Source organism: Microcaecilia unicolor, chromosome 2 (genome assembly GCF_901765095.1).
Source record: "Microcaecilia unicolor chromosome 2, aMicUni1.1, whole genome shotgun sequence".
Lineage (NCBI taxonomy): Eukaryota > Metazoa > Chordata > Amphibia > Gymnophiona > Siphonopidae > Microcaecilia > Microcaecilia unicolor.
Genome location: NC_044032.1, coordinates 631,065,128 through 631,194,705, shown reverse-complemented (window position 1 = coordinate 631,194,705; position 129,578 = coordinate 631,065,128). Strand labels below are relative to the sequence as shown.

The 129,578-nt window shown below is 45.1% G+C and overlaps 1 protein-coding gene across 1 annotated transcript; it reads right to left on the bottom strand.

Moving 5' to 3' along the window:
- Positions 1–21,218: 21,218 nt before the first annotated feature.
- On the bottom strand, positions 21,219–117,636 carry LOC115461694 (malate synthase-like). Its single transcript, XM_030191719.1, is given in 16 exon segments — positions 21,219–21,597; positions 21,600–21,688; positions 28,664–28,791; positions 41,871–41,938; positions 52,008–52,080; positions 55,503–55,592; positions 60,266–60,344; positions 69,619–69,817; positions 82,281–82,437; positions 89,865–89,924; positions 94,540–94,650; positions 95,935–96,011; positions 96,125–96,215; positions 97,360–97,578; positions 104,184–104,325; positions 117,549–117,636. Coding segments are annotated over 15 exon segments (1,602 nt in total). The 5' UTR covers positions 104,313–104,325; positions 117,549–117,636; the 3' UTR covers positions 21,219–21,565.
- Between the last annotated feature and the right edge of the window lie 11,942 nt (positions 117,637–129,578).

The window sequence follows — 129,578 nt, the reverse complement described above, 5'->3', positions numbered from 1 at the left end:
CCCCCCCCCCCTGTCCTCCCCTCCATGTCCAGCCATTCTCCTTGTCCTCCCCTCCAATTCCTTCCTGCACTCCCGCCCCAAGCGTTTAACTCTTTTACTGCCCCTGGCAGCGACGTCAGTAAAGAAGAAGGCACTGCGGGCTCGCCTCGCGCTTCTCCCTTCCCCTCTACACACAGTGTCCCGCCCTCGCGGAAACAGGAAATGCATCATCGGAGAGGGCGGGACACTGCGGCAAGAGGGAAGGGAGAAGCGCGAGGCGAGCCCGCAGTGCCTTCTTTCTCACTGACGTCGCGGGGGAGGGGAGCTGAACCGGGAGGGAAGAAGGAGCCCTGCGCTTGTGGGGGCAGCAGGGGAAGAAGGTCAGTTTACCTCCGTACAATCGCCTTCAGAACTATTAATTCACACGGGAGAACTTGAGCTGAGAGTCTCTGAGCTGGAAGATACCAATCTCTTAAATAGAAAAAGAAATTAGAAACATTAACTGTGCAGCTTAAAGAGCAAAATTTAGAGAGTTAGATCTCGATGAGGCCATCTTGGCTTCATTGGATTCCCAGAATCAGTGGCAGAACATCATTTGCTTACTTTATTTATTTTGCTTACTTTATTTTTGCTTACTTTATTTATTTTTTGTCTATTAGATTGTAAGCTCTTTGAGCAGGGACTGTCTTTCTTCTATGTTTGTGCAGCGCTGCGTATGCCTTGTAGCGCTATAGAAGTGGTAATAGTAGTAGTCTCTTGTAACCAGAGCTAATATTGTGATGTCATAATGCCTCAGTCCACCAATAAGAGCCAACCTCATCAGTGATGTCACAATGGCTTGATTGTCCTATACTTGGCTCACTTTTATTACATAGCTCTTTGAGCAGGGACTGTCTTTCTTCTATGTTTGTGCAGCGCTGCGTATGCCTTGTAGCGCTATAGAAATGCTAAATAGTAGTAGTAGTAGTAGTGGTGGAACTGCTGGAGGAATGGGTGGAAAAACAATTCCCTGATCCACGAGCTGGATGGTCTTATGTGGAGCGAGCGAAATTTCATACTTATTCCCAGAAGACTATGCTGTTAAAACTATACAAACAGCAAGGGGAAGAGACTAAATATGAGGGCCACATTATCAACATTTTTCAAGACTAGGTGGAGTTAACAGGGAACGAAGAAAGGCATTTACATCAGTTTGTGCCTCCCTGTCTGTGTGCTGTTATAGCTTCATTGTGTTATATCCAGCTCTTTTGAAAGTATTTAGCAATGGCTCTTGGAGATCTTGTAGAACGGTGCAAGAAGCACAAGAATGGCTTAATATTATTGAGATGTATGGACAGATTTCCTACTAATAAGTAGTCTTTGTTTTGATTATACACAGAGATATTTCACTCCAATTTTGTAGTAGAAGCTAAAATGAGTGATCAAGAATTGTTGGGTAACTGCCTATATTTATGTTTGAGCATGTTACAGAAGGATTAAGATGGTGGTTTTGGGGGTGTCCACATTGCATTAATACAATGACCTGTTCATCAGTGTTTCCAGGTGGAAAATTTTTTTCCCACCCAATCCAGCACAAAACCCGCCCAAACTCAAACCCCGCCCCTGACACCCCCACCCCCGCGTCATCACCCCCACCCCCACCATCATCAACCCCGCCGTCACCGGCCCCGCCTCCCCCGTCACCGGCCCCGCCTCCCCCGTCACCGGCCCCGCCTCCCACGTCATCGGCCCCCGCCTCCTACGTCACTAACCCCGCCCAAAACGTCACTAACCCCGCCCCCCGCGGCCGAAAAAGCCGCCCAAAAAACCGCCCTGAAGCCCAAAAAGCAGCCCAAAAAAACGCAACCCGCCACGGGCAAAAAATTTCCCGCGGCGGGTCGCGGAAAACCGCCCACCTGGCAACACTGCTGTTCATCTCTCCTGACAAAGTTTCAGGGATTTGGACATGGATTGATGGCTGGAATTACTTGAGGTTTTTTTGTGTGGAAGGGAGGGTGGGAGAAAGTACATTGAATTTTTTTGTTCATTAAAATGCTAATTGTTCAAGCAGTTGGGTTGGAAGGGAGGGGGGCGGGAAGAGATTCTTAATCACACACCCAGGGACTGTTTTCATTGTATAGTTTGGAATATAACATACAGGAACAATTATTATACAAGGATTGGGGCGAGGGCTAGGCACCCTGGTCCCTAATTTGGGTAATTTGTACATCTCATTGGCAAAATTCGGCAATCAGAAATGACTACTTCCAACGCACAAAGATATTAACAGAACTATGGAGGCAAAATACGGACATAGCATGCTTGCAGGAAACACACCTTACAGATCAGGAACACTTAAAATTAAAGTGCTATTGTGTGAGAGAAGCTCATTTTGTAACTACTGGAGGCAGAAGAGGAGGAATAGTGATTTTAAGTAGGAAAACCTTAGCATGTACATCAGAGATTATGTTTAAAGATCAACAAGGAAGATATCTCTGTGTGAAACTTTGGTTGCAAGGACATGAGATTTATCTGATATCCCTAAGAAGTTTTAATTAATAGTATAATACTAAGATGCAGACCGTAGTCCAGCAGCAAGAAGGGTGCTATCCAGTCTTTCGCATTGAGTGTTGCATGTATGATTATCTCCCAGTTGGTGAAAGGTCATATGCATGTGCTCGATGCAAAGAGCTCCTAGCTCTCAGAGAGCGAGTCTCTTCTCTTGAGGCTAGAGTAGCAGACTTGGAGGAGCTGAGGGAGACAGAGGTACATAGAGGAGGCCTACAGGGAAGTTGTAGAGAAGTCTCACCTCCAGTCTAATAGCCCCTGGCCTGCATTGGAGGAGGGTGGTCTCCTAGATGGAGGGCATCATCCTGGTGCAGCTGGAAGTAATCCTGTAGCCAGGACCAGCACACCAGGGGATGCAATATACTCTCGCACCGAGAATATCTCCAGGAGCTACTGCCCAGAAGGGAAGGGTTAGGACAGCTGTTGTAGTTGATGATTCGATTATTAGGCATGTAGATAGCTGGGTGGCTGGTAGACGTGAGGATCGCCTGGTCACTTGCCTGCCTGGTGTGAAGTTGGTGGACCTTACGCTTCACCTAGATAGGATTTTAGATAGTGCTGGGGAGGAGCCAGTTGGATTGGTACATGGTACCAATAACACAGGAAAATGTGGGAGAGAGGTTTAGGAAGCCAAATTTAGGCTCTTAAGTGGAAAGCTCAAATCTAGAACCTCTAGGGTAGCATTTTCCGAAGTGCAGCCTATTCCATGCACAGGACCCAAGAGATAGGCAGAGCTCCGGAGTCTCGATGTATGGATGAGGTGATAGTGCAGGGAGGAGAGTTTTAGATTTGTAAGGAACTGGGCAACATTCTGGGGAAGGGGGAGCCTATTCTGGAAGGATAGGCACCTCAACCAGGGTGGAACCAGGCTGCTGGCATCCGCATTTAAAAAGAAAAAAAAAAGGAGACAGAGCAGCTTTTAAACTAAAACCCGCGGGAAGGCCGAAAGTCATTTAAAAATGCATGGCTTGGAACAAGGTATCTTTCAAAGATATAACCAAAACGGGGAAGATAGGGTATCCCAATAGCGAGGTTGCAAAAGAGACCATAGTTGATCAGGTGTCCTTAAAAACCAGACAAAAGATTGCAAATTAACACTGTCAACTATTGAGCAAGATATAAGTAAGAACAACAAACATAGTTTGAAAGGTCTATATGCGAATGGGAGAGTTAAAATATATTGCACTAAATTGAAAATTAGATATAATAGGCATCTCCAAGACCTGGTGGAAGGAGGATAACCAGTGGGACACTGTCATACCGGGGTACAAATTATATCGTAGTGATAGGGTGGATCAAATTGGTGGAGGGGGGTAGCATTGTAGCCTTGAATCAAATAGATTGAAAATTCTGCAGGAAACAAAAAAACACTTCTTGGAATCACTGTGGATTGAAATTCCATGTGGAAAGGGGGAAAGGATAGTGATAGGAGTGTACTACCATCCACCTGACCAGGATGAACAGATGGATATAGAAATGTTAATAGTAATTAGGAAGGCTAACAAACTGGGCAACACAATAATAATGGGTGATTTAGATTACCCTGCTATTGACTGGGTATATGTAACAGGGCATGCTAGGGAGGCAAATTTCCTTGATGAAATCAAGGACTGCTTTTATGGAGCAGCTAGTAAAGGAGCCAACAACAGAAGTAAAAATTCTACACCTACATTTTAGTGGAGCACATGATCAGGTGCAGGAGGTAATGGTGCTGGCGCCACTTGATATCAAATCTGATCATATTATGATCACTGTTATCGGCTTTGGAGTAAGTGCACACAGGAAATCCAATACGTTAGCATTTAGCTTTCAAAAGAAGACTATGATAAAATGAGAAGAACGGTGAAAAAAAAAAAAAACTTAAGAGGAGCAGCTGTGAAGGTCAAAAAATTACATCGGGTGTGGATGCTGTTCAAAAATACCATCTTGGAAGTCCAGGCCAAAAAAGGAGAAAGGAAGACCAAATGACAGCCAGCATGGTTAAAAAGTGAGGTGAAGGAAGCTATTAGAGCTAAAAGAAAATCCTTCAGAAAATGGAAGAAGGAACCAACTGAAAATAATAAGAAACAGCATAAGGAATGTCAAGTCAAATGCAAAGTGCTGATAAGTAAGGCAAAGAGGGACTTTGAAAAAAAAGATTGCATTGGAGGCTAAAACAGATAGTAAAAAATTTTTTTAGCTATATTAAAAGCAAGACGGCAGCAAAAGAATCTGTTGGACTGCTAGATGACCGAGGGGCAAAAGGAGCAATCAGGGAAGACAAAGCCATAGCAGAGAGATTAAATGAATTCTTGGCTTCTGTCTTCACCGAGGGAGATTTGGGAGAGATACCGGTGCTAGGAATGGTATTCAAAGTTGACCAGTCAGAGAAACTGAATGAAATCTCTATAAACCTGGAGAATGTTTGGCTCAATTTGACAAATTGAAGAGTAGCAAATCTCCTGGACCAGATGGTATTCATCCCAGAGTACTGATAGAATTGAAGAGTGAACTTGCAGAACTAGTGTTAGTAATATGTAATTTATCTTAAAAATTAAGCTTGGTACCGGAAGATTGGAGGGTGGCCGATTTAAAAAAAAAAAAAGGTTCCAGAGGAGTTCCGGGAAATTATAGACCGGTGAGCCTGACATTGGTGCCAGGCAAAATGGAAGAGACTATTATAAAGAACAAAATTATAGAGCACATTCAAAATTGTGGATTAATGAGACAAAGCCAACATGGATTTAGTGAAGGGAAATCTTGCTTCACCAATCTATTACATTTCTTTGAAGGGGTGAACAAACGTGGATAAAGGTGAGCCAGTTGATATTGTGTATCTGGATTTTCAAAAGGCATTTGACAAAGTACCTCATGAAAGACTCCAGAGGAAAATGGAGAGTCATGGGATAGGAGGTAGTGTCCTATTTTGGATTAAAAACTGGTTAAAAGATAGAAAACAGAGAGTATTTATTTATTTGCATTTGTATCCCACATTTTCCCACCTATTTGCGGGCTTAGTGTGGCTTACAATACGTTGTAAATGATGGAAGTACAATTAGTTGCAGTACAATTATGGGTTACATTGTGATGAGTTATATAAGACAGAGTAAATTCAGGATATCATTAGGGGATAGAACAGTGGGATATAACAGTGGTGAGTTGAGAGGGGGACAAAACAGTATCGAGGGAACATGGAGGTCTGACAATTTTATCTGTGGGTAGGGTTAAAGAGTGGTTGAGAGCACGGGAGAAGAGATTACAGAGAGTGTATTGGTGCGTGTCTATTAGATTGTATGGGCTTCATTTGTTTTGATCCTTGCCGTAGATTTTCTCAAAGAGATAAGTCTTTAGTAGTTTGAGGAAGTCGGTCAGTTCATAGATCGTTTTCAGGTTGCGTGGTAGTGTATTCCAGAATTGTGTGCTCATGTATGCGAAAGTCGATTCGTGCAGTACTTTGTATTTTATGCCTTTGCATTTAGGGTAATGGAGATTGAGGAAGGTTCGGGACGATCTTTTAGCGTTTCTGGGTGGCAGGTCTATTAAGTCGGACATGTATGCAGGGGCTTCACTGTGAATGATTTTGTGGACTAAGGTGCATACTTTAAAAGTGATGCGTTCCTTGAGTGGTAGCCAGTGTAGTTTCTCCCGTAAGGGTTTTGCACTTTCGTATTTTGGTTTTCCAAAGATGAGTCTGGCTGCTGTATTCTGGGCTGTTTGAAGTTTCCTCAGTATTTGTTCTTTGCATCCTGCGTATAATGAGTTGCAATAGTCCAGGTGACTGAGTACGAGTGATTGCACTAGACTGCGGAAGACAGATCTTGGAAAGAATGGTCTAATTCTTTTCAGTTTCCACATGGAGTAGAACATTTTTTTTGTTGTGTTGTTCGCATGAGTCTCGAGAGTTAGGTGGCGGTCGATAGTGACTCCAAGGATTTTTAAAGTTTCTGAGATTGGCAGATTTAGTTTAGGTGTGTTGATGGCGGTAAATTTATTCATGTTGTATTGGGAGGTAAGTATGAGGCATTGAGTTTTTTCTGCATTCAGTTTCAGTCGGAATGCATCTGCCCAGGTGTTCATGATGTGTAGACGTTGGCTGATTTCGTTAGAGATTTCATTGATGTCTTTTTGAATGGAATATATATCGTACATCATCGGCATATATATATGGATTAAGGTTATGGTTAGATAGAAGTTTTGCCAGGGGGGTCATCATTAGATTGAAAATAGTTGGTGAGAGGGGGGATCCTTGCGGTACTCCACAATCAGGTGTCCATGCAGCTGACGTAGTTGATTTTGATGTGACTTGGTATGAACGTGAGATTAAGAACCCCTTGAACCAGTTTAGAACATTGCCTCCGATGCCAAAGTATTCGAGAATGTGTAATAGGATTTCGTGGTCTACCATATCAAAAGCACTTGACATGTCAAATTGTAGCAGGAGTATGTTGGTGCCGGTTGCAATCATTTGTTTGAATTTGGTCATTAGGGTAATTAACACTGTTTCTGTGCTGTGATTTGACCGGAATCCTGATTGGGAGTCATGTAGTATGGAGAACTTGTTGAGGTAGTTTGTGAGTTGTTTGGTAACCATCCCTTCGGTTATTTTAGTTGTTAATGGTATAGATGCTACTGGTCTGTAGTTTGTTATTTCGCTTGTGTTTTTCTTTGTGTCTTTGGGTATTGGGGTGAGTAGAATGTTTCCTTTTTCTTTTGGGAAAAGTCCGTTTTGTAGCATGAAATTCATGTGGTTAGTGAGGTCTATTATGAATTGTTGAGGGGCTGATTTCATGAGGTTGTTTGGGCAGATATCTAGTTTGCATTGGGATTTGGTGAATCTCTTGAACGTTTTAGAGATGAGGTCCTCTGATAGTAGTTCGAATTCGGTCCAGATCCTGTCTGCTGGGTATATTCCGTCTTCTGGGTCTAGGCAATTTAGGAGTGTTGTGTATTCCGTAGGGCTGGTGGGTATTTTGAGTTGTAGTTGTATGATTTTTTTCCTTGAAGTATTTCGCGAGGTCATCGACCCCTGGTGTATCTTTGCTATTGTTAGTTACTGGTGTGGTGTCTAGCAATTTGTTTACGAGGTAGAAGAGTTTGTGTGTGTCTTTGTAGTTTGGTCCAATCAATGTTTTATAGTGTAGTCTTTTAGTCTGTTTGATGGTGTATTTGTATTTCCTCCGGAGTGTTTTCCAGGCATTCAGTGTGTGTTAAATGGTCAGTATTCTCAATGAAGAAGGGTAGATAGTGGTGCTTTTTAACATATTTATAAATGATCTACATAAGTACCTAAGTAAGTAATGCCACACTGGGAAAAGACCATGGGTCCATCGAGCCCAGCATCCTATCCACGACAGCGGCCAATCCAGGCCAAGGGCACCTGGCAAGCTTCCCAAACGTACAAACATTCTATACATGTTATTCCTGGAATTGTGGATTTTTCCCAAGTCCATTTAGTAGTGGTTTATGGACTTGTTCTTTAGGAAACCGTCTAACCCTTTTTAAAACTCTGCCAAGCTAACCGCCTTCACCATGTTCTCCGGCAACGAATTCCAGAGTTTAATTACACGTTGGGTGAAGAAAATTTTCTCCAATTTGTTTTAAATTTACTACACTGTAGTTTCATCGCATGCCCCCCTAGTCCTAGTATTTTGGAAAGCATGAAACAGACGCTTCACATCCACCTGTTCCACTCCACTCATTATTTTATATACCTCTATCATGTCTCCCCTCAGCCGTCTCTTCTCCAAGCTGAAAAGCCCTCGCCTCCTTAGTCTTTCTTCATAGGGAAGTCGTCCCATCCCCACTATCATTTTAGTCGCCCTTCGCTGCACCTTTTCCAATTCTACTAATCTTTCTTGAGATGCGGCGACCAGAATTGAACACAATACTCAAGGTGCGGTCGCACCATGGAGCGATACAACGGCATTATAACATCCTCACACCTGTTTTTCATACCTTTCCTAATAATACCCAACATTCTATTCGCTTTCCTAGCCGCAGCAGCACACTGAGCAGAAGGTTTCAGCGTGTTATCGACGACCGACACCCAGATCCCTTTCTTGGTCCGTAACTCCTAACGTGGAACCTTGCATTGACGTAGCTATAATTCAGGTTCTTTTTTCCCACATGGCATCACCTTGCACTTGCTCACATTAAACGTCATCTGCCATTTAGCCGCCCAGTCTCCCAGTCTCGTAAGGTCCTCTTGTAATTTTTCACAATCCTGTTGCGAGTTAACGACTTTGAATAACTTTGTGTCATCAGCAAATTTAATTACCTCGCTAGTTACTCCATCTCTAAATCATTTTATAAATATATTAAAAAAACAGCGGTCCTAGCCAGACCCCTGAGGAACCCCACTAACTACCTTCTCCATTGTGAATACTGCCCATTTAACCCCCACTCTCTGTTTCCTATCCTTCAACCAGTTTTTAATCCACAATAGGACATTTCCTCCTATCCCTATGACCCTCCAATTTCCTCTGTAGCCTTTCATGAGATACCTTGTCAACGCCTTTTGAACATCCAGATACACAATATCAACCCGGTTTCCCTTTTGTCCACATGTTTGTTTACTCCTTCAAAGAATTGAAGTAAATTGGTCAGGCAAGATTTCCCCACACAAAAGCCATGCTGACTCGGTCTCAGTAATCCATGTGCTCTGTAATTTTGTTTTTAATAATAGCCTCTGGCCTAGGCGGTTTGTATATACTGAAAGTACCCCTATAGATGCTTGGTTACACTTGAAAGTGTTAGTTATGTTTTTTCTAGAACCCTCAAAAATGGCCTGTATTCATAAAGGCAAAGAAGAGGGGAAGGTTCAACCCTGAATGACTAAATAGGAATGATACTGTTAGTGCCTTCTAGTGTGTGGATAACGCTCTCCCCTCTGATGATTGAATTTATTTCCTACTAGTAAGAAATGCCCGTTTGTGGGCCAAAAATGAAACGGGCGATAGCAGGGTAATCCCACCCCCCCCCCCCCCGTCCTCCCTCCCGAGTTGCAGACACCCCCTCCGTGCCTCCGTTCTGAGTTGCACACCTCTCCTCTTCGTCCCCTCAGTGACGTGGTTTGCGAGGGCCCGCCCCGCCCTCAAAATCATCGCGTTTTGACGCGATCGGGCGGAGCTACAGTGACTGGAGCCTGCAGGCCAAACCGGATATCTCGGGCGCCTCAATGTTCCGGCTTGAGGCTTCAAAGTGCCTTTTATATATATAGAGATCTTTTTGCCGATATCTTGTTTTCCCAACTATCGGTGGTCAATATGTATATGATTAATTTCCCTTTCTTTATTATCTTTTCCATGTTATATATATTGCCTTATAGGAAAAGAAAGATATGATATTTCTGTTTAATTCAATCTGAAACTTTGCATTATAGTGATATGAATGTATTATTTTCAAAAGACATAAATAAAAAATAAAAAAATACCACTTAGCCTCTACCATTTGCCGTCGCACCTAACGTCAGACTCCCTACTTGTGAGAATGTGTTTGCTGTTAAAACCTATCTTAGGCCTGTATTAAGCCTCCTTTTCTACAAAGCTGATTGGGACAAGGGGAAGACAAGATAGAAGGTAGAGATATGACAAAAAAAACCACAGTTCTAGGGGTAGGGAAATGCCACAATATAGCCAGCACAAGTCTTATCTGAGTTTCTCCCAGCCAGAGACCAGCAACACAGCTCCCAGTTCTCTCCACAGAAAACACACTTGTGCTTTTAAAATGGCTGCAGAAAAAACCCAGTGAGGTGAGATGGGCTGGGGGAGGGAAGGAGCTCAGCACACTTGGCAAAAGAAAGATTTCTAATACTTGCTGGCAGTTTGAAATCAGAAATCTAGTTTTCAGATTCACAGATATCAATAAACCAGTTGAAACACAAACAGTCAGAATGTGAATGGTTAGACTGTGTAACTACATTTAAGTCAAAGAAAGAACTAAAGGTTAGTATTTTCCATAGAATAACAAAATCTCAAGGACAAACCTTTGTCCTATAAAGGTGACAAGGAGGAAGCTCAAAAGGAAAATGAGTTGTTTTGTTTTTGTTTTTTTTCTGTGTGGTGGATGCTAGTTACAGACTGCCAAGAGAGGTGGTAACAGCCCATACAGCTATAGTGTCTGAGCATACCTAAGACCGCCTTAAAGGGATGACCAGCCTTCACCACTATGCATAATCTTATAAATAAGCATTACAGGTTGAATTATTTATTTCATTTATAGCCCACTTATTAACTAAGTGGGTTATGAACACACACATACAACAGCATACTATACTGGCTATAGAATGCAGGTGTTTAATAGACTCTGCCTTCCAGTAGTCTGGTCATTGCAGCAGGTCCTGAGACAGGGATGCAGGGAGTGGCCTCCCAATGTAGGAGGTGGAAGCAGGGGCATAGTCGTGGGTGGGCCCAGGTCTAGCACAGAAAAAAAAGTGGAAAAACAACTTCAAGGGATCAATCCAAGACAAGAGATAAGATGCTCCAAAAAACTTTATTGAGGACCCAACACGGTCCGTGTTTCGGTTTTTGAAAAAACCTTCATCAGGGGTCTATAACATGACAACAAAAATATATAAAATAACAAAACAAATGTATGATTAAATGAAAGAAAAATAAACAAATCAAATCACATGTATTACAATCAATTTTTTTTAAAAACATTTAAAAATATTAAAAATATTAATCATCCCTAATATAAATCAAATATACTCACATAGAATCTGATATGTTAACAAATATTATTTATATACCAACAGACAAAGCGACCAAGTATTATTATTATACCAACAGACAAGCGACTAAGTGGGTAAAGAGCAAATCGACTCTATATAATTAAATTGACATTATAGAAATTTATCTACAATAGAGCCCAGTGACTCAATACATAATTATGTATAATGTTAATAATTTTAAATGAAAGAACAGATAGTGTTTTAAATGGTAACAGAAAATTTCTTAGTCCATACATATAAATAAGGATATGGTTAAATAATCAAATAAAAATAGAATTGAAATTAAACTACCAATCAGTAGTTGCACAGAAGATATACTGACAGACATTGGAGCTCATAAAATGTGGTCTCTATTGAAATTTGTAAATGAGGAAAATAGTTAAATATTACAAAAAGGTTAAATAATTATATCAACACGTTAACCGACCAGTATCGTAATGTCCAAATGTTATTGCTCAAAAACTTACTAAATATTGAGATATTCACAATAATATCAGAATGATAGACATAACAAAAGGAAATTTTTTACTAGAGGGTACATGATTAAAAATAAGTAGTGGATCTTATATCTATACAGTCTCATAGAGAGAAGTTAAATGAAAATTTAAGAACAATTCTAGAAGGCTTTATTTATGTATCCAAATGTCTATAAAAATGCATTAAATAATTTTCAATATATTATCACAATTTTATCCGAAGTCTCACCGTCAAGAAAGAACAATAAGAACCAGCTGTCAAGAAGGGAAAGGAAGAATATACATCGTAAATGGACGATAGGCGAATAGGGCTACATCTAAACATGAGTAGTGTTATATCTTATAATCCAAGAAAAACTAGCGTATAGGCATAATTAAATGTATAAATATATATGTATATACACATATGCGCACATCCTTGACAATAGGAGTGCCTAAGATATTAACAAAAAATACTAACAAAAATAGTAAATAATATGATGGTCAAATTAATCAAAAATATAAAAACCTATGTATATATTACTGGTGCTATGTCAAACCTACATGACGCTTTAGTAAAAAAGTGGAAAACAAAGGCGTCAAGATACACCAAATAGTAATGATATATACTATAGATCAGCATATATATATTGAAAACAAAGGCGCATATAAATCTCTAACGAAAAACTCTGAAAGTACTAATAGGGAGGTAATAGCGCATTTGATAATCAATTTGGTCGAATAGTATTAAAATCATATATATGTATTACTGATACTATGTCAAATCATCGTGAGGGTAGGTAAAACCATATATGAAACTAAAACCCAAGGTACCCCTAATGCTACTATGTATAATATAACTGAGTATATATATGTGTGTATGCCTAACAGGAAGAAAACAAAACCCGCTGAAGGGGCTAGTAAACTAAATGACTGAATCAAAATAAGCTAAATTATATCAGTAATGTCTTATCGGGCAATCGTCATAAGCTACATAAAATCAAAAGAGAAGGAGAAATACCTTACCTTACATGTATAGAAGAGTGTAGCCTAGTACCAGCGTATCAGTGTAGAATAATGTCAAAAGGCGCCAAATACAAGCGACCTAAATAATGCTGTGATGAGTCGTGGATTCCGTTGATAGGACACAATCGAATTTAAAAATAAAGATAGACACCTCTACTGGCTAATGGGGTGCAAGTGACAGTTACATAGACTAATCATTAAAATAAATCAAATGATAGAGATGTCACGCAAGTAGTTTAAAAGACCAATTGACTAAAAATGATATAATATTAAAAGTAGTCAAAAGGATAGTGACCAAGTATTTAATAAAAGATATTTCAAAAACATTGTTTGAAAGCATTAGATCCCGGATCTAATGAGCAACAATAATGAAGTCTACTAACGAACAGGATGTAGATAACGTTATAGTCGACTAATTGTTCATTTTTACATTATAGCTAACCTTGGCATAGAACATTAATTACTTTGTTGCAGTTTGGAGTTTGATTAGTTTCAGTAAATTGGGTGTCTTTACTTTGACGACCTTTGAGTTCTTTCCCAATGTTTTCTATATAATTGTTTTGACATTATTAGGATCACAGTATGTCTATATTTTATCTCACTAGTTTTTATTACAATTAGTCGATATAACAGTTATCAATCCTGTTCGTAGTAGACTTCATTTATTGTTACTCATTAGATCCGGGATCTAATGCTTTCAAACAATGTTTTTTAAATATCTTTTTATTAATACTTGGTCACTATCCTTTTGACTACTTTAATAATTATATCATTTTAGTCAATGGTCTTTAAACTACTGCGTGCCATCTCTATCATTGATTTATTTTAATGATTAGTCTATGTAACTGTCACTTGCACCACCATTAGCCAGTAGAGGTGTTCTATCTTTATTTTTAATTCGATGTGTCCTATCAACGGAATCCACGACTCATCACAGCATTATTTAGGTCGCTTGTATTTTGGCGCCTTTTTGACATTATTCTACACTGAATACGCTGGTACTAGGCTACACTCTTCTATACATTTAAGGTAAGGTATTTCTCCTTCTCTTTTGATTTTATGTAGCTTATGACGATGCCCGATAAGACATACTGATATAATTTTAGCTTATTTTTATTCAGTCATTTAGTTTTACTAGCCCCTTCAGCGGGTTTGTTTTCTTCCTGTTAGGCATACACACATATATATACTCAGTTATATTATACATAGTAGGCATTAGGGGTACCTTGGGTTTTAGTTTTCATATATGGTTTTACCTACCCTCACGATGATTTGACATAGTATCAGTAATACATATATATGATTTTTAATACTATTCGACCAAATTGATTATCAAATGCCGCTATTACCTCCCTATTAGTACTTTCAGAGTTTTTTCGTTAGAGATTTATATGCGCCTTTGTTTTCAATATATATATGCTGATCTATAGTATATACATTACTATTTGGTGTATCTTGACGCCTTTGTTTTCCACTTTTTTACTAAAGCGTCATGTAGGTTTGACATAGCACCAGTTATAATATACATAGGTTTTTAATATTTTTTGATTAATTTGACCATCATATTATTTACTATTTTTTGTTAGTATTTTTTGTAATATCTTAGGCACTCCTATTGTCAAGGATGTGCGCATATGTGTATATACATATATATTTATACATTAATTATGCCCTATACGCTAGTTTTTCTTGGATTATAAGATATAACACTACTCATGTTTAGATGTAGCCCTATTCGCCTATCGTCCATTTACGATGTATATATCTTCCTTTCCCTTCTTGACAGCTGGTTCTTATTGTTCTTTCTTGACGGTGAGACTTCGGATTAAAAATTTGTGATAATAATATTGAAAATCTTATATGCATTTTTATAGACATTTGGATACATAAATAAAGCCTTCTAGAAATTGTTCTTAAATTTTCATTTAACTTCTCTCTCATGAGACTGTATAGATATAAGATCCATCTAACTTATTTTTAATCATGTACCCTCTAGTAAAAATTTCCTTTTGTTATGTCTATCATTCTGATATTATTGTGATCTATCTCAATATTTAGTAAGTTTTGAGCAATAACAATTTGGACATTTACGATACTGGTCGTTAAACGTGTTGATATAATTTATTTAACCTTTTTGTAATATTTAACTATTTTCCTCATTTACAAATTTCATAGAGACCACATTTTATGAGCTCCAATGTTCTGTCAGTATATCTTCTGTGCAAACTACTGATTGTATGGTTTAATTTCAATTCTATTTTTATTTGATATTTAACCATATCCTTATTTATATGTATGGACTAAGAAATTTTCTGTTACCCATTTAAAACACTATCTGTTCTTTCATTTAAAATTATTAACATTATACATAATTATGTATTGAGTCACTGGGCTCTATTGTAGATAAATTTTCTATAATGTCAATTTAATTATATAGAGCGATTTGCTCTGTACCCACTTAGTCGCTTGTTCTGTTGGTATAATAATAATACTTGGTCGCTTGTCTGTGGTATAATAATAATATTTTGTTAACATATCAGATTCTATGTGAGTATATTGATTTATATTAGGGATGATTAATATTTTTAAATGTTTTTAAAAAAAATTGATTGTAATACATGTGATCTTGATTTGTTTTTATTTTTTCTTTCATTTAATCATACATTTGTTTTGTTATTTTATATATTTTTGTTGTCATGTTATAGACCCCTGATGAAGGTTTTTTTCAAAAACCGAAACACGGACCGTGTTGGGTCCTCAATAAGTTTTTTGGAGCATCTTATCTCTTGTCTTGGATTGATCCCTTGAAGTTGTTTTCCACTTTTTTTTCTGTGCTGGACTTTTGTGGAAATTCTTGGACCTCTTTTGATATTTATGGGCCCAGGTCTAAACACTTTCACTCGAGGCCCACACAGAAATGGTGCACCTCAGTGATGCAGGGTCCAGCAGGGTGCTCTTTCTTTCCCTCCCTCCCTCCCTCAACCCCCGCCATGATGCTTCAATTTTGTAATACTGGCACTGGCCAACAGAGATTCAAACAAGCCTGCTCCGGGGCCTTCCCTCTGCCATGTCCTGCCCTGCATAAACAGGAGGAGAGAGATGCGAGGTGCTGGACCTCTGGGGGAGATGGTAGTGAAGCAGAGAGGTGCTGGACCTGCAGAGGGGGTGGGTTAGAGTGAAGTGAGAGAGGTGCTGGACCTGCAGAGGGGGTGGGCTGGAGTGAAAAGAGAGAGGTACCCGACCAAGGGGATGAAGGGAATCAAATGCTGCACCCACAGTGGGAGAAAGAACCAGATGCTAGAAGTGGGGAGGGAGAGAAGCTGGATGGTGTGAGAGAGGGAGATTGGTAGAAGGTTGGACATATAAAACAGAGGGGAAGATAAGCATATGGACTGAGACACAAAGGAGAGATGCTGTATGGAGATGGAGGCTATGGACACAGGGGCAATACCTGATATGGGGGGGGGGGATATGGGAACAGAGAGACCATGCTGAACATGGGGGGTTATATGGACACAGAGAGGAGATAATAGACTTGGGGAAGAATAGGAACACAGAAGGGAGTTTCTGGACATGGGGGCATAGGGACATGGGTGATGATGGAATTGAGGATATGAACACGAGAGCTGCTAGACAGGAAATATGGGAACACAGAGGAAGCTGGATGGTGGACATGTAGAGAGAAGAAAGTAAAAGGGAACAGTAAGACCATGGTGCATAAGTTATGAGATAGACAGGGCCGCCACTACCCTGCAAAAAAAAAAAATCACCCTTCTCAGAAGCAGTGGGGGGCGCCACTGTCTTTGAGTTCTGCCACCATGGGACCACCAGAATTCACCTTCCTCTGAGCCAGCTCCAGCCTGATTAGATTGTTTAGGCTGGGGAAGCTTGGGGGGGGGGGGGGGACAGGCTGTAGAGGAGAGCATCAGAGAGGGGGCTGTGTACAGGAGAGCATCAGGATGGGGAAGGCTATACAGGAGAGCATTTAGGAGAAGGACTGTAGAAGAGGACATTGGGGTGGGGGGCTGTACTACAGTAGAGCATCGGGTTGTATAAAACTGGGGAAGGCTGAAGGAGAAAACAGCATGGTCAGAGAAGGGGCTGGAGAAACCAGCATGGAAATATGGTGGGTGGGGGAAAGGGCTGGAAATCAGCTTTGTAGCGGGGGGGGGGGGCAGGACAGGGCTGGAGAAGCAGCTTCGGAGCAAGTGGGGATGGCTGTTGAAGGAGAGACAACATCAGGATTTTAAAAAACATTCTTCCTATCCCTCCCCTCTTCTCACGTCTTTCTCTGCCCCCAGCCACCCCTCTTCTTGTGTTCTCTGCTTGGGACAAGCAGAATTTTTTTTTTTTTTTTTAAACCTGATGCAGTCTCTCATGTCTGTGTGGTTTATTTGTAGTGTTTCTGTGCAGAACTCTCATCATAAGGCCTGAAATTCCCTCCTGTCTTTTCCCTCCATAGGCTTCAGCCTTCACAGTTCCCCCTCTCACTCCGAGTACTGCCATCGCAGGACCACCGGAATTCATCTTCCTCTGCAGCCAGGTCTAGCCTGATTCAGGTTGGTTGGGTGGGGGGAGGCTGTAAAGGAGATCATCCCTCTAATTCCCAGCAAGACCCCTAATTCTGCCTCCACCCAGATCTTCTCAGACTGCAATACCCTCACATCTCATTCTTTTCCCCCACCGTTCCCTACAGCCCTGCCGGAGGTGTCCACTCTTTTTCAAATCTTTGTGTCATCCACAAAAAGGCAAACCTTTCCCTTCTAACTCTTCAGCAATGACACTCACAAATGTACTGAATCGGATCAGCCCTAATTCTGATCTTTGGGGCACTCCACTTCTCTATGGAGACTGCTTGATGAGACGGGGTCAATTCTAACACCAAGTCCAATGCATTGTATGTTAAACTGTACCTGCTGTAAACAGTCTTGGGTGAATCTCTTCATAAAGGTGGTTAATAAATGCCAATACTATTAGGACTGGTCACCGGTTAATGTTTAATCGCATGATTAATTGTGATTAAAATTTTTCACCTATACAGTGCAAAATATAGACTGCAGATGTAAATTCTTTACTAAACTGAAATAAAATAATTTGTCTTACCTTTGTTGTCTGGTGATTTGAGTCCTGGCAGCGTTGTTATGGATTGACAGGTTTGCTTTAAGCTCTGGAATGTGCTCTTTGCAGGGTTTTCTATTACTTCCTGATGTATCTAGTAATTGACACTGAAGGGAAGTTTTCTGTAGCAGTTACTGAGATGACATGGCATATTTTTGAAGTCATTGCCTTGACTAGTGGCGTAGCTACATGGGGCCAGGGGGGCCTGGGCCCCTTAGATTTGGCCCTGGCTCCCCCTGCCGACGACCCTCTCGACGCCGCCAACCCTCCCCCGCCGTCGGCGTGGGCTACCTTTGCTGGCGGGGGACCCCAATCCCCACAGCCGAGGAGGTCCTCTTCTTCCTCCTCCGAAGGCTTCGTTCTGTTTCTGACGTCCTGCACGTTGTACGTGCAGGATGTCAGACTCACAGAAACAGTCAGAAACAGAACAAAGCCTTCGGAGGAAGAGGAGGACCTCGTGCTGGCGGGGATTGGGGTCCCCCACCAGCAAAGGTAGCCCACAGCGGCGGTGGAGGGGAGGTCGAGAGGGATCGTCAAGGTGGCGGTGGGAGGAGGGTCAGCGGGCACCGGGGTTGGCTAAATGTGCCCCCTCACCTCAGGGCTCTGCCCCCCCCCCCCCCTCCCGCCGAAGTCTGGCTACGCCCCTGGCCTTGACATGCCTGGAAAAAGCAGAATATAACTGACAGTTAATTAAATTTTTCTCTGCATGCAGTGTGCTTTGTGTAGTTTAATTTTGTGGTTACCATTATATATTATTAATAAGGTTGTATACCATGAATGGAAGAAATGATATTATAATTAGTATTATTATGGGGGTGGGGTCTAGGATGGAGCTTGGCACCCCCAAACCAAAAGGCGTTCCGCTGCCCCTGGGCAGAGGGAAGCAGAAACTAGAGACTGGGACCAATATGATTTGAAAAACTAAATTAACCAAACAAAAAAGGTAGAAAAAAATAATTTTATTTTCTATTTTGTGAATAGAATATATCAGATTTTGGAATGTACATCTGCAAGAGCTGGTGTTAAATATGGCTGGGGGTCCAGGACAGAAATTTGGGAAGGGATCCTAAAGCCTATTACCAGGCTGTGCCTTCTTCAGCTTCCAGAATGTTTGGGGCTCTCTGTGCCAAGGACAGTTGCCCCTCCCCCTCCCAAACACCATCCCTGGCATGTACTATCTTTGCTTTGCATAGGAAGAAATGCCTTCCTTTCTTTCTTGTTTCTTTGATGCTGTACTACACGTAAGGTCTGGCTTCTTGGGATTTTGATTTAATTTCTGTCGCTAGTTTGTGGTACTTATTCTGTATTTGGCATTTGTGTTCCTTGGTGTGACTGAGGTATTCTGCTAGCATGAAATTTTATGTAGCATTCTGTAGTCATTTGGCTTGTTCAGTTTTCCCAATAAATGTTATTGATATTTTAGGGCCCCGCTGTAATATTTATGTAGGATCCTTGTTTTGGAAGTTCTGGCATGGTAGATTGCTCTAGGTTCTGAGTGACTTTTGTTTTAAAGATTTTTTTAATTACTTTACAATGTGTCTGTTATTGAGATTATACTAGAAACCAAAATTTATTTCGCGAGTTTTAAAGGGAAATGTCATAGCTCTGCTCTGCATCCATTGTTGGGGGAGGGCCAGGAGATTCTGTGGATGCAGAATGTATTTGGCTTCAACTATATGGGGGGAAAAATATGTGATGGGGACTGAAAAGTATAGTCTCTTGTACTTTCCCTTTCACTAGCCCTCAATGTAGCCTGCAGTCACTGAAGCCTGCACTGTTACCTTCATAAGTACATAAGTATTGCCAAACTGGGACAGACCAAAGGTCTATCAAGCCCAGCATCCTATTTCCATCAGTGGCCAATTCAGGTCACAAGTACCTGGCAAGATCCCAAAAAAGTATAGTACATTTTAGGCTGCTTATCCTAGAAATAAAGAGTGGATTTTCACCAAGTCCATTTTAATAATGGTCTGGACTGTTCCTTTAGGAAGCCATCCAAACCTTTTTTTTTAAACCCTGCTAAGCTAACTGCTTTTACCACATTCTCTGTCAACAAATTCTAGAGTTTAATTACATGTTGAGTGAAGAAAAATTTTCTCCAATTTGTTTTAAATTTACTACTTTGTAGCTTCATCGCGTGCCCCCTAATCCTAGTATTTTTGGAAAGAATAAAACAAGCGATTCACGTCTACCCATTCCACTCCACTCAGTATTTTATAGACCTCTATCATATCTCCCCTTAGCTGTCCTTTCTCCAAGCTGAAGAGCCCTAGCCGCTTCAGCCTTTTCTCATTGGGAAGCCTTCCCATCCCCTTCATTTATTACGGAGAGTGGGGTAGAGGTGGAGTACGGATGTATCAGGTGACTGTTTTTTCTCTTTCAATCCTAGTGCCCGCTCACCCAAAAATTGCCTTTGGCTACACTACTGGGTGGAAAAAAAAAACATAGTAGATGACGGCAGAAAAAAAGACCTGCATGGTCCATCCAGTCTGCCCAACAAGATAAACTCATATGTGCTACTTTTTGTGTATACCTTACCTTGATTTGTATCTGTCATTTTCAGGGCACAGACCGTATAAGTCTGGCCAGCACTATCCCTGCCTCCCAACCACCGGCTCTGGCACAGACCATATAAGTCTGCCCAGCAATATCCTCGCCTCCCAACCACCAGCCCCACCTCCCACCACCGGCTCTGCCACCTAATCTCAGCTAAGCTTCTGAGGATCCATTCCCTCGGAACAAGATTCCTTTATGGTTATCCCACGCATGTTTGAATTCCTTTACCGTTTTCCTCTCTACCACCTCCCGCGGGAGAGCATTCCAAGCATCCACCACTCTCTCCGCGAAAAAATACTTCCTGAAACTGTAATAGAATGGAAAAAAAAAACAAAAGGCTGGGATACGCACAGAGGATCTTGATTTAGGAGAGTGTGAGGGTAAAGCCTGAGATGGGGAGGCTCTGCAGGAAGAGGCAGACCAGATGGGCCTTGCTGTTCTCATCTCTTCTCATTTACTGTTGCTGATATCTAGATGTTAGTTCTAGCAAATGCATGACCCCCTTCTTAACAGCTCCACCATGTCTATAGTCTTGCTGTAATGATGAAATAGTGGAGGAGTGGCCTAGTGGTTAGGGTGGTGGACTTTGGTCCTGAGGAAACTGAGTTTCGATTCCCGTCACAGGCAGCTCCTTGTGACTCTGGGCAAGTCACCTTAACCCTCCATCGCTGCTGCACTTGAGCTGCATGAGTGGGAAAAGCGTGGGGTACAATGTAATTTTAAAAAATGTCACTAGCTCTTTCATTTCTGTATAAGTTTTAAGGTGCTGTTTGACTCAACAAAAACATCCCAAAATATCAAACTGAAGGACACGTACAAAGACAAGGTTAATGTAAGAATTGCTTTAATTTCATACTCCTTTAATTTTATCAAGGTGATGTCTCACTTTAAAATACACAGATATTCAGAAAATTAAAACGTTCCCAGCACATAGAGTATCAGCTGACTGATGGGATTCTCTTCTTGATGGCCATCCAACAATCAGCTTTACACACAGATGGTATTTTAGTATTTAAACCTATTATGTTACTCAGATTCAAGTATTCCTATAGCAGTGGAACAATTCCTTACATTGTGGTTGACAGTGTAACATATCTGACAATTGCACCCCAGGTAAGCATCATCCATTAACTGAAGACAAAACTATGCCTGGTGTTACATCTCCCATCAGTCTTCATTGGCTGTTCCTGAGGAAGGTATGATCCAATTGAGGTAAGTGGTGATAAACTCAGGAAAATCTCTCTTCTGAACAAGTTCCATGAACATTTCAGTTGCAGTATGCAATCTTTGCTTGTCACTGGGAAGGAAAGGCAGTAACTATTTTACTAGTACTACAATATAACAAGAGACATTACTAAAATGTGTTAGCTGAGTCACGCCTGGCATTTTTTCCAGCAGCTAGATGTGCTATCAGTCTCTTGTGTTCACTCGGGCTGAGGCATGGAGGAAACAATGTGACCACACACTTCACAAATATGCTGTGATTTGAGCTTAGGTGTTCAAAGATCTTAGCGTGGATGGATTAATCTTGTGCAGCGGTTCTCAACCCAGTCCTAGCCAGTCAGGTTTTTAGCATACCCAAAAGGACTATGCATGAAATAAATTTGCATGCCCTTCCTACATCATATGAAGATCTATCTCCATAGCCGCCGGGGGGGGGGGGCAGGTGGGACAAAATTCCCTTGGAGGCCCGGCGCCGCAGTCTCACCCACCCTCCGTCATCGACCGTCTGCCACCTGCATTGAAATCGCAGTCTCGCCTCCGTGAAAGCAGCGCTGCAGGCAGCAGAATGCCTCCCTTCGACCCTCCTTCCCTCCCTGTGTCCTGCCCTCATCTGACATAAACTTCCACGAGGGCAGGACACAGGGAGGGAAGGAGGGCCGAAGGGAGGCATTCTGCTGCCTGCAGCGCTGCTTTCACAGAGGTGAGACTGCGATTTCAATGCAGGGGGCCCGGCCCGGTGGCGGACAGAGGGGGGGGAGCGGTGGCGGCGACCTCGGGGGGGAGGGGGAGCAGTGGTGACCTCAGAGGGGGTGGAGGGGGAAGCAGCGAAGGTGACCTCGGGGGGGGGGCGGGGCCCTGGACCCCGGGGGGCGGCCTTGCCCTGGGCCCAGCCCAGTCTCTCGGCGGTCCTGTCTATCTCATGCATATTCATTGTGGGCATTCTGAAAACTGACTGGCTAGGTGTGTCCCGAGGACTAGGTTAAGAGCCCCTGCTCTAGTGGTTAGTGCAGCAGGTTGAGAAGCAGAGAGACCCAGGGTTCAAATCCTGTTTCTTCCACTGATCTCGGACTACTTCACCCTCCATTGCTTCAGGTATAAACTTAAGCTCTCTGGGAACAGAGGAAATGCCTATTGTATCGGAACATAACACCTTGAGCTGTTGCTGGAAAGGCATGAGCAGAATCCAAATAAAAATGTTAAAGACCTACACGTCAACTGCCACCTGCTGTCACCGTCCACGATCATACTTGGGACTGTTTGATTTTACCTAAACTAGAGACATCAGCAGAACAGCACTGAAAATTACAAGCCTACTTCTCTCCAACTTTGTTGAAATATCACTGCAAAGATATATAGCTTCTTGCAACCTAGGCCATGTTTTCTTTGAGGGGGGAGGGGAGTAGGGGAATCATAACTCAGTCTACCTGACTTTTTTTTGGATGACAAACCTTACAATCCAAAAATCAGTCCAGCTGTAATATGGGCAGTGAATAGTTTATGAATTTGTATATTGTTTTATAAACATGGATATTTGACCATTTCTACTATTTTGATAAATATTTCTAACCGTAGTGTTGCTTGGAATGTATGATATTTCCTGCACCCTTTTCCTTCCTTTCTCTGATGATGATGAATACTTATAGCCTGCTTTATCCCTAGAAATAGGTTCCAAGCGGGTGAACAATAAAGTAACACTGATCATTAATCAGGAATGTATAACAAAGAAATAAATGAAAATATATTGTAAATTTAGAAAATATGACTTTAATCATTTCCTAAATCAAAGATAACTAGAGCAATCACGGATGTCAACTGACAATCAGTGGCGTTCCTAGGGTGGCTGACACCCGGGGCGGATCACCGATGCGCTCCCCCCCCCCGGGTGCCGCGCGACCCCCGGCGAAAGGCCCCCCCCCCGGCGAAAGGCCCCCCCCCCCCCCCCCCCCCCCGCGAAAGGACACACCTCTCCGGCGAAAGGACACCCCCCCGGGTGCATTTTTACCTGCTGGGGGGGGGGGTGCCGCGCGCCTATCTGCTTCACTCGTTCCATGCTCCCTCTGCCCCGGAACAGGAAGTAACCTGTTCCGGGGCAGAGGGAGCACGGAACGAGCGGAGCAGACAGGCACGCGGCACCCCCCAGTGGCGTGCACCCGGGGCAGACCGCACCCACGGCCCCCCCCCCCCTAGGAACGCCACTGCTGACAATGTATTCGAACACTTTACTGATTGAGATCTAAAAGAATCTTCAATAAAAAAGGCTTAGGTTTAATACTCTTAAATGAAGGAAATTGTAACATAAAATGATTACATGAACTAAAATTGTTCTGCCCCCATTTGCATGGAGGCAGGTTGCCTGTTGTTTATATCAGACTGCATTGCCTGTAATAGTTTAAAGTGCTTGTGCCCTTAAGAAAGACAGGAAGTGCCTTTGGACTACAAATCTTAGTTTTCCTGCAGTGCCCTGTGATAGGCTCTTCCTGGGCACATATCCCTCTTCTCTATGCCTTATGGCAGGGCTGCCGAGAGACTGAGCCGGGCCCGGGGCAAGGCTGCACCCGGGGGCCCCTGCCGCCGCCGCTGTCCCCCCAACCCCTACCACTGTCGCCTCCCTCTCCTGCTCTCAGGCCACCGGCGCCGCAGTCCCCAGTCTCCACTTGCCCACCCCCAGCCCCGTTGACAGCCCCTCTGTCCGCCACCGTGACCGGGCCCCCTGCATTCAAATCGACAGCGCCTCACCTTCGCTTGAAAGCAGCAGATCGCCTCCCTTCGGGCCTTCCCCCTCTGTGTCCTGCCCTCGTCACTTCCTGTTTCCGCGAGGGCAGGGCACAGTGAGGGAGGGCCTGAAGGGAGGCGATCTGCCACTTTCACACGGAGGTGAGGTGCTGCCAATTTGAATGCAGGGGGCCCGGTCATGGTGGCGGACGGAAGGGGGCTATTGACGGAGCTGAGGGCAGACAGATGAGACCGGGGACTGTAGTGCTGGCAGCCTGGGAGAAGGAGAGAGACCCTAGTGCCGGGCCCCCCTTGGAGGCCCAGGCCCGGGGAATTTTGTCCCCCCTGCCTCCCCCTTTTGGTGGCCCTGCCTTACGGAACTTTTCCTATTGGCTGGCCCTTGTCCCTGTGTATGCTGGGTTGTAGCTGTCCCGCTTCTCTCTCCAGTGGGGTGAAGGGAATCTGTTCGCATGCATGCTTCTCTACGAACTGTATCTAACACTGTACCTTGCTGCATGAGCTTTTCCTAACCTGTGTAACATCATCTAATTGTCACCATTTTAAAAGTATTTACAACACCCACTTTCTCAGCTTGGTGCTGAGATCTCCTGGCTTCTCTGGCATACAGAGTGAGCTGGTAGGGACAGACTTCACAATCTGCTGGGCAGAAACTCTTGTTCAACACTTCAGAACTGTAAGTACGTTCTTTGTTTTGATTTTGCATTCAAGAAGATTTTGGTTCAAGAGTTTTGAGTCTTCACAGTGATGTTCTATACTCTGGTTTAACTGACAGTCTAGCTTAGTGTTCGAGACGGCACTTTTGCAAGGACTGTACAAAAAAAATCATTATGTTTTCCAAGCAGTTGAATCAATGGTGTCAATTCAACTGGATAGTAGCCTCTAAAAATTTTTAAAAACAGCATACTGTAAAAAGTATCCATGCTCACACAGGCAGCCCATGGAGATCAATCAGCAAGGGGGACGCATGATCAAATTTAGATTTCTGAAAGATATATCTAGTGGCTCTATTCTGGATTAGCTGTTAACTTTCAGAGAATTCCTACATGCAGAGAATTACAATAATTTATTTGTGACAAGGCCATAGCAGAGAAACTGAATGAATTCTTGGCTTCAGTCTTTATGGATGGAGATGTAAGCGATCTGCCTATACCAGAAATGGTTTTCAAGGGTGATGATGTGGAGGAACTGAAACAAATCTCGGTGAACCTGGAAGATGTACTGAGCCAAATTGACAAATTAAAGAGTACTAAATCACCTGGACTGGATGGCATACATCCAAGGATACTCAAAGAACTCAAGCATGAAATTGCTGATCTACTGTTAGTAATATGTAACCGGTCATTAAAATCATCCATACTACCTGAAGATTGTAGGGTAGCCAATGTGACGCCGATTTTTAAAAAGGGTTCCAGGGTGATCTGTAAAATTACAGACCGGTAAGCCTGATGTCAGTGCTGAGCAAAATAATGAAAATTTATTATAAAGAATACAATTACGGAACACATAGAAAACATGGTTTATGGGACAGAGTCAGCATGCAGCCAAGGGAAGTCTTCCCTCACCAATTTGCTTCATTTCTTTGAAGGTGTGAATAAACATGTGGATAAGGTGAGCCAGTTGATGTAGTGTATCTAGATTTTCAGAAAGCTTTTGATAAAGTTCCTCATGAGAGACTCCTGAGAAAATTAGAGTCATGGGATAGGAGGCAATGTTCTGGAGTGGATTAGGAATTCGTTATTGGACAGAAAACAGAGGGTAGGGTTAAATGGTCATTTCTCTCAATGGAGGAGGGTGAACAGTGGAGTGGCGCAGGGATCAGTACTGGGACCGGTGCTATTTAACATATTTATAAATGATCAGAAAGACAAGTGAGGTGATTAAATTTGCAGATGACACAAAACTGTTCAAGGTTGTTAAAACACTTGTGGACTGTTGAATATTGCAGGAAAACCTTAGGAAATTGGAAGACTGGGTATCCAAACGGCAGATGAAATTTAATGTGGACAAATGCAAGGTGATGCACATTGGAAAGGAATCACAGTCATAGTTAACTGATGCTAGGGTTCACCTTGGGGGTCAACACCCAAGAAAAAGATCTAGGTGTCATTGTGGATAATATGCTGAAATCTTCTGCTCAATGTGTGGTGGTGGCCAGAAAAGCAAACAAGATGCTAGGAATTATTAGGAAAGTGATGGTGAATAAGACCAAAATTATTATAATGCCTCTGTATCACTTCATGGTGCGATCTCACCTTCAGTATTGTGTTCAGTTCTGGTCACTGTATCTCAAAAAAGATAGAGCATATTAGAAAAGGTTCAAAGAACTGCAACCAGAATGATAAAGGGGGTGGAATGCCTCTCATATGAGGAAAGGCTAAAGAGGTCAGGGGTCTTTCAGCTTGGAAATACTTTTAAAACAAATAGGAAGAAAAAAATATTTTTTCACTCAACAAATAGTTAAGCTCTGGAACTCTGCCTGCAAGGCATAATACAAGACTAAATTTAAAACTGTCTCGGATCTTTAAGGAAGTTAAAGGGCAAGAGTACTTGAAGAACAGGATCTCCCTCTATGCACCTCCATGGTCACTAAGGTCCTCTCAAGGAGTATCTCTAACCACGCTCTTTCCAAAGGAAGTATACTCTGGAACACACTCCCAGAAAGACTTCATCTAGTGCAAGACTATCTTTATTTCAGGAAGCAGATGAAAGCCTGGTTCTTCTCCCAAGCCGTCAATGGAAGAAGCAATTAACTAGCTCGTTACAAATACAAGGACTAAAATTGGCTGCACATGCTGCAGCAGGATATACTTACCATACATACTCTAGCAGAGATCATGGTCATGCACTTTTTCTGACTACAAAAGCAATTTTCCTAAAGTAGTATCCCTTATCTACAGTATCTAAACTTATCTGTGCTCCACCTCTGCTTTGTCTCCTTTGCTGTCTATTAAGATGTTCTAATGTATATTTTGTTGAGATGTAAATACCATACTGTGCTATAATATATGCTTACGGCTGTGTTTATTGCTTCTGTTTGGGTTATATTTGCTGTATTATTTATTTATTACATTTGTACCCCGCGCTTTCCCGCTCATGGCAGGTTCAATGCGGCTTACATAGTAGTTAGGATTTCAGTGAATTACAGAGAGAAGTACAATGTGTAGCAACGTTGTATTAACGTAACAAGATAGAAGTAGTTATTTGTTATCACAAGAGAAGGGGTAGTGTAGGTGGGAGAGTTAGGGGGGGGGGTGAGTTGTTTTATTTATTTTTTATTACATTTGTACCCCGCGCTTTCCCACTCATGGCAGGCTCAATGCGGCTTACATGGGGCAATGGAGGGTTAAGTGACTTGCCCAGAGTCACAAGGAGCTGCCTGTGCCTGAAGTGGGAATTGAACTCAGTTCCTCAGTTCCCCAGGACCAAAGTCCACCACCTTAACCACTAGGCCACTCCTCCACTCCATAGTCAGGAGATTTGGTGTGAGAGAATAGGGGGGAGGAGAAGTAGGAGGATTGGTGGGAGGGGGTCTAGTGCCTTGTCATTATCGCTTGGCTGGTTGTTATGTGGATGGGTACGTAGTTTAGGTTGGATCATTTGGGTAATCTTGGATTAATTTCTTTAAAAAGGCTGGAAATAAATTCTAATAAATAAGTATCTCTCATCCTTCTGTCTCTCCTGATACCATTCCTCCTTTTCTCTTCATTATCTCCATCATCTCATTCCCCATTATGAAGCTTTTACATTCCTTTTAACTCTTCTTTCCGCTTTTGTTCATCTTTCCCCATTCCTTTCTTTTTGTCCCCTTTGGGTTTTGTCTCCTTTCCCCTTCGTTCTGTCCCCTTCACGTTCTCTTTTCCTGCTCCTTTTCCCTCCCAATCTTTTTGTTTTCTCCTCCTCACGCCTTCCTTTTCTCTCCCATTCTCTTATTTCTATACTGGACTTCTTTTCAATCAAACACTTAGATGAATCAAAGATAGAAGAAGACCTGAACACAGAACCACCCATCCTTGCTTTAACCACACCTCCAGTGGCGTAGGAAGGGGGGGGCGGGAGGGGCGGTCCACCCCGGGTGCACGCGCTCGGGGGGGTGCCAGCCCCGTTGGTTCCCTGTGTGACGTGCACTCGGGGTGGATCGGCCCCTCCTGCAGGTAAGAATGTGGTCTGGGGGGGGGGGTCGCACCGTGCTGCACCCGGGGGGGGTGCACAGCGGCGACCCGCCCCGGGTGCCATTAGCCCTCGCTAAGGCACTGCACACCTCATAACTGAAGATTCCTTTTTGGAATAACACAATCTTCTTGAGATTGACACTGACCTTTCAGATGAACACTGCAAACCTTGCAACTCTTGTTCCACTTCTTGGACCAGGCTTTGAACGAGGCTCCTGGAGACTGTTCTGTCATCATCCTCTAATTTGACTTCATGGCGAATCCACTGCCAAACCTGAAATGATGGTAAATTGTACATATTTAACACACAAATTTACCGTCCATAGAGACCATAAGCCTTCCTTCTGTCCATTTACAGAAATTACTCAGCTCTACAATCCCTTCCTCTCTTCAGAAATCCCTTTTACTTGTCCCGTGCTTTCTTGAATTCAGATACTGGTCTCTGGGAGCTATTCCACACAATTAGCACCCTCTCAGTGAAGAAATATTTCCTTTGATTTTTTTTTTCCTGGGTCTCTCCTCTTTTGCGCTCTGTTGCTATGCCTCCTTGTTCCAGGCAGTGGCGTAGCCAAGGGTGGGCCCAGGCCCACCTACTTTGGGCTCAGGCCCACCTAGTAGCAGCACACCTATGACGTGTCTGGTAGGGATTCCCAAGCCCTACCAGCCGAAAATTCCTGTCCTTCCTGCGTATCAGCCTTCCCTTTGATGTATTCCCGCCTATGCGGAAACAGGAAGTTGCATCAGAGGGAAGGCTGTGGAGCCAACATGAGCAGTGCGTATTATTTGCTGCTTGCTGCCAGTGAAAATCTGCTATTTAAAAGGTATGGGGGGAGGGGGATGTTTGAGAGACCGTATGGCATGCAGGCGAGAGAGGGAGAGACCAAATCACTTGTGGGACATGGCGGAGTTCTTCTGCCCACCCATCTTGGGCCCAGGCCCACCCAAAATTGGGTGTCTGGCTACGCCCCTGGTTCCAGGGCTTCCTTTCAATTGAAAGATGCCTGCCTCCTATACAATGTATAAAAAGAAAAAAGGAAAGTATCCTCTATGAAAGGTCAAAGACAACCCAAGAAGTAGAGGATAATACTGAACTGTGGTCAAGGGTGTTATTTATTAAGCACCAGAAAGAGACCCAACACAGGTCCATGTTTATGCGAGAAACCTGCCTGCCTCAGGGGTCAAATACAATCATACTGCAGCTCAGGGGCATAGCCAGACCTCGGCGGGAGGGGGGCCAGAGCCCGAGGTGGGGGGCACTGTTTAGCCACCTCCCCCCACCGCTGACCCTCCCCCGCCACTTTGGACCCCCGCTGCCGCAACCGCAACCCCCACTGCCGCCACTTGCCCCCTGCCCTGCCGCCACATCATGTACCTTGTTTGGTGGCGGGGGTCCCCAATCCCCACCAGCCGAAGAGTCGTCTTCAGCACCGGTCGACTCCAGCGCCTTCGTTGTGTGATCATCTGTTTCTGACGCCTTACGTCCTGCACGGGGCTACATGCACGGTGCAGGACGTAAGGCGTCAGAAACAGATGATCACACAACGAAGGCGCTGGAGTCGACCGGTGCTGAAGACGACTCTTCGGCTGGTGGGGATTGGGGACCCCCGCCAGCAAACAAGGTACCTGATGATGCGGTGGGGGGGGGTCAAATGTAGAGGGGGCCAGGGTGTAATCTATGGGGGCCCATGCCCCCGTGGCCCCACGTAGCTACGCCCCTGCTGCAGCTAACAAGGGCTGCTGGCATCTGAACCCCACCAACCCTATCACAGTGGAGGATCCAGCTCCCCCTGCTTCAATCCACCTGTCAGATCTCTTTCTGGTGCCTAATAAAGAACACCTTTGACCACACTCCCTATTGGAAGTTCTTGTGTTATCCTCTACTTCTTGGGTTGTCTTCCTACACAGTGTATACCATGAATGTATTTAAATGTCTCTATCATACCTCCCCTCTTTCACTTTTCTTCTGAAGCACATATATTTCGATCGTAATTCTGTCCCCATATGCTTTATGACAAACTACTGAGTTTTGTAAAATTATTTATACATTTTGAAACAGTATAACAAGCATACAACTTGTTATGAAATAGATACAGAAATTTAAAAAATAAAAAGGAAAGAAGAAATGTATTTACAGAATGGGGAGGACATATATACGTTTTTTTCTCTTTTAAGTCCTCTGTTTTGAGGAACTGAGAATCCAAACCATAAAAGAATGAAAGAAAACTGTCTAGGAAAGGAGACATTTAAAGCAAATAACATCAAAAGACTTCATCCTGCCATATTACACGAAGGTCATAAAGAGAAACCTAAATGCTAGTGATGTTACATAGCAGCTTGAAATGGAGGTGGATATTTGTCCTCTCACAGTTGGTGTCTTCCTAAACAAGGTCTTTATTTATTGATTTGAATAAAGACCTCGTTTAGGAAGACACCATCTGTGAGAGGACATTTTTTGGATCCACTGTTTGTATGTTTGTCTTTGGTTCTTCTGTGGAGAGATCTCCTTCTGTGGGTGTTTGCTTCAGTGGATATTTATCACTCTAGAAAATAGATAATTGTGAAGGATCATAAACTGCATACTTGATTCCATTATATTCTTAAAATACACTTGCAGACAAATTTTAAGAACAGTCCCCTAATCTGGTGAGCTCTACGTCGCAATAAAAACAACTTCCTCCATTTTCGCGTAGGTCTAGCAACATCAGAAAAAAAATTATTATCTGCACGTTTTTAAAACAAATGTAACCGAAAAGAGAACCAGTAAGATTCAAACAAAAGTAGCAATCATAATAGAGGAAATTGTGTATTTCGAGCATCTCTAAAGTCCCAGATACATTCAAACTATCAGTAAAGATCAGTATTTCTAGGCAGAGGAATGTAACAAACAGGAGAGTCAACTGGGAACGTCAGAATCTCAGTCCTATATTTATTGAACACTAGTAAAAAAAGGCCCGTTTCTGGCACAAATGAAACGGGCACTAGCAAGGTTTTCCTTGTAGTGTGTATGTTTGAGAGAGTATGTGTGAGACTGACTGTGTGTGAGACAGTGAGAGTGAATGTGCGAGTGTGTGTGTGTGAGAGAGAGCGAGAGTGCTGGGTGCAAGTGTGTCTCCTCTGGCCCCCCTGCAGCCACCGTGCGATTCTCCTCTCTCCCATGCTCCCCCTCCAGCCACCCAGCGATTATACTTTTTCCCTTGCCCCACCTGCAGCCACCCACCGATGGCATTCTCTCCCTTGCCCCCCCTCCAGCCAACCTGCGAGTCTCCTCTGTCCCTTGCCCCCCTGCAGCCACGCAGCGAGTTTCCTGTGTCCCCTGCGCCCCCTCCAGGCACCCAGTGAGTTTTCTATATTCCCTGCCCCCCCTCCAGCCACCCTGCATTTGTTGTGTGTCTCCTGCCCCACCTCCAGCCACCCAGTGATTATCCTATCTCCCCTGCCCTCCCTGTAGCCACCCTGCTATTGTCCTGTGTCCCCTGGCCCCCCTGCAGCCACCCAGCGATTGTCCTCTGTCCCCTGCGCCCCCTCCAGGCACCCAGTGAGTCTTCTATATTCCCTGCCCCCCCTCCAGGCACCTAGCGATTGTGCTGTCTCCCCTGCCCCCCCCCCCCCGTCCAGCCAGCCAGTGATTTCCCTGTGTCCCCTGCCCCCCTGCAGCCACCCTGCGATTTTGGTGTGTCTCTTGGCTCCCCCCCGTGCAGGCAGCCAGCGATTATATTGTGTCCGTGCCCCCCTGCAGCCTCCCTGCGAATATCCTCTCACCCTGCCCCTTTTGCCATGCCCCCCAGCGTCCGTCACCGTTCCCTTCCCCCCGATGTCTCTGTTGCCAGTGCACCCCCTTCCACCCCCACCCATGTCGTCGCTGCTGGTGCTCCCCCCTCTCCGAAGGCCCCCCCACCCCACTGACCTGCCGAAACAGAAACAGAAGATTTTAGCGTGATGTCAATGCCCCTGCAGTACGAACCCATACAGTAACGTGTGCCCCGCCCTCGACGTCATCGCATTTTGACACGAGGGCGGAGCACAGCTACAGTGCAGTAGAACGTTGGAGGTGAGAATGTGCTCCGCCCTCAACGTCATAACGTTTGACGCGAGGGCGGGGCCCAGAGACTGTGATTTTCGTGGCTTCAGAGCTTCGAACTTACGAACCTGGCTTCAGTGACGTCAGTCAAAATAGAACGTTGAGGGTGAGTTTTATATGTATAGATACCTTGTGGCATTATTGAGGGGATCTTTGGAAAATTAATAAAGCAGAGATTTCTTGTCCTTATGGAATTCTCTATAAACTGTTTTCTGATAAATTACTACTACTACTATTTAGCATTTCTATAGCGCTACAAGGCATACGCAGCGCTGCACAAACATAGACGAAAGACAGTCCCTGCTCAAAGAGCTTACAATCTAATAGACAAAAAATAAATAAAGTAAGCAAATCAAATCAATTAATGTGAACGGGAGGGAAGAGAGGAGGGTAGGTGGAAGCGAGTGGTTACGAGTCAAAAGCAATGTTAAAGAGGTGGGCTTTCAGTCTAGATTTAAAGGTGGCCAAGGATGGGGCAAGACGTAGGGGCTCAGGAAGTTTATTCCAGGCGTAGGGTGCAGCGAGACAGAAGGCGCGAAGTCTGGAGTTGGCAGTAGTGGAGAAGGGAACAGATAAGAAGGATTTATCCATGGAGCGGAGTGCATGGGAAGGGGTGTAGGGAAGGACGAGTGTGGAGAGATACTGGGGAGCAGCAGAGTGAGTACATTTATAGGTTAGTAGAAGAAGTTTGAACAGGATGCGAAAACGGATAGGGAGCCAGTGAAGCGTCTTGAGGAGAGGGGTAGTATGAGTAAAGCGACCCTGGCGGAAGATGAGACGGGCAGCAGAGTTTTGAACCGACTGGAGAGGGGAGAGGTGACTAAGTGGGAGGCCACTATTATCTTTAATTATATTCGTTTCATCTTGCTCTAATTTAGCAAACTTCTTTTCCAGAGATTCTAATCTAGATCTTGAACGGCAAGCTCAGTCACATTTGTTGAAACAGCCATTATAAGTTTAGAAACGTTGTACCACTTTTGCTCACAGAAGACCTTACCCAAACTGTCTGTGGCATGTCAGATTTGGGGGGGGGGGGGTTTTCCAGCTGGAAAGAAAATGGTTTAAAAAATGAAAGGAACACAGCGTTACATTGTTCCATCCTCATCAATTCCCTAATCAGAAACACCAATTGAAAGTGTCTTTTCATTCACAGTCCCTTCAACCGCAAGGAATTTCTTAAACAATACCTCCATATTCACCGGAACATCAGACACCAGGCACAAGTGAATACACACTCCGGCCTCTATTCAGCGCTACTTAACTGGCCAGGATCAGCTAAATCTCAACCAGCATCCAGACCAATGTATCAGCCTGCCTATTTGATATCGCTGCCTGGATGTCTCAACGTCATCTGAAACTTAACATGGGCAAAACCGAGCTCCTTATCTTTCCCCCTAAACCCACCTCTCCTCTCCCCCCTTTCTCTATTTCTGTGGATGGCACTCTCATTCTCCCTGTCTCATCAGCTCGAAACCTTGGGGTCATCTTCGACTCCTCTCTCTCCTTCTCTGCTCACATTCAGCAGATTGCCAAAACCTGACGTTTCTTTCTCTATAACATCAGCAAAATCCGTCCCTTCCTCTCTGAGCACTCTGCCAGAACCCTTATCCACACTCTTATCACCTCTCGCCTAGATTATTGCAATCTGCTTCTCACCGTCCTCCCACTTAGCCATCTCTCTCCTCTTCAATCAGTCCAAAACTCTGATACGCGACTCATTTTCCGCCAGAGTCGCTATGCTCACATTAGCCCTCGCCTCCACCACCCTTTCTGTGAAATAATACTTCCTTAGGTTACTCCTAAGCCTATTCCCTCTTAACTTTGTCATATGCCCCCTCATTCCAGAGCTCTCCTTCATTTGAAAAAGGCTCTCTTCCTGTACATAAATGCCCTTGAGATGCTTAAACGTTTCTATCATGTCTTCTCTCTCCCTCCTCTCTTCCAGCATATACATGTTGAGGTTCATAAGCCTGTCCCTATGATTTTTGAATTCAAGACCGCTTACTCATTTCGTAGCTGCCCTCTGGAGCGACTCCATCCTGTTTATATATTTCCGTTTATATGCTGGTTGACTTACTGCATATCCTTAGAATATTTTTCTATACAAAAGGCTGGAATGAATCTTGAATTTAAGCTTGCTGTTTAAATATCTGGTCTACTTTTTTTTTTAATCTGCAGTATGCTTATAAATTGACTTTATTAGAATAATTTAAATATTTGCTTATTATAAAACTTGAATGTTTTAAATATTTGATAGTCTGCAAGAACAATTGCTTGCTACAAAAAATTTGTACTTGTTTAACTTTAAAGATTTGCGTTGGCGAGTTAATTGACTAGAATAAGCTTACGTGATGACTTTCTTATCAGAAAAGCTTGAAAGTCTGCTTGTATATTTGCAGTAAGCTTCGATCTTTCCTTACCTACAAATAGAGCTTCATTGTTTTCCCAACTATAATAAGCCTAATTGTTTTTTACTTGTTTGTTTTTGGTAGGTTTCAATGTTTGCTAATTTGCAATAAGTTTAAACTTTTGCAATATAATTAAACGTTTTACACGGTGAATAGCACTAAATTTTAATGTGTGCTTTCTTGTTTGATATATCTTTAATTGCTTTGCTTAAGTGCTTGCTTTTTTTGTAACAGCTTTGAACGTTTAAATGCAGACTAAATGATTTTTTGTGGTAAGGCTAAATTTTTCCGGAGATGCGAAGGCGGTAGAACGAGAGGACATGAAATGAGATTGAAGGGGGGCAGACTCAAGAAAAATGTCAGGAAGTATTTTTTCACGGAGAGAGTAGTGGATGCTTGGAATGCCCTCCCGCGGGAGGTGGTGGAAATGAAAACGGTAACGGAATTCAAACATGCGTGGGATAAGCATAAAGGAATCCTGTGCAGAAGCAATGGATCCTCAGGAGCTTAGTCAAGATCGGGAGGCGGGGCTGGTGGTTGTGAGGCAGGGATAGTGCTGGGCAGACTTATACGGTCTGTGCCAGAGCCGGTGGTGGGAGGCGGGGCTGGTGGTTGGGAGGCGGGGATAGTGCTGGGCAGACTTATACGGTCTGTGCCCTGAAAAGGACAGGTACAAATCAAGGTAAGGTATACACAAAAAGTAGCACATATGAGTTTATCTTGTTGGGTAGACTGAATGGACCATGCAGGTCTTTTTCTGCCATCATCTACTATGTTACTATGTTTTTTGCTTGATCAGCTTAAATGCTTGCCTGCTTGACAGCAACAAGTTTAAATATTTGATTTCTTAGATGTAAAATCTTAATTACAGACATTATAAAGTTGTTTTGTTGCCCCTGTGGAACTGAAAATATATACTTAAAGGTCTGTTGACTTAATTACATAAATACGGGGCCAATTCACTAAGGGGCCCATATATTCAAGTTTAACACATGCTAAATGCTAAGAAGCCCATTTTATACCTATGGGTTCTTTGCGTGTAATGCGCATCAAGCTTTAGTAAAAGGGCCCCTAAGTCTTTTCCCCTCAGTCTTTATGGGGGAAAAACACAGATGATTCAGACCAGTAGAATATTAACTTGTCTGTAGAGTTTAAATATGGACTTGCTTAACTGTACCACTTAGAAGAACATTCTCTTATGTGTAAGCCTAACGCTTGGCTTCTATCTATAAATGTAAATGAAAAGAAATTTGGTTTGGTCATTTAAAATCTGTTAGATTCCATTCTAGTTATAAGCAATATTGAAAGAAGTTAAAACCTCATCTCTTCATAAATTCATTTCAAATATTTTCACAATAGTCTACGTTTTTTGATCTAATTAACTGGTCGACAACCTTATCTTCTGCTTGTATTATCTTTATCAAACTGTACGTTGTTATAACCTTTCTATTAATCCTGACTCCCCCAGTGGTCACTAACCCCTCCCACCAAAAAAAAAGAACTTTAAAAACTTCTTTTTCCAGCCTGTATGCCAGCCTCAAATGTCATACCCAGCTCCATCACAGCAGTATGCAGGTCCCTGGAGTAGTTGTTAGTGGGTGCAGTGGACTTCAGGCAGGTGGACTCAGGCCCATCCCCCCCTACCTGTTACACTTGTGCTGGTAAATGGGAGCCCTCCAAACCGCCCCCAAAACCTACTGTACCCACATCTGCAGCTCCTCAGTACCTCTCCACTCTCATCTCTCCCTACATTCCTCCCCGGGAACTCCGTTCACTGGGTAAATCTCTCTTATTTGCACCCTTCTCCTACACTGCTAACTCCAGACTCCGTTCCTTTTATCTTGCTGCACCATATGCGTGGAATAGACTTCCTGAGCCGGTATGTCAAGCTCCATCTCTGGCCGTCTTCAAATCTAAGCAAAAAGCCCACCTTTTTGATGCTGCTTTTAACTCCTAACCCTTATTCACTTGTTCAGAACCCTTATTTTATCATCCTGACTTTAATATTCCCTTATCTTTTGTTTGTCATGTTTGTCCTAATTACATTGTAAGATCTGTCGAGCAGGGACTGTCTCTTCATGTTCAAGTGTACAGCGCTGTGTACGTCTAGTAGCGCTATAGAAATGATAAGTAGTAATAGTAGTAGGTGCCCCCCTTCAGCCATAAGTGCTATGGTAATGGTGTAGAGTTCTGGGGAGTGGGTTTTGGGGGGGATTTGGGGGGCTCAGCACCCAAGAGAAGGGAGCTATGGACTTGGGAGGTATTTTTTTTTTACTTGTTACAAGTGCCCCCTAGGGTGCCCAGTTAGTGTCCTGGCATGTGAGGGGGACCAGTGCACTACGAATCCTGGCCCCTCCCACGACCAAATGCCTTGGATTTGTTCGTTTTTGAGCTGGGCGCCTTCGGTTTCCATTATCGCTGAAAACCGATACCGCCTAGCTCAAATCCGCCCAAATCCGATGCATTTGCCCGGCAGCAACCGTATTATCGAAACAAAAGATGGACGCCCTTTTTCAAAAATACGGTCTGTCCTGCCCCTTCGAGTATCCGTGCTCGGAGATAGGCGCCCATGGAGATGGGCGTTCGCGTTCGATTATGCCCCTCCATGTATAATTTTGTAGAACCACAGCTTCAAAAAGATATAAACAGGTTGGAGTCAGTCCAGAGAGCAGTTACCAAAACGGTGAGTGGTCTTCATCATAAATCTTATGGAGACAGATGTAAAGATCTCAATATGTATACTTTGAAAGAAAGGTGAGAGACGGGAGATATGATAGAGACGTTTAAATATTTCCATGGCACAAATGTACAGGAGGCGAGTTTCTTTCAATTGAAAGGAAGGTCTGGAATTAAGGGGCATAGGATGAAGGTGAAAAGGGACAGACTCAGGAGTAACCTAATAAAATACTCCTTCACAGAAAGGGTGGTGAAGTTCTGGAAAGTCGTCCTGGTGGAGGAAATGGAGACGAAAATTGTATCTGAATTCAAGAAAGCTAGGGACAAGTACGTAAGATCTCTAAGGGAGAGGAAGGAATAGTAGATGGCATGGATAGGCTATATGGTCTTTATCCGCCTTCATTTTTCTGTGTTTCTAGGTATTACATGGTTAAACGGGCTGTTTGAATTTTGGGCACCCTTCCTATTGCTAAAAGTTTCCATTGATAGTTCTTCGAGGCTGTCGACTTATTTTGTTTTGATTACAGCTGCTATTTGCTACTCCTCAGGTATTGCCATCCTAACCAACAGTGGTGTACCTACCTTTGTTGCCACCTGGGGTGGAGAGTGCAACTCTCCCCCCCCCCCCACCCCGGGGTGAGCACCCCCCTCCTCCAAGTAGGGGGGTGTGCTGAGCAGTCGCAGCTCTGCAGGTCCTCTGCTCCCTGTGACATCAGCTTCCTGTACCGGGGCAGGGGACTGTCAGAGCCATGAGCCACGCGACTGCTCAGTGCACCTCCTTGCTGCCTGCACTCGGACTGCCCCCACCGCCCCGCCCTTGGTACACCACTGCTAAGCAACTGCCTAGACTGCTTAATACTGAAGCCAGCTCTACATGCAGCAAGACTTATTCTTCTCCTGAAACACAAGAAACTTATTTCTCAAGTAATTCATGCACACCATGGCCTATTTTGGAAGCTTGACGTGGAGCTGGTGGAATGCGGTAAGCAGGGTATGCACCTCAGAGAGGTGCCAACAATCGAGGAGTGCCAGAACCTGCCAATGCTTTGCTTACCTGTTGTGCTCTACTGGCTGCTGCCGCCGTACACTACAGCCCTCCCAAGTCCTGCCGTGAAGGGCCCGCCGTGGTAGTATAGTGGCCTCTGCGGGGGCAGGAAAGAATCCCACTGTTTCCTGCCCGCTGAAACTAGTCTGTCTCTGCTCTGCTTTTCTGCACCGCTGCCGTGTTTTAAAAATGGCTGCCAAGGCTTCTAGTCTTGGCAGCCATTTTGAAAACATGAGCAGCACCGGGCACAGTAGCAACAGTGGGCAGGAAAGAGTGGAGTTCTTTCCTGCCCCCAAAGAAGCCACTAGACCACCAGGGCTCTTCAAGATAGGACCGGGGAGGGCTTAGTATGTGAGAGGGGGCAGCAACTGTGGCGGTGGGGGGGGGGGGGGGGGCGGCAGGCAGGTTTTGGCACAGTATAAGTCACACTCATCACAAGGACAAAACATAAGAAAACCAATGAATTGCATTAGGGGCTTATAGCACATTTAGTTGTGTTTAAACAAATGAGAGATCTGCATGAAAGAAAATAATTATTTTTATTATTTTGACCTATGAAAACCACTTGTCCCTGAAACATGCTCAAAACAGAATTATCAATTTGTACAAAAGAGATGAGGTGAAGATGTGATTCCATGTGCCCCAATGAAAGGAGAATTTAATTTTAATTGAATTTAATTTCACAGTATATTCCTTCCCAAGGTAGATTACAATAACAATTAAGATAAACCCATCAGTAAGCAGGATATCCTCACCTCACTGAAATTTGGCCACGTATTACTGTATTGTTGAAAAATGAGCATAAAATACAGACTTTATTAGTGCTGTTTTTACCAGGTACAGTAAGTTTTTAAGCAGTTTTAGCGATATTCAATTTTATTTCATGATATTTATATCTACATAGGGGAAGTTTTCAAATAAATAAAAAAGCTGTCAAATAAGTAAAAAACAAAACAAAACCCTTTTGTTCTCCAACGTTTAAGGCACTGGGCTGGAAAGGGGGCAGGGTGGGAGAAGGGGGGAGGGAGAAGAAAGAAAGGAGATGCTGGGGTGGGGGGAAGGGGGAGGTACCGACTGATAGTTTGCATGGGGGTGCCAGAGACCCTAGCACCAGCCCTGTTGACGCTTAGCTGGACATTTTTGAAAGAGCAGTTTACAGACATTGCCAGTGTTAGAAAATTTATTTGCAAACGTATCAGTGACTCAGATTACAATTCCTTGGAGATGGGGGAAGTCCCATGTGACTGAAGAAGGGATAATGTCCCTTTTTACAAAAATGGTAATACCTCGGTGGTGAGAACAGTAAGGGTATAATTATTAGCAACAAAAGCAATATTATACAACTAGAAATGTGAGGACGCTTGTAATATTAACACAATGTATAAATTAATGATAATGGAGTGCACCTGGGTACACGGGACTACCCAAAGATGGAAGAGTTTTCAACAAATTTAGGACCATTTGATGCTCGTAGTTGGCTACCTAACTATTAAGCAGAACAAGGTTGAGCCCATCTAATGGGGAGAGTTGAGGAGGGTGGAGCTGATGACACAAAGTTATTAAAAGTCGTTAAATCGCGGGACGATTGTGAAAAATTACAAGAGGACCTTACGAGACTGGGAGACTGGGCGTCTAAATGGCAGATGACGTTTAATGTGAGCAAGTGCAAAGTGATGCATGTGGGAAAGAGGAACTCGAATTATAGCTATGTCATGCAAGGTTCCATGTTAGGAGTCACGAACCAAGAAAGGGATCTAGGTGTCGTCGTTGATGATACGTTGAAACCTTCTGCTCAGTGTGCTGCTGCGGCTAAGAAAGCAAATAGAATGTTAGGTATTATTAGGAAAGTAATGGAAAACAAAAATGAGGATGTTATAGTGCCTTTGTATCGCTCCATGGTGCACCTCGAATATTCAACCATAATTGCCGCATTTCAAAAAAGATATAGTGGAATTAGAAAAGGTGCAGAGAAGGGCGACGAAAATGATAAAGGGGATGGGACGACTTCCCTATGAGGAAAGGCTAAAGCAGCTAGGGCTCTTCAGCTTGGAGAAAAGGCGGCTGAGAGGAGATATGATAGAGGTCTATGAAATAATGAGTGGAGTTGAACGGGTAGATGTGAAGCGTCTGTTTACGCTTTCCAAAAATACTAGGACTAGGGGGCATGCGATGAAGCTACAATGTAGTAAATTTAAAATGAATCGGAGAAAACCTTTCTTCACTCAACGTGTAATTAAACTCTGGAATTTGTTGCCAGAGAATGTGGTAAAGGCGGTTAGCTTAGCGGAGTTTTAAAAAGCTTTGAACGGCTTCCTAAAGGAAAAGTCCATAGACCATTATTAAATGGACTAGGGGAAAATCCACTATTTCTGGGATAAGCAGTATAAAATGTTTTGTACTTTTTTGGGATCTTGCCAGGTATTTGTGACCTGGGTTGGCCACTGTTGGAAACAGGATGCTGGGCTCGATGGACCTTTGTTCTTTCCCAATATGGCAATACTTATGTACTTATGAAATAGAATGGATAACAGCTGTAAGTAAGCATGTTTACGTTTTCCCAGGAGGGTATGAAGAGTCAACGTAGCCCCCTCTTGGAAAGATACTAGTGCGGAGAAAGAGGGGAAGAAGATATGAAGGGGATGGGAGAGGAATAAATTGGGGGGGGGGGAGGAGGAAAATCACAAACATGAAAATTGTGAATGAGCTGTTGCAAATGGTAGATTGCTAAAATAATGGACGGACTTTGTGGTTGTTTAGAGTTGTATTGGTTCCATCTGAAATGCATTCATGGAATTCAAAATAAAGTTTACAAAAAATACAAGAGGGACACATTTATCAGATATTTCCAAAATTAGAACCTCCTTAACTAATAGTGTTCACTTACATAAGTCTTCTTTAAGAAACATTCTCTGGTAGTCCTCTTTTAAGGAATAAGAGAGATCTGAAAGTATTTCTTAAAAGAGAGATTTTTATTACCACCCAGCTAGAAGGCGGTCATGAGACTGTCCATGGAATATTACATAAGGTCAGCAGGCTGAGCAACTGACCAATCACCTCACTAGCCTCTATCAGATTTTCTAACAGCCCACGGGTTACATGTCCCATTGAATAATGACATAATTGGATTAGATTTTAGGTGCTTTTACCTGTGATCTGGAAATTTCTGCTGTTGCGGAATCTTCAACTTGACCACGGTAATAGAAATGGCCGTTTCCTGTAGATATAATATGTGAGGTTAGTGCTCTGTCTACAGGAGTAGACTATCTTTTTGTAAATTTATGCATGCTTTTATCTGCAGGCAATCACATCAGCTATAGTCACTACTTGTATCTCAGTGACAGAGTACTACAGTTCAATACATGGGTTCAAGCTTAACAATGGCAAGACCAAATTGCTTTGGTTAGATTAGTACATAAGTATTGCCATACTGGGACAGACTGAAGGTCCATCAAGACCAGCATCCTGTTTCCAACAGTGGCTAATCCAGGTCAAAAGTATCTGGAAAGATCCCAAAACAGTACAATACATTTTATGCTGCTTATCCTAGAAATAAGCAGTGGATTTTCCCCAAGTCCATTTTAATAATGGTCTGTGGACTTTTCCATTAGGAAGCCATCCAGACCTTTTTAAAACTCCGCTAAGCTAACCGCCTTTACCACATTCTCTGGCAACGAATTCCACAGTTTAATTACATGTTGAGTGAAGAAAAGTTTCTCTGATTCGTTTTAAATTTACTACTTTGTAGCTTCATTGTGTGCACCGTAGTCCTAGTATTTTTGGAAAGAGTAAACAAGTGATTCACATCTACCCATTCCACTCCACTCATTATTTTATAGACCTCTATCATATCTCCCCTCAGCCGTCTTTTCTCCAAGCTCAAGAGCCCTAGCCGCTTTAGCCTTTCCTCATAGAGAAGTCATCCCATCCCCTTTATAATTTTTGTCGTCCTTCTCTGTACCTTTTCTAATTCCACTATATATTTTTTGAGGTGCAGTGACCAGTTCTACAAGTTTAATGCCAGATAACTTATTATTAACTGATGACATCATTATCTTTAAAAAGTCATGAGACATACAAACTTTCAATTTATCCCTTTTTAAAGGGTAGAAAGAGGCTCAAGTTATTGGAGAATCTCTTAGCTTTCCAAGCAGCAAGACTAGATAAATCTATTTTGAATTGTATGCGTTCTGCTTTAGATTACAGGCATTATACATGATTAATATATATCTGTTTAGGAAATTTGTGTTAAATTCTGTAGATTAATGATTATCGGTGGTTTATTACCTTCTTATTGATTTTATTATAATGTAACATTTTTAAGCTTGGTAATTTTCAGATTTATCTTTTGTAATCCGCATAGAACCAAAAGGTAGATAGCGGACTATAAGATATTGTGTTGTGTTATGTTAATCTTCTTCTGTGGGTTAGGAATTGGTTACCGGACAGAAAACAATGACCATTTTTCTCAATGGAGGAGGGTGAATAGTGGAGTGCCACAGGGATCGGTGCTATTTAACATATTTATTAGGGCTGAATTTTTATTACAATTTTTAATCACGATTAATTGTACAATTAAAGGCGGGGCATAGCCAGCAGTCCACTGGGGGGGGGGGGCAGAGGGATGGACTGGGAGGGGAATGCATTTCCTCTCCCTCCCACCCCACATTAGATATCATACCTTTGCTGGTGGGGATGCCAAAGCCCCCACCAGTCAAAGAATTTCACTGCCAAAGCAGCCCCCTTCCTTCTTGTGCTGCCTCAGGAACAAGAAAGTCAGCAGAGTGCCTCCAGCTGCCAATGCCAGCACTCCCTGAGCATGCTCAGTTCATGCATGCTGGGGGAGTGCAAGCGTTGGTGGCTGGAGGCATCCTGACTTCCTCGCTCCTGAGGCAGTATGAGGAGGAAGGGGGTGACAGTTAGCGGATTTCTTCGACTGCCGGGGCTTGAGCTACCCCACTTGCCATTGAACAGGTACTGCAGCTTTGGAAGGGGCCCGAGTCCATTCTCTCTCAGAGAAATGCAAAGTGATGCACATTGGGAAGAATAATCCGAATCATGGTAACCTGTTGCTAAGTTCCACCTTAGGAGTCAGCGCTGCAGAAGAAGATGTAACTGTCATTCTAGGCTGTGAGGGAGGAAACACTCTCTCACAGCTGCAGTTCAGCCACCTTGCAGCAGGTGGTGCTAGTCTGCCGAGGCGGAAAAGGAAATGTGATATCAAAAATTAAAAAGTGTCTAATGTTCCACAAAATCTTCACACTTCTGCCATACAGCTAAAGTTACTGTAAACAGACACATATCTTTGTGATAATCATATCCCAATGGATGGTCGCTCAGTCTCAGCAGGACGAAATGAATAACAGTGTGGTGCTCCCTTACATTAAGGTAAAGGGAGGTTTTTTTGACCTATGATTGCTATTTTTAACTGTGTGCATGTAGATTCGCTGATTCAGTGATCCCTTTCTTTATGATGTTTCCCGCAGTCGTATGAGGTCTTTTTCCTTCCTTATTCTAAAACAGGAATAAAAATTAGGTGAGAGTGTTTGGATCGAGATTTACTGTTATAGTGAGGTTACCCTATACGTACGTGCAGGACGTCAGACTCACAGACACAGAAGCCTGCGTGGCCGCGTTGCTGATCTGCAAGGGCAGGCTTCTACTTGGAATGTTGATAGTGGAGGAGTAGCCTAGTGGTTAGTGCAGCGGACTTTGATCCTGGGAAACTGAGTTCAATTCCCACTGCAGCTCCTTGTGACTCTGGGCAAGTCACTTAACCCTCCATTGCCCTAGGTGCAAAATAAGTACCTGTATATATGTAAACCGCTTTGAATGTAGTTGCAAAATAGCACAGAAAGGCGGTATATCAAGTCCCATTTCCCTTTCCCTTTAAAAGTGTGATGCATGTGGGGAAAAAGAACCCGAATTATAGCTACGTCATGCAAGGTTCCATGTTAGGAGTTACGGACCAAGAAAGGGATCTGGGTGTTGGTGTCGATAACACACTGAAACCTTCTGCTCAGTGTGCTGCTGCGGCTAGGAAAGCAAATAGAATGTTAGGTATTATTTATTTTTGTTACATTTGTACCCCGCGCTTTCCCACTCATGGCAGGCTCAATGCGGCGGGCAATGGAGGGTTAAGTGATTTGCCCAGAGTCACAAGGAGCTGCCTGTGCCGGGAATTTAACTCAGTTCCTCAGGACCAAAGTCCACCACCCTAACCACTAGGCCACTCCTCCACACTATTAGGAAAGGTATGGAAAACAGGTGTGAGGATGTTATAATGCCGTTGTATCACTCCATGGTGCGACCGCACCTTGAGTATTGTGTTCAATTCTGGTCGCCGCATCTCAAGAAAGATATAGTAGAATTCGAAAAGGTGCAGCGAAGGGCGACTAAAATGATAGCGGGGATGGGACGACTTCCCTATGAAGAAAGACTAAGGAGGCGAGGGCTTGTCAGCTTGGAGAAGAGACGGCTGAGGGGAGTACATAAGTACATAAGTACATAAGTAGTGCCATACTGGGAAAGACCAAAGGTCCATCTAGCCCAGCATCCTGTCACCGACAGTGGCCAATCCAGGTCAAGGGCACCTGGCACGCTCCCCAAACGTAAAAACATTCCAGACAAGTTATACCTAAAAATGCGGAATTTTTCCAAGTCCATTTAATAGCGGTCTATGGACTTGTCCTTTAGGAATCTATCTAACCCCTTTTTAAACTCCGTCAAGCTAACCGCCCGTACCACGTTCTCCGGCAACGAATTCCAGAGTCTAATTACACGTTGGGTGAAGAAAAATTTTCTCCGATTCGTTTTAAATTTACCACACTATAGCTTCAACTCATGCCCTCTAGTCCTAGTATTTTTGGATAGCGTGAACAGTCGCTTCACATCCACCCGATCCATTCCACTCATTATTTTATACACTTCTATCATATCTCCCCTCAGCCGTCTCTTCTCCAAGCTGAAAAGCCCTAGCCTTCTCAGCCTCTCTTCATAGGAAAGTCGTCCCATCCCCACTATCATTTTCGTCGCCCTTCGCTGTACCTTTTCCAATTCTACTATATCTTTTTTGAGATACGGAGACCAGTACTGAACACAATACTCCAGGTGCGGTCGCACCATGGAGCGATACAACGGCATTATAACATCCGCACACCTGGACTCCATACCCTTCCTAATAACACCCAACATTCTATTCGCTTTCCTAGCCGCAGCAGCACACTGAGCAGAAGGTTTCAGCATATCATCGACGACGACACCCAGATCCCTTTCTTGATCCGTAACTCCTAACGCGGAACCTTGCAAGACGTAGCTATAATTCGGGTTCCTCTTACCCACATGCATCACTTTGCACTTGTCAACATTGAACTTCATCTGCCACTTGCACGCCCATTCTCCCAGTCTCGCAAGGTCCTCCTGTAATCGTTCACATTCCTCCTGCGACTTGACGACCCTGAATAATTTTGTGTCATCGGCGAATTTAATTACCTCACTAGTTATTCCCATCTCTAGGTCATTTATAAATACATTAAAAAGCAACGGACCCAGCACAGACCCCTGCGGGACCCCACTAACTACCCTCCTCCACTGAGAATACTGGCCACGCAATCCTACTCTCTGCTTCCTATCTTTCAACCAGTTCTTAATCCATAATAATACCCTACCTCCGATTCCATGACTCTGCAATTTCTTCAGGAGTCTTTCGTGCGGCACTTTGTCAAACGCCTTCTGAAAATCCAGATATACAATATCAACCGGCTCCCCATTGTCCACATGTTTGCTTACCCCCTCAAAAAAATGCATTAGATTGGTGAGGCAAGACTTCCCTTCACTAAATCCGTGCTGACTTTGTCTCATCAGTCCATGTTTTTGTATATGCTCTGCAATTTTATTCTTAATAATAGCCTCCACCATCTTGCCCGGCACCGACGTCAGACTCACCGGTCTATAATTTCCCGGATCTCCTCTGGAACCCTTCTTAAAAATCGGAGTAACATTGGCTACCCTCCAGTCTTCCGGTACTACACTCGATTTTAGGGACAGATTGCATATTTCTAACAGTAGCTCCGCAAGTTCATTTTTTAGTTCTATTAATACTCTGGGATGAATACCATCAGGTCCCGGTGATTTACTACTCTTCAGCTTGCTGAACTGACCCATTACATCCTCCAAGGTTACAGAGAATTTGTTTAGTTTCTCCGACTCCCCCGCTTCAAATATTCTTTCTGGCACCGGTGTCCCCCCAAATCCTCCTCGGTGAAGACCGAAGCAAAGAATTCATTTAATTTCTCCGCTACGGCTTTGTCCTCCTTGATCGCCCCTTTAACACCATTTTCGTCCAGCGGCCCAACCGACTCTTTGGCCGGTTTCCTGCTTTTAATGTATCTAAAAAAATTTTTACTATGTATTTTTGCTTCCAACGCTAATTTCTTCTCAAAGTCCTTTTTTGCCCTCCTTATCTCCGCTTTGCATTTGGCTTGGCATTCCTTATGATCTATCCTGTTACTTTCAGTTGGTTCTCTTCTCCACTTTCTGAAGGATTGTTTTTTGGCTCTAATGATTTCCTTTATCTTACTGTTTAGCCACGCCGGCTGACGTTTAGTCTTTTTTCCCTTTTTTCTAATACGTGGAATATATTTGTCCTGAACCTCCAGGATGGTGTTTTTAAACAGCATCCACGCCTGATGCAAGTTTTTTACTCTGCGAGCTGCTCCTTTCAGTCTTTTTTTCACCATTTTTCTCATTTTGTCGTAATCACCTTTTCTATAGTTAAACGCTAGCGTACTTGATTTCCTAGTTTCACTTCCTTCAATGCCAATATCAAAACCGATCATATTATGATCACTGTTATCAAGCGGCCCTCGTATCGTTACCCCCTGCACTAGATCATGAGCACCACTAAGGACTAAGTCTAGTATTTTTCCTTCTCTTGTCGGCTCCTGAACTAGCTGTTCCATGAAGCTGTCCTTGATTTCATCAAGAAATCTTATGTCCCTTGCATGTACAGATGTTACATTAACCCAGTCTATATGCGGGTAATTGAAATCCCCCATTATTATTGTGTTGCCCAGTTTGTTTGCGTCCCTGATTTCCTTTAACATTTCCGCATCCGTCTGTTCGTCCTGGCCAGGCGGACGGTAGTACACTCCTATCACTATCCTTTTCCCCTTTGCACATGGAATTTCAATCCACAGTGATTCCAAGGAGTGTTTTGTTTCCTGCAGAATTTTCAATCTATTTGATTCAAGGCTCTCGTTAATATACAATGCTATCCCTCCACCAATCCGATTCACCCTATCACTACGATATAATTTGTACCCCGGTATGACAGTGTCCCACTGGTTATCCTCCTTCCACCAGGTCTCAGAGATGCCTATTATATCTAATTTTTCATGATAGAAGTATATAAAATAATGAGTGGAGTGGAACAGGTGGATGTGAAGCTTCTGTTCACGCTTTCCAAAAATACTAGGACTAGAGGGCATGCGATTAAACTACAGTGTAGTAAATTTAAAACAAATAGGAGAAAAGTTTTCTTCACCCAACGCATAATTAAACTCTGGAATTCATTGCCGGAGAACGTAGTGAAGACGGTTAGCTTGCCAGAGTTTTAAAAGGGGTTAGACGGTTTCCTAAAGGACAAGTCCATAAACCACTACTAAATGGACTTGGGAAAAATCCACAATTCCAGGAATAACATGTATAGAATGTTTGTACGTTTGGGAAGCTCGCCAGGTGCCCTTGGCCTGGATTGGCCGCTGTCGTGGACAGGATGCTGGGCTCGATGGACCCTTGGTCTTTTCCCAGTGTGGCATTACTTATGTACTTATGTATTTATGTACTTAATTATTCTTTTCTGGACTGCTAATGATTCTCATATATATTTTTTTAAATATTTTTTTCAGGAAAACTAGGGAATTGTTGAAATAATAGCCGGAATTCTGCGTGACTGTGGAGCAGAGTATTTGCGCAGAATTCCCCAGTCGTGCAAAATTCAACATTTCTGCACTGAATCTGCGCTCTTTGCTGCTGCCCGCCTGCTCACTGCCACTCACCTGCCCGGCTGCCACCCGGCCTTCCTGAGCACTGAGTGCCCTGGTGGTCTAGTGGCCTCTTTGGAGGCAGGAAAGAACCTCACTCTTTCCTGCCTCACTGCTGCCACTCTCACTGGTTCTGTGTTTTTTTCCAAGTGGCTGCCAAGACTTCAAGCGTTAATCTTCTGGACTACCGCTTGAAGCCTCGACGGCCACTTGGAAACAGCACGGCACCAGCAAGGGAGCAGCGGCAGCAGGGCAGGAAAGAGTGGGGCTCTTTCCTGCCCCTGAAGAGGTTCTCCTGCTGCACCTTCTCCTCCCCTACCTCACGGGTGAGTGCAGGGGTGGTTGGAGAGAGGGAGAGGCTGTAAAAATAAGGGGGGATGCTGCAGGCGGAAGGGGGCTGCAAAAAAGGGGGATGCTATGTGTGGGGGAGGGAGGAGGCTGCAAAAAAGATGGATGCTATGTGTGGGGGAGGGAGGGGCTGTAAAAAAGGGGGGATGCTGTGGGTGGCAGGGGGCTGTGAAAAAGGGGGGTGCTATGTGTGGAGGAGGGAGAGGCTGTAAAAAAAAAGGGGGATACTGTGGGTGGCTGCAAAGAAAAAAGGGGATGCTATGTGGGAGGAAGGAGGCTGCAAAAAGGGACGCTATTTGGGGGAGAGAGGGGCTGTAAAAAAGGGGGATGCTGTGGGTGGGAGGGGGCTGCGAAAAGAGGGGATGCTATGTGTGGGGGAGGGAGGGGTTGTAAAAAAAAGGGGGGATGCTGTGGGTACAGTGGGCTTGTGGTGGGTTTTGGAGGGCTCATATTTACCACCACAAGTGTAACAGGTGGGGGGGGGGATGGGCCTGGGTTTGCCTGCCTGAAGTGCACTGCACCCACTAAAACTGCTCCAGGGACCTGCATACTGATGCGATGAACCCGAGTATGATATTTGAGGCTGGCATAGAGGCTGGCACAAAAGATTTTTAAACTATTTTTTTGAGGGTGGGAGGGGGTTAGTGACCACTGGGGGGGGGGGGGGTAAGGGGAGGTCATCCCCAATTCCCTCCGGTGGTCACCTGGTCAGTTGGGGCACTTTTTCATGACTTGGTCGTAACAAAAAAAGGACCAAGTAAAGTCGTCCAAGTTCTCGTCAGGGACGCCCTTTTTTTCGATTATTGGTCGAGGACAACCATATGTTAGGCACGCTCAAGTCCTGCCTTCGCTAAGCCTCCGACACACCCCGGGAACTTTGGTCATCCCCGCAACGGAAAGCAGTTGGGGACGCCCAAAATCGGCTTTCGATTATGCCGATTTGGGTGACCCTGGGAGAAGGACACCCATCTTCTCTTTCGAAAATAAGCCTGATAGTAAACCAAAAACAAACCAATAACAAATAATAAATAGAAGCATACAAATAACAGGCAACATAAAATCCATAATAAAGAAAAGCATAAAACAGATCAATAATGAAATCACTAAATCCAAAATTAAAATCATAAAACAATATAAAAATATGCTGGGTGGCAAGATGGCGATCTAACGCACACATGAGACACTCCTGCTGCCTTGAATAATATTTCCTAAAAAACTGCGGTTACTTACGATGCCCCACACTAAAACAAAGGGGACAACCAGGGGACAACTGCCAGCGGTCAGGACTTCGTCCCCGCGGCAGCAAATGTTGGAGCGCTTCATGGTGAATCAACCTCGCGAAGCCGGTGAGGCGAGACCCGCTATGGACGCCATCGTAGGAGCACTGGCGCCCCAGGGTTTGGACATCCCTCTCTCGCCCCCAGGGATTATTCCACCTCCATGCCCGGCAACACAAAGGAGAGATCAAGGAGTGTCTGAAGCAACGGAAGTCGTTGACGGTAACACTCAGCCCGGCAGTGCCTCTCCTGAGTTTGCAATGGAAGAAAGCTTGGAAGAAGCAGATCCTGCAGAAATAACGCTGACTTTAATTTGGAAAGCGCTTCAAGATCTAAAACAAGTTGTCTCGTAAGTCCTTTCGAGAAACCACTTCAATTGGGACAAAAATGACTCAGTTAACGGAATCCTTGGATAAGGTACGTTCAGAGACAATGGAAAAAATATCTCAGAATTATGAGGAAATAAAGAGTATAAAGTCTACAGCTGACTCATTGGTAAAAGATAAATTGATGCTTCATAGAAAATGGAACAGCTAGAAAATTTCAATTGAAGATTGACTCTTAGGGCAATAAACTTCCCCATAATACCTGGGATATCTCCAAATGACTTATTTAAAAAATATCTAATTGAGAATCTGAACTTACCATCTGAAGCTATCCCTCCTTGCAATAAAATTTACTATCTAAAAATGCCTGCAAGGAAGAACGAACCTGGACAGGAGGGTAATGAAATAGAATCTAACGGCTATATTGGAAGAATCCATGACTGAAGTGGCGACCCGCGGTACTTTAATTATTTCTTTAATATTTGAGCAAGATTTAAGTTTACTGATGAGACTATACTTTAGGAATCTCCAGAAACCATTTTATGGTCAAAGAATATGGATCTATCCTGATGTTACCAGAGTAACTCAGGAAAGACGTAGAAAATTTCTGTTACAGAGGGAGAGAGTGAGAGAGATGGGAGCTTCATTTCTACTCGCCTACCCCTGTAAATGTATTGTCAAATATTTGAATAACAAGTATATTACAGAGTTTTGTAGATAGGAAAAGCTTGAATTAAGAATAAATATAAGAAATTGCGAGAAAACATCAGAAGTAATGCCACTAACAAATAGATAAGGTTTCTTTCTATTAATCTCTCCTATATGATTTTCACCACCTTTTCCCCCTTCTAAGATTGAGGTCTGAGAAAGAGATATGATTGTTAAAATATCATTTGTTGAGACCTGATGGTCTAGATGTTTATTTTCCTGCAATATGATCTCTGTGTTTTCACAAGTACGTTGTTATTACAACTTGTATATTGTTTAAATAATAATAAATAAATAAATATGCTGGACCCCCTTCCTATAATCTTATTAGGTAACAACTCATCACACATGCTTAGGCTCCATTATATCATAGAAGCTTTAAAGTTATAACTTTGTAAAATGACCTAAGTGGCAAGGCTAACTGGAAAATGAGAGTCCTTGAGGCCTGACTTGGAGATGATTGATAACAGGGAAGGATGGCTGCTGAAAACCTTTGACCGCACATCCCTAATCCCACTATTCTAGGGGCTTCTGAGATCTTTTGGAAAATGTATAAATAACTTGAAAACAGCTGTTTCTCTTACCTTTAAGCCAAGCTTCTATAAAGAGAATACCAACAGCAATGTTATACTTCAGACCAAACAAAGTGACACCACCCTAAAATGGGAAGGAACACATTCAAGATTAGTCTAGCAAAGCCTACTGATATCATGTGCTATTTCTCAGATTCTGCCCATATGGATGCCCACCTTCAAAACTATGTGCCACTATGGTAAGGGCCCTGGACAGGACCTTGGAGAACTGGGGTCTGGTAGGGGAGAGGGACAAATGGAAAGTCATGCAATGAAGAGGAATTGTTACGTTCCTCTGAAACTGAAAACAGTAGCCTCGAAGGGTATGTGCTCTGAATATTTGGCTGAGGATAATTATCTGTTGTACTAGCAAAGGCCTTGAAACCTAAGACACGAAGGAACCTGAGCGAAGTGTGTGTAGCTTAGCCAAAGAAGGATATGTGTGTGGGCCACAAAGACACGGTGCACCTGTTGGAGCAGAAAAGGGACTGAGAAAGTAAAAGTATGTTGCTTACCAGTTAACATGCCAAGGAATGTATCTGTATCCTGAAGCAGGGGCGTAGCCAGACACCCACATTTGGGTGGGCCAGGGCCCAAGTTGGGGTGGGCAGAAGAACGCCGCCCTGTCCCACAAGTGATGTGGTCTCTCACTCTCTTACCTGCATGCCATATGGTCTGTCAAACATCCCCCCTACCCCGCATACCTTTTAAATAGCAGATTTTCACCGGCAGCGAGCAGCAACTAATACACACTGTTCATGTTGGCCCCACAGTCTTCCCTCTGATGCAACTTCCTGTTTCCGCATAGGCGGGAATACATCAGAGGGAAGGCTGGTATGCAGGAGGGCCAGTTGTTGGGAGTTTTCGACTGGTGGGGCTTGGGGATCCCTGCCAGGCATATCATAGGTGTGCTGCTACTGGGTGGGCCTGAGCCCAAAGTGGGTGGGCCTAGGCCCATCCAGGTCCACCCTTGGCTACGCCACTGTCCTGAAGATTGCTAATAAAAACAACTCAGCTGAAATAGGGAATAGAAACCTGTCTAGCAAATCTGCTGGGTTTGCAGCTGCATGATGGTCTTTCCTAAAGCTTTAGCTATTTTATATTTGTAACCTATATTGTGTGTTTATTTCCTTGAACACACCTTGGGCTCTGAAACCTAAGAGCTGAGGTAAGGGCAAGGAGTCCCCCCAGGTTTTAACAGCCATTACCACCACATACGATTTTAGGTGCTCAGTTAAATTTTAAATCACAGGTAGTTTTCAGAAGGTGCAGGCCGGGTCAGAGGGAAAGGCCTTGTGCGGGCCGCAAGCAGCCTTTAAGTGTAACTGCTGCTGGCCTACAGGGCCAAAGACTTGCGTTTAAAAAGGTACACCGGATGCAGGTGTGTGTGGGGGGAGGGGATAGAAAGCTGCAGTCAGGTCTGGGAGGGGAGGGAGAGATGCTGGATCATGTGTAGGGAGGGAATTGAGAGAGAACCGTGTGTAGGGCCAAAAAGTACATGAGTTGGGGAAGGAGAAATAATGGAGAGATACTGAGCTGAGGGAGAGAAGGAGGGAGGGAAGTAGATAGAGGAAGATATGTTAGGCTCAGAAAGAGGGAGGGAGGGAGGGGAGAGAAAGAGAGAGAGAGAGAGAGAGATAATGGACCTGGGGTGGAGAGGGTAGAAAGAAGGAAGAAAAAGAGAGAGGTGTTGGACTCGGGGGAGGTGGGGGGGGGGGGGTCGTCCATATTTATGGAACAAGTTACCTGGACTGATTAGTTTGTCATCATCCATATCGGTACTCTGGAAAAAGTTGACTAAATTGTTTGCAAGGCTTATCTGTGAAATGTTTCAACGATTTTTATTGATGACAAAGCAATACAGAGACATTATACAACCATCTGGCAGTATCAAAAATACAGGCCACAAAAATAACACCATGAGTTCTCCTATACGTTACATGATGCCATCAAATTTTAACTGAATAAACTTCCCCCCATCCCCATTCCACATTTAGTAATTATTCTTCTGTGATATAATGATGAAAATGATGCAATAGAGGGAATGTTAACAGGTATTATGTATGTTTGTTCTGTTTTTTATATACGTTTATTTCTACCTAGATTAGGTGATAGACGTGCTATAAACGCAATAAATAAATAAAATTTAGGTGCCACTTTATAGAATAGTGCATAGATTGAATATTGGCATTTGAGAATTGCCAGAGGAAGTGATAACGGCAGTTAGCATATCTGGGTTTCAAAAGGTTTAGACAAGTTCCTGGAGGAAAAGTCCATAGTCTATTACTGAGATGGACATGGCCACTGCTTGCCCTGGGATTGGTAGCATGGAAAGTTGCTAGTATTTGGGATTCCTGAATGTTGCTGCTATTTGGGATTCTACTCCTTCCTACCACTGGGCCTCGTCAAAATTGTGTGGAGTCTCTTATACTGTATATGATGGAATTTGTAGGACTAAAGGTCTCAGGAATACACCCACAATGTTGATAAGGGTTCTACCACTGGGCCTATTCCTAACACAATGAGATTTCCTGGTGGTGCAGCCTCTTGGAAGGTGAAACGTGGCCACATCAGGCAGTTTTGGTCAATAAATTTCTGCTTCTTCAATTAGTGGTCTACTCTGGTTTGTTTGCAATAAACAGATAGTCAGGGCCGGTCTTAGCAAGTGCGGGGCCCTGTGCAGACCAATTTGATGGGGCCCCACCCTAGCTCCGCCCCCACCCTAGCTCCAGGGCCGGCCACCCCTCCCTCCCAGCTCCCAGGCCATCCCCTCCGAGCTCCCGGACCACCCACCCACCCAGCTCCAGGGCCCGGCCTCCCTCCGAGATCCAGGGCTCCTCCCTCCTTCCCAGCTCCAAGGCCCCCTCCCTCCTTCCCAGTTCCAAGGCTGGCCTCCCTCCCTCCTTCCCTGCTCCAAGGCTGGCCTCCCTCCCTCCCAGCTTCAAGGCTCCCCTCCTTCTGAGGCCTCCCTCTGAGCTCCAGTCCCCCTCCCTCTGAATTTTAAAAGTTACCTCGTCGGGTTACAGGCAGCGGCAGGAGTGAAAAGTGTGTGAGCAGCTCGGCGCTTCAGGAGCCGTCCTTTCTCTCTCTCAGCTCTGGTCCCGCCCTCATTTCCATGAGGGCGGGACCAGAGCTGAGAGAGAGGAAGGCTCCTGAAGCGCCAAGCAGCTTGCATGCTTTTCACTCCTGCCGCTGCCTGTAACCCGACGAGGTAACTTTTAAAATTCTGAGGGAGGGGGGCTGGAACTCGGGCGGTCGGGGGCGGGGCAGAGGTGTGCCGCATGGGGCCCCCTTGATCGCGAGGCCCTATGCGGTCACCTTGGTCGCCTCGCCCTAACACCAGCCCTGCAGATAGTGCCACAGCCAACTGCCCTAATATTCAGCAACACTCTTCTGCCATTTAAACAGCTTTGCATATCAACCTCTATATTTCTTAACAATGACAGTATGTCTACATGTGTAATCTGTACAAACCAAGATTAAAGGAGCAACAGAGAAAATACTCACAGCAGGCATGGTGAGCAAATCTGTGGATGTCACAGTTCCTGTGGGGATGACATGAAGTTGATTGAGTCCTCCTGTGTGTTGCCGGAACAGCTGCAATGAACGTACATGGTAGCCAATATTTGATGAGAATAAGAAAAACACTAATGGCTCAAATTGTTTTGCAGTCTGTGACCTTTTTTCTGCTTTTTGGGGATTTAAGCTCAATCAGAGCCTGCCCTAATTACAGTTATGGTGCCTTGAGTCTTCACTCAGTTACCCAGATTTCTGCCACATTTTGAACCCCCTTCCTCCCCCCATCTATCCCAGCCAATACAGTGGTATTTCTGGGCTTGCAGTCATGGATCTCAGCTTTCTGTGGGACCCAGTACATGTACACCCCAAGTCTGACCTGCTGTGCACTCCTGGCACCCTCTTACCAACCCAGAGTCTGTGAATGTGGTACCATGTGATTGCCAGCTCTGGACAACATCAGAATTAAGAAGGACTGGAAATTGGAGATAATTCCTGGATCTAAAACCTCCAGGGCTGGGTCCTGAATACCCACTTGACTAAAGGACAAAGGTAAAAGAGGAAAATTCCTTCTTCTCTGTCGGGAGGCTGCAGGTGAGAAGAACCTTCCAAGGTTGTTGAAAGGGTTTGTTTCATTGTAATAACCTGCCTGGGTGTGCTCAACATTAAAGGTCAGAGAGCATGGACCGGAACCTGAATCTAGAAGAGCTGAGATATCTAAAACTTTTCTGGGGTATTTTAATTAATCTGGGTGACTAACTTTCATGTTGATGCCAAGATCAATGCTTTTTCTTCCTCCTTTCTGACCTGGAGTTGGCTCAGCATGTTCATTTTCCAATACACAATGCTGGCCATACCTTGGACTTAATTCTGACACTATAATTTCACTTGGCTATATCACTGACTAATCTCTCCTCCCTGGTCTGATCACTCTTATCTTATTTGACCTCTGCCTTTGATGTTCTCTACCTAAATCTGTTGCAGTACCCCCACCTCCAGAAACATCTACTCAGTTGACCCTGAAGCAATCCCTCTCTCTCTCTTTGGATGACCAGGTTTACACCTGGAACTCAGTTCAACATTATCTAGACCAGTTATGTTCCAGAGCGTGTTTCTCATAGGCAGCAAAAGATTCGCAAGCCATGGTTTCATGATGGCTTTCATTTCCTTGGGTGACATATGAGTGGTTTTGGAGAAAATCTTGCACAGAACAAGCCCTCTCTCTTTAAAAGGCCATTTACACAAGTTACCATCTCTCTGCTAAACTCGAGAAATGCAAATATTAGAAAACACTTATCCAGAATGAAATCAACAAAAAAAGCTATTTTTGATTGCGTCTCTGAATTAACAATGCCTCTCAAACCAGAACTGTCTTCAGTATCTATCTCAGCTACCAACTTTGCGATTTATTTTTTTTCTTACATTTGTACCCTGCGCGTTCCCACTCATGGCAGGCTCAATGCAGCTTACGTATTATATACAGGTACTTATTTGTACCTGGGGCAATGGAGGGTTAAGTGACTTGCCCAGAGTCACAAGGAGCTGCCTGTGTCTGCAGTGGGAATCGAACCCAGTTCCCCAGGACCAAAGTCCACCACTCTAACCACTAGGCCACTCCTCCACTGTTGCTACTATTTGAGATTCTACATGGAATGTTGCTATTCCAACATTCCACATAGAAGTCGGCCCTTGCAGATCACCAATGTGGCCGCGCAGGCTTCTGCTTCTGTGAGTCTGACGTCCTTCTCATTTGACCACCTGCTCTTTGGACATTATACCATCCCTCTGGCTTAAGCTCTCTCAGCAAAGGTTACCCCCCTTGATACTATCCACGATTAACGATAGCTTTAATTCAAGGCTTTGCCCTGTTTAGTGGAAAAAGGCAAATGTCCACCCAATTCTGAAAAAGCAAATCTTGGACCACTCAGTTGTCTCTAATCATCAGCCAGTTTCCAATCTCTAGTTTATCTCCAAACTGGTTGAAAGAGCAGTCTTTAGGCAGCTCTCTCAGTTTGCTGAAGATATGTCTATACTCCAAGCACGGCAATCAGGATTCAGAAATGGTCACAACACAAAAACAATTGTTGTGGGTCTCCTTAGTCAACTCTACCTGAGGAAAGGTTACCTTTTCTCTCTTGATCTGACAGCAGCTTTCAAATCGGTTGATCACACTCTTCTTTTACGTCAGTATTACTGTTAAGGCCTTGGATTGGCTCACCTCTTTTCTCACCGATAGATCTTTTTCAGTAGTTACCCCTTCTAATACTTCTCATTCTTTTCCCCTGTCTTGCAGTCCCTCAAGGCTCTGTTCTTGCTTCTCTTCTGTTTAACATTTTTCTTAGCCCTCTTGCTTCTCTGATCCAAGAATATGACTTATCTGCCTATTTCTATGTTGATGATATTCTTATAGTTCATTACACTGATCCTTTCTCCCCTGATGTTTCCTCCCTTCAACCTGTGCTTGGTGCAGGTTCAGACTACAGTGAGTTGTTGGATCTCTGGTCACCTGCCTCTTTCATCTATTGCACCTTCTCTTTGTGGCTGTCCCCTACAACTGGTCCCCAGATTTAAGTATCTGGGGATTATTTTGGATAGCAGACTCCTCTTTGAATTGCAGGTTAATGCTTGAGTCAAATCCTTTTCTTTTGCTCTACAACAATTCCGCCCTGTACGGACTCTGCTAGGGATGAGTGACCCTTGATTTATTTACATCTATAAAGGTGGAAGCATATGCATTGGAGGAACCTCTAAACACGTTAACAGAGAACACTTTCAAAAGCTTAGTCAGGAGTTAGGTATGAAGTTTGATGAAATGCACTTAAGTGAATTTTCAGCCATCTAAAAGCATGTGGACAAATTCCTCAAGTGACTTAGGGTTGTCGTTACAAACATGGGCTAATACTGTTAACACATGTTATTTTACCACAGGTCCCAATGAGATCTAGTTGCTAATAGCTGGGGTTAATAGTAAAATAACATGCCTTAACGATAGCCCCAAGTTAGTAATTATACCCCTAAATCTGTATCCTCGGTGCTTTTCAGGAGGAGGGAGTTAGGAATCTACACATGTCAATTTAATTCTCAAGAACTACAAGTGTGGCTGGCTTGCTGATAAATGCATGTAAATTTACACCAGTCTTTTGAAATGAGTAAAATTACTTGCATGTACTTAAGCACATGACTACCCAATATTCAAACACAATTAATGTGGGTAGCTTGTGTTTGAAAGCTGGGTTGTTTTGGGGTGCTTAAAAATACATGTGTAACTCAGCAGGCACTATTGAAAATATATCCCCCTAAATTTTAATATCCACCAAGGAAGGAAGCGTAAAGTGAAAGAAGAATGAGGTGGAAACATTTCTTTCTTTCTTTCTTTTTTTTTGTTCATATTACTATAAGCCTTAATAATCACCATCCAGCTCATTTTCAAAAGTGATCACCGACCATCTTCTGACACAAATCGGGAGACGGCCGGCGATCTCGCAAAAGCGGCCAAATCGGTATAATCGAAAGCCGTTTTTTTGACACCATCACCGCTTTCCCGTCACAGAGCCAGCAAAAGTTCAAGGGGGCGTGTTGGCAGCGACGCAAGGGCGGGCATGGGCGGGGTTACGAAATGGCCGGCTTTAGCCCATAATGGAAAAAAAACCGGCAATGAAGAGCATTTGGCCGCTTTTACTTGGTCCCTTTTTTTTTCAGGTCCAAGCTTCAAAAAGGTGGCCGAACTGACCACATGACCACCGGACGGAATCAGGGATGACCTCCCCGTACTCCCCCAGTGGTCACCAACCCCCTCCCAGCATAAAAAAACAGGTTACAAATACTTTTTTGCCAGCCTCTATGCCAGCCTCAAATGCCGTACCCACCTCCATGACAGCAGAATGTGTTCTGTCCTCCGACAGGCTTTGCCTGCTTGTGATGTGGCTACTGTTTTGTTTCCTGTTGTAGTCCATGCGGTAGTGACCATTTTTGTAAGACAGTTTTAGATCCCTTTCCTGTGTTACCCACGTCAGAGAACGTAGTTCTAACCTTCAATGGTGCTGAAAGAGGGCATTGTACACCATTGTGCCAGCTCTGACCTACTGCTAATCTTAGTACCAGGGTACTCTTTGCCAGTGGGGCACAACCTCTGATCTGCAGTTAACCATGAGTAAATGTGCTTATTTCAAGAAAGGACTTTTTCAGAAAGATTAGTCTTCAGGTGTGAACTGGTGTGCCAAAGTTATACAGCAGCAATAAGTCCTAGAGGCTGTATGCAGGTCCCTGGAGCAGTTTTAGTGTGTGCAGTACATTTATGGGTAGTGGGTTTTGGGGGGGGGGGTTGGGGGGCTCAGCTCCCAAAGTAAGGGAGCTATGCATGTGGGAGCTTTTCTGAAGTCCACCACAGTGACCCCTAGGGAGCCCGGTTGGTGTCCTGGCATGTCAGGGGGCCAGTGCACTAAAAATGCTGGCTCCTCCCACGGCCAAATGCCTTGAATTTGGCCGGGGTTTGAGATGGCCGACATAACTTTCCATTATCGCTAAAAAACGAAGCCGGCCATCTCAAACCCCGGCCAAATCCAAGGCATTTGGCTGTCCAGAACCGTATTATCGAAACAAAAGATGGCCGGCCATCTTTTTCGAAAATACGGGTCTGGCCAGCTGTTTGCGGCGCCGCCAAAATACATCGCAGGCCATGTATTTCACCGGTGCCGTTCAATTATTCCCCTCCATGATACACAAATCAAAGATGCAACAAAAAATATACATGTTACCTCTTGCATTGGTTCCACTAGATCAATATCATACACCATAAATCCATCCACCCCGGCCTCAATTTCAAAGAGTTTTAGCCTAAAATTTAGAAATGAGAACATTAGTCATCTAGGGAGATTTGTGCTGAAATGGATGCTCATTATCACTTTGCACCTCTGTATCTTTATTCTGACAACGTAGGAGAGACATTATAGAACTGAGCAGTTGCATAGCTATATGGATCATTTAGGGTGAACCTCAGCTCAAAGCGGGTGGTTATGAAATTTTGTCTTCACCCTCAGCCCACACCCTCACTACCTGAGCTGGCGGTGATCTCCAAGCCTGAACACTTGCAACCTGGGCAGCTGGAGGTAGTACCCTTGAACCGCCCCTGGTACAGAATCCCACACATGTGCAAAAACTAAGCATATGAGGGGGAGCAGGGGGGCCAGTGGAAGCTCAGTTACAGTTACAAATCTTATATTCCACCATAGGAGCCGACTCTGTGGGTGCTGTGGGTGCTTGAGCACCCCCAATATTGAGAAAATTCCTTGTATGTGTCCAAGGAAGGGTTATTTCCATTGGGCTTAGCACCCCCAATAATTTTGAAAAGTTGGCTCCTATGTATTCCACTATTACCAAACTTAGTTCTAAGCAGACTACATTAAGAATACAGTATTTTGAATATATCTAGGAGCATTTTGCTGCACCATATGCCTGGAATAGACTTCCTGAGCCGGTACGTCAAGCTCCATCTCTGGCCGTCTTCAAATCTAAGCTAAAAGCCCACCTTTTTGATGCTGCTTTTAACTCCTAACCCTTATTCACTTGTTCAGAACCCTTATTTTATCATCCTCACCTTAATATTCCCTTATCTCGTTTGTCCTGTTTGTCTGTCCTAATTAGATTGTAAGTTCTGTCGAGCAGGGACTGTCTCTTCATATTCAAGTGTACAGCGCTGCGTACGTCTAGTAGCTCTATAGAAATGATAAGTAGTAGTAGTAGTAGCATACATCTCAAATTGTCCAAAAATATATGTAAATTAATTTGTAGTACCCAAAACATACTTCTAGAATATATGAGTCTTGATTGCTTTCTTGAAGCAGTCAAAACTAGATAATGGCCTGATACTACCCGTAAGTGAGGACCAGAAAGTTGCTGCTTGATAGGAGAAAACTGTTTGAAATAAGATGTAGTCTCACTTAAGAAGGTCTACATATTAATGTTAATAAACATCTGTAGGAGCAAAACCAGCACTAAGCACCACAGAATATGTGTTCCTATATAGCAAATAGATATAGGATTATACAGTGCTTTTTTTGTAGAAAAAAAGGTGCCGGTACTCATTATGGGCGGGGTCACCACATATGGCTCCACCCCTATGATAGCCACACCCCCATTAACCACACCCCCTATACCAGCCATGGCGCATATAAACAGACATCATTGAAAATATTACAGTACTATAGGAGAAAAAAATAACGTGATTTTTTTTCATTATAAATAATCTGTGTAAGCTCTTACAGCTCCAGTATACCCAGTGCAAAATAAGACAGCCAATGTAAATTCTCAAATTGGACATATTACAAACACTAAAATGAAAATAAAATGATTTTTTTTCTACCTTTGTTGTCTGGTGACTGTTTTTCTTTCCATATTGGTCCCAGTCTGTGATTCTGCTTTCCTTTGTTTTCGCTTAACTCTTCTGTGCCATTTGTCATTTTTGTCTCCTTTTTCTTTGCTTTCTTCAATATTTTTCAGGCTCTCTCTGTCCAGATTTAATTCATTCTTACTATCCATTCTTTAATTTCCTTCATCTACCTGTGGCTTTTCATCTTTTCCTCACCCTTGTTCTCCCCATGCCCCTTCCTCTTATTCTCCAGTCTTTCTCTATTCCCCTTTTCCATCCAGCAGCTCTGCTTTCTCTCCCCATCCTTCCAGTGTCTCCCCTATTTCTTTCTGCATTCTTCCATCCAGCGTCTTCCCTCTTTCTCTCCCCATCATTCCGTTTTCCATCTCTCTCTCCCCATCCTTCCATCTGTTTTTCCCCCTCTCTCTCCCCATCCTTCCATCTGTTTTTCCCCCTCTCTCCCCATCCTTCCATCTGTTTTCCCCCTCTCTCCCCATCCTTCCATCTGTTTTTCCCCTCTCTCCCCATCCTTCCATCTGTTTTTTCCCTCTCTCCCCAATCCTTCCATCTGTGTTTTCCCTCTCTCTCCCCATCCTTCCATCTGTTTTTCCTCTCTCTCCCCATCCTTCCATCTGTTTTCCCCTCTCCCCAATCCTTCCATCTGTTTTCCCCTCTCTCTCCCCAATCCTTCCCTCTGTTGGTTTCCCTCTCTCCCCAAACCTTCCCTCTGTTGGTTTCCCTCTTTCTCGCTCTCCCCAATCTTTCCCTCTGTTGGTTTCCCTCTTTCTCTCTCTCCCCAATCTTTCCCTCTGTTGGTTTCCCTCTTTCTCTCTCTCCCCAATCTTTCCCTCTGTTGGTTTCCCTCTTTCCCTCTCTCCCCAATCCTTCCCTCTGTTGGTTTCCCTCTCTCCCCAATCCTTCCCTCTGTTGGTTTCCCTCTTTCCCTCTCTCCCCAATCCTTCCCTCTGTTGGTTTCCCTCTTTCCCTCTCTCCCCAATCCTTCCCTCTGTTGGTTTCCCTCTCTCCCCAATCCTTCCCTCTGTTGGTTTCCCTCTTTCCCTCTCTCCCCAATCCTTCCCTCTGTTGGTTTCCCTCTTTCTGTCCCCAATCCTTCCCCCCCCCCCCCCCCCCCCGCGACACTCCGGGCAAGTCCTGCACTTAGTTTTTTTTTTTTAAGACTCAGAACGTGCGAACGATGCAGCCAGCAGCGATTGAAAGAGGCTGTCTGGGCTGGCGTCTGCGTCGGAGCTTCCCTCACCCTCTGCGAGTCCCACCTTCATTGTTACAACTTCCTGTTTCACGGGACTCGCAGAGGGTGAGGGAAGCTCCGACGCAGACGCCAGCCCAGACAGCCTCTTTCAATCGCTGCCGGCTGCATTGTTCGCGCGTTCTGAGTCTTAAAAAAAAAAACTAAGTGCAGGACTCGCCCGGAGTGTCGCAGGGGGGGGGGGCGGGCAAAAAAAGATGCCGGTACGCCGTACCGTTGCGTACCGGCACAAAAAAAGCACTGGGATTATAATACATGGCACTATTCAGCATTAGCAACCTGACTGATAAAGACTTGGAGTTATTCCATCTTTTGTTGCTAATCCTGCTATTTGCTGAAGCTGCGACCTTGCATGCAGATGAAGACTGCTGACCAGGGTCCCAATGTGCTAGAATAACAAGGTTGTTATCAGCATCAACGTCATGGCCAGAACAGCCAAGGACTCTTGGAATTATCCGTGCAGCTGGAAAGTGCTGTGGCTGGCAAAGTTGCATATTGTTTTCTGAAACCCTGGCTCTTTGTCATGGTGATCCCATCAATGTGGCACTAGTGTTGACGTTCCATCTGAGGAGTGGACCTGTGCTGAATCTGACCATCTGAAGAACACAATGCCATCTAGAAGTCTGCAACAGTTTGCATGTTTTTGCCACATAACTTTGTATAAGTGCTATAGATTCATTGTGACTCTTTTACTTAGGAGTCTAGTTATGGATTTATGTGCATTTACTCTGAGCTAATTCTATGATAAGACTTCCCGTGTCTATATTCTTGCCTTCTTTGCACATTATCTTTGCTGTTATTGTAAATAAATGTGCACTCTATTTTTATAATACATGGTTGTAGAGTTAGTTCTTTCTAGTATTTAGGGTGTTGTAAGCTTGGATCTAAGGCTATGAGGGGACACATTTGCTTCTGACACTTCATTCACTAATGCTGGTATTACCAGAGACCTATTCTTTTTAGAATTTACGTTAAGTGTCAGGTACTCCAATAACACCTCAAAAAAGGTTGTATCTGTATACACCCACATAACCAGGAGTAACTCCATATAATATCTTAAATGCAACACTACCAAGTTAGAACATAATTCAGGCCTGTACTGAAAGCCAATGGGTGGTTGGATAAAATGGAGTAATATGAGAAGAAATTTTTAATGAGAAAACTAAATAGAAATGCAGTACTCTGTATAGTTTGTAATCATTTCAAAAGACTCTTTGCCTCCCCCAAATATTGCAATAGTCCAGTTTACTCAGGGACACTGCCACCAGCTGCCCATGTTGCAAGTGTTCGAGCTGGGAGGAAGTCTTCGGCTGGTGGAGCTTGGGGATCATTGCCAGCTTAAGTAGTGGTTTTTTTTAAATTGCCCTCAATGCTACATAAATATCTGTTCATTCTCTTACAAGGTGCTGACACACAATGATCAACTCAAATCAGGGGCATCAGTGGCCCATCTAAATCACAGGTTAAACCTCCAGTGGTAGCTTTTAAGGGGTCCTTTTACTAATGTGTACTAATGGATTTAGCACATGCCAGGGGTGTAGCTAGGTGGGGCCACGGGGGCATTGGCCCCTGCAGGTTTAGCCCTGGCCCCTACTTTCACCCCCCCCCCCCACACCACCAACACTCCCCCGCCACTATCGAATCCCCCCCGGCACCGCCGCCAACCCTCCCCCGCCACCACCGTCAGGTACCTTTCCTGGCGGGGGTCCCCAACTCCCGCCAACCAAAATCCCCCCTGGCGCTGCCGACCCCCCCCCCCCGCCCGCTGCCACCAACCCTCCGCCACTATAGACCCCCCTCCCACCAATCCTCTCCCACCAGGTACCTTTGCTGATGGGGGTCCCCAACTCCCGCCAGCCGAAGTCCTCTTCAGCGCCGGTTTATTCCGCCGCGTTGCTGATCTGGATTCTGTTTCTGTGAGTCTTTTCTTGACTCCTGACGTCCGCACGTAGGAACGTGCAGGACGTCAGGACTCACAGAAACAGAATCCAGATCAGCGAACGCGCCGGAGTAGATCGGCACTGAAGAGGGCTTCGGCTGGCGGGGGTTGGGGACCCTCGCCAGCAAGGGTACCTGGCGGTGGCGGAGAGAGTTGGCGGCAGCAGGAGGGGGGTCTATAGTGGCGGAGGAGGATTGGCGGCAGCGGGAGGGGGGGTTGATAGTGGAGGGGAACGGTTGGCGGAAGGGGAGTCGATAGTGGTGGGGAGGGTTGGCAGCAGTGGAAGGGGGGGGTCAAAAGTGGCGGGGGGTGTCGGCGGCACTGGGGGGGGGGGGCTAAAATGTGCCCCCTCACCTCGGGCTCTGTACCCCCCCCCCTCCTGCCGAAGTCTGGCTACGCCCCTGGCACATGCTAATGAATTAGTGTGCTTTAAATACTAAGAAGCCTATAAATGTACTGTGGGCTGCACGGAATTTAACACATGCTAAATCCATTAGCACACTTTAGTAAGAGGGACTCCTAAGTTTTGAGCACTTTTCATTTATTTGAGCAGGTTTAAATAACACACCTGTTCCCCAGGGATGTGCTTTCCTTCATTTCAGACTGGTGAGGTGCATAAATTACTACTACTACTTAACATTTCTAGAGCGCTACTAGGGTTACGCAGCGCTGTACAGTTTAACAAAGAAGGACAGTCCCTGCTCGAAGGAGCTTACAATCTAAAGGACGAAACGTCAAGTTGGGGCAGTCAAGATTTCCTGAATAGAGGTATGGTGGTTAGGTGCCGAAGGCGACATTGAAGAGGTGGGCTTTGAGCAAGGATTTGAAGATGGGCAGGGAGGGGACCTGGCGTATGGGCTCAGGGAGTTTATTCCAAGCATGGGATGAGGTGAGGCAGAATGGGCGGAGCCTGGAGTTGGCGGTGGTGGAGAAGGGTACTGAGAGGAGGGATTTGTCCTGTGAGCAGAGGTTACGGGTAGGAGCGTAAGTGGAGATGAGGGTAGAGAGGGTAGTGAGGGGCTGCAGATCGAATGCATTTGTAGGTTAGTAGGAGAAGCTTGAACTGTATGCGGTACCTGATCGGGAGCCAGTGAAGTGACTTAAGGAGAGGGGTGATATGAGTATATCGGTCGAGGCGGAAGATACGACGGGCAGCAGAGTTCTGAACGGACTGAAGGGGGGATAGATGGCTAAGTGGGAGGCCAGTGAGGAGTAGGTTGCAGTAGTCAAGGCGAGAGGTAATGAGAGAGTGGATGAGAGTTAAAAATGCCGAAAATCCGCCTTAGTGCTAGTCTGTAAATATGTGCATTATCTTGCATGGCTCTTATTTTACATATGGGCATATATGCAGGCAAAGTCTGGGCACAGCTTGGGTGGAACTCACACTTAGGTGCGTAACTTATAGAAAACTACAAGTTACATGGGTACCTCTGGTATTTAGTAGTGAGCACGTGTATCAGCTGAATGACTAGCCAGAAGTGTTTGCGCCTAAAATATACACACATATATACCTGGTTAGATTAGTGTTTGGTGCAGAATGGAACAAACCTGCTTTTGTCAGCAGAAATTGGGCCCCACATAGGCTGTGAACTAGGCATTCCAGAGGCTTCTCCATAGGTAACCACGGCCTTACCTTTGGCCTCAAATCTGTTTTTCTTATCTGAATCTATTTAAACGCCACATTTACATGCCTTGACCTCTGTGTACGTGCATATGTTATCAAGGCTAGGTTCTGTATAGGTATGCAAGTTCTGATTGGTTATACTAGCCAGGCTCTGCACCGCCTAGCTATGCACTGGTAATTTTTTTTAGAATTTTTTTCTATGGCTTCCCTGTAGCACTGTGGGGATCCAGCAGCAAGGTCCTGCAATCCAGACCCTTCATGCCCCCTCCCCATGCATGGGAGGTTAGAGACTGCCATGAATATTGTCCATCTGTCACCAGAAGCTGTTTAATTCTGCTGGCATCATATCAAAGGTATCTTTTTGTATCTATTTCCTGGGCAAATGTGTGAGTTTGCAGTTTATACACATTTGTCATCCGAAAATACAAAAGAACCCATCAGGTTCAGTAGAATTGCTGTTCTAAATCAGTATTCTATAAAGAAAAGTAGAATACGTGTGTAAATTTAGACACACTGTGCTTCCGTTAGGGTAATGAAAGCAAGGCACAACGATAAAGATAATTTATTCTCAGTTTCTGGATTTCTGTATGCATTCGAGGCTTTCCAAACTCCTGTAGTGAATTCTTTTTTAACTTCCTTCTAATTATAACAGTATTTTTTCCCAATAGGAATGAATGATTAATATTTGCAATTCCTTTTCTTTTCAATGGAGTAAAAGGTTTTGAGCACACTTGAAGGAGGCGGAATGGTGACAAAAATATTGACTAGCAAGGTAGATTTTCAGCAAGCAGCGGTCAGCGTTTTTATATCCGCCGGCAGCTGTATTCCCAGATATTCAATGCCACACCAGCACTGAATGTCCGGTTGCATGTCGGTAGCTAAAACTTATGTGGTTAAGTGCAATGTTCAGCCCTTCACTGTGTAAGCTGAACCAATTAAACATAGGACTGCTATTTATGTTCAGGGCCGGCCCAACCCTGTTAGCGGGGTAAGCACCGCAGGGGGGCGCCTGCCTTCAAGGGTGCTGCATCATGCAATTTTCCCCGCCGGAACCGGAAGCTCCCAGCCAGGAGCCAGCCCGCTGCCCGACCTTTTCTCCTATCTCCTTCAACAGAGTCCGCCTGCCCCTCGCCTTCCTGCATGACGCCCAGAATTTAAAAGTCATCTTACCGGGGTCCCAGCAGCAGCAGTGAAATGCGAACAGGCTCTGCGAGTCGGCGATTCAGCGGGCTGCCTTCCCTTCTCTTCGCTCTCAGCTCTGCCTCTGGTCCCGCCCTCATTTCTTGTTTCCACAAGGGCGGGACCAGAGGCAGAGCTGACAGCCTTTCACTGCTGCCGCCAGGACCCCGGTAAGATGACTTTTAAATTCTGGGTGGCATGCAGGAAGGCGAGGTGCAGGCGAAGCACTGTTGTGGGAGTGGGAGAAGAGGTTGGGCTGGAACTCGAGTCGGAGGGAGGGCGGGTCACCAGGCCTGGAACTCGGAGGGAGCGAGGGGGGTCTGGAACGGAGGAGGGTGGGAGGGAGGGGGAGAGAAGAGGGAGAAGAGAGAAAGAAGATGCAAGACGGGGGGGGGGGGGTGCCAGTCTGCAGGGGGGCACCAGAGCCCTAGGACTGGCCCTGTTTATGTGGCCCTATTTAAGTGATTATCTTATGCGGTTAAGGGCAGAATATTGGCATTTAACAACATAAGTGCCAACTCTGCACCCGGGACACCTACAAGTTTTGGCTCAGGCGCTAATATTCAATGACACAAACCAGTTAAGTGCTGCTGAATATTCATGGTTAGCCACAGACAAACAACTTAAATGGCCAGGAGCCTCTCTGGGCCATTTATATTGCTTTGAATATCAGGCAGTAGCATCTGTAGAGTCAAACACAGCGAGGGTGACAAAGGAAAGAGCAGTGGACGATGTCCAAACATATATCTTTATTGTAACATCCGAGACTCGACACAAGTCGTGTTTCAGCCTAAAAAAGGCCTTCCTCGGGAGTCTTCTATTGGATGTATGATGATTCTTAGCTAGTCTTAATGGAGCATGAGTGATGTCTAAAACCTTGCTGCTTTCTTCCAAACCAAAAAGAATGTGTGAACGTTTGGACTCTCTGGAGTACAAACAGCAAATCTGAGGACAGACTTTCAATATGTATTCTTTGGAAGAAAGGTGGGAGAGGGGAAATATGATAGAGACGTTTAAATTGAAAGGAAGCTCTGTAAACGAGGGGGCATAGGATGAAGGTAAAAGGGGATCGATTCAGGAGTAACCTGAGGAAATACTTCTTCATGGAAAGGGTGGTGAATTCATGGAACAGCCTCCCAGTGGAAATGGTGGAGACAAAAAAAACAGTATCTGAATTCAAGAAAGCTTGGGACAAGTACATAAGATCTCTAAAGGAGTGATAGGCCATATGGTCTTTGTCTGACTTGTTAGCTCCAATATTTAAATCATTGGAGCCCATTAACTAATTATTTTCGGTGCCGATCTGGAATGTGTGCCTAACTTTGGGTGACTTTTATAGAATCTGGGGAGTTACTGTGTAACTGTGAAGGACATTTACTAATGGCAGGAGCATGGGTGTGCCGTGGACGATCCACCTAGCAATGCGTGCAACTTACAGAACACGCCAGGTCAACGGCAGGCGTAAGTTGTGCACATTGCAAGGCAAACGTAAGTGCGGCAATTTCACCTTCCATTGACCTGGCGTAAGTTTCAGCCCACCAAAGCGGCTAGGCATTATTATTGTATAACGGGTTAGGCATACCTTGGCGCCACTTTATCGAATTTTCCCCTAAACCTTTTATTCATGGAGAGTGATCTCCTTTGATGGGATACCCCACCACTGTTTTGCTCAATACTCCTTTATTTAGATCTGTCTGCTGATATGCTCATGACAATCTCACAGTGTCTTCTTACCGGGTGACAGTGGCCAGGACCCTTTGATACTCAACACTTTCCTTGTCCTTTGGCAACAAAAGAGCAGCCATCCCACCTGTTGCTAGAGCACCTCTGTAGTGGCAGGTCTTAACCAACAAATCCATGTAGCTCTTCAGGAAAAGCTTTTCCATGTTCACATACTTGCTGCGGTCTGGCAACAAGAATTCTGGTCGATGGCCTAGGGATGGCATAATAGGACAAGGACTCAAAAGAAGGCAAATAAGTTGCAGCCTCATGGCCAAGCCATATGCCTTTATACCTTATTTTTTAACCCTGTGAAAAAAGTGTAGAAGAAGTTAATTTGTTCAATGCTTCCTGAGATTTCCAAATAAAATGATATTTCAGAATACATTTTGTTATTGCATCATGGAACTGCCAGAATGTTCTGTTCATTGAAATGTTAATGTGAATTACATGCAAAGCTAGCGCATGCTTTTTACCTGTTTCCAATTATCTTTAAAGTGAAGTTTCTATTGACAAATTTTAGTTCTTTTTCCATATTCTCACATTTGTTTTTATTACTATTCGTAAACTGCTTTGATTTTCAAACTTGAAAGGTGGTATATCAAGCACAATAAACATAAACATATATTTTCACTGTGGAACTTGCTGCAGGTGCATAGTACACAAGATCATGTGCATTTGCTATTTCTACAGGTAGAATTTTGATAGAAAACTACATGCAAAGATTTGAAAATACCATCTACTTACACAGTTTTCTAACGATACATGCATTGTGCATTGGGTTAAGTAGAATATAGGTGCTTGATGGAGTGTGTGGAATAAATCCAGTTCCCCTTAAGTACACTCCTTCACAGGGTCACACTATGAGAGCTCTAGTTGTAGCTGCTTAGCCAGAAGGGCGTGATCTAGTAAGGGGGAAGTAAAAAATTGGAGTAGGAACAAGACAGAGAGGCCCAGAGAAGGAAGAACAGCCCTACAGGGAAGACCTCCACCAGTTAAGGACAAGGAACCAGTAGAGAGGCCAAGGTAGGAAAGTTCTCAGTTGCGTATTGTGAGTGGATGACCTCATGGCTTACCAGAAGCCAGGCCCTTCCTTGTCTGTTATTTATTTATTGCACTTGTATTCCACTTTCCCCCACCTATTTGCAGGCTCAATGTGGCTTACATAGACTTGTTGACATTGTCATTTCAGGATATCAGATACAGTTAGTAATGTGTAGCGATCAAGTAAGGGAAGAGAGAAGAAGGAAGAGAGTGATATGGGTAGTTACAGAAGGTGGGCGTTCATAATTGAGCGGGTTAGTGAGGTGACTTAGTGAGGTGGTAGGCTCTCATTGTAGGCCTTGTTGAAGAAGAATGTTTTCAGAGATTTTCGAAAGATAGTTGTTAAATGCTGACCTTTAAGATGATAATCCTATGTAGAAGCTGACTAACTGTAGTCTGTAGCCAGGCAGAAACTAGTCCCTTTGTATTGGAACAGAGTTACAAAAGGATTATATATTTGTTCCTGACATACCAGGCCTGGGTACATAATTGATGCACAACCCATAAAAGAGTTTTGCTCTACTTCACAATGTGGCTTGGCTGTGTCTGTGGAGGGTCTGTGCCTCATGCTATCACAGATTTCAATTAAATTAAACAACGGAACACACATGCAAACTTTTACCATTAAGGGGGGGTGAGGGAGGGCTGTTTTCAGGCAGCTGATTGATGCTATGCATTCAGGAAGTGAAAGGGAGCATGTAAATAGCACATGTACTTCAGAAAATGCCAGATCCACGTTCTATTTTTTTTTATTTGTACCCCACGCTTTCCCACTCATGGCAGGCTCAATGCGGCTTACATGGGGCAATGGAGGGTTAAGTGACTTGCTGAGAGTCACAAGGAGCTAGCTGCCTGTGCCTGAAGTGGGAATTGAACTCAGTTCCTCAGAACCAAAGTCCACCACCCTAACCACTAGGCCACTCCTCCACTGTTGCTACTAGTTGAGATTCTACATGGAATGTTGCTATTCCAACATTCCTTGTAGAAGTTGGCCCTTGCAGATCACCGATGCGGCCGCGCAGGCTTCTGTTTCTCTGTTGCTGATCTGCAAGGGCAGGCTTCTACATGGAATGTTGCTAGTGGAGGAGTAGCCTAGTGGTTAGTGCAGCGGACTTTGATCCTGGGGAACTCAGTTCAAGTCCCACTGTAGCTCCTTGTGACTCTGCACACCATACACAAAAAGACAGTCCCTGCTCAAAGAGCTTACAATCTAGATAAGACAGGCAGACAGGGGGGTCACGTGATGACTGCTTCCTGAGTAGCAGCAAGAGGAGAGAGCTCCCCAGACTTCTCCGAAAAATCAGCCAAAAATCAGCTGTTAGTCCACCCCGTTGGACAAATAAGTGCGAGGGAAGAGGTCGAGAGTGGAAAGATAACGACGGCAGATACTTTGGGCGTGGGACTGGCCGGTATGCCCACAAGAAACCAGGGAGGCCTAAGAAACAAAACCGCACCATCGTGGAAAGCGAACAAGATGGCGATGACTCCAGAGCCCGCGACAGGGGCGGAGAAAAATGCAGGCGACTGGGCAAGAGAAATCTCAACAACAGTAGCAGCGGCGCTGGAGGACCGCTTAAACAAAATCCAATCGGCAGTAGAAGAAATTAATGAAAAATTTGACGTGCAAGCACATAGACTGACCGAAGTGGAACAACGTGTGCTCGCGCAGGAGGAAACATCGCAAAGCATGGCAGCGCAGATTACAGCTCTGCAAAAAGAAGCTGCAATACTTAAAGAACAAGTTGAAGAACAAGAAAACCGTAACCGACGCAACAACCTACGGGTTGTGGGATTGTCTGAGATGGTAAAGGATGTAGATTTATATAAATTCTTCAGCGAGTGGCTGCCAGCGCAATTAGGCCTCGTCGGGAGCGCGGGCTCCTGGCAATGTGATCGAGCGCATCGAATAGGGGCCCGCCGAGAAGGTGAAGACAAACCCAGAACAGCGATTGCGCATTATATCAACTGGAGAGAGAAAGAGGCACTCCTGAAGCAGAGCCGTTCAGGACATTCACAGCTGCAGTACGAGGGGCGTAAAATTTTGCTCTTTAATGATTATTCCTCATCAGTGGCACAACTACGACGAGCAATTGCTCCAACCTGCACCCAGCTGTACAACAAGGGAGTCAGGTTTTCGCTCCTGTATCCTGCAAAATTAAAAGTGTGGCACGGAGGAAAGAACCTGGTGTTTTCAGGGGCCCAGGAGGCTAAGGCCTTTGCGGAAAGCTTGAATCGGGATATTCAAGGAGAGAACAACCAGTGACTGAGCAATCATTAAAGAGGAACGGAGTGAGTGATAAGACTTATAAAGTTTGTATTTTCCTCTAAGGCTTGGGTCAAATCCTGAATAAATAAGGCCCAGTTGAAAGGGTCTAGACAGAAAGAGAAAGGGTTCTTTAACATAACAGCTGCACAGCCGGGGACTGAGGGGTAGATGCATCAAGCAAACGTAAAAAAATCAAAATCGTTAAAGGCCCTAACGATTTTTAAAAAACGAAGAATGCACCAAAAAAAAAAGTCACACATGCTCAGATCGGTATAGAAACGTACAATGTATCAAAGAATCACAATACACATCGTTAATCGGCCCCCAAATCATGCGCAGAGCAGCCAAGCGTTATGTTAGCTGCTCTGCGCATGCCACAAACAGTCAAAACACAGTCAAATCACAAGCACATGGCTCCCAAATCAAAACAAAAAGAAAAAAAAAGGGTCGGGAGGGGGCAAGGGCGCTCATCAGGAGCGTCCTGTACGGACGGCCTTGCCCCCCCCCCGCTGCTCCCCACTTTCCGCCGCTCCCCCCACCCCGAAAAAGCAAAATTCAAGCAGCCCCTGCCCCCCTCCCTTCCTCACTACTCTCTCACCTCAGCTCCGCCTCCCGACATCCTCCGTCCTGTGCCCCACCCCCTTTTGGGGTCGTCGCCGCCATTCCCCTCCTCCATCGGGCCCCCCTCCCTCTTACCGGGCCCGTGCAGAAAGGTGCTATGTTTTCTGGGTCAGCTGGAACTCAGGATGCTGCAGAGGGAGCACTCACAATCCCTTAAGGCAGTGGTTCCCAAACCTGGTCCTGGAGGCACCCCAACCAGTCAGGTTTTCAGGATACCCACAGTGAATATTCATGAGAGAGATTTGCATGCAGTGGACCGTGAAAGGGTCTACCAGAAAGGGGCGGGCCCAGCAGGAGAAAGACGCGCCATCGAAGCTGGGCGAAGGCAGGCATCAGGCTTTCTTCTTGCCCGTGCAGCGCCTTCGGACAGAGGAGAGAGGCGCTGCACGGCCCGGTAAGAGGGAGGGGGCCCGATGGAGGAGGGGAATGGCGGCGACAACCCCAAAAGGGGGCAGGGCACAGGACGGAGGATGTCGGGAGGCGGAGCTGAGGTGAGAGAGTAGTGAGGAAGGGCGGGGGGCAGGGGCTGCTCGAATTTTGCTTTTTCGGGGTGGGGGGAGCGGCGGAAAGTGGGGAGCAGCGGGGGGGGGGGCAAGGCCGTCCGTACTGGACGCTCCTGATGAGCGCCCTTGCCCCCTCCCGACCCTTTTATTTTATTTTTATTTATTTATGTTTTTCTGACGTCCTTTGGACCAATCACAGCGCTTTTAGCTCTGCTAATGCGCTGGGATTGGCTCAAAGTTTGTTTATTTTTTCTCTTAATGATTTTTCCTGGCACAGAGCTGTCCTAACGAGTGGTCCAGACCTGTCGTTAGTTTTCCTGCCTTTTTCCTGCGTAAAGGCAATCGGAAAAGGTTAGTGCATGTCGTTTCAATGGGGTTTTCACACTAATTGCTCATCTCCATTCCGTTTTCGTTAGCTGCTGGCTTCCTCGGTAAAAGCCCTTTGATGCATGCAACGGATCAAATTTTCCTCGTTGGAGAGTCATTAAAGGCTCATTTAGCTTTAGTGCATCTGCCCCTGAGTGTAGTGCAAATTACCAACAGGCACTGTGAGAAGGAGATGATAAGAGCCAGCACCTCACTGTCGTAGAGGATTGCTTGTAACAATTAAAGCAGGAGTTGCCAAGATGTGCGAAACTAGACACTGAAGGGACACCAGGAATCCCTAAGGACGTTATATAAAGTTTGATTGGTTTGTTTAGAAAGTTGTGGGGGAGCTGGAGCGGAGGGGGAGGGGGGACTTTCAAGTTTGTTCTTGCTGTATGACAGAGGGAAGGGGAAGGTTGATAAGAAGGGAGTTTCCAAAAGTTTATAGGGAAGAGGGGGAGGGGAGGGGGAGGAGGGGTAGAGGGAAATATGAGGTTAAGGGGGAGGGGCTAATCAGGGGGGGAGGGGAGAGGGGGCAGGGAGGGAGGGGGAGGGGGGAGCCTGTGTATAGAGAGTACAAAGAGGAGCAAATAAACAGGGAGGTAGTAAAGGAGGTAAATGGATTCTGGAGGGCTTGGCTGGGAGGCCCACTGGAATGTACGGTTAGGTACCATGGAGGACAGGGACAATTGTATAAGAGATGGTTAACTTAAAGCTGTTGTCTCTGAATGTGGATGGCATCCACTCTCCAATTAAACGTACCAAAATATTATCTTGGTTAAGAAAGGAGGGTGCAGACATAGCCTTTCTCCAGGAAACGCACCTGGCCAATTCTGAACATGAAAAGCTGAAGAAGGGGTGGGTAGGAGAGGTGGTTTATTCGTCATACACTAGTAGGAAACGGGGAGTGGCCATTCTTATACACAAACAGTTACCACTAACTATCCACAAGGTGTTACAAGATAAGGAGGGAAGATATATCATCATCATGGGAGAATTGTGGGGTCGAAAGCTGAGTCTTTGTAATATTTATGGACCTAATGTATATAACCACAAATTCTTTTCAGATATAGTAGCACGGGCGGCCTCTTATCCGGAGTACCAGATGATCCTAGGAGGGGATTTTAACACCATGGCGGACCCCACCATCGACTGTAAACCAGCCAAAATAAAAACTAAGGGATGGCATCAAAAGGGGATAAATTTTTTGGTGCACCAATTAGGGCTAGTGGATATATGGAGAACATTGCACCCCCAGGATGTGGAATTTACATTTTTTTCCAATCCACACAATTCATATTCCAGATTAGATTATTTCCTAGTATCACAGTCACTGTTCACAGTGGCAAAGGCGGCGCATATAATAGATAACACACTTTCTGACCATTCGGCTATATCGCTATCGATAGCATACACAGCGGGTGGAAGGGAGAGGGTGTGGAGATTCCCCCCATCCTTATACAGAGATAATGCGTTCAGAACTTTTTTGAAAGAAAAGTGGGAAGAATATCGGAAGTTTAATGATACCCCGGAGGTGACACCGGACATATATTGGGAGGCAGCTAAGGTAGTGATGAGGGGTCATATATTAGCTTACACGGCGGGGAAAAAGAAAAAGGTGGAAGCGGAGTTGTTGTTGCTCTCCATTGAGTACCAGCAACTCCGAAGACAACACGTAAGAAGCACAGATGGCAGAATACAAGGAAAAACTGATAAAGACAAAGACGCGCATTGATCATCTGCTTAACATGCGGGCAGAGCGAGATATTTATTACCAGAGATTTAAATTATTTCAATGGGGAAATAAAGCAGGGAGGCTTATGGCTAACTTAGTGAGACCCCACAGAAAGAGACAGGTTGTTACCTCCATCAAAGATGGGGAAGGCCGTTTATATCAACAGGAGGCCCAAATACAGAGCCAATTTGTACATTATTACAAGTCCCTATATGCTGAAAGGGAGGGGGACGTAGCGCAGAGAGAGATTTTCTTTGAAAACCTCCCTATGCCAACTTTCTCAGACGACCAGGTGCAAGGATTGAGTGCCCCTATAACAGCACAAGAAGTGAGACAAGGGATAAAAGCACTAAAATTAACTAAAGCTCCAGGACCGGATGGCTATGGATCAGAATTTTATAAAATTCTAATAGAGGAGGTCCCTGGTCCCTTAGCAGGTATGTTTAATAACATGACGGAGGGGGGAGATAGAGGACACAACAGCCCAAACCTAGCACATATAATATTACTACCTAAACCGGGAAAGGACCCTGGGCAAGTGGGATCTTACCGGCCAATTTCCTTATTAAATCAAGATGTAAAGCTTTTGGCAGCCATCTTAGCTAAAAGAATGAATATCTCACTGGCCGGGGTTATCCAAGAAGATCAGGCGGGATTTGTCCCAGGACGGTATGCCTCGATGAATCTAATAAGAGCTTTAGCGGCAATACATACATTTAAAGGGTCTGGGGGGAGGGAAGCCATAGCGGGCTTAGACATGGAAAAAGCCTTTGATAGCATATCGTGGCAGTACTTATTTTGGGTAATGGGGAAATATGGGATACGAGGTAGATTCCTAGATTGGGTGAGAGCTCTCTACAACAGACCGAGTGCTAGGCTAATGATAAATGACTCCCTGACAGAAAGCTTTGATCTAAGGAGAGGAACAAGACAGGGGTGCCCGTTATCTCCACTCCTGTTCTTACTGGCAATTGAGCCACTGGCAATCAAAATCAGGCAGAGTGACAAGGTTAAGGGGCTCCGGGTAGGGGGGAGGGAGATTAGAATTAATCTATTTGCGGATGATATTCTACTTTATATTCAGGATCCATCTATACACCTAGACCAGGCACTCCTGATAGTACAGGACTTTGGGGGCATATCAGGCCTGAAAGTAAACTGCGATAAATCGGAATTACTTCTGCTTTCGGATGGTCAGGCCAATCCAGGGATGGGGAACTATTCTATTCCACCAGTGAAACAATCCATGCGCTACCTAGGTATACATTTGAGTACTAATGCAAAGGTGGTGTATAAAAAAAACATACTGGACCACATAGATAAGATCAAACAACTTTGCGGGAAGTGGAAAGACCTTCCGTTGTCCCTGTATGGGAGGACAGCTTTGGTTAAGATGGTGTTACTGCCAAAGCTGCTATACCCAATCCAGGCCATACCTATTTGGATCAAGAGACAAGATGACAGGTCTTTTAGATCAATTATCCGATCCTTTATATGGAAACAAAAAAGGGCACGAATAGGACACCATGTGTTGATACGTAACAAGGAGAAAGGCGGACTTAATCTGCCTGATATCCGATTGTATAATGTGGCAGCGCTAATGCGCCTCATCCAGGAGGGCATTGGGGGGTCGGGCAAAATTTATGCCAGCCCAATGGTGGGAGGGGTGGTGTGCCCCATACGCATTCATAAATTTATTGCACTCAGCCCCAGGGATGGGTACAATTGCAAATAGGCAGTATAGCTTCTTGACACCGCTCCGCTCTGCTTGGAAATGGTGGAGAAGCAGGCAAAACAAAAGTCCGGTGGCATCGCCATTTCTGAGGATGGTGGGCTTGGTAGATTTCCAGGCGGGTATGGGACCCTCAGTATTTAAGAGCTGGGCAAGGAATGGGTGTCTGACATGGGGTGACTTGGTATCTCCAGATGGACATAACTTTCTATCTTTTACACAGGTGAAGGAGAGGTGGGGGATTACCAATAATCACATGCTACAGTATATGCAAGCTAGACACTACTGGCAGGTGTCGTGGGGGAAACATGGAGATCATTGGACTTATGGTACTCTGGATAAGATGATGTTGAGTCTGCCTCCAGAGGGAAACAAGCTTTCTATTTGGTACAAGATGGTGAAGATGACCATGCCAGAGGGGAACGAGGAGGGGGTGGTCTCCAAGTGGAACAGGGAATTGGGAACACACTTCGTTCAGACACAGTTCAATGCTCTATTTGTGACCCTAGCAGAAATGGTCAAGTCTGCGGATTGGCAGGAAACACAGTTTAAACTACTACATAGGGCATATATCACTAGAGAGAGAGGGAACACAATGAAGCTGTGGGACTCAGATAAATGCATAAAATGCCAAGCAAAAGTGGGTACTTTTTTGGAATGCTCCAAATTGACTCTGTGGAACGAGATTTTTCAGATACAGGCTAAGGTGCTTCAGACCACAGTAGAATGGTCTTATCAAGCATTATTGCTGGGGGATCAGGAGGCCCTAATTGAACAGGGGCTCTCCCGACCACAAAGGAGATTTCTGTATATGACCACGCTAGCAGCTAAAAAGGTCATATTGCAGTTCTGGACACATGTGGAGCCGGTACCGTATGGATGCTGGTTGACAAAAGTGTCAGAATTGGCACAGTATGAAAAAGCAATGTACAAAGATTCCCCGAACATAGAACATAGGCAATATGCTCAACTATGGTACCAATTCGAAGAACATGTTTCTTCTAATGCTCCCGAAGGGGATTAATTCTCTATGCAGGCAGATAGGGGGGGAGAAGACGGGAAGGGGGGTAACTGGGGGGAAACTTTGGGGGATAAGTTTGGTATTAGCACCCATTTGTGTGGCAGGGGTTCTGGGGAATTCGGAGGGGGGATGAAATTAAAAATATCAGTGTGGTCATGTGTGAGAGAAAACGAAATATACCTTTGTGATCAAAATATGCTGGCTGAATAGGATAATGGTGCCTTGTATACATAAGTGTAGAATGTAAGCATGTATTGCACTGATGCCAATAACGATAATTAAAAAAAAAAAAAGACAGGCAGACAGACAGAACAATTAAGGGCAAGGGAAAAAAGAGGTGAGGATAAAAGGACAGGGCAAGTGAGCAGTGGTTAGGAGTCAAAAGCAGTGGTAAAGAGGTGGGCTTTAAGTTTGGACTTGAAAACAGCCAAAGAGGGGGCTAGACGTACAGACTCGGGAAGTTTATTCCAAGCGTGAGGTGCAGCAAGATAAAAGGAACGGAGTCTGGAATTAGCAGTAGAGGAGAAAGGAACAGATAAGAGAGATTTATCAACAGAACGGAGTACCCGAGGGGGGGCGTAGGGAGAGGCAAGAGTGGAGAGGTACCAGGGAGCGGCAGAGTGAATGCACTTATAGGTCAATAAGAGAATATCCCAGGCCTGTATCCCACTCTGACTGCTACAATTGTGGTGGAAAGGGTGAGCCTTCCAAAACCCACCAAAAACCTATTGTACCTACATATAGGTGACACCTGCAGGCACGAGCTTTGGAGGGCTCACCATACAATATAACAGGGTTATGGTGGGATGTGTACCTGGGACCTTTTATGTGAAGTCCACTGCAGTGCCCCATTGCTCTGCTGGGATGTCTATGGTGCCAGTCTACTAAGAATCCTGGACCCCCCCCCCCCCCCCCCCAATACATCCCAATGGCTTGTTTTTATTCATTTTTCCCTTGGAAAGGGTTTTTGTTTCCGAAAATGGCCCTAAAATATAGACGCACTGAGCACAAAACATCTAGCAAATGGCCAGTTTTCGAAACAAAAAGTTGAATGTTTTTCTGGTTCGAAAATGGCCATGTTCACTACTGGAGTTTTGGATGTTTTCATAAAATGTGCAAAATTGGATTTAACAGATCCAATCCCCCAGTCTCTGGTAACAAACAATCAAATTCAAAAACTAGAACCAGGACAAAATTTGACTTCACAGTACAACTACGGATGGCTCTAACCCAAGTCCCTGAGGAAAGATTTTCTGAAACCCGCGGTGTCGGGCGTTTCCAGGGGAAACCAGCTGATGGGTTGAAAATTGTGACCTGAGAAGTAGTGAAGCTCTTTTGTTGATATCACTTTCAAAAGATAAGTTCACGCTTTGATTTAATTAGTGGATTAGTAGCACTTATCACATAGGCAATAGCACATTTTTCAAAAAAAACACAAGAGTTGCCCAATGGAAGAAGTGCTATACCACTTGGCATAACAATATATTCTATTTCAAAAAAGCTCCAGTATTAATTCAAAAAACTTTTAATTGTTTTAATTATATTAAAAAAATACCTCTCTAATCTTTATCTCTAACTTCTTACCCTGCGCTGCACTAGACAATATTTACAGCAACAATGAAAACGGCATTCATATGAAATTATATGCACATTACAGTCACACAGCAATCTTAGTTGATACCATGATACTTAGTCTCTATAAAACAGTGATTGACGCCACGCTTTCCGTGTGACCACTGTATTGCAGTCAGTTGTGTTTGTCCCAAATGTGCCACTGTTCAGTTCAAGCAGGAACACTCCATTAGCCGTTCATGCTCACAAATCCCACTTGTGCAGCATTATACAGGTATTAAGAAGCCAGTGAAAAACTCCTTATTCAACTTCTGATGTTTTCAGTATATACCGGTTCCCCAATGCTGATCCGCATTTCACTAGATCTTCCTCAGGAGGAACCACCGTTATATCTACAATAATTTAACAATGACCTCATTATAACCATCACTATCCTCCATATTTTAAACTTATTGTTACAATATACTTTGAACAAATACTCATTCACATACCTCTACTCGGCTACATGCCGGTTAAAGGCTCTCTCAGGCTGGACCTCATAACGCCGCATAACTGCGTCAAACGTCATTTCGTAATTTAAAGGGCTAGATGTAAGGCAACTCCCTATTAGTTAAAGAAACAGACCTCATACCCATTCTGGGAGTCACTATTGATCGAAACCTCACACTTGATACCCACGTGAAGAACACAACGAAAAAAATGTTCTACTCGATGTGGAAACTCAAAAGAATAAAACCTTTTTTCCCCAAGATATGTCTTCCGCACCCTAGTACAGTCACTAGTGATAAGTCACCTGGACTATTGCAACGCTCTGTATGTAGGATGCAAAGAACAGACCATTAAAAAACTCCAAACAGCCCAGAACACCGCAGCCCGTCTCATTTTTGGAAAAACCAAATACGAAAGCGCAAAGCCCCTAAGAGAGAAACTGCACTGGCTCCCGCTCAAGGAACGAATTGAGTTCAAGATCTGCATGACCGTATACAAAATAATTCACGCAGAGGCCCCACTCTACATGCTGAACCTAATAGACTTACCACCCAGAAATGCCAGAAGATCAGCCCGCAAGTTCCTCAATTTGAACTTCCCCAGCTGTAAAGGAATTAAATACAAACAGGCATACGCTACTACCTTTGCGTACAAAAGCACACAGTTCTGGAACGCACTACCCATGACCCTGAAAACCACGGACAACTTAACCAGCTTTTGCAAATCTATGAAGACATATCTCTTCAACAAGGCCTACAAAAATAATCCTTGATGAAACAAACTACTCCGTATACCACCCAAACGCTTTAAAACACCTCTAACACGACCTTACCTAATACCTTCTAACTAATTCCTCTTCCACCTCCAGTTTATTACTGACTGTATCTAAGATTATGTAATGACTATACCATATTAACACCCTGTAAGCCACATTGAGCCTGCAAAAAGGTGGGATAATGTGGGGTACAAATGCAATAAATAGATAAATAAATTATAGTGTGGGGACAGTGCTTTTGTGATTTATGCCTATGTTTCAGCAATTTTGTCCTGGTTCTAGTTTTCAAAATCGGATTTAGACATCATATCGAAAAATGCCCCTCCACATATCCAAACTGCTTGCAGACATTTTCAGTTCTCTTTTTCCCCAACTAAAGCAGGAACCCAATTTCATAACTTCAATGGGATGGATGGGCCTTTAAAATCATGCCAAGCTTAGCCTATGGCTGGGATGTAAGGTCCGTCTTGTAGCCATGTTAGTTTTCTTCTCCCCATTTTAAACTGAGTAAGGAATCTATCAGCTCTGTTGTTGGAAACGCTCTCATTCTCACCCAACTTGCTGACAAAGGAGGCTGAATAGTCCCAGATCCCGCAGTTCAGGCCAGCAGAATGGTCTCTCAGCTCATAGAGGATTTCTTCCATCTGGAAGGAAGCCAGAATGCTCTCTATTAGCACAGTGGCTTTGATGGTTCCAGCTGGCAACGTCAGCTACAGGAGAGAAAAAGAAAATCCAGACATTGGTCTATCTAGCTCGGAATACTGTTTCCAACAATAGCCAGTCCAGGTCACAAGTACCTGTCAAAGTCCCAAAATGTTGAGAGGAAGCAAAAAAATAAAAATTTAATGTTTTCATAAAGGTCACCACAGTGGCGTTCCTAGGGTGGCTGACACCCAGGGCGGAGCGCCGATGCGCCCCCCCCCTCAGGTGCAGTGCGACCCCCCCTGACAAAATGACGGACACCCCCCGGATGCATCTTTACCTGTTGGGGGGGGGGGGGGTGCGCGCATCTGTCGGCAACGCTCGTTCCCTGCTCCCTCTGCCCCGGAACGGGTTACTTCCTGTTCCAGGGCAGAGGGAGCAGGGAACGAGCGTTGCCAACAGACGCGCGGCACCCCCCCAGCGGCGTGCACCCGGGGCGGACCGCCCCCACTGCCCCCCCCCCTTGGTATGCCACTGGATCACCACAGTTCAAGAAGCAGATGATTATTTCATAATTAGTGCTGCAGATCTGAAATAGCCGGAGGCTAACGTGGTGCCTCATGTTAAATTTACTGTTGTGAATTTGATATAGTTCACATAACACATTTGTTTTCTACCATTGACGCTTATTGAAAACACGTCTTCCTGGTTTTGTAATTGATAACGTCCCTGTCTCCTCAGCTCGAAACCTTGGGGTCATCTTTGACTCTTCTCTCTCCTTCTCTGCTCATATCCAGCAGATTGCCAAGACCTGTCATTTCTTTCTTTACAACATCCGTAAAATCCGCCCTTTCTTTCCGAGCACTCTACCAAAACCCTCATCCACACCCTTGTCACCTCTCGTTTAGACTACTGCAATCTGCTTCTTGCTGGCCTCCCACTTAGTCACCTCTCCAGTCGGTTCAAAACTCTGCTGCCCGTCTCATCTTCCGCCAGGGTCACTTTACTCATACTACCCTTCTCCTCAAGACCCTTCACTGGCTCCCTATCCGTTTTCGCATCCTGTTCAAATTTCTTCTACTAACCTATAAATGTACTCACTCTGCTGCTCCCCAGTATCTCTCCACACTCGTCCTTCCCTACACCCCTTCCCGTGCACTCCGCTCCATGGATAAATCCTTCTTATCTGTTCCCTTCTCCACTACTGCCAACTCCAGACTTCGCGCCTTCTGTCTCGCTGCACCCTACGCCTGGAATAAACTTCCTGAGCCCCTACGTCTTGCCCCATCCTTGGCCACCTTTAAATCTAGACTGAAAGCCCACCTCTTTAACATTGCTTTTGACTCGTAACCACTTGTAACCACTCGCCTCCACCTACCCTCCTCTCTTCCTTCCCGTTCACATTAATTGATTTGATTTGCTTACTTTATTTATTTTTTGTCTATTAGATTGTAAGCTCTTTGAGCAGGGACTGTCTTTCTTCTATGTTTGTGCAGCGCTGTGTACGCCTTGTAGCGCTATAGAAATGCTAAATAGTAGTAGTAGTAGTAGTCTCTTGTAATCAGAGGTGATATTGTGATGTCATAATGCCTCAGGCCACCAATAAGAGCCAACCTCATCAGTGATGTCACAATGGCTTGATTGTCCTATACTTGGCTCACTTTTATTACATAGCTCTTTGAGCAGGGACTGTCTTTCTTCTATGTTTGTGCAGCGCTGCGTATGCCTTGTAGCGCTATAGAAATGCTAAATAGTAGTAGTAGTAGTAAAACGTAGCAAGAAGCCATGCTGCTTAACTTATTTATTTATTAAGGTATTTGTACCCCACATTATCCCCACAGACATGCAGGCTCAATGTGGCTTACATAAACCGGAGAGAGAGAGAGAGAGAACTCCGGAGATATCAGAGATACAAACCGTGGCTTTCCCCAGGTCTACCTTAATAACAGTTTATGAACTTTTCCTCCAGGAATTTGTCCAAACCTTTTTTTTTAAACCCAGCTACACCAACTGCTTAACTATCTATTGCTTAACTATATATTGAGTGAAATATGTGGAGGCTGCGGCGTGTTAGGTTTTGTCTCACCAGAGAGCTCTTCCGCACTCTCGTTCACTGGCTAGTTCTGTCTCACCTGGACTACTGCAGTGGGATTTATGCAGGCTGCCAGGAGCATCTACTGAGGAAATTCCAGACTGCCCAGAATACTGCTGCGAGACTCATCTTGGGCAAGCCACGCTGGGTTTCTGCGCAGCCCCTACGTTTCAACCTACACTGGCTACCTGTGAGAGAACGAATCGCATTCAAGATCTGCACTTTGACACATAAAATAATCTATGGCTTAGCTCCGGAATATATGATTCCTCTAATAGCTCTCCCACCTAGAAATGCCATCGCTACAGCACGCACCTTTTTACAACTCCATTATCCATCTTGCCGGGGTGTTAAATACAAGCTTCTTTTTGCTTCCACTTTCCACTACTCCAGCCCGAAGACCTGGAACGCTCTTCCCCTGTACCTAAAGTCGCAAGCTGACCACCCTCTTTTCAAGAAGCTGCTGAAAACGTACCTTTTTGAACAAGTGTATTCCATTAGTGACTCTGCTGTTCAGTCATCCTAATTGCTGTTAACGTTTTATCCTTATTCTACTGCTAAACTCATGTGCTGTATCTCTTCACTTTTGTAATTCATGGAAGCCACATTGTGTCTGCATTTGTGGGAAAATGTGGGGTAGAAATGAACCGTAAATAAATAAATAAATAATAAAAAAATATTTCTCATATTTGCTCATATGTGCTACTATGTAACTTCATGGAGTGTCCCCTAGTCTTTGTACTTTTTGAAAACGTAAACAATTGCTTTGTGTTAACCCATTCCACCTCACTCAGGATTTTTTTAGATCTCTATCATATCTCCCCTCAGCTGCCTCTTCAACAAGTTGAAGAGCCCTAACCCATTTAGCTTTTCCTCATATGAAAGTTGTTCCATCCTCTTAAAATTTTTTGATCACCCTTTTCTGTACCTTTTCCAGTTCCACTATATCTTTTTGTTTTTTTGAAATGTGGCAACCAGAATAGCACACAATACTCAAGGAAATAAGACTTCTAACTCAAAAGGAATATATACACTGGTCTCTTTACGCACACAATTTCAGTATAGTAAAGTGAAAACGCTAATATAAGGGAATGGGACTTGAAATACTGCCTTTCTATGGTTTTTGCAACTACATTCAAAGCAGTTTACATATATTCAGGTACTTATTTTGTACCAGGGGCAATGGAGGGTTAAGTGACTTGCCCAGAGCCACAAGGAGGAGCTGCAGTGGGAATTGAATTCAGTTCTCCATGATCAAAGTCCACTGCACTAACCACTAGGCTACTCCTCCACTAGCAACATTCCATGTAGAAGCCTGCCCTTGCAGATCAGCAATGCGGCCGCGCAGGCTTCTGTTTTTGTGAGTCTGACGTCCTGCACGTATGGTGCATTCAGGGCAGAGGAGAGAAGGGTCGCTGGGTATATAGGTGCATGCAGGGCAGGGGAGAGGAGGGTCACCGGACATGGGTGGATGGAGGGCAGGGGAGAGGAGGGTCATTGGGTATGGGTGCATGGAGGGCAGGGAGGGTCACTGGGTGCATGCAGGGCAGGGGGAGAGAAGGGTCACTGGACATGGGTGGATGGAGGGCAGGGGAGAGGAGGAGAGAGAGAAGAAATGCTGGACATGGATGGAGGGGAGGGAAGAGTGAGGAAGGAGATGAGATGAGGGAAAAGGAAGAGAGGAGAAAAACTGCATATGGATGAAGAAAATAGGCAGAAGTTGAGGACCAAAAATGAAGAAGAAAGGAAAGAAATAAATGGAAAGGAAGCCCTGGAAATGGAGTTAAGAGGACAGATAGCAGCAGAATCGGATACCTGGCCAGCATGAGCAGAAAAACAGTCACCAGACAACAAAGGTAGAAAAAAAAACATTTTATTTTCATTATAGTGTTTGGAATATGTTCACTTTGAGAATCAGGTGCTCAACATTAAAAGTTTATATTTATTTACTTATTTATGGCATTTTATCCCATATTAAACATGAATTAGATTGGAACCTGGGATCATTTAATTTTTTTTTTCCTGGAGATAGTAATGCATTGCCGCTCCCCCCCCCCCCCCCCCGGCTATAGCCAGCTCTGCAATTTTGGGGCGGCGCAGAGGTGAACGGGGGGGGGGGGGCGCAGAGGTGGACCAGGGAGAGAGCCTGTTGTTAAAAATTTACCAGCACACCACTGAGGTATACCTACTCTCTGCCCCCAGACACGCGGGATTAGCGTGTCCCACAGTAATGTCCTTTTATCGTGCGATAAGCCCATATTAGGCCTGCCACGCCTTAGTAAAAGGACCCCCCCCCCCCAGTTTCTGCACCTCAAAGGAACAGAAAGGAAACTAGGTGCTAATAGGTGTCTCTCTCTCCCTTCTGTACCTTTCCCTTAGGTGTTTGCAGCCCAGATTCATAACCCTGACTTTTTTTAGGATTAAATCTTAGTAATCAAATTCTAGACTTGGGCTTACCATTCGCTAAAAAGGAAGTAACCACCAGGCTACCGCAGCAGCCCGGCGGTACTTCCCACCCCCAGCGCACCGTCATATCTGGTGCTACAAAAATATATTTATTTTTATAGCGCCGGTGTGTACCCGGCAGTTAGCGCTGGAGTCCTTACCGCTACCTCAGTTGGTGGCGATAAGGGCTTCCCCTACACACACACAAACACATAAAATGGCCACGCGGCAAGTGCTTCACTTGTCGCATGGCCATTTCTTTAAACAAAAAAAAAAAAGAAAGACCTAAAGAAGAGAGAAATTTCTAGAAATGAGAGAAGAGACGAGGTCTTTGGGGGCAAAGTTTTTGCTTGCATAATACTATAAATGTATAGTAAAATATTTGGGAATTAAGTATGGTTTTTTTTTGTACCGATTCAACTAAGAGAATTCATAGATCTGAAAAGGATAGTTTTTGCTATAACATCAGTACAGCACAAGTATTAATAGGTGGGGGGGGGGGGCATAAAGCCTTTCCTCTTATTTTTTCTTTTCTAGTTTGATTTCCCCCTTCTTCTCTTTCCCCTCCCCCATTATTGTGGTCTACGGAAGGGACAAAGTGAGTTAACTTGTTTACCTTGTAGTAATTCTCTTTAAGAGAGTATATATTGTCATATATATTGATCACTTTTGTATCTTATATTGCCTGTAACAGGATTAATGCTTGTGTAATACTAAAATTGCATAAATAATAAAAAAAAAGAAAAGATAGACCTACCTTTTACCAGCTGCTGTAAAGGGGGCCTCGGTGCCCATCATAAACACGCACCGACGCCTCCGCAGACCCAATTTTGCTACAGGTTGGTAAAGGGGGCCCCAAGTGTCAACTCTGTTGCAGATTTTGGTATCATGTGTAGTTGTCTTGTATGTCTACTTTACAATTTTACATAGTAGGCTGCATCTCAAAAAAGATATAGTGGAATTAGAAAAGGTGCAGAGAAGGGCGACGAAAATGATAAAAATGATGGGACGACTTCCCTATGAGGAAAGGCTAAAGTGGCTAGGGCTCTTCAGCTTGGAGAAAAGGCAGCTGAGGGGAGATATGATAGAGGTCTATAAAATAATGAGTGGAGTTGATTGGGTAGATGTGAAGCGTCTGTTCACGCTTTCCAAAAATACTAGGACTAGGGGGCATGCGATGAAGCTACAATGTAGTAAATTTAAAACGATCGGATAAAATGTTTCTTCATGCAACGTGTAATTAAACTCTGGAATTCGTTGCCAGAGAATGTGGTAAAGGCGGTTAGCTTAGCGGAGTTTTAAAAAGGTTTGGCTTCCTAAAGGAAAAGTCCATAGACCGTTATTAAATGGACTTGGGGAACATCCACTATTTCTGGGATAAGCAGTATAAAATGTTTTGTACATTTTTGGGATCTTGCCGGGTATTTGTGACCTGGATTGGCCACTGTTGGAAACAGGGTGCTGGGCTCGATGGACCTTTGGTCTTTCCCAGTATGGCAATACTTATGTACTCATGTATATACATGATACTCAGATAATGACTTCACATAAATATAACACAACTCATCTCTTCAGTTCCTTAGTAGCCTTAAAGAACTGAATTGAATCGAATCAAAAATCGATTCATATAAGTTAATCAAGTCAAAACCTTTTTGGCCAAATCGGACAGCACTATCGGGGAGCAATATAGAAAACCAACCAACCAGGGGCTGGAGGTTTGACGACTCCCCCTAATTCTTCTAAACCACCTCAGACCTTGCAGACATCAGTGCTCAAGCTATTAGTTTCTCTGTGTTGCTATGGATTAGTAATAGCCTGCCTACCATGCATTTTAATATGCTGTGCACTGGTGCCTATTGCATGAGTTCATTTGGGAACTAAACCCCTTTCTGCATCTTGCAGCCCCTGCAGGCACATAGACTTCTCGTTAACCACTCACTGCCGCCCGTAGTAGCTTTCTGCACGGACTCCTTAGTTTGCTGCCGTTCCCTCAGTAATAACTAATGAAGGTTAAGCCTCTTATTTGGTTTGTTTGTATATCCGGTCAGTCTGTCTTAACCAGACTGTAAGCTCCAAATAGCACAGACTGTCTCCTATAAGTGTTTGTAAAGCTCTGAATACTCCTGGTACTGCTATCTCTACTATAATAAAAAGCACCTCCAACGTTCTGAAGCTGACTCCGTGGCTTCACTGAAGTGAAGGGTTCGTCAGATTCGTCAGTCTGTCACCATCTCTCTCGGCCCTGCCCTCATGTCAAAACGTGATGACGTCGAGGGTGGCGGACCTATCAGAGGCGCGAAGGCGGGGCCGAGAGAGATGTTGACAGACTGACGAATCTGACGAACCTTACGAACCCTCCACTTCAGAGAAGCCACGGAGTCAGCTTCACAACGTTGCAGGTGTGTTTTATTACACTACACAGCTCCCTAATTTTGCAGTTAAACATCGCAGGGTGGCTGGAGGGGAGGAGATGGGGGGGGGGCAACGACCCTGGAACTGGGAGGGAGGGGGGCGGACCCTGGAACTTGGAGGGGGGGTGGGCAGACCCAGGAACTGGGAGGGAGAGGGCCGACCCTGCAACTGGGAGGGGGGGGGGACCATGGAACTGGGAGGGAGGGAGGGGGGCCCCTGGCACACACTCTCATTCTCACACACACTCTCTCGCACCCAGTCTCACTCTTTCTGTCACACACACTCACACATTCAGTATCTCTCTATCACACACTCACTCTCACACACACTCTGTAAAACACACACACTGCAAGGAAAATCTTGCTAGCGCCCGTTTCATTTGTGTCAGAAATGGGCCTTTTTTCCTAGTTAAACAATAGTAACAAAGATACAGTATGGGCAATGTTCAGAAAGCCCATTTAAATAGGTCAATGGCTTTTTGAAAGTTGTGGGTAATAGCATTTAATAGTCTTACGTATTTCTGCTTTACTTTACTGAAAACCTTACCTTGTCCTCTGTCCAGACAAATATCTGATTCCAGAGTCTGGCCTCCAAAAAGCTTTCCACCTAAAGCAGACAGACATATAGGCGTAAAATACCTAAATGTTGTATGGTTATATATAGAATTATGCACACAAAAATCAATATTGTCTTTATCTGATTATCTTTTCATTTGATTAGTTCTTTAGCTTGCACTATCATTCTTATTATTTGGTCTATATACATATTTTTTAAATTTTTGAGTTTCCTGTTTTATCTGTGATTTTGATTGTTTATCTGTATGGTCATCGTTTTTTAAATAATGTATATGTGTATATATATGTTTTGTAGACTCCTGATGCAGGCCTAACGGTCCAAACACAACGTTTGTGTCGAGCCTTTTTTTCATCAATAAACAACTGTTTTAAGAATCCATCCCTCCAGTCTTTGGTTTTCCGTGGTCAAACATCCCACTTTCTTCCATACCCGTCAACTACCTAGAAACATACAGCATGCTTTGGGCCAGAACATCTTTTCTCTCGCGGCACCTTATGCCTGGAATCAACTTCCTGAACCTTTACATCTAGCTCCATCTCTACCTGTTTTCAAATCTATGCTGAAAACCCACCTTTTCACTGCTGCTTTTTAGCTCCTAGCCAATACTCAATTGCCCTCCCCTTGTCCCTTCCTTCCTTCTCACCCATTACTTCCCTCACCCGTAACTGTCTTGTCTGTCTGTATTATTTAGATTGTAAGCTCTTTTGAGCAGGGACTGTCTCTTTGTGTCATGTGTTCAGCGCTGCATGCGTCTGGTAGCGCTATACAAATGCTAATAATAATTACTACTAATCATTTCTATAGCACTACTAGACTTATGCAGTGCTGTACACATTATATGCAGGTATTTTCTCTGCCCCTAGAGGGCTCACAATGTAAGTTTTTGTACCTGGGGCAATGGAGAGTTAAGTGACTTGCCCAAGGTCACAAGGAACTGCAGTGGCTAACCATTAAGCTACTCCTCCACTCCACAGGCTACTCCTCCACCTCGGAGACAATTATTTTAACAGCTTTTATAAAAATAGAAATATCCACACACAGGCAAGGCTTGTACCATGGACTTCATGACTGACCTTCCTGATTCCGGAGGATTCACCACCATTTGGGTAGTCATTAACTGGTTTTCAAAGATGGCACACTTTGTTCTGCTGGCTGGGCTACCATCTGCATCAGTTTTGGCCCAATACTTCTTCAAGGAGATCTTCCACTTGCATGGCTTGCCTGAATCCATTGTTTTTGATCAGGGAGTCCAGTTCACCTCAAGAGCCTGGTGCAACCTCTGTAAAACTCTGCGTATCAACCTGAACTTTTTGTTTGCTTATCATTCCCAAGCTAACAGCCAGACAGATAGAGTCAACCATATCCTGAAAACTTTCTTCTGCAGCTATGTCTCTGTTCAATAAAATAACTGGCCGCAATTACTACCACGGGCTGAATTTAATTATAATATCTGTCATGATTCTGCTGGATAGGCAGGAATGTTTGGGACTCACTCCTGATTGGCTTGTCAGGGGCTGAACCAGCAAGTCAGAAGCAAGCCTGCCTTTCTCTGCAATCCTTGCTTTAGTGTTGATTGCTTTGTTTGCTCATCTGAAGCCAGCCTCTGTGTGTGTGTGTGTGTGTGTGTGTGTGTGTGTGTGGGGGGGGGGGGGGGGGGTATTCCCAGCATGAGCTTGATTCACTCCCCTACACCTGGTCTGCTTTCTACTCCTCTAACCTTGTGCTGTCTGTGGTAAGCTTCTGCCTTGTTTTGTTCCAGTTTGTTTGTTTACTTTTCTCTCTCTCTCTCTCTCTCTGTTCCCTTTGTTGTGCTGAGCTGTTGCTCTGCTCCCTGTGGTTCTGCCTCTGTTCGGCAGTCCTTCTGTCTGTATATTGCTCCTGTTTGTTGGTTTTAGTTCTCTTTGTTTGCTGAATCTGTTTGCTGTGTTGTGGGGCCAGCTTTGTGTATTCTTATAGGTGGTTTTCCTTTACCCTTTCCTTGAGTGCTGTAAGGTACAGCCTAGAGTGTTCCTATGAGTGGCTTCCCCTTTTTCCTTGAGTGCCTAGTGGCATACCTTAGAGTATTCCTTTGAGAGGCTTCCCCTTTCCCTGAGTGCTGAATGGTTCAGCCTAGAGTGTATTCCTGTAGTTGGTTCCCTTTTTTCCCTTGAGTGCTGTATAATACAGCCTAGAGTGTTCCCTTCTGGGGCTTCCTGTATTCTTGATCGCCCTGTGACACAGCCTTGTGTATACCTTTAGAGGTTCTGTCTCTCACCCTTTCCCTTGTGTCTCTACCCTGCACTGTGTGCACTGCTTGTGCTCAGTCCCTTGGGGACCCTTCATTGTTCTTTCTCCCCTCCTAGAGTGTGACTGGGTTCCCAGGTGGCCGTGAGGCCCGCTTGCTTGGACTCTGCGCGAGTGGGTTCTCGATTGGCCATGAGGCCCACCTGAATGCTCTATCTCCCATTTTTCTGGTAGTGCCTGTTAGCTGTTGTGTGTGTGCGGTGTTTGGTGGCTGGGGTGGTGCATAGGGCCTGTTTGGTCTACCCTAGGCCTTGGCCAAAATCCTATACTAGGCCTCGGCCTGGGCTCAAGGGCTCACATCCAGAATAACAATAACCATGTGAGCAAAGCCTCCGAGTACTCTCCTTTTCACTTAGTCACAAGTACCTTTACCCTTGCTTTCCCAATGGGCACTGTAACTGCCGTTGAGGCCACGGCTCTGACTCTAGAAAAGCAATGGAAGAGAGTGGAGGAGTGGCCTAGTGGTTAGGGTGGTGGACTTTGGTCCTGGGGAACTGAGGAACTGAGTTCAATTCCCAGCACAGGCAGCTCCTTGTGACTCTGGGCAAGTCACTTAACCCTCCATTGCCCACCGCATTGAGCCTGCCATGAGTGGGAAAAAGCACAGGGTACAAATGTAACAAAAAAAAAAACACATGAACTTTTTCTTCGAACTGTGGCAAAATACAAGGAACAGACTGATAATATCTAGTTATCTACTCTGAATCTCCGCCTCAAGACTCCCTCTGCTAAGTTTGCTCCTCGATTCATTGGGCCATATCCCATTCTTTGCCAGGTAGGCCACTTCATCTGAAGTTGCCATCTACCTTATGGATTCACAATGTATATCACGTCCTTCTCAAGCCATTAATCCTGAATGGCAGAAAGAAGCCGCCTGTGCCTTCCACTGTTCTATGAACCCGGACCACGAGTATGAAATTCGGGACATTCTCGACTCTAGAAGACCGCTGGGTAAACCCCACTATCTTACTGCCTGGAAGGGATACAGACCTGAGGAGAACTCTTGGGAGCCTGTACATCATGTCCACGCTCCCTTGCTTATAGGGCAGTTCCACTGTACGTTTCTCCTGAAACCCAAGCCGGGGGGAGGGGGGAGAGGTTACTGTCACGGCCCTGCTATGCCCCTCTTTGCCGTGACTCACCCATGTCATCTGCTGGGCGCTGGGGTTGGGTGCTGCATTGCTCCTCAGGACTTCCTCCCACGCCTCCTGTGCCTTGACCTGCCCGTCCTGCTGCTGACCACTGGGGTCGGGTGCCACAGTGCTTTCCCAGGTCTGCCTTGGGCCCTATGAACCTTCCTCCAGCTGTTTGTGAGCGAACATGCATGGAACCACTAGTATGCTTTTGGGAGGGCAGGCCTTCTGGGAAGGTTTCCTGTGGTAACAGATGCCGGAGCACTATTTGAGGGGAAGCCTGTCACACTCTCTCTGCCTTGCAACAGGTCACTGTACTTCTCCTGTGGGCTTCCAGCTTCTGCCTCCAGCTCCAGCTTCCAGAATTCCATTTCCAGCTTCAGCGTCCAGCTCCAGCTTCCAGCAATCCGCTTCCCGCTTCAGTGTTCGGCTCCTAGCCCCAGAGTCCTGCTTCCAAACCTCTAGCTCTTGTCATTCTTTGCCTGGGTGACTCTCCTACCATCAGTTTGGGCCTATCTAACCTCTGGCTTGGCTGGGTGGCACCAATCCATCCACAGTCCAATGGCTCATCTACTGCGGAGCGTGACATGGATCTATTGCTTACCCAAGCCTCAGTGTTCTTTGTAAGATAATTAGGGGCCAGCTGTAATGTCTCAGATATATCTTCAAGACCAACAGTTATTGTGTCTTTGAGATGACTCGGGGGCCCTGCTGAACAGGGGCTAGGTTTGGGTGTCTCTGATAGCTTGGGGGGGTGGAATTTGTAAGTCTGGGGTTTAGGTTTGTTTTAGTAAATGAGTGTGCTTAGAAAAAATGTAGGATGTAATTTCTCTACTAGGTTTATGTATTTGTTAAAACCATGATACATTTACCCATTCTAACAATGTGCTTTCATTGTTACCTTTTAGTGTTAAAGAACTGCATTTTCTTGTATATCTTTAAGTGGTTCTAGTGATGTATTTACAGTACATTTTAATAGGAGCGTAGCAACTCGGAAATGCACCCCGTGCTCCAAGGCCCTCCCGCCGCGTCACAGCCAAGCAAGGGAGGCCATCAGATGAGTGCAGTTTTGGTGCCCCCGTCTCCCTTGCACCTTAGCTACAGCCCTGCATTTTAAAGAAATGTAGTTTCTACACCGGAAGACACTGCAGGTTCACTGCTCCCTGACTGCCTTGAACAGCAGCCCATTCACTTCCATGCCAGCTACAGATTTGCCACCCAGTCGTTACCTTTGAAAGATAAAAGAAAGGCCCACTTTCATTTTCATACAGAACTTTTCCGGTGTGGTATACCAGCAATCCATAATCGAAGAGGGGCCCTGGGATCTCTCTTCCATTCACCTGTGAGGGATTCAAAGAAGCACCACATTTAGTGCAGGGAATGGACATGCAATGCCAGGTATCTGATCATACCTGTATAACAAAGCCAGTCACAGATATTGTGCTCAGTGAACAAGACTCCATTATGTTCATATTGAAGGTAGATACTGTTTGAAGTGAATCACTATCATATGATTTTATTGTGAGGTAAATTTTCAGACCAGTAGATATTCAAAATGATTGTTCATGAATTAGTTCGGGTCTGCTGGGTAGGCTTTCCGGAAGAGGTCAGTCCTCTCAGTGTCCCTATCCTCCCCTCATATTCAGCATCTCTACTCTGTGTCCCTATCTTATTTTGTCCAGCATCTTCCCTCTGTGTCCCTATCCTTCCCCCTGTGTTCAGCATCACCCTTCTGTGCTCCTGTCCCTATGCTCCCTCCATGCCCAGTATTTCTTCAATAGATTCCTGTTCCTCCCCATATCCAACTTCTCCCCCTCTCTTCCCAACCTCCTGCACCCTCCACACTCAGGTCAGCATCTCATCCTCTCTCTCCCCTACCCCCTGAGGCCAGTATCTCTCCCTTGATGCCCTGCCCTCCTCCATCTCATGGCCAGTATCTCTCCCTGTCTCACCCTGACCCCTTCATTCTGTCATTCAGTGTCTCTCTGTTGGTACAGCATCTCTTCCCTTCCCCCTAGCCAGGTCTCTCTCTCTCTCTCTCTCTCTCTCTTTTCCCTTCTCTTCCCCCAAGGTCCAGTTTCTCTTCTCCCCCCTCTGCAGGTCCAGAATCTCTCCATCAACCCCCCCTCCCAGGTCTGTCATCCTTCCCTTCTGCTCCCCCTGCATGACTGGCATCTCTCTTTTGCTTCACCCCCCACCACAATTCTCCAAACTTGCAGCAGGTCACTGGTAGTGGCAGTGATGGAAACAGGTTTGCTCTGGCCAGCTCCACTAATGCCTTTCCTCTGCTATGTCCCACCCACAGGAAATTGCATCAGAGAAGGCACGATGTGGCAGAGAAAAGACCTTGGTGGGGCTAGCCAGAGGCAGCCTATTTTCACTGCTATTGCTGTCAGAGACCCGTTGCAACTACGGGGTCCTTTTACTAAGGCTCGCTAAATGATAAGACGCCCATAGGAATATAATGGGTGTCTTATATTATTTAGTGTGCACTAAATCTGTTAACGTGCCTTAGAAAAAGGACCCCTATATTATCATCTCAGACGCCTTATGTTTGATTTTGGCCAAAGTGATCCTGTTCCAACAGTTTATAATAACAAGTGGTATAGTGAGCTAGAAAATACCATCATATTATGCTCCACCATGTTCCAGGCTCTTGGTCTTAGCATAAGGATGGGTGCTTCTGATATACGAGGTACATCTAGCAGAAAAGACAAAAGAAAATAACACACTGCAACATTAATTGACCCAGTCAGTACAAGAATTGTCTAAACTAAATATTAGATATCCAAGCACGCTTCCATTTCATGTTACCTGGGATCTTGTTATGAACAGCTTGGTAAACGTTGTAGATTCCTTTGATCTGATTAGAGAACGTTGGACAGTTTCCATCATCAAAATCCACCTATGCATGTTGAAATAAATATGACTGAATAAGAGCTGGAGGAAGTAAACAGAGAACCACGGAGTCCCCTGAGAAACTCCAGCACAGAGGGACATAAATGTCAAAGAGGAGCTTCCTTAAATACTGTAAAATTTCAGACCAAGATCACATTAGAGTCCAGGCAGCCTTCTGCCTCGTAAACCAGGATACGGAATCACTTAGGAATCCAACCCACCATCACAGGGCAGTCACAAATTTTTAGGAAAGAGCTGTTCTGTGGCTGTCACTCTTTTCCTGAAGGGTTTGATTATCATACTCAGAGCAAGAAATTCAGAAGCTGTTGGAACTCTAATTAATAATTATGATAAATCCAGTCTAACATTTTGATTGAGTAATGCTGTTGAGCAAACATTTTCCATTGATTAAGGGGGTTAGATATATGTGAGTTCATCAGTCTTCCTTTTCCTTTATAGCAGCAAAAATGTGGAATAACTTACCCAAAGGTTTCAGATATGTTAGCTATTTACCATTTTGGAAGTTTCTCAAGACATAGTTATTCGAGAAATATCTATTATAAGCTGTTTTTAGGGTTAATATTCTATTATTAGTAATGCTTATTTTAACTTTTTCTCAATGAAAAAAGTGAGGCTATTTTTGTAAGTCTCTGGGTGTACCTGGACCATATTTTGTGTAATCTGCGTTGAACTTATTAAGTATACATGAAATATAAGCAGTTAGCTTGGCAGAGTTTAAAAAGGGTTTGGACGGTTTCCTAAAGAACAAGTTCATAGACCGCTACTAAATGGACTTGGGAAAATCCACAATTTTGGGAATAACATGTATAGAATGCTTGTACGTTTGGGAAGCTGCCAGGTGCCCTTGACCTGGATTGGCCGCTGTCAGGGACAGGATGCTGGGCTTGATGGGCCTTTGGTCTTTTCCCAGTGTGGCATTACTTATGTATTTATGTACTTATGTACTAACAATAGTGGTACAGGACAGATATTGTGCGATATATCATTTACACTGAATTATCTTAAATACTAAAATGCTGTTTTTGACTTTCTCTTATTGTTTGGTAGTGTCACACAACCTGCTCCACAAAAGACCCTCCTGTTCATCCAGATTGAGGATTTCATTCTTACACTGCATGGTACACTTCTACCTGGACGCCCTGGGCGGTAGATGTCAAAGCACGGAGAAAACGCTCCGTTTGAGCTGGAGCTGTGTCCCCAATGTCCACATGTCTATTCTGCAATCGGCGTGGGACCGGCAGCACTTTCCAGCTCTTGTCCCTGCGAATGTGGGCAGTGTCAGGCGAATAACCAGGATAAGCATTGGTTAAATCCAGCTGGACTTTTCGAGCAGCTCGCTGCCAGAGGATCTGCGAATAGATTGAAATATGCAGTTTACATTTGGCCTTTCACATTTTCTTCCTAAAGTCACTCCCCCCACCCCCGATATTCAAAGCTATATAACCAGCCAGACATGGCTATTGACTGGTTAAATAGCATATCGGCGCCTAACTGTGCATATTCAGCTAAATATCCGCGGTTAGTGGCTAGCCGCTAACCAGCTATATTGCGCGCTGGTTAGGCGTGGATATTCAGCATTTGGCTATGTTCAGCGGTTAAAATAGGCCACATAAATCGCAGGCCTATTCAGCTCAAACATCAATCAAGTATCCCAGTGGTGTGTAGGAGAGGAAACCATAACCCCCATAAACCAAAGAGAAGGCAAAAGTGCAAGAGGTCAAACACCTAGATAACAATACTTAATAGATCACCTCATTGCCACACCAAAACTACCCCCAGACCACCCTTGGGAACTATAGGACTGGTGAATGCCAGATCAGCTGCAAAGAAATCCTCCGTGATCCATGATGCCATAAATGAACAACATCTTAACATCCTAGGAATAAGTGAAACCTGGCTAGAAAGTGGGGGGTTACCACTGGCTGAACTATGCCCAACAGGTTTCAACATCCAACATCAACCAAGACCAGGAAGACGGGGTGGAGGGGTAGCAGTCTTGGTTCGGGATACAATCAAACTGCGCAGAATATCCATCCCTCAGCTACATGAATCTGAAACTCTTAATACAACTTGAAGAGGAGAAACCAATCTGGCTGTTCATCATGGGCGTAGACTGGGGGGGTGAGGGGGGGCAATGCCCCCCCCAAACGACGACGACGTGAGACTGGCACCGCCGCGCCAGTAGTTAAAAAAAAAACAACAAGCAGGCACGCGCTCGTCTCCGTCCGCTTCGCTTCCCTGCCCTCTCTGTCTGCGTCCCGCCTTCCTCTGACATCATTTCCTTTCGGGCAGGACACAGACAGAGAGGGCAGGGAAGCGAAGCGGACGGAGACGAGCGTGTCCGTCTACCCCCTCTTTTCCTCCCTCCCTCCGGCGCAGGCAGCAAGCATGCTTCTTCAGTTTTTCTGTGTTCCTGGCAGCGGTAGCGACGTACACGCTGCCTTCGGCTCTGCCCCGAAGCCTTCTCTTCAAGTTCCTGTTCCCGCATAGGTGGGAACAGGAACTTGAAGAGAAGGCTTCTGGGGCAGCCCGAAGGCAGCATGTACGTCGCTACCGCTGCCAGGAGCACAGAAAGGTTGAAGAACACTGCTGCCTGCGCTGGAGGGAGGGAGGAAGAGAGGGGGGTAAACGGAGTCCACGATCCTGGACCTCACGGGGGGGGGGCAGCAGAGGGAAGATGGATGGAACTGGGAGGGGTGGGGAGCAGATGGAAGATGGATGGGACTGGGAGGGGTGGGGAGCAGAGGGAAGGAGCAAGAGATGGATGGGACTGGGAGGGGTGGGGAGCAGAGGGGGATGGGACTGGGAGGGGTGGGGAGCAGAGGGATGGACCAGGAGATGGATGGGACTGGGAGGGGTGGGGAGCAGAGGGAAGGAGCAAGAGATGGATGGGACTGGGAGGGGTGGGGAGCAGAGGGAAGATGGATGGGACTGGGAGGGGTGGGGAGCAGAGGGATGGACCAGGAGATGGATGGGACTGGGAGGGGTGGGGAGCAGAGGGAAGGAACAGAGGATGGATGGGACTGGGAGGGGTGGGGAGCAGAGGGAAGGAGCAAGAGATGGATGGGACTGGGAGGGTGGGGAGCAGAGGGAAGCCTACTGGAAAGAAGACACTGCATAAAACAGAAGACACTGGGACCAAAGCGAATAGAAAAACTAAATGATCAGACAACAAAGGTAGATAAAAGTATTTTATTCAGAATTTATTAATTGAAATATGTCAGCTTTTTGAAATGTGCATCTGTGATATTTTGCCTGTAAATTTAAATTCCTTCCTCCATATTAGCATATTCATTTGCATATGTATATGCACAAATGAATATGCTAATATGCTCTGCCCATCCTTTGCCCCCCCAAATGAAACAGTCAAACTACGCCTATGCTGCTCATGGTTTACAGAGCACCTCGTAACAACACATTATCTGTGCAAGAACTCCTAGACCTGATTACTCAAGTGACCCTGAATTACCCTAGGCTGGTGATCATGGAAGACTTCAAGCTACACATCAAAACTCCAGATACCACCACAGCTGCCTTTCTGGACACGATGACAGCACTAGGATTTACACAGGTGATCAATTCTCCAACCCACGAAAAGGGTCACATACTAGACTTGGTATTCTACAAAGGGGTGGCTATCCCAGAATTCTGGGATACAGGGCCGTGCCTAGGGTCTCTGGCGCCCCCCTGCAGACTATCAGTTGGCGCCCCCCCCCCCCCCCTCCCCGGTGAAAATGATCGCTCACCACTTGCTACACTGACAGGAATTGTCAGCAATATTCTTAGAAACAAATTGCTATACATTGCAAAATAAGATAGCAGATGTAAATTCTCAAAGTAGACATATTCCAAACGCTAAAATGAAAATAAAATGATTTTTTTCTACCTTTGTTGTCTGGTGACTTTCTTTTTCCGATCATGCTGGCCAGTATCTGAGTCTGCTGCTATCTGTCCTCTTAACTCCATTTCCAGGGCTTCCTTTCCATTTATTTCTTTACTTTCCTCCTTTCTTCTTCATTTCTTGCTCTATATCCATTTCCAGCAATTTCTTCTCTCTCCCTGGGTCCTGTCTTCCCATCCACGTCCATCCTTGTCCCTCTCTGCCCTTCCCTCCTCCATCCATAGCCAGCAATCCTCCTCTCTCTCCCCTCCCCTCCATTTCCAGCAAATTGTCCTCTCCCTGGGCCCCCATGTCCATCCTTGTCCCTCTCTGCCCTTCCCTCCTCCATCCATAGCCAGCAATCCTCCTCTCTCCCCTCCCCTCCATTTCCAGCAAATTGTCCTCTCCCTGGGCCCCCATGTCCATCCTTGTCCCTCTCTGCCCTTCCCTCCTCCATCCATAGCCAGCAATCCTCCTCTCTCTCCCCTCCCCTCCATTTCCAGCAAATTGTCCTCTCCCTGGGCCCCCATGTCCATCCTTGTCCCTCTCTGCCCTTCCCTCTTCCATCCATAGCCAGCAATCCTCCTCTCTCTCCCCTCCCCTCCATTTCCAGCAAATTGTCCTCTCCTGGGCCCCCATGTCCATCCTTGTCCCTCTCTGCCCTTCCCTCCTCCATCCATAGCCAGCAATCCTCCTCTCTCTCCCCTCCCCTCCATTTCCAGCAAATTGTCCTCTCCCTGGGCCCCCATGTCCATCCTTGTCCCTCTCTGCCCTTCCCTCCTCCTCCATCCATAGCCAGCAATCCTCCTCTCTCCCCTCCCCTCCATTTCCAGCAAATTGTACTCTCCCTGGGCCCCCATGTCCATCCTTGTCCCTCTCTGCCTTTCCCTCCTCCATCCATAGCCAGCAATCCTCCTCTCTCTCCCCTCCCCTCCATTTCCAGCAAATTGTCCTCTCCCTGGGCCCCCATGTCCATCCTTGTCCCTCTCTGCCCTTCCCTCTTCCATCCATAGCCAGCAATCCTCCTCTCTCTCCCCTCCCCTCCATTTCCAGCAAATTGTCCTCTCCCTGGGCCCCCATGTCCATCCTTGTCCCTCTCTGCCCTTCCCTCCTCCATCCATAGCCAGCAATCCTCCTCTCGCTCCCCTCCCCTCCATTTCCAGCAAATTGTCTTCTCCCTTCACGCAATTCGCGAACCGCTTAGCACTGCTTAAAAAAAAAATTACACGTCAGCAGGAACAGGCTGCTTCAGCCAATCCCAGGGGCCTTCCTTCAGCGTGTTCCGCCCCTGAGGGCTGAAGGAAGGCTCCTGGGATTGGCTGAAGCAGCCTGTTCCTGCTGACGTGTAAATTTTTTTTTAAGCAGTGCTAAGCGGCAGCGCGGTTCACGAATCACGTGAAATGGGGGGTGGGACGACGCGACGGCAACGAAGAGGTCGCAGCAGCGTCAGTGAAAGCGGAGCGCTGCCGACGTCTACCTTCCCTTCGCGCTCTTGGTTCCCTCAGTGTCCGCCTTCTTCTGACGTCAGAAGAAGGCGGGACACTGAGGGAACCAATGAGTGCAAGGGAAGGGAGACGTCGGCAGCGCTTTCACTGACGCTGCTGCGACCAGGTAAAAGATTTAAAGGCCTCGGCGGCGCGGGGCGAGAGTAAGCACCGCGGCGGTGCCCTCCAGAGGTGGGCGCCCCCCTGCGGCGCTTACCCCGCTTACCGCATCGGCACGGCCCTGCTGGGATAACAGGATTGAAATAACACCCCTATCATGGTCAGACCATTTTCTAATTAAATTCTCCATAAGTGACCACCTAAAACAAATGGCACCTCCCAGAGTTTGGAAGGAGATCAGAGACAAAAAAAAAGCTGACCGCTGAGAATTTCCTAGAGGCCTTGGACTATCCACATGTGGATGAAAAGACAACAACAATTGTCAGAACACGTTGACATCTGGAATACACACTTAGCCGAGACCTTAGAGAAAACAGCATCACTAAAAAAGGACTTATGCCCCACTCACAAACACTCACCTTGGTTTTCTCCAGAACTTCGGATCCTTAAACGTGAAGGAGGAACACTGGAAAGGAGATGGCACAAATCTCACCTGGATACAGACAGGCTAAACCGCAGGAAGCACATGGCAAAGTACCGCACAGCAACCAAAAAAACAGTATTTCTCTCAATGCATTGCACAGGCTGCCAATTCAACCAAGCAGCTGTTCAGTATAGTAAACAGCCTATTGCAACCCCCATAACAGAACCAGCCTGCCCAGTCTAAACTGAACTGAAATGATTTTGCTGCATACTTTGCCAACAAAATTAAAAGTCTCCTCAAAGATTCACTAGCAATCCCTAGTTCCCAATCAGTCAACCAGGGATGCACAAACTCACCCCCTCCTGACAGAAACAGATAGGACACTGTTAACCCAAAGACAGAGGAGAACCTTGACAAAATCCTAAGAGACATTCGACCAACTACCTGCTCCCTCGATCCCTGCCCATCAAAGGTAGTGCAGAAGGCAAGTATGGGCCTCATAGAAGGCGCCACAAAAATTGTGAACACCTCTCTTTCTAATGGCAGCTACCAACAGGCATTAAAAAGGGCAGTGGTCCACCTTCTGCTGAAGAAAAACAACCTTGACCAGGACAAACTTGAAAGTTACAGGCCAGTATCCAACATCCCGTTTCTAGGGAAACTCATAGAACAAACAGTCTGTGTTCAACTTAATGACTGGTTAGAAAAGAGAAACTGGCTAGATCCACATCAATCTGGATTCAGACCTGGTTATGTTACAGAAACTGTCCTTGTATCCCTACTAGATGATCTTCACAGAAACCGAGACAAGGGTTCGCCTCAATGTTAGTATTGCTTGATTTCTCTGCAGCTCTTGACACTGTGGATCATGATATCATGCCAGCACAACTGACAGAAACAGGTATCAATGGAACAGTACTTGCTTGGTTCAGATCCTACCTATCAGACGGGCAACAATCCATAATGTTTGGCAGCAACTTATCACCATGGACACTGACCTGCGGGGATACCACAAGGATCGATACTGTCACCTATTCTGTTCAATATCTACCTCAAACCACTAGTTGAGCTGATTCGGTCAATGGACACTCAGTTCTACGTCTATGAATCTGACTTACCTACAGTCTTGAATAAACTGATTACCTGTCTAACATCAGTTCAAGAATGGGCTAAACACACCAAACTTTGCTTGAACCCAAGTAAAACCGAGCTTCTCTGGGTCCCTAACACAAGTGGCTACTTACCTGACATCAAAATCCCTTTTGGGAAGTACGAACTCCCCCTAAAATCACAAGTCAGAAACCTTGGAATACAGTTCGATTCAACACTTACACTGATTCCCCAAATCCAAGCAACCTTCAAGAGCTGCTTCTACTATTTGCGACAGCTACACTGCCTCTCTCATTACATCGAGAAGGTAAATCTTATCCCAGTTGTACATGCCATGATAACATCAAGACTAGGATTACTGCAATGCATTATACAATGGTCTGACTACAAAGGGCCTGCACCAGCTCCAGTTGATTCAGAATGCAGCAGCAAGACTCATAGAAGGTTGCAAGCGACGTGACCAGAACTCTTTGCTGGAGGATGTGGCAACAGCAGTTAGCATATCTGGGTTTAAAAAAGGTTTGGACAAATTCTTGGAGGAAAAGTCCATAGTCTGCTATTGAGACAGACATGGGAAGCAACTGCTTGCCCTGGGATTTGTAGTATGGAGTATTGCCACAATTTGGGTTTCTGCCAGGTACTTGTGACCTGGCTTGGCCACTGTTTGGAAAACAGGATACTGGGCTAGATGGACCATTGGTCTGATCCAGTATGGCTACTCTTATGTTCTTATGTTAACCGGTGCTCTTTGTGTTCAGGGCCAGCGTTAGGGGTGTCAAACAGGGCAATTGCCCTGGGCTTCCATGCCACAGGGGGCCCCAATCTGCCTCAAGTTGAAGGAGGCATAGCTTGCAGGCAGGCTTTGGGGGCCCCTTTCCAGTTCCTGCCCTGGGCCCTGCATCTCTAACATTGGCCCTGTTTATATTATGCATATACCTGATCAACGTCTTTATCAAATGTGGAGGCGAGATTTGCTACGAAGGAAACAGCATCCTGGGTGAGAAGTGTGTGATACTCATGTTCTAAACCAGGAGGTGTAGCCTGTAGATCCACTGTCACCGCCATCTGGAAGGAGAATCTGAAAAGGTTAATGAAGAGAATAATTTAAAGGGGAAAATGCAGTCATCCATGCTGTATATCACGTCACCTTTCATCCAGAATTCCCAGGAAGGTTATTACAGTGCAGGTACTAAGTTCTTTTCTCCATTTCAGCTTATATTTAGTTCAAGTCCATATAGAATAAAGTGATGTTCCCCTAAACAAATATTTTGCTTTTTTACACAGAGGCTTCTCCAAGTGATAAAGCATGCTTTGTATTAATCTTTGCAGTGAAGAAAAACTTTAAAGAGGAATTAACATCATGGAAGTAATTTAACCCTGCTCTCTCTCTCTCTCTCTCTGACCCCAAACTACAAAAAGAACGCAACCACACAAAAAAATTGTGTTCAAAATAAATTTACTACAAGAATATATTTTTTACTATTATTGCAGACTAGTGAGGTAAAAAGCCCGTTTCGCGAAAAAATGAAACGGGCACTAGCAAGGCTATACCTCCATGCCCAGCGATTCTCCCATCCCCTCCCTTCCCATCTATGTCCAGCAATTCTCCTCTGCCCTGCCCTCCCCTCCTGTCCCCTCCATGTCCCACGATTTGGCCTCCCCTCCATGTCCTGCGATTCTCCCCTCACCTCCCATCCAATCAACATCCCGCGATTCTCCCCTCCTCTCCATGGCCAGTGACTCTGTCCTTCCTGGCGCCCTTACCTTTAAGCCTACCATCTTACCTGAGGTGGCAGCGGCGGCAGGTGGGCTGGGCTCGCATTGCCTCCAGCCTTCCCTTGCCTTCCCTCTCAATGTCCCACCCTCCTCTGACATCATTTAGTCTTTACGCGAGGGTGGGACACTGAGAGGGAAGGGAACACCGGAGGTGAGATGACGTCAGCATGTTACGAACCCAGCCAGCCAGAGAAGCAGAGGTACAAATTATATAGATCAAACCTATAAATGGCAAGTGACCGACTCACCTGCAAATGCGCAGTAGAGACTTCCCTCTCTGTCCCGCCCCCGCGTCAAGACGTGATGACGGGGAAGGGGGGCGGGACAGAGAGGGAAACTGCGCTGAAGGGGAGGGAGGGAACCGCTGACGTCGCTACCCGCTCCCCCCCCCCCAAGGTAGCCGCTACCGCCCCCCCACCCCCGGAGTCGCCACCACCCCCCCCTTCACCAGGCCCGGGCCCTCTCTTCGTATTGAACTTACAGCAGCGCCGAAACAGCAGCAAGCAGCTCAGCTTCAGCTCCCGTCGGCCTTCCTTCCCTGCCTGTGCCCCGCCCTCGCCGACGTGACGTCACACGAGGGCGAGGCACAGGCAGTGAAGGAAGGCCAACGGGAGCTACTGCTTGCTGCTGTTTCGGCGCTGCTGTAAGTTGAATAACGAAGAGAGGGCCCGGGCCGGGTGAAGGGGGGGGGTGGTGGCGACTCCGGCGTGGGGGGGGGCGGTAGCGGCTACCTTGGGGGGGGGAGGGGACATGGGACGTCTCAGAAGGAGGGGGGCCTTGGAGCTGGGAGGGAGGGAGGGAAGGAAGGGGGCCTGGGGAGCTGGGGGGGCCTGGGGCCTTGGAACTGGGAGGGAGGGAAGGGGGCCTTGGGAGCTGGGGGGGCCTTGGGAGCTGGGGGGGCCTGGGGCCTTGGAACTGGGTGGGAGGGAGGGCGGGGGGGACTTGCAGCTGGGAAGGGGGGAGGACTGGAGCCTTGGAGCTGGGAGGGAGGGCAGGGGGGCCCTTACAGTTGTGAGGGAGAGCAGGGGGCCTTGGAACTGGGAGGGAGGGAGCTGGGGGGGCCTGGGGCCTTGGAACTGGGAGGGAGGGCGAGGGGCCTTGCAGCTGAGAAGGGGGGAGGACTGGAGCCTTGGAGCTGGAGGGCAGGGGGGCTGTTACAGTTGTGAGGGAGAGCAGGGGGCCTTGGAACTGGGAGGGCGGGAGGGCAGGGGGCCTTGGGAGCTGGAGGGGAGGGCCTGGGGCCTTGGAACTGGGAGGGAGGGAGGGCAGGGGGCCTTGGGAGCTGGGGGGAGGGCCTGGGGCCTTGGAACTGGGAGGGAGGGCGGGCAGGCAGGGGGCCTTGCAGCTGGGAAGGGGGGAGGACTGGAGCCTTGGAGCTGGGAGGGACCTTGCAGCTGGGAAGGGGGGAGGACTGGAGCCTTGGAGCTGGGAGGGAGGGCAGGGGGGCCCTTACAGTTGTGAGGGAATGGGGCCCCTTACAGTTGTGAGGGAGAGCAGGGGGCCTTGGAACTGGGAGGGAGGGAAGGGGGCCTTGGGAGCTGGGGGGGAGGGCCTTGGAACTGGGAGGGAGGGAGGGCAGGGGGCCTTGCAGCTGGGAAGGGGGGAGGACTGGAGCCTTGGAGCTGGGAGGGAGGGACAGAGGGGGCCTTGGAGCTGGCAGGGAAGGAGGATGGCAGGGGCTTTGCAGCTGCAACGGGAGGGGGGCCTTGGGGAAAAAAAACATTCCAATACCCGCCCGTTTTTACGGGCTTAACGGCTAGTAGTAACATAGTAGATGACGGCAGAGAAAGACCTGTACGGTCCATCCAGTCTGCCCAACAAGATAAACTGATATGTGCTACTTTATGTGTATACCTGACCTTGATTTGTATCTGCCATTTTCACACCACAGACTGTAGAAGTCTGCCCAGCACTAGCCCTGCCTCCCACCACCGGCTCTGCCACCCAATCTCCGCTAAGCTTCAGAGGATCCATTCCTTCTGAACAGGATTCCTTTATGTTTATCCCACACATTTTTGAATTCTGTTACCATTTTCATTTCCACCACCTCCCGCGGGAGGGCATTCCAAGTATTCACCACTCTCTCCGTGAAAAAATAATTCCTGACATTTTTCTTGTCTGCCCCCCTTCAATCTCATTTCATGTACTCTAGTTCTACCGCCTTCCCATCTCCGGAAAAGGTTAATACCTTTCAAATATTTGAACGTCTGTATCATATCACGCCTGTTTCTCCTTTCCTCCAGGGTATACATGTTCAGGTCTGCAAGTCTCTCCTCATATGTCTTGTAACGCAAATCCCATACCATTTTTGTAGCTTTTCTTTGCACCGCTTCAATTCTTTTTACATCCTTAACAAGATACGGCCTCCAAAACTGAACACAAAACTGAACACAATACTTCAAGTGGGGCCTCACCAAAGACTTACAGGGGCATCAACACCTCCTTTCTTCTGCTGGTCACACCTCTCTCTATACAGCCTAGCAACCTTCTAGCTACGGTCACCGCCTTGTCACACTGTTTCATCGCCTTCAGATCCTCAGATACTATCACCCCAAGATCCCTCTCCCCGTCTGTACATATCAGACTCTCACCGCCTAACACATACGTCTCCCGTGGATTTCTACACCCTAAGTGCATCACTTTGCATTTCTTCGCATTGAATTTTAATTGCCAAACCTTAGACCATTCTTCTAACTTTTCAGATCCTTTTTCATGTTTTCCACTCCCTCCCGGGTGTCCAGTCTGTTACAAATCTTAGTATCATCGGCAAACTTTACCTTCTAACCCTTCGGCAATGTCACTCACAAATATATTGAACAGAATCGGCCCCAGCACTGATCCCTGAGGCACTCCACTACTCACCTTTTCCTCATCCGAGCGAACTCCATTAACCACCACCCTCTGGCGTCTGTCCGTCAACCAATTCCTAATCCAGTTCACCACTTCGGGTCCTATCTTCAGCCTGTTAAGTTTATTCAAGAGCCTCCTGTGGGGAACCGTGTCAAAAGCTTTGCTGAAATCTAAGTAGATTACGTCAATAGCACGTCCATGATTCAATTCTCCGGTCACCTAGCCAAAGAATTCAATGAGATTCGTTTGGCACGATTTACCTTTGGTAAAACCATGTTGTCTCGGATCTTGTACTATTATAAAAGGCCCGTTTCGGTAGGCAATAAAACGGGTGCTAGCAAGGTAATCCCCCCTCCCTCCCTCCCGAGTTCCAGACCCCCCTCCCTCCCTCCTGAGTTCCAGACCCCCCTCCCCAGACCCCTCCCTTCCTTCCTTTCCTTCCATCTGAGTTCCAGACTAGAGAGCTGCACGGGAACGGGGTTCGTGGGAATCCCACGGAACCCGCGGGATTCCCGCAGGGATGGAGGCAGTTCCTGCGGGGTTCCCACAGGGATGGGAGCAGTTCTGCGGGGTTCCTGCGGGGACGGAGGCAGTTCCTTCAGGGTTCCCGCGGGGATGGAAGCAGGTCAGTGGGATTCCCGTGGAAGTATAAGCTGCACCTGCACCAGCCTCTCATCTACCGAATACCAAGTTCTTTGAGTGCTGTCTCCTCCTCTTCCTCTTCATCCTTGCTTTAACAGCACAAATGTGGAAAGTCTTCCATTAAGGAGGTGGTAGAGTGGAGGAGTGGCCTAGTGGTTAGGGTGGTGGACTTTGTTCCTGAGGAACTGAGTTTGATTCCCCGGCACAGGCAGCTCCTTGTGACTCTGGGCAAGTCACTTAACCCTCCATTGCCTGCCGCATTGAGCCTGCCATGAGTGGGAAAGTGCGGGATACAAATGTAACAAAATAAATAAATAAATAAAATAAATAATGACGGAATTCAAAAAGGCATGGGATGAACACAGAGGATCTCTAATTAGAAAATGGAAGTTATATAAAACCTAACCTTAAATGGCTGCATGTGTGTGGATGTGTCGAGTGACGTTTAGATGGCGACTCTGGCTGTGATGAACTAGGGCTGATACCTGGCAGACTTGTATGGTCTGTGTCTCGTACATGGCAATCTGGTTTAGGATGGGCTGGAAAGGGCTTAGACAGCAACTTCAGTGGCTGGAACATGAGGACAGTGCTGGACAGACTTTTATGGTCTGTGTCCCACAAATGAGAAGACGAATAGACTGGAGTGGGCTTCAACGGCAATTCCAGTAGTTGTAACATAAGGATAGAGCCAGATAGACTTCTGTGGTCTTTGTTCCAGAAACACGAAAGAAAGACCATAATCAAGTATATAATATCACACTCGTTGATTTAATGATGAATTGATAATGAGTGTGACTATTGGGCAGAGTGGATGGACCGTTCAGGTCTATTTACTGTCACTTACTATGTTACTATTAATCCTCTTTGCTCCCAGGCTGGTGCACAGACCTCAGCTCTGACACAGGCATGAGAATCAGATGTTACCTAACCTACTGGCGTGTGCATGTGGCGACCTCTCAGCACACAATGCCAGTGAATCAGAGACAAATCTTACATGTGCGCACCAGAGTGTTCCAAGTTCCAACTTCCGTTCCTTCCTTGCCTACAGTGCTGTGGCTCAAATCGAGAGACAGACTGAGGGAGCTGACTGGAATTTTCTTTTATGTACCATTACATTTTTACGGGGATGGGTTAAATTCTTGCGGGGATGGGTAAGATTCCAGTGGGGACAGGTGAGGACGGGTAAGATTCCAACAGGGACGGGCGGGGATGGGTAAGATTTCTGTCCCCATGCAACTCTCTATTCCAGACTCCCGTCCCTCCCTCCCTTCTGAGTTCAGACCCCCCCCCCCTCCCACTCCTAACCTTTTGCAGCTGTTCCTTTTTAGGTGGTTTTATTTGTATTCTATTTTCTTCAGTTGTTAAGTCAAATTTGATCACATAATGACCACTTTTGTACCTCGTCCTCTCTGGCTCGCTCTCAGTCTCTGCTCTTCAATCAATGTGATCCGGGCCGCCGGTAAGCACACCACACAGCTGCCTTCATGCTCCCAAGCTCTCCCTCTGCTGCCTGCAACATCCCGCGATTCCCGCCTATGCGCTACAGGAAACTGCTGCACACTTGGGCCCGGAAGTTGAAACAATAAAGCTGTGCAGGGTGGGCCATGGCAGGGAGCATGCAGGGACTGGAGCGGGAGCCGGCCCGGGACTCGGGAGGGATGGGACAGGAAAGGAGGACTGAGGACATGATGCACTCAAGCACGGCGCCACCAGCCCACCCCACCACTGCCTAAGTTTGGGCTTCTTTGGCGATGGCGGCTCAGCTTCGGGATTGGAAGCTTCTCTGTGCTCTGCCTCTCTGTTGCAGCATGATGCTGGAAACTGAACAGAGCAGAGCCATAGGGAAGGCTTCCAACGGTGAAGGCAGTGTCTGCACACGGAGACAGAGTCAGTCCAGAACATTGAAGGAGCCAGGTAGGAGGCGGAGCAAGCGGGCGGACTGACAGCACAGCGGAGCAGCAGGGCAAGGAGTCGGGATGGATGGTGCAGGGAGGGAGCGATCACGTCACATGCCACTGCCAAATTATTGGGGGTGCTTCAGCACCCACAGCATCCACAGAGTCGGCGCCTATGCTGACAGCTGATTCCCAGGCAGGGGGAGGAATAGGGAAACAGGCTCCGCGTGTTTCCCTACTCCTCCCCTTGCCTGGGAATCAGCTGTCAGTGATGTTACTGATGTCAGTGCATTCTAAGCTGCCTGTGCAAGAACTCCTAGACCTGATTACTCAAGTGACCCTGAATTACCCTAGGCTGGTGATCATGGAAGACTTCAAGCTACACATCAAAACTCCAGATACCACCACAGCTGCCTTCTTGGACACGATGACAGCACTAGGATTTACACAGGTGATCAATTCTCCAACCCACGAAAAGGGTCACATACTAGACTTGGGATCCACGGTCCCAGGCAGGTTAGAACGTTGGAGGTGAGTATTATTATATAGGATTTCTGTTCGAATGAGACCTTTCGCCATCACCATCCATTTCTTCCTAGATTCTACAGTGAGGTCATAATCTGGGTTTCATGACATCACAATCTGTAAGAATGCACTTGAGATATCACAAAACCAGGTTGACAGTGGTGAGTGCAGCACGTTGGTGAGCTGTCACGTATCTTTGAAGGAGAGAGAATACATTTTTCTCCCTCAGTCTTGCTGCATACCTTCAAGTGGAGGTGGAGAAGAAAAGGAACAGAGCAGAAGATGGATGGGATGGTGGAGGGGGGGGGGGGAAGATGGAGAACAGAGCAGGAGATGGATGAGACTGTAGGGAGAAGGGGATCAGAGCAGAAGATGACTGGGACTCGGTGATTGAATGGGAGTGTTTTGGAGAGCGGAGCAGATAATTATGGATGGGAGAGATGGAGTGTGAATCTCAAGGGTATAGTGATTACTTGGCAATTGGTAGGTATGAGTGAGGGTATATTGATGGGCTGGGAGAACGAGTGATGGTTTGAAATGGGGGGTGGCATAAGAGAAAGGAGATGATGTGTGGGGAAAGGTTGAGACATTGTGTGAATGACCTGGAAGAATGGAGAGAGGATGAGAAGCATTGAAAAGGGATGGGGATACTGAGGAGGGGGATATTTATTTACTTAATATATTTATAACCTGCCTATCCAGTCATCTAGGCAAGGTACAATAAAACACTCATAAAAAACATAAACAGCACAAAATCATACAGACAATAAAAGCCGGCAAACCTCAAAACCTAACCATCAATCAAACGCTCTGGAGAAAAAACAGGTTTTCAACCATTTCTTGATATGAGAGGAAGGGGATGGATCTCTGAAGGGGTTGAGTGAGGGTAGAAATGGGATTATCTCTGGCTAGGACAACAAGACAAACAGAAACAACAGGACGTGAAGGATACGGAGAATTCTAATGACTCATCATCAAGTAGTGGTGAGGGCTCCTCTGATAACAGTAAAAGAAACAATTTTTTAGGGGCAAGAAGAGCAAGAGGAAGGGGGAACAGAAGAGGAAGGAACAATCAACGAAACAGACCCTGGACGAGGTCCCAAAGGACGGAAAATCAGTGGTGATCAACTTATCGAATAAGATCTTAACCCCGGAAGAGGAAAGTGTACTGAGTAGAGGCCTCTCGTTTGTGCCCACTCTATCTTTTGACGAGTTCCAGTTTAATGTGGACTTAGAAAAATTTCTAAGGAAATTACAGTTACGGGCGTTTTTTGGTACTGGATCTGTATATGAAGATAGGACTATCATCAAACCGAGATCAACATGGATTCCACCAGGGTAAATTGATCCGGCCATTATTACACTTAAGGATCTTTTACTCAAAGATATTGAAAAGATGAAAAAAAATTTTCAATTAAAACACGATCATACAATCTCACGTACCCAGAATACATGGTGCTCGTGAACCTGAAAAATGACCACAAAATTGTCATTAAAAAGGCAGATAAGGGGGGCACAATAATTATACAGAACGTTGAAGACTATGAGGCATATTTTCAAAGCACTTTGGGAGGCTAAGTTCCATAGGTTTCTATGGAACTTTGGGAGGCTAAGTGCTTTGAAAATGAGCCTCATCGTACAAGAAGGGTTACGTCAGTTGGAGGATACTAATTTTATACTAATTTATATAATTTAGCCCAACTAAAAGGCTACAATCCATGATAAGGAAAATCACAAATAAGGGCCTTCAAGAGGGTTACATCACCGCGAAAGATAAAACAATTTTGGATAGATTTGACCAAGTGACACCTATCATGTATTTTGTTCCTAAAATACACAAAAATGCAGAAAAACCACCAGGCAGGCCGATATTATCGTCCAGAGAGTCCGTTTTGGAACCCCTCTCTATGTTCATAGATGCCTTTCTTAAACCAGAAGTCCAGAAAGGATCTTCCTTTATTAGAGATACTACCCATTTCTTGAACAAGCTAGAACAAATTGATTGGAATAGTGAAGAGTTCATTATGGTCACACTTGACATAGGGATCACTCTACACTTCTATACCTCAGGATGAAGCACTTCGAGTAGTGAATAAGTGCTAGAGAAGAGAGAAAAACCACTCTTCATCCCCACAGACTTCCTTATGAAACTGACGAAACTTGCCATCACTGAGAACATTTTTCTCTTTAACAACACCTATTACCTGCAAACTAGCGGGGTAGCGATGGGGGCGACGTGTGCCCCCTCCATCGCTAACCTTTTTATGAATGTGTTTGAAAAGGAATGGTTAGAGAACTCACCCTTCACGCAGAGGATCCACAAGTGGTGGAGATATATAGATGATTGCTTTATGCTTTAGAAGGGAACTTCCAGTGAACTGATCATGTTCATAGATTGGATAAACAGCTGTGATGATCGCATTCAATTTACCCATCAGTCATCTAAAATATTGATTCATTTTCTTGATGTTGAAATTACAATACAAAATGCCCGTTGCCATATGAGAGACTTTGAAAAACCTACAGATAGGAACACCTTCTTACACAATACGAGTTGTCATCCTGTACAATTAAAAAATAGTCTACTACTATCGCAAATGTTAAGAATCAGAAGGATCTGTTCAGACAAAGACTCATAAAAACACCAAGCAAAGAACCTGTCAAAGAAACTTGCACAAAGAGGGTATTCAATGCCCATCATCAAGAGAGCATATAAGCGGTCAAAATACAATAATAGAGAATTGTTATTGGAAGGGGCTTTATGATAGGGAGAAAGAAGAAAATCTATGCACGATGGTCATGAAATATACATCTGCGAGTCCGGTGATCTCTAAGCTAGTAAAAAAACACTGGGAAATAGTACAATCAAATCCCATGAGGCTTATTTTCAAAGCACTTAGCCTCCCAAAGTTCCATAGAAACCTATGGAACTTAGCCTCCCAAAGTGCTTTGAAAATATGCCTCCATGTTTGCCAACTCACATTTACGTATAGCATATGTGAGAGGAAGGAACCTTAAAGCAGAACTGAGTCCCACAGCCCTTCCATTAGACAGGAACATCAAGAGAAAGATCGTTGGCCACTACAAATGTGGCACTTGTCAGATCTGCAAGATCACAGTGGAAACGAAAGAGTTTAAAGACCATTTAAATGGAAAATGTTATCCTCTGTTTCATTTTTCGAACTGCAGAACAGAATATGTAGTTTATGTAATTGAATGCCCATGCCACAAACTTTATATTGGTATGACAACCAGAGCATTAAAGACCAGAATTCTGGAACATAGATCGAATATCGCCAGAAATAACACTAAGGAACCCCTAGTAGAACACTGCAAAGCATATAACCACAAATTTGAGGATCTGAAATGTTGCAAAAGAATCAGCGTGGTGGCAATGGAAAACTTTTACTTCAGAGAAAGTAAGCCAAGTGGACTTTTAAATTGAAAACACTAGAACCGAAGGGATTAAACAGCAAAATAGAGTGGCATGCGTTCTATTGAACCAGTAGCTTTGTCAGATTTTAAGAAACTTTTGTGTCACTATGACGTATAGATCAGCTGATCATTGAGTCATCATACAGCTGATATGGATATCCTACTTATAGGGCACGTTTGGCGTGTGACGTAACAGTGCCATTTTGAAAAAAGATCTTTGACCTGAAAGTATGTAAACCGGCGTATTTAGGCAAGAACTTTTAGAGTGTTGTTTGGAAATGCATTTTCTTGACTGAATTTTTATTTTTTAGATTGAAAAAGGAAAGCAGAACTCTTGAAGAAACCACGTAACGGTGAAACGGTGGCACCGTAGGACACAAGCTAAGTGTTGCATTTCATTGTTCTGGCGCTTTCCCACATTTAAAATTGGTAGTAGTCAGAATTGCTAGACTTTAAATTTCACATTAAGCACTATTATAGCATTAAAAAATTAAAAACTAGTGTCCTTCATATTTGAGCAAGATTTAGATGCAGTCAAACGATTATTCTTTAGGAATGTAAAGTCCCTCTTTTGTGGGGCAAAGGTATGGATGTACTCAGATGTTGCCAAGCAGACGCAGGAAAGAAGAAGGGCATTTTTAGCCATAAGAAAGGAGGCCCTAGAAATAGGTGCCTCTTTTTACCTGAATTATCCCTGTAAGTGTGTAATAAAGTACCTGGGGCTTAAGTACATCTTCTTCAATCCTGAGCATTTGAAAACATTTGTAGATTCAAAGAAACTTTCTGTAACTTAAGTATCTAACATTGGGTTGAGTTAATTAGAATTCTGGAAGGCATGTAAAGGCTATATACATGTTTAAACTATACCTTAAGTTTTCTTTCTCCTGGAATATTGAGTAACCTCCCTTCCCCATAAATTTGTGGTCTAAAGAAGATATATACGAATTTTGGTTGTACTTTTCTGCAGCAATTATGGTTATCTGTATTTCTTTACAAGTGTTATCACTTGGATGTAATGTATTTAAAAAAAAATAAAAATAAAATAAAAACATTAAAAACGAAGAATTTAAAAATCCCTATGATAGAAACAAGCCAATGGCTCATTTATACTTCCATTGAGAACCTGGGACGTGAGGTCCGACAGGTTTCTGAGGGATTCTCTTCACATATAAAAAATTTTTGTAGCCATTGAGCCACTTTTTAGCAGTGTCATTGTCTGTCTAGTATTAGTTTACTCTATTATTGACACTGGTTATACTGCACAATTGTTTGGAGTGCGCTTCTTATCTTTCCCCCTAAACCAACCTCTCCTCCTCCCCCATTCTCTATTTCTGTGGATAACACTCTCATCCTTCCTGTCTCATCAGCTCATAACCTTGGGGTCATCTTCGACTCCTCCCTCTCCTTCTCTGCACATATTCAGCAGACCTCTAAAACCTGTCGTTTCTTTCTCTACTAGTAAAAAAGGCCCGTTTCCGACACAAATGAAACGGGCGCTAGCAAGGTTTTCCTCGGAGTGTGTATGTTTGAGAGAGTGTGTGTGAGAGTGATTGTGTGAGAGAGAGTGAATGTGTGAGTGTATGTGTGGGACAAAGAGAGAGTGAGACTGGGTACGAGTGTGTCTGTGAGAGAGAGTGTGTGTGTGAGAATGAGACTGTGTGCCATGGGCCCCCTCCCTCCCTTCCTCCCAGTTCCAGGGTCATCCCCCTCCCTCCCTCTGAGTTCCAGGGTCGTCCCCCCTCCCTCCCTCCCTCCGAGTTCCAGGGTCGTCCGTCCCCTCCCTCCCTCCCTCCCTCCGAGTTCCAGGGTCATCCCCTCCCTCCCTCCAAGTTCCAGGGTCGTCCCCCCTCCCTCCGAGTTCCACGGTCATCCCCTCTCTCCCTCCCTCCGATTTCCTGGGTCGTCCCCCCTCCCTCCGAGTTCCAGGGTCATTGTCCCCTCCCTCCCTCCCTCCAAGCTCCAGGGTCATCCCCTCCCTCCCTCCGAGTTCCAGGGTCATCCCCTCCCTCCCTCCGAGGTTCAGGTTCCCCCTCCAAGTTTCAGGGTCCCCCCTCCCTCCCTCTGTCTGAGTTTCAGGGTCCCCCTCCCTCCCAGTTCCAGGATCCCCCCCTCGGAACGCGACATCACACGCATGAGCATTGGAGCCGACTACGTGGGTGCTGTGGGTGCTTGAGCACCCCCAATATTGAGAAAATTCCTTGTATGTGTCCAGGGAGGGGTTATTTCCATTGGGCTTAGCACCCCCAATAATTTTGAAAAGTTGGCTCCTATGCGCATGAGGGTGTCATCGTCCCTCCCTCCCTTCCTCCCTCCCTCCCTCCCTCCCTTCCAGTTCCAGGCCCCCTACCTCCAAATTTTAAAAGTCATCTTCACTTACGAAGTCGGGTTTACGGCGGCCGGCAGCAGCGATAATAGGCATGCAGGCTTGGCCCTTATCTCTCTCTCAGCTCTGGTCCCGCCCTCATTTCCTGTTTCCGCACGGTTACTGCTGGGTTAGCATGGGAGCACTTTCCACCAGCTCAATGGGTGGTTGTAAGGGCTCCTCACCGAAATGGCCGTGCGGTAAGTGATTCACTTACCGCACAGCCATTTCTTTTCAAAGAAAAATCCTGGGCTTTTACCTGCTGCGGTAAAAGGGGGCCTCAGTGCATGCCAAAAACATGCATTGATGCTAGCGAAGGCCCCTTTCATCACAGATTATTAAAATGGCCCCTTAGGGAATTAACCCCTTTAAGAGTGCCAGTGGGTGATTTTATGATCGTAGGGGATACCTCTCCAATGTGAAAAGAGCTGAGACTGCCTACTTATTCCTCATAGCCCACTAAACAGCTTTCAAAGAGAGATGATTTTCAGCACTACTGAGATGAATTTGAACTGACAACACCAAGGCGAACAACCGTGGCCTTGGGCTAATCTGTAGCATTTTTATTTTAATTTTGACTGAAATTATCAAATGTTTGGTAACAAATCTGAGCATATAATAAATGTGATATTCCTTTCAATAAGTCGTTTTAAGGTACAGCATGAAATACAAAGTCTACTTTAGGTAAACAAGCTTGACAGTGCACTGTCTGGTGCACCCAAATTATTCTATGAAATAAAAATTTTGCAATAATAAAACTTGTGCTGTTGTTTCTTCCCACAGAATAACAGCTTTAATAAATCAGACTGCACTCACAGTTCTTCCTGGACGTGTTCGTCAAAGCTCCAAGCCTAACACTTCGTATTGATGCTTTTGGGATTGAAGACCAAAAGTTTATTTCAAGTGCATTATTTGCTGTAAATATTTAACAGTGGTGAGCTCGGACTTTGAACCTTGACTTCTAAAGTACTGCAGTCATGTAAGCTTGTGTTTTCATGGGCTGTTCATTTGCATTCCAAACTTTTTGAGAAGATACAAACTTTGGCGCTAGAAATGAATTTGGGAGCATTTTCATCTGCATTCCAAAAATACCATATCTAGGTTATGATTATGTACAGGGCTAATATGCAGAGAAAGTTAGGATTTAAGGAGTCGGTTCTCCCACTTGAAGGCCAGAGTCAATAGCTGTTCATAGACTACTCCATGATATTCTGATCTCACTTGGCTTCCATGACTCCATTCTATCTTGGTTCTCCTATCTTACCCATTGCACCTTTAGCATTTCTATTGGAGGATCCTCCTCTACCACTATCCCAATGTCGACTGGTGTGCCCCAAGGCTCTTTTCTGAACTCCCTTGTTTCCTTGGTGATCTGATCTCCTCCCACAGCATACCATTCTTAGGGCCCATTTTACTAAGGTGCGCACTGAAAAATGGCCTCCACTGGTGTAGGCACCTGTTTTGGACGCATGCAGGTTAATTTTTCAGCGCGCCTGGAAAAAAAGGCCTTTTTTGTGGATGAAAATGGATGTGCGGCAAAAATTAAAACCAGCGCGCATCCGTTTTCAGCCTGAGACCTTACCACCACCCAGAGAGTTGCCCTGAGACCTTACCACCACCCAGGGAGTTAGCGGTAAGGTCTCATGCACTTACCGGGTGGTAATCGTCAGCGTGCGTAAACTGCCGATTATACTGCTGGGTAAGCGCCACGTGGTAGAAAATAGAAAATATTTTCTACCGAATGTTCTGGATCCACGTCAAAAATGGAATTACCACCTGGGGCACGCGGTAGCCAGGTGGTAGCTCCAATTTGACATGTGTTGGACGCGTGTAAGCGCCTACGCGCCTTAGTAAAAGGGCCCCTTATTGTTGATAACTTCCAAACCCACCTATCTGAACTGGAACTCAGATATTGACTTGTTTATCTGATGTCCCAGCCTGAGTGCCATTCTACCACTTTAAAATTACCATGGCCAAGACTGAATGTTTTACGTTTCCTCCTAAACTTCCTTTCGTCTTCTACATGTTTCTATATTGGTGGCTAACATAACCATTCTACTTGTCCCCTAGGCCTGCAACCTTGGGGTCATCTCCTTCACTTTTCACATTCAAGACATTGAGGCCCTGGGCAATAGTCCTTTGATAGTCCCATACTGTTGTAGAGACAGTTTTTGGAATACTTTCCAAGATAATTTTTTGTAAAAGAGAGCAGTAAGGTTCTTACTGTGAGAAAGAGGAAGATGATGGGATACGTAAAGAAAACCTTTGAGACAGGCTGATAAGAGCAGCATGACAATTCAGGTCATGTGCCAACATGCTTAGAAGTGACAGCTGCATTAGTAGCTTGTCCAGACTGTTAATGCATGACTATATCTACTATAATAAAACTCACCCTCAACGTTCTGAAGACAACGTTCTGAAGTCACTCAGTCACTCACTGAAGGGTTCATGGATTCATGGTGGTGAAGCCACAACACTGACCATGTCTCTCTGCCCCACCCTCGCATGACGGACCAATCAGAAAAAAACACCCTCAACATTCTGAAACACAAAGGACCATCACAACACCGTTCCCAGGCAACACTAGGCAACGTAAGACGGACCAATCAAAGGAAACTACGTGACAATAAGGGAGGAGCATTCCCCAGCAGAATGGCTCATTATCTGTGCAGCACGGAGAGCACAGAACCACCGCTGGAACGAGAGAAGAATATTCCTGCTGTGGGTATGTGCAAAAATTTACATTTACATTTCACCAACAGAAAGACCCCCCTCCACAAACCTCCTTGACAGACAAAACCACACACACACACAATACAACAGAAACACACCCTCAAAGCCACACTCCAATCCAACCCACTTTGCCAGCACAGCACAGCACAGCACAGCACAGCACATCCCCGAACCCCCAAGCAAAAAACAAAACAAAACAAAAAAAGAAACACATCAACAACCTGCACACACACCGCACCCTCACACACTCACACACACACACACACACACACAAAATAACTCTGTGACACATACACACACACACACACAAAAAAAAACCACATGCTAGCGCCCGTTTCATTGGTTTTGGAAACGGGCCTTTTTTACTAGTTATATAATAATATATTAAATGACAGAAGACAAAGGTCTGCCCAGTTTTATGAATGGAAAATGCTCTACACCAGTGGTTACATATGATAAGTATTGCCATACTGGGACAGACCAAAGGTCCATCAAGCCCAGCATCCTGTTTTCAACAGTGGCCAATCCAGGTCACAAGTACCTGGCAAAATCCCAAAATAGATGATAAAGGGGTATGGGAACAACAAATCATAACTGATGTTGTACATCACTTGTCTAGGGTTGCCGTGTGACTGATTAGTGCAGTGCTTCAGCCTCCTTGACCCTGATGCAGCAAAAACGAAACGCTGGCCACCGTCGGCTTGGGGCGAAAACCGTTTAACTGCCGCAGCAGCAGACAGTGTGTAGACACCAGCCATACAGATAACTGCTTTTTTGCTACTGTAGCACATTCGATGTACCATTCAGCTTGCAGCTTAGATCACAGTTACAGTTGTAGACTGAGTTAATGTAGTTTGCATCAGCAATGAATAGTGGAACCACATGTAAAGGTTTGTGAGATGAATTCCATTTTTGAAGGTTTTTTTACGTGCCTATGATGAAGAGAGGATAAACATAGTAACATAGTAGATGACGGCAGAAAAAGACCTGCATGGTCCATCCAGTCTGCCCAACAAGATAAACTCATGTGTATACCTTACCTTGATTTGTACCTGCCTTTTTCAGGGCACAGACCGTACAAGTCTGCCCAGCACTATTCCCCGCCTCCCAAACACCAGTTCTGCCTCCCATCACCGGCTCTGGCACAGACCGTATAAGTCTGCCCACCACTATCCTCGCCTCCCAACCACCAACCTCTCTTCCCCCACCTGCTCCGCCACCCAATTTCGGCTAAGCTTCTGAAGATCCATTCCTGCTGCACAGGATTCCTTTATGCACATCCCACGCATGTTTGAATTCCGTTACCGTTTTCATCTCCACCACCTCCTGCGGGAGGGCATTCCAAGCATCCACCACCCTCTCCGTGAAAAAATACTTCCTGACATCTTTTTTGTCTGCCCCCCTTCAATCTCATTTCATGTCCTCTCGTTCTACCGCCTTCCCATCTCCGGAAAAGATTTTTTTGCGGATTAATACCTTTCAAGTATTTGAACGTTTGTATCATATCACCCCTGTTCCTCCTTTCCTCAGGATCTATTCGATCTGGTTCAGCTCTATAGATAATTTATATCCATGAGCTCTTTGAGGCCGTTTTTCCTTCTAAAAATTACATAGTTCTTACAGCTGCTTGCTGAGTTAAAATATTTGGGGACACCTGTGATAAAATCCCAAAATAGTACAAACATTTTATGCTGCTTCTCCTAGAAATAAGCAGTGGATTTTCCCAAGTCATTTTAATAATGGCTTATGGACTTTTCTTTTAGGAAGCTATCCAAACCTTTTTAAAACCCCACTAACTGCTTTTACTACATTCTCCAGCAAAGAATTCCAAAATTTAATTACACATTGAGTGAAGAAATATTTTCTCCAATTCATTTTAAATTTTACTACTTTGTAGCTTCATTGCTTGCCCCTTAGTCCTAGTATTTTTGGAAAAAGTAAACAAGCAATTCACGTCTACCCGTTCCATTCCATAAATTATTTTATAGACCTCTATTATAGCTCCCCTCAGCTGTCTCTTCTCCAAGCTGAAGAGCCCTAGCCGCTTTAGCCTTTCCTCATAGGGAGTCATCCCATCCCCTTTATCATTTTCATCGCACATTCAGTGGTTCCCAAACCTGGTCCTGGAGGCACCCCAGTCAGTCAGGTTTTCAGGATACCCACAATGAGTATTCATGAGAGAGATTGAATGCTCTACCTCCACTGCATACAAATCTCTCTCATGAATGTTCATTGTGGGCATCCTGAAAACCTGACTGGCTGGGATGTCATAAGGATCAGGTTTGGGAACCACTGCTCTGCACATTTATTAAATATTTATGCCATATAGGGAACCTCTTTGTTTATCCCATGCCTTTTTGAATTCTATCAGTGTTCTGGATCCCACCACTTCCTGTGAAAGATCATGCCAGGAAACCACCACCCTCTCCATGAAAAGGTATTTCTTGATGTTGCTTTTAAGTTTCCTTCCTTGCAACTTCATTTCATGCCCTCTTGTTCCACTGATGTAACATAGAGGTATATTTTCAAAGCACTTTGGGAGGCTAAGTTCCATAGGTTTCTATGGAACTTTGGGAGGCTAAGTGCTTTGAAAATGAGCCTCATAGTAACATACAGTAGATGACGGCAGAAAAAAGACCTGCACGGTCCATCCAGTCTGTGCTACTTTTTGTGTATACCTTACCTTGATTTGTATCTGTAATTTTCAGGGCACAGACCGTATAAGTCTGCCCAGCACTATCCCTGCCTCCCAACCACTGGCTCTGGCACAGACCGTATAAGTCTGCCCAGCACTATCCCCGCCTCCCAACCACCAGCCCCGCCTCCCACCACCGGCTCTGCCACCCAATCTTGGCTAAGCTTCTGAGGATTCATTCCCTTGGAACAGGATTCCTTTATGTTTATCCCATGCATGTTTGAATTTTTGTTACCGTTTTCCTCTCCACCACTTCCCGTGGGAGAGCATTCCAAGCATCCACCACTCTCTCCGTGAAAAAATACTTCCTGACATTTTTCTTGAGTCTGCCCCCCTTCAATCTCATATCATGCCCTCTAGTTCTACCGCCTTCCCATCTCCAGAAAAGGTTCGTTTGCGGATTAATACCTTTCAGATATTTGAACGTCTATATCATATCACACCTGTTTCTCCTTTCCTCCAGGGTATACATGTTCAGGTCCACAAGTTTCTTCTCATACGTCTTGTAACGCAAATCCCATACCATTCTCGTAGCTTTTCTTTGCACCGCTTCAATTCTTTTTACATCCTTAGCAAGATACGGCCTCCAGAACTGAACACAATACTCCAGGTGGGGCCTCACCAACGACTTATACAGGGGCATTAAAACCTCTTTTCTTCTGCTAGTCACTCCCCTCTCTATATAGCCTAGCAACCTTCTACTTACGGCCACCGCCTTGTCACACTGTTTCGTCGCCTTCAGATCCTCAGATACTATCACCCCAAGATCCCTCTCCCCGTCAGTACCTATCAGACTCTCACCACCTAACACATACGTCTCCCATGGATTTCTACTTCCTAAGTGCATCACTTTGCATTTCTTCGCATTGAATTTTAATTGCCAAACCTTAGACCATTCTTCTAGCTTCCGTAGATCCTTTTTCATGTTTTCCACTCCCTCCAGGGTGTCCACTCTGTTACAAATCTTTGTATCATCCGCAAAAAGGCAAACTTTACCTTCTAACCCTTCAGCAATTACTACTACTACTATTTAGCATTTCTATAGCGCTACAAGGCGTACGCAGCGCTGCACAAACATAGAAGAAAGACAGTCCCTGCTCAAAGAGCTTACAATCTAATAGACAAAAAATAAAGTAATCAAATCAATTAATGTGTACAGGAAGGAGGAGAGGAGGGTAGGTGGAGGTGAGTGGTTACAAGTGGTTACGAGTCAAAAGCAATGTTAAAGAGGTGGGCTTTCAGTCTAGATTTAAAGGTGGCCAAGGATGGGGCAAGACGTAGGGGCTCAGGAAGTTTATTCCAGGCGTAGGGTGCAGCGAGACAGAAGGCGCGAAGTCTGGAGTTGGCAGTAGTGGAGAAGGGAACAGATAAGAAGGATTTATCCATGGAGCGGAGTGCAAGGGAAGGGGTGTAGGGAAGGACGAGTGTGGAGAGATACTGGGGAGTAGCAGAGTGAGTACATTTATAGGTTAGTAGAAGAAGTTTGAATGGGATATGAAAACGGATAGGGAGCCAGTGAAGCAACTTGAGGAGAGGGGTAGTATGAGTAAAGCGACCCTGGCGGAAGACGAGATGGGCAGCAGAGTTTTGAACCGATTGGAGAGGTGACTAAGTGGGAGGCCAGCAAGAAGCAGATTGCAGTAGTCTAAACGAGAGGTGACAAGGGTGTGGATGAGGGTTTTGGTAGAGTGCTCGGAAAGAAAGGGGCGGATTTTACGGATGTTGTAAAGAAAGAAACGATAGGTCTTGGCGATCTGCTGGATATGAGCAGAGAAGGAGAGAGAAGAGTCAAAGATGACCCCAAGGTTTCGAGCTGAGGAGACAGGGAGAATGAGAGAGCCATCAACAGAAATAGAAAACGGGGGGAATGGGGAGGTGGGTTTGGGGGGAAAAATGAGAAGCTCGGTTTTGGTCATGTTTAATTTCAGGTGGCGTTGAGACATCCAGACAGCAATGTCAGACAAGCACGCTGAAACTTTGGTTTGGATGCAAGGTGAGATATCAGGGGTAGAAAGGTAGATTTGGGAGTCATCAGCATAGAGATGGTAGGAAAAGCCATGGGATGAGATTAATGAACCAAGGGAAGAAGTGTAGATAGAAAAGAGGAGGGAACCAAGAACAGAACCCTGAGGTACGCCGACAGGCAGAGGGATAGAAGTAGAAGAGGATCCACCAGAGTGAACACTAAAGGTGCGGAGGGAGAGGTAGGAAGAGAACCAGGAAAGGACAGAATTGGTCCCAGCACTGATCCCTGAGGCACTCCACTACTCACCTTTCCCTCTGAGTGAATTCCATTTACCACCACCCTCTGGCGTATTTGTATTGTATAAATTAATAAATAAATAATATGTTACTGCTATCAAGGAGCCTATGGACTCTTTTACTAAGGTCCATGCTCCTTCCAGTGGAGGACAAACTGTGACTGCCACTGTAGTGAGTGGACTGCACCATTTACTGCTGCACTGTCCTCAACAAGTGGCCACAACAGTATAGACCAAGGTGCTGGGTACAGAAGCCCAAGAATATTCTAGTTAAAAGGATTAGAGCTGAAAGAAAGACTGAAATTTTGAGTCTGAGAAAGTAGCTGGAGCGGAAGGAAGCCTGCTTTCAGTCTCTAAGTTCGTACAGTGGGTGCAGAGGATCACACAGTAGTATCTCCCTGGTGGCACTGCTGGCCTTTCACTACACTGAAGAATCTAGTAGTGGAGTGGAGTTTGATCATCTGACACCTTTATTCGTTACCACTGGTGTTTGGAACAGAATTTGAGATACTTTTCTTGGCCCATAAGGCATTTCACCAGTAGATTCCACAATATTTATCTGTGTTGACTTCTCCTTATATATTGAGGAGAGCATTTAGGTCTTGCAGTGACCATTTATTGGGTTTGCTCTCCTCTACAGCAGCCTAATTGGAGTCTACGTGGGGCAGTGCCTTTTTTGGTTGGACCCACTGCAGTGGAATCGCCTGGCTAATTATATATGGATAATATTATACAATTAGGGACTCAATAGAGCTGCTGGAGCACTCGTATTGTCAATCACTAAATAGCCCCAGTCTTATTAAATACAAAATATCTTTATTAAACACGTGTGCTTCAAAACCTGCTCACGTGTATTTAAAACCTTTATTCACAAACAATATTCTCTTATATCTTTCATGCTCATTCACACCTTATAGTACCTGCATAGAAAATCTATAACAAGGAGGATTTATATATACATGACTTTCTTGAATATCATTACACACTGTGTCAAAGTTCATGATATCTCGTCTCTCAAAGAGGCATCACAGAATTAGAAATAAGACACCTTTGCATATGTCCATTCACTCTGTTCTTCCGGTTTCCGGTTTCACATGAAGTTTCATGAAAATTCAAGACAAACCCCAACACACTTCTCTGGGGGTAAACAACTCCACTTGCAATAGATTTCAGGCACTACATTAGCGGGATGAGACTTTTCAATCTCATAACTGCTGTTACTCTAGTCCTTAAGCAAGCCGATGCTTGCTTAAGGACTAGAGTAACAGCAGTTATGAGATTGAAAAGTCTCATCCCGCTAATGTAGTGCCTGAAATCTATTGCAAGTGGAGTTGTTTACCCCCAGAGAAGTGTGTTGGGGTTTGTCTTGAACTTTCATGAAACTTCATGTGAAACCGGAAACCGGAAGAACAGAGTGAATGGACATATGCAAAGGTGTCTTATTTCTAATTCTGTGATGCCTCTTTGAGAGACGAGATATCATGAACTTTGACACAGTGTGTAATGATATTCAAGAAAGTCATGTATATATAAATCCTCCTTGTTATAGATTTTCTATGCAGGTACTATAAGGTGTGAATGAGCATGAAAGATATAAGAGAATATTGTTTGTGAATAAAGGTTTTAAATACACGTGAGCAGGTTTTGAAGCACACGTGTTTAATAAAGATATTTTGTATTTAATAAGACTGGGGCTATTTAGTGATTAATTATATATGGGCCAAAAGTTCATATAAGAAATGTAAATCTTTGTCTAAACAATAATGATTCATTAACTATTGATACCACTTCAAAAGTGTTTGAAGTTATAGTAGATTTCTCCTCAACTTTTGAATCTCAAATAAATAATTTGGTTAAGAAAATTGTTCCGTCTTAAAAAAAAAAAACCAAAACCTAAGATCTATTCATGCTTATATTTATGTTGAAATCATTTTTATTGAATTTAAACCATCAAAAGTAGCAGAAGTAACCCAATGTTACAGGTAAATTAGCAAAAACAATAACAATCACTCCAGCAACAACAACAGTGGATAACTCCCTCTGCATCTCCTCCCACCCACCCATCCATCCACCCATAAATCTCCTTTCCCTTCTGAACCCCTCCTCCCCCATGACGTGAAATGGTCAATATCACTAGGGCCTATACATATAATCTTGTGAACTAGCCACACTGAGCCCGCAAATAGGTGGGAAAATGTGGTATACAAATGCAATAAAATAAATATGCTTGATTAAGAATTCTGCTGCGCGTAGTGGGATGCAAGGTGTCCCAAAATTGCTCTCAGGTCCGCTGAAATCGTTCACCCCACTCAGAGGAAAAAGTATATCTACAATGGCAAAGCGCTCCAACTTTACAAGATCGATCATCTGACAAAGCCACATCCCAAGCACTGGGGCTGAGGATAGCCTCCAGCACAGCAAAATAACTTTTTTTCCAATTAAGATGGCTCGCTGAGAAAGGATTGAAGCCCCAGTACCGAAGGAAGAAAACTTGTCAAAGAGTACCAGAAGTGAAAACGTGATCCTTCGAGACTCTTATGAAGATATGGAAGACAGCAACTGAGACCAAAACTGAAGAATCTGCGGGCAATCCCAAAACATATGACATAACTTCGCGGGCTCATGGTCATACTTTAGGCATGCCCCAGAGAATCCAAAAGAAGCTCGAAATGCTCTGGCAGGAGAGATATGAAGACTTAGAATGAATTTGTATCATATTTCCAACAAGCGTGCTGAAGGTGTGAAATGTGGAACTCCTAACAAGCAGGTTTTTTTATTAGGTCTGAGGTAACCGTCACTGCCAGGTCAGCAGACCACGCCACTGCCACTTTGTTACAATCCAAATCTTCCGTGGTGTCCCAAAGATATTGATGATGATAGCGCAGAGGCACCAAATTCTGGGATACCAGAGTGAAGGCTGTATTTATTGTATCTTGGACATCCTCGCTTAAATTGGTTCATTCGAGAATGCTAACATAGTGGGACAATTGAGCATAACCAAACTAATCTGTATTCAGTAGCTGATATTCTTTCTGAATCTCATCAAAGGCCCTCAGCTTGCCTTCCTCAGTCAAAAGTTGAGTCAGATAGTCTACACCCAATGTGCGCCAATGAGCAAAAACAGAGAATCTGATCCCAGTGGAAAGTCTGGATTGTGAAAAAATGGGTAGGTAAGGAGTTGCCGTAGCTGAGAAATAGTGGCGTTTACAAAACCATCTCTAGGTGGCTCTAGCAGAGAGTAGTAAGGGATTCCAATGTAGCACCGGGTCAGTCCTCCCAGGAATAGCGTGCAACAGCCAACTAATACGAGTGCTCTGCACTGCATTCCACAAAACCAAAGGAGCAAGTTCCCATATACCATCTTTTTCTTCTGACATACGCACAGGAAAAAAAAAAAGATGTTAAATACTCCAAGGTTTCAACCTAATTAATGTAAAAAAACAATTTGTACTTATAAATAGTAACTCTGATTGTTGTGCACCTGATTCTCATAACATGTCTGTTTTGGTGGCTCTTTACTAGATAAAAAAAATCTCTACACAAATCCAGGGAGTCCCTATAACCAGCACCACCTAATGACACAACGATAACGATTTAGAACTAATTACTACTCTAACTGATGAAACTGATACTTCCTCTGTGTACATCTGTATGCTGCACAAGCCGGAATGTAGCGCTATAGAAATGCTAAGTAGTAGTAGTAGTAAAATATAAGTGAGATCAAATAAAAATGCCACCAACAATAAAGGACAACAACATGAATGTAACAGCTGATAGGTTTGCTCATTGCTTTGTTTTGAGTGTATTAAAATGGTGGCTGTGCGCATGGGGGGAGATGACTTCAGTTTTTTTACGTCATGCTCATGACGTCTCCTGTTCCCAATCTAACCTCAGTCTAAAGTTACCAATTCCACGGTAAAACCACGGAATTGAGGTATTTCCCAATTCTCCCCACGGCTTTTTTTGAACACCCGTGGGTTGCGGCTTTTTGGGCTATTTTGGGCTGCTTTGAGCAATTTTTAATCGTTGTGGCCCAATGGGTTGGCTGCTCCTTTACAGCTCACCTTCCTATTGGTCCTAATTGGACTAATAGGAGGTGAGATCTGGCCCTGTTTAAGCTGCATTGTTTGGCAACACTGTGTGTGTGCTGTGCGCCTTTTTTCTCTTTCACGTGGCCACCTGTGGCTGTGCGAGAACGGAGCAGAGGCGACTGCGAGGCCCAAGGCAGACCGCATTGGTTGGTACAGTCGGTGCTGGCTCTGGTGGCGGCGGGTGCCGGGTCCCCTCCTGGTCTGCTCTCTGAGTCAGAAAGCAGATCATCAGGAGAGGGGGACCTGTGGCCGCCACCAGAGAGGAGGACGGAGGCAGAAGTCAACAGCAGCGTAGTGAGTGAGTCTGGGAGGAGGGGGGGTCTGGGGGAGGGAGCCCCAGTTGCTACTGCATCCATGTTGTTGTGCTTTATTGTTGGCAGCATTTTTATTTAATCTCATATTTTCAAACATGCCAGCTTGCAGCATACGGATATACACAAAGGAAGTATAACGGAATAACTTTTCATAGGTAGAGTAGTAATTTGTTAAAAATCATAATCAGTGTGTCATTTGGAGGGGCTAATTATAGGGATACCCTAGCATGTGTTATATCGTAAAGAGACTTTTTTTTCTCCTGGTAAAGGGCCACGAAAACAGACATCATGTTATGAGAATCAGGTGCTCAACATTCAGAGTTTCTCTTTATTTAGGGGCCCTTTTACAATGGCATGTAGGCACCTACGCGCATCCAACACGTATCAAATTGGCACTACCGCCCTGCTACCGCATGCCCTGGGCGGTAATTCCATTTTTGGCATGTGCTCAAAACACGCAGAAGAATATATTTTCTATTTTCTACCGCGTGGCGCTTACCCAGCGGTAATCGGCAGTTGACACGCATTGAACGCTTACCGCCCAGTTAGTGTGTGAGACCTTACCGCTAAGCCAATGGGTGGCGGTAACGTCTCAGGCTGAAAATTTTCACATGCTGGTTTTAATTTTGCTGCACGTCCATTTTCCGACACCAAAAAAAAAAAAAAATGCTTTTCCAGGCGCACTGAGGAAATGGACAAGTGCACGTGCAAAACACACGACTACACCAGCGCAGCGCGCAGGTCACTTTTGA